The sequence below is a fragment of the Mixophyes fleayi genome, chromosome 6 (genome assembly GCF_038048845.1).
Source record: "Mixophyes fleayi isolate aMixFle1 chromosome 6, aMixFle1.hap1, whole genome shotgun sequence".
In the NCBI taxonomy this organism is placed as follows: Eukaryota; Metazoa; Chordata; class Amphibia; order Anura; family Limnodynastidae; genus Mixophyes; species Mixophyes fleayi.
Genome location: NC_134407.1, coordinates 171,419,923 through 171,564,101, shown reverse-complemented (window position 1 = coordinate 171,564,101; position 144,179 = coordinate 171,419,923). Strand labels below are relative to the sequence as shown.

At 39.6% G+C, this 144,179-nt stretch overlaps 1 protein-coding gene across 1 annotated transcript; it reads right to left on the bottom strand.

Moving 5' to 3' along the window:
* Positions 1 to 48,153: 48,153 nt before the first annotated feature.
* On the bottom strand, positions 48,154 to 108,572 carry NGFR (nerve growth factor receptor). Its single transcript, XM_075177201.1, has 6 exons — positions 108,445 to 108,572; positions 82,764 to 82,899; positions 66,417 to 66,776; positions 58,201 to 58,417; positions 55,834 to 55,982; positions 48,154 to 53,704 (listed from the first exon to the last, which is right to left on the bottom strand). Exons 1-6 carry the CDS (start codon positions 108,478 to 108,480, stop codon positions 53,406 to 53,408), a joined length of 1,197 nt encoding a protein of 398 aa, XP_075033302.1. The 5' UTR covers positions 108,481 to 108,572; the 3' UTR covers positions 48,154 to 53,405.
* Positions 108,573 to 144,179: the final 35,607 nt, after the last annotated feature.

Genomic DNA, 144,179 nt, shown 5'->3' with positions numbered 1-144,179 from the left:
TATCAATATCTTTTTACATACATATAAGAAACTTTTCCAGAATATGCACATACACTATATGGACAAAAGTATTTGGCCACACCTGTTAATTATTGAATTGAGGTGTTTCAATCAGATCCGTTGCCAGAGGTGTATAAAATCAAACACGTAACCATGCAGTCTCTGTTTGTGATACAAAATGGGTCACTCTGAAGAGCTCAGTGACTTCGAGTGTGGTACTGTGATAGGATGCCACCTTTGCAATAAGACAGTTCGTGAAATTTCATCCCTGCTGGATACTCCACAGTCAACTGTAAGTGATATTATTAGAAAGTGGAAGTGTTTAGGAACAACAGCAACTCAGTCACAAAGCAGAAGACCATGTAAAATCACAGAACGGGGTCAACGACTGCTAAAGCGCATGGTGCGTAAGAGTCGCCAGCACTCTGCTGATTCCATAGCTGAAGAGTTCTGAACTTCCACTGGCATTAATGTAAGCACATAAACTGCGCAGCGGGAGCTTAATGGAATGGGTTTCCATGGCCGAGCAGCTACATGCAGGTCTCACATCACCAAGACTAATGCCAAGCGTTGGATGGTGTAGTGTAAAGCACACTGACACTGGACTGTGGAGCAGTGGAAACATGGTCTGTGGAGTGATGAATCATGCTTCTCTGTTTGGCAGTCAGATGGGCGAGTCTGGGTATGGCGAATGCCGGGAAAACTTTACCTGCCTGACTACTCTAATACTTTTGTCCATATAGTGTATCTCATACAAGGCGCTGCAAAAATGTAAACTCATCATCTCCCACATTGACTATTGCAATACCATCCTTCCCCAAAGTTTTTGCATGCAGCTGCTAGATTGATTTTCCTTACTAATTGTTCTTCCCCTGCTGATCCTCTGTCAGTCTCTACAATGGTTGACTGCTTTTATCAAATCAAATATAAAATACTTCTACTAACATACAAAACCATTAACTAACCTGCACCAACATACATCTCCTCACTTGTCTCAATATATCTCCCAACTCCACACCACCACTCTGAACAAGATCGGAGTGTCTCATCCACACTCATTAACTACTCTCATGCCCGGTTACAGGTCTTTTTTTCTGGCTGCACCCACTTTTTGGAATTCCCTCCCTCACACAAGTCTTTTCTCTCGTCTTAAAGTGTTCTCTTTAAACCCACATCTTCAGGAAAGCTTATCAAATTCCTCAACCATCCTCTTAACCTTCCTATTACCACCTTTTACACTGTTCACACAATACAAAACAATCCTCTGAGATCATATAGCTCATTAAGTACTTTTTATCTTTGCAATCTGCCTGGACCAATATACAATATGTAGCACTTAACTCCATGTATCAAACTTCCATTGTTCTATAGATTTTAAGATTACAAGCAGGGCCTTCTTACCTCTCTGTGTATTCTCAGTCTTGTTTTATTACTGTGTTTGTTCCCAATTGTAAAATGCTATGGAATATGCTGGCGCTACATAAATATTATTAATGATAAATATTAATTTAATATTATGCTCCTCCACCTTGGGCCAGTACTTCTGTTTTTCCCCAGGTCCAAAGTTGTCCACCCTCCACTGCTCAAAAAAAAATCACATCAGATAATAATGAATCTATTTTACTGTGTGTTATAAATAGAAATACATGGAAACATAGGCTTTAATTCCTGTAGCTCACCCAAGTCATGCCATAGTGTGCTCTTCAGTTAGGTTGAGATATCTAATTGGCTCAAAGTGTCTGCATGGGAGATGACATTAGTCCATTTATGTCTTTAGGCTCCTGGACAGTAAGACTGAGCATAAAATGCTGATTTGTTGGTGCCAGTGACCAAGGGCTAGAGTAAGACTGATGAGAAGCAGGAAGCATTTGGAGAGTGTATTAGTGCTTGTGTGATGTATGTAGCTTGTGTGTGCTGCCTTTTGTGTAGAGCATAAGAACTCAAAGTTACCAATGTTTAAAATAAAAATAAAAAAATAAAGAATAATATTTCAAGTTTAATGAACTGTCTGGTATTAAAAGCCTCTCTGTTAGCTGGATAGGAGGGCGGTGGCATGATCCTGCATCTGGCATTGAGTAAGAGCCACTAAAGGAAATGAACATGACAGGTAAATATAAAAATAATGATAAATAAAGATATAAATAGCTGGCATGATAAATTGGTAGTTTTGCATATTTTATTAAATACAAATATATAAGTAAGGTTAATTTTATGGATTTACCAAAACCCCAGCTATGGATCATGTAAGTATACACCTACTGGCTGAAATGTATAAGAATAAAACAGTGGAATACATTGAGTTGCTGTCTTACTTGAGGTTTGTCACCAGCGCCAACCTTTCAATAAAGCTTGGCACGGGAAGTCATTACTTGGAGCAGAAATAAAACAGAAGCTTTTATGAAGTGTTTTGCAGGAGCTCGTAGCCCTTTAAGTAAAAACATATTAATATCTTGTGAGATGAGAGATTTAACTGTAGATAAAACTTGGCAGACACCTACCCTGAATGAGATGTGTTTTGCTGAATATATCTCACAGGTGGTGATAACAGAAAGAATCCAGAAAATAATGTACACTAAATATATTCAAAGCAAATGCTTCAACAATGGCGTTTTTAGTAAAATCGATCATCGGTTTGAATGATGAGGCTTTTCAGGACTGAATGTAAAATTTGTGGGTACTGTTATCCACGCAACTATGGATGACACAGGTGTATGGTTAGAGTACACAGTTGAGTCACACATGCCAGCTTTCAATTTTTGAGCTCCGGGAGATCCCGGAAGGGGGTGGGAGGGCGGAAGGGAGCAGGGTGGGGCAAATTGCGTCTTTTTGTCCCCTCCCTCTGCAATGAAATTGACATTTTGTCACGGGAGAGGGCCAAAATGGTGCAAATCGTGTCATTGAGTCTCCCATCCTGCCCACTTCACTAGGAATTTGCCTGATCTTCCGGGAGTCCGGAAAACTCCCGAATTTGGGTAGGTGTCCTGGACTCCAGGGAGAGCACTCTCCCCATTTCGGGAGAGTGGGCAAGTATGAGTTGAGTGCTGTGGGAACATTATAGGCATCATGGAATTCAGTGGATCTGATTAGTAACCTCTTCACTTTTTTATTTGTATAAAAGCTGCATATGGCAGGGGCAGTGTCTTTATTGGAGGAGTGTTAACACTCCAGGGAAGCAAATCACATCCCTACGGACACAAGGAAAATGAAAAAAAAAAATGGATCATCATCACCATTTATTTATATAGCGCCACTAATTCCGCAGCGCTGTACAGAGAACTCACTCACATTAGTCCCTGCCCCATTGGAGCTTACAGTCTAAATTTCCTAGCACACACAAACACACAGCCAGACAGACATAGAGAGAGACTAGGGTAAATTTAATAGCAGCCAATTAACCTACCAGTATGTTTTTTGGAGTGTGGTAGGAAACCGGAGCATCCGGAGGAAACCCACGCAAACACGGGGAGAACATACAAACTCCACACAGATAAGGCCATGGTCGGGAATTGAACTCATGACCCCAGTGCTGTGAGGCAGAAGTGCTAACCACTAAGCCACCGTGCTGCCCCAAAATAGAAGTATAAAAATATTGTTCGCTGCTCTACTTACATGATACAGTAACAATACCTGTTCAATGTCAACTTACATGGCATTGGTTAACCCAAATGCGGAACTAGCGAGCTTTGGGCCCCGGTGCAGGGTGGAGGGGAGGAGGGAACCGGGGACCCCAACATTCTGCATCTGCCATGCAGCGGGCACCATTATCTCTAATGGCCCCTGTGCACGGCACCTGCCACACCAATGGTAGTTCCGCCACAATAAAAGGGAGAGGGGTTTATTCAAAATACAACTGAGTACGTATACTTGTCATGTCAGAAGTATATACAATGCATATAATCTGACATATCAAAGTCCAGTATTGCAAAAGCAGTAGTGTTAGGGGTTAGGGGTTTTGGTGTTTTGTGATATATATGTATGCTCCTTAATAGAGAAGCACTTTAACACTTTGGCTACAAATGCATGCCATATACAAGTGTAAATTATACAATACTATGGTATCAAGTAAATATCTTTTATTTGTAATATACAGGTTTTACCATATAGTGTGTATGTGTATGTCTGAGTAAGGGAGGATGTTTCTTTCTGCATAGTTCTTTGAAGTTAAAGTGGGGGACCAAAGGGAGAAAGAGGTGAGGTCTGTATTTGTCTATACGTTTCTTTGAAGTGGGTTAGGAATTTTTACTCTGCAAAATGTGCATCTGTTTAGCAGCATATAAATCCTACAGACGGTCTCTCTCTCTCTCTCTCTCTCTCTCTCTCTCTCTCTCTCTCTCTATGCACCCTCTAGATACACACTTGTACCATTCCTGCTTCTGTGTCTTTAGATCTGTATTGCTGTATTTTCAATGTCAGGCATCTCCAACAGTGCATGTACATTTGTAAGCACAAGCAAATCAATCAGTGGTATGATCTTTATCGCTGATCTATTTTTGGTCTTATATTGACAATATCTGACTCATATACTAACAATGCCTGATGATGAATCGATGAGTTAAATGGGATTTGCCATCTACACACTGCGGACCTCAGTTATGAAGTGCACTTGATGTGGACCACAAAGCACTGTGGCTTTGCACAAGTACTTCTATAGTCGATGATCTGCTCAGCATTTTAAGATGCATGTGTAGATCTTGAGGGATGTCTGTGCAAATTAGAAATGCTCATAACTTTGCAAGTAAGTGGAAACATCTGAAGAGGTGTAAACGTCACATCAAAAGTCCAACCTCCTACCTCTTTATAACTACTCCAGTCATTAAAACATTTTAGTTTTTCTCCTGAAATACTGCTCGATTTAGCCTTATTTAACACATACTTGTCAACTTTGGCAGCGTGATCTCTGGGAGGGGGCTCCGTCATGGGGGCATGACCACGCGAAGCAAGCCGGTAGGCCTTGCACCGTCAAATGATACCAATATCGGCCTATCACACCAGGGGGCGGAGCCAGGATGCTGCATTTAGCCCCGCCCCCACCCACTTCACCAACAAAGAGGGCAGAATGCGGGAGCTTGCACGGCTCCCCGAGAGTCTAGGAGAACTCCCAAATATCCAGCAACTATGAGTTAACGCTTAAATGAATCATGATAGTTAGGAGACATCATGACTGCCTTTATTACATGTGGCACTTCTGTGTATTTCTGAGCAAAAAGAAAAAAAAATATCTCTTATGAGAGGCACTCCCACTTGAGAATAATATAGGCTATTATAAATGTTTTCACATATTCCTAAATACAAACTCATCACAGTGACCTGAATGTATTGAATATTACATTGTCCAAAATAATGATTATGCACATCGATAACAAGCATAATTTTCTAAAACTTAACCTTTATTGTGCTTAAGTACCTAAAAAAAGCGAAGTATTCTCATTTAAAATATCTAAGTTAATGATAAGCAACGGTAAAGTTGATTCCAGGATTCTACTTTTCTAATGTTCATATTATTCTTGGGTACATTGTCGAAGATTTATATTTCTTTCAAAGTTCAATATTCATCTTAAAGTCAGTGTTCAATTATGTCTTATGCCATATAATGGTATCAGTATCATAGGATGCATAAATCATCATACATCTTATTTCTATAGTAGAAATCCGGAGACATTGGACATATAGGTATTCCTTCATAGATTGGTATTACAGCATCGATGTGATGAATTGTCAGATCCGCATATATGTATTTAAGGGTGTATAATTGTACTTCATAGGCTAACGTTGAAATACACATTCCTATATTAGATATCCTTTATGATTCATTGGCAGCGCCTATATTCAGTCTGCAAGTAGCATTGTGTCAGGCGCTGTCTCCGCACTGACACTTGGTGCAGGAGACGGACGCCTGCACCTTCTCAGCAACTACGTCCTGTTGCCTAGCAGCGGGACGCTATCTCTTCTCACCTGTCTGCAGCCAGCATGTCTTACCGCCAAAAATCTCCCTAACCCTATCAGGAGGCACCTTAGGGTATATAAGGCAGCCTCTGACACATGTCTAGTGCCAGAGTATTAGGTCTTCAGCCTTGCTCCAGCGTTTGTTCCTGTGTTGCTGTTATTTGGATTCTGACCCCGGCTTGTTCCTGACTTCTCCTTGGTTCCTGATTCTGGCTTAGACTTATATTTGGTATTGACCCGGCTTCCTGACCGTTCTCCTGCTTCTGATTTGGCTATATCCGTTCCTCTGGTTTTGACCCGGCTTGCTGACTACTCTTCCATCCTGCATCCTGGTGGGCTCTCACCGCTACCTCAACTGTAACCCCGCCAGCTGACTGCTACTGAGGGCCGCGACCTGCACGTCCCTTGCAGCAAAGTCCATACCTCCTTGCGGGGTTCCTGGTGAAAACCAGGGGCGTGTTAGACTCCGCGCCTCAGTACTCAGTAGCGCCAACTGCTGGCAGGTATCATTAATTCCACCTAGTGATTCTGACACATTGCAGAAAGGGAAAATGATACACTATTTGTTCCTTGTGATTCAATCAGCGCTGAATTGAACAGCTTGTATATTTAATTAGCGCACTCTTGCACTGACCGACACAGTTTGAACTCTGGCATCCTTACCCACATATTGAATGTTTGATCAAAATAATAAATCAGATTTGATTTAATATTAACCTATAATAGTTAATTGGTCATAGTTTAGTTTATGACTATGACTGTTATATTTGCCTGTTTTTGATTAATTCAATTACTAAGACTATTTAGTGTGGATGGTTGACATCACAAAAAATAGAACTTTTGTGTACTTGTCCTTCAAGTAGGGAGCAAGGTCTTGGGCATCGATGATGGTTGGATGGGTTGGTGTGGGAGATTTGAGAAGACATTTAAATATAAAGAGGTATTTTGCACTAGAAGTGGAGATGATGAGATGTATATTTTTTGCAGTGCTCACAGTGTTTAGGTAGGAATGTTAGATAGCACTTGAGGATGTCATAAGATGTACAAAATGATCGCTATTGACATTTGGGAGAGTTTGTACAAGTTTTTAATATCAGCTAGTTTCTTTTGAAGGCCACTCTGAGATTGTGGTAGACACTGGGAAGAAAGAGTAGCTGGGCTGTTGCTAGGTTTTGATTAAGTTGTGGGACTGCCAGAAAAGGACACAAGAGTCCAGAAATGGGAAAAAAAGTTGTAGAGATGTGGGAAGTAGTTGACAATTAATAGAACTAGGATTTCTTGAGGAGCCTTGGTTGAGTTATAGTGCAAAGAGTTAAAGTGGTGGAAAAAAGATTAAAGGGCGATGAGGTAATAGTCAAGGAGAGGGAAAAGAGTGTTAAAGATATCAGTAACTAAAAAAAGTAAAAAAATAAACAAAACTAATGCAGTGGCCATAACGATGAGCAGAAAAGTTGACATATACATTAAGGAACATAAATGTCGGTACGTGCCATAGTTTGCATAAAATCACTGTGCACATGCCCATAATCGGACTATACCCCAGTGAATGCAGTAGCATCCGATTCATCTTCAAGTGCACATGACCCTTACTACAGCCTACAATTTCATGGGGGGAACAGGGAGGGACTACGTAAGCATGTAGTCAATGTACAGTAAGGGTGTGCCAGGCTCAGGCGTACGCAGGAATGTCTGATTAAAGCTCTAGGCATTTCAAAGGTAGGTTTTTTCTGTCTTATCACTTGCACCAGCTACAGGCGGGTGTAAGTGTTTTAAGTGCCCATTACTAGTGATGGCGGCTGTGTATATAAGCTAGAACATGTGTTTGCAAAATAAACAACTGTAAAAATGCATTTTATGTACAATAGTCATTCAGAACATTCTAATAAATGTATTTTATAAAAAAAAAATACAGAATATAATAAAAAAAAAACACTATTTTAATGTTTTCTCATGACTATAATATTAACAGGTGACATTAATTGAATTGTTTTTTTTTCTGTGCCTTCTTTTGGGACTTTATATTATACATATGTACATATTTTTGCACGTATCCTGTGGTGTATGGACTGTTAGACCAGAGCAGACCTAGACCTGTATTCATCAAGCGACGCATCTTTAGATCCGCTCCTTGTTGAATAGGACATGCATATGCCCAATTTAAGTGCGTTTTAAAAAAAATGCAATTCACTTTTTTTTGCATGCCTTATTGAATCAGGCCCATAGTGAGAGGCAGAGAAAGGTGGGTGGAGAAAGTAATTTTGAAGCAGAAGGAGAATGTTGAGAATCAATTGGGACGTCAAAATCACCCAAGATGATGGTGGGATGTTGGTCTATAAGACATGAGGGAGCCATGCAGAGAAATGTCCAAGCACATGTTGGGGTGATGTAAGGCGGAGATATATCATAACAACATGCAAAGAGAAGGGGTTGAAAATCTGGATAGTAAATATCAAAGTAGCATTAACATAATAAGTTAAATTGCAGAACAATATTTATTTATCGCACTCTTCTTTAGGAATTTACTAGTCCCAAAATGATTGTTAGAAGAATGCAATTATATTAACAGTTCTTATGGTGAGTTATTATTTACTGAATGTAAGAAGTCCCACTGGTTGTAGATGTATCGTGCTAGATATAATAATTGAGATCAGTGTTGGAGCTCACCATAATTTTTCCCTCAAAAAATCGTGAAGCAATCAAAAGCGATGTATGACTTGCGCTATGGAATATTATGGCTGTTCCATCATTCTCTCTGTATCAAGCAATTTGAAGAGGACTAGTAAAATCACCTGATATGTTTCACTGCCGGGGTAGTGTCATCAGAGGCATAAGATCACTCATTTGGGAGACGTATTTAAATCCTGATTGTCCAATCAGCATCCATCATTAATTAGTCATCAGCATAAATGTTTATCTCCTTCAAGTAATAGATTGTATTTAATGGCATAATAACAAATTATTTTTATAATGTTAAACAAACAATATTACATTTCTTAATCAATCAGTTAATTTAGCTTGACCTTAGATACATTTTAATTGTCTAATTAGCGCCAAAAAAGTTACCACTTTTTCTTTTGTCTGTAATTGCCATAAAATTGAGGCTGCGGGAGAGAGGTTAATTTCTTACAAACAAATTGTGCATTCTGTAGGGCACATTTAAAGATCTTGAAAGTGACAGGAGATAGGTGATGTATGTGGTATGCTGGATTTCTATAGTGTACAAAATCAGAATGACATGCACAGAAGATGTGTGTGTGTGTGTGTGTGTGTGTGTGTGTGTGTGTGTGTGTGTGTGTGTGTGTCTCTGTGGGGATTGATAAGGATTAAGAGATGGGGAAGATGATTTTAAGAGTTAAAAGGTCTTATTATGTGCTGACAGGTTGAGTATATGATAGTTAGGATATATAGATTTGAAGAAGTTCATGAATGTTTGCTAGAGGGTGGTGGAGTAGTGTGGGGGCAATGTGGACTTGTGTGGCATGTGTGTGGGGGGCTGAATTATACATACAGAATGATAGTCAGAAGACGAATTTGTTACACATTGTGTAATTTGATAGACGTTTAAGAATGAGTTGAGAGGAACTAAGGCAAATTAACACAAAAAAAAACAAATAGGTAAAAAGGGGAAAAAATCAGCAAGTTACCTTGCACAGGACAGTGAAACGGTGCATTTTCCATATGTTGTAGATGACAATTGTAACTTTAGTCTGGACTATAATATAATGTTACTATACTATACATTCATTAAGGAACGCAAACACCGATACGTGCCGTATTTTGCGCTAAATAGCTCTCTGTGCATGCCCAGAAACTAACTGTATGCCAGAGAACACAAGTGTATCCAAATAATCTTCTAGCGCAAAGGACTCTTACAGTAGCCTACAATCTCAGGGTCAGGCCGGGAAGGGGACTGGGTGTATGTACGTAGTCAATGTCAGGGCCGCTGAGAGGGGGGGGGGGGCGGGTACTAATTACCTGGGACCGGGCATGTCAGGGGGCCCGGCCTGGGCCCTAGCGCCAATGATTTTTTTTGTATTTTTTTTTTCAAAACTACATTTTTTTATTTCTTTTTTTCTGGCGCGGGGCGGGGGGGCGGGGGGCTCGGTCGTTGGCGGGGGGAGCAGGGTAGTTAAAAAAGTCCAAACCATACTCACGTTATTGCGGCGTCGGCATCCCTCCTCTCTGCTCCTCTGTGCTCCATTGCTCCAGACTGACTGAATGCTGGGTGTGACATCATCATTCAGCCAGTCTGGAGCAATGGAGCACAGAGGGGCAGAGAAGACCAAGAAAGAAGAGAGAAGAAAAGGTAAGTGAAGGGAGGAAAACGGGGAAGGGGGAGGGGGCACAGAGGGGTTAAAAAGCGGGGGGGGGGGGCACAGAGGGGTTAAAAAATGAGGGGGGGGCACAGAGGGGTTAAAAAACGAGGAGGGCCCAGAGAGGTTAAAAAACAAGGGGGGCACAGAGGGGTTAAAAAATGGGGGGGCCCACAGAGGGGTTAAAAAACGGGGGGCAGCATGACACAGAGGGGTTAAAAAACGGGGGGGCAACATGGCACAGAGAGGTTAAAAAATGAGGGGGGGCAGGGCACAGAGGGGTTAAAAAATGGGGGCAGCATAGCACAGAGGGGTTAAAAAACGAGGGGGGGCATGGCACAGAGAGGTTAAAAAACGAGGGGGCATGGCACAGAGGGGTTAAAAAACTAGGGGGGGCAGCATGGCACAGAGGGGTTAAAAAACGAGGGGAGCAACATGGCACAGAGGGGTTAAAAAATGAGGGGGGCAGGGCACAGAGGGGTTAAAAAATGGGGGGTGGCATAGCACAGAGGGGTTAAAAAACGAGGGGGGGCATGGCACAGAGGGGTTAAAAAACAGGGGGGCAGCATGGCACACTGGGGTTAAAAAACGAGGGGGGGCATGGCATAGTGGGGTTAAAAACGGGGGGCGGCATGACACAATGGGGTTAAAAAATGGGGGGGCATGACACAGTGGGGTTAAAAAACAGGGCAGCATGGCACAGTGGGGTTAAAAAACGGGGGTGCATGTCACAGTGGGGTTAAAAAACAGGTGGGCAGCATGGAACAGTGGGGTTAAAAAACAGGGGGGTGTATGTCACAGTGGGGTTAAAAATCAGGGGGGCAGCATGGCACAGTAGGGTTAAAAAACGGGGGGCAGCATGGCACAGTGGGGTTAAAAAGGGGGAGGCATGGCACAGTGGGATTGAAAAAGGGGGGTGGGAGCAGCATAGTATAGTGTGATAAGGGGAGCCAGATGAAGGGGGCAAAAGCTGCATGGAGGACGCAGTGTGATCATAAGGCATGGCGATGATGAAGGGGCACATTATTGTAATATTGGAGCTGTAGGAAGGCCTAATTATTAATCGTGGGTGGTATTGATTTAACGCCAGGGTTGTTTGGAATAATCTAAATGTAGCCATTTTTTTTCCAAATAGGGCCCCCAGCATTCCAGGATCCAGACAAGCCGCAACTAAAGAAACATGTAGCAACAGGTGGTGAAAGTGAGAAGAACAGGTAGGAGAGAGCAGGACAGTATGTGAATCGCGTGATTCTAGTAGGGACAATGGCAATTTTTGGTGAGTGTTGTGCCCAATGTAAGGTGCAGGCCAAGACTGAACTCTTTGTGTACACACTGCATTCTTTGTATACTACACTGTGGTGCTAGATGTCCTGAAAGTCAGGAGTGCTTGGACATATGTGACGCGCCATCGAATTGAGAGGCTAGTGATTTTGATGTGTTAGCCGCGCCCCAATGGCGCATTTGCCATGCCCCCCAAATGCATGACCACACCCCCAAAAAAATTTGCGCCGGCACAACATTTTTTAGCATATTCGACTATAAGGGGGGCCCCATGAATTTGTTGTACCGGGGCCCTGAATTCCTCTTGGCAGCCCTGGTCAATGTACAGTAAAGGCGTGCCAAGCCTGAGCGCAAATAGCAGCGTCCAATTTAAGCTTTTGGCATCTCAACGGTACGTGATTTTCTGTCGTATTACTTGCACCAGCTACAGGTCGGGTGTAAGTACCGATTACTAGTGATGACGGCTGTGTACACATGCTAGAACATGTGTTTGCAATCATAAGCAGCTTGTACAGCAGATATCATCATCATCATCATCATCATTTATTTATATAGCGCCACTAATTCCGCAGCGCTGTACAGAGAACTCATTCACATCAGTCCCTGCCCCATTGGAGCTCACAGTCTAAATTCCCTAATATAGACACACACACACACACACACACACACACACACACACACACACACACACACAGAGAGGGAGAGACTATTGTCAATTTTTTATAGCAGCCAATTAACCTACCTGTATGTTTTTGGAGTGCTCTTCATAACATTCTAAACAAATTATTTTATAGGGGGGATACCTTTTTTTTTTAATGTTTTGTCATTAATTAATATATTATTACCATTAATAGTTTTAATTTTTTTTCCTGTGCATCCTTTTGGGACTTTATACTATATATTCCACTTACGTATTGGACGTATTCTGCAGTGTATTGTCTGTTTGATTAGAGCACACCTAGACCTGTATTCAGCAACAGATGTATCCTTATATCCGCTGATTGTTGAACATGGACGTACGTATGCCCGTTTTACATGTGTTTTTATAAAACATGCCTTCATTTATCAGGCCCATAGAATATTAAAGCTTTGTTAGCCAAAGGTAGAATCCAGCTGGTGAAAGATATGTGTTTGCCCCTGAGATCTCTACTGTTTGCGTGATACAACTGTACCCTGCATTCATGTGTTCTGGTCAGGCCCGGCGCTCCCATTAGGCAAGGTTAGGCACTTGCCTAGGGCGCTGGGCTCTGGAGGGCGCCTGGAGGGCGCCACAGATTAAAAATTCCTTTAAAACTGTGCGGCGACCGCTGACCATACCTTTCACGGCCGCCGCACAGCTTCAGATACATCCACAGGGAGGGGGGGAGGGACTATTGCTCACCACCGCCGCCTCTCTGCTCCGTCTGCTCCCCTCCACTCACTGACTGTCGGGCGTGACATCATCATCACGGCCCGACAGTGTCAGTGAGTGGAGGGGAGCAGACGGAGCAGAGAGGAGGCAAGTTAAGGTAAGAAAAGACGCACATTTTCAAAATCGGCGTCCCCACCCTGCACACTTACACACTATTTTGTAAGTGTGCAGGGTGGGGGCGCCGATTTTGAAAATGTGCCGGGAACGGGGGGCGCCGATTTTGAAAATGTGCCTAGGGCGCCACGGACCCTAGCACCGGCCCTGGTTCTGGTGACCTTTAATGCTGCAGGAGAACTGTAGGAAGAGTAGGGATCCCACATGCTGACTGATTGACAACTAACTCTTGACTGTATGAGTGTTGTGTTTATACAATTAGGAGCCAGCTGTCAGTTCTACCAGTGCATTTGAGCCAGGTGCTTTCATGCAGTTTCCAATCTCTCCAGCAGAGGTCCACAGTACAAGATGTCCAAGGTAGAACTTCCACTGATGTACTTGCCTGGAGGAAAGGGAGGATTTGCAAACTCCAAGTGTCCTTGGGAAAAATAATCACTAGTTATCCCTAAAGGATATATCTGGCAATATGAGGAGGTATTTAGTGAGATCCTGCAGATTATCAGGAAAGGTTATAAGAAGAATATATGTAGAGGATTAGTCAGGGTGAACAATAGGATGATATTTAATATAGAGCTAAGCTGCAGGGCTATGATTTAGCAATTGCAGTATATGCAGGACCCTTAACACATTTTATGCCATCACATCCAATAAAAGGGGACAAAGCTGTGATTTCTGTTCCCATACATCCCCCTCAAGATATGGGACCTACTATATGAAATCTAGTTCCTGGGGACTGTCACCGATCAAGGTACACTAAACTCCCAATCCATTTCCTAATGAAACCTTTCCTCTTCCTGCTTCTCGGTGTTCAGTGTATTTCCCTGCAGACTCATTTGACTGAAATTTTCGTAGGGTCAGTCAACCCCTTCACTGCCAAAGATACCAGATGTGTGAAGGTGACAGAATTAGGGGATTTTACGCAGGACAGATGCTGCTAGAATCTTGGTTACATTAACCATTCAGGCATCTCGTTCCCCAAATCACTGTAGTGTCTGGACAATATGTTTACATGTAATCCTGTTTACCTCCATGTGCTCCCCATTTTCCATTGCTCTTTCAAGAAGTTAATACGTTCCAGATGGGGGTCTCCAAGATGGAAGGTGAATTTGTTTATCTGTAGTAAGTACTTTGAAGATCTGTGGGAAGTTGGGAGTGATATTTCCGTTTTGTAGTGTGTATATATTTATTCATGTAAAAAAATCACATACAGCCTGTATATTGTCAACTATTATATTCTCACACTGTCCATATGGTAAGCATCTGATGTAATGCACATTACTCCTCCTATGCACTTTTCACATAACCCAGCTTATTGGAGGAGGTCTGCTATAGAACATATGTATAAAACATGCCTATACAACATAAAGATGACCACATGTGGCTGTCTAACTACAAGTCCCAGAATGCCCTGTGTATGGCTGCCTAAGATTATTAAGACTACTTATTTTATAACACACCACTGCTATAAGTGATAGAGCAAAAGTTGCAAACTTTAACTTCACTTCAGCAGCAGGTCCACATATTTTCCAATGTAAAAAAAATGTTGTGGTGTTAACAATAGAAGCATAGGCAAACCGAGGGGACGGGGGGTTCCTAGTGCCTGGAAAACCCCTCCAAGCCTGGGACACTGTATAATTGAGGTGGCTGGACCCTGCCCCCGCTTTGCACGGCTCTGTTTGAAAAGGGAGAGCTGCGTGCACCTAACAGTATTGCACGCAGCATTGCCCATGTATATTATGGGGATAGAAAGAGTTTGAGAGCAGTCAAGCACTGCCTAAAATTATAGAAACGCCCCCATGCACGCTGGTCACGCCCACTGGCGGCGTGGTGTGGAAACCCCCCTCTACAAATCCTGCGTTTGCCCCTGAGAAGTAGCAGAAGGCCGACCATGAATTGATAGAAATAAAATTGGGGATATTAATGCGCAGGTTACGGCAAATAAAACTGATGTAACCCAAAGTAACCAATCCAATTCTAATGTATTTCTTCTAGTACAGGTTAGATAATGAAAAGAAAGGTCTGATTGGCTGCTACTGGGACACAGCACCTTTTTTGTGGCAGTACCTGTACACCAGTTTTCATAAATGATATGTTAAATTACGAGCGGTGAAGCTTAGCACTTTTAATTATGGCTGACCAGCTGACACTAATTTTAGCGTATGTATTTTAATATGGAACATAAATATGTAACAACTTAGATTAGTCCAATTCCAGTTTGCTCTAATCCGCAGACATTAGCTCGAAAGGAGACCTGTCATTTTTGAGGATAACTATCGTGTGTCTAGTCTACAACATTATGAAAGTGTAGAAAAAAGTTAGTTTTTCTATGTTCCCTCTGCTTCGGAGAGAGCAGAGAAAACCAGCATGCTATCACGTCTTATTCCTTCACATCTCTCAGGTCTCACAAGTAAGGTAAGGGAGCCAAAGGAACAAATCCACGCAGGAGTAGAGGTAAAATAATATGCTGCTCGATTGTCATGCTGAGCCCCCATATTTACATGTAGCTGGCTTCATTTATAAAGCACATGTGGGTGGAGGGAGGTTGTTTCTTTGCAAGTACAGAGTTGGCACAAGTGATTCTGCAGGGTAGGGGGAAAATAAGATTCTATTTTCAGCAGCAAGTCTGAGTTATTAAATCAAGGGTGAAAAGTGTACATTTATAGCATAGTTGCCTACTCTCTCTTGGAATGTCCAGGAGATTTCCGAATTCTTGGGAGTTCTCCTGGACTTGTGGGAGAGATGGGCAACCTCTCGCACCCTGCCCTCTTTGTTGGTGAACTGGGTGGGGAGGAGCTAAATGTGTCATCCTGGCCCCACCCCCTGTTGTGATAGGTCAATATTGGTAGCGTTTAACAGGGAACTTGGCCTAATGGCCACAATTCGCGTGCTCAAGCCCACTCCCAAAGATGCCAAAGTTGGCAAGTATGAATTATAGAGGTGTTCCTTGCTATGCGGAGGATACTTTTTATGGGATGAATTTTGCTCCAATCAGTTGTACTTTGGCAGAGAAGTATATTTCTAAGTGCATTTTGCCCAATGTATAACAAAGTTTAAAATGCACAAAAGTGGCACATGTAATGTTGGTGTCCTATTGTCACTTGTGATTACTTTGAGCCATAAATGTGGCTGAGCAGTAATGTAGGAGAAAATCTGTGCGCCTCTTGAATGGAGAATGCCATCGGTTCGCTATTTTTGTAGAACAAAGCAAAACAAAATTTTATTCCACATAGTGAGTTTATTAAAATGAGATAAAGGGATGGAAGGGAACATTTTTAGGGGTGAATCAGAAATGTGGATTTACATGTAATAATTTCCAATAGGGAATACTGATAGGTTTCACTGAAACAGATGACAAACTTAAAGTTTATTGTATGAAGGGTAAGCCTGAATCTATAAAAAAACACAGATTGGTCTATCTGTGGTTCACTCAGGTAACTATAACTTTCAGTACAGTCTTTATTACCTCCGCCTTTGTATGTATGGTAGCACAGAGCAGTATAATGGATAAAGAACATCCTAGCATACGTTACCATGTAAATGTAATACTCACAGATCTCTGTGTATGGAGAGATCTGGCAGGTATGTATTACGACTACCAGAGCCGTAACTTAAAATTCAAGCGCCTGGAGCGAGAAAGTCAAATGCCGCCGCCCTAGCCCTCAATTTTAACCAAATGAACCTAAAATATTCCTAAACTGCGCCCCCCTTCAGCGTTGCGCCCTGGGCGGTTGCCCCTATCGTACAGCCCTAGTTACGGCCCTGCTATCAGCTATTATCATAAGCTTACAGAACTAACGGCAGAGGTCTTCAGCTATAGCAGCCACCTTTCCTGTAGAGCTAGATATGCTCGCAGGTACTCAGAAGTCCCCAGGTCTTAAACTCAACGTAGTGCAAGCTTATGAGTAATGCAGCAGCACAGGAATAGGAGATGATGACAGTAGGCAACGTGGTCAGGAACAAGCCAGGGTCCAAAGGCAGGAGCAATCAGCGAAGTCAGGTTCAGGCAAAGATCAGGGCCGGCAGCTAACAAGGGTATCCAAGTCACAAGCAAAGGTCAGGGTCACGAGCACATAATCAGAAGTCCAGGAACATAAGCCAAAGGTCATACGTAGAAAGCAATCCAGGGATAAGCACAGTAGAAAGGAGCAGGTCAGCAGCCAGGAACTGAACGCTATAACCGGCAGGGAGGCGAGCCCTGATACCAGCAGTCTCCTATTAATTAGACAAGCCCCTAACGGCTAATGAAAATATTAACTTAACCTTCGAACACGCCCGGCACTGTCTAACACCGGGACGTGGCGCTACAACGAAGCTGGCATCCTGACCATTGCCTAGGAGACAGTCAGGACAACATCACCGGAAGTGACGTCCCGGTCGTCATGAAAGCCGGGACGCGGCTGGTAAGTCACGGTGGTTTGGCACCGCCACGACTCGTAACAGTATGTCCCTGGGCAGTCCCTGGGGTCCTGTTATCAGCTGCTGAGGAAACTACATTTTCCAGAAACCCCAGCCACTTTGATTGATGGGAAAGATATGCAGATATATGCCTGCAGATAGGCCATCTTGCCCTCTTCATCCTGGGCAGCATTAGAGGAACATGCGCAATGAGAGAACTCCACAAGAGGAGGGCCCCAGGCCAGCCATAGCTGGCAAAATTACAGCACAAGAATCGGAAGTCTTTCAACTGTGGGGGGACCTCATGACAGAAAAAAAGGTAGCCCCCCAAGAACATACTGCAGTCCAGCTGGGTAGTAAGTACCACTGATCCTTCAACCAAGTATGCTGCTGAGTAGTACTGAGTTAAGTAATAAAGAATGTGATAGCAGTACTTACATTATTAAACATTATTATTAAATTATATTATTAGATATTATAATAAAAGCCCAAGCATGCATTACTGGAGCGTCAGGTGTGTAATGACGCAACACATGTCACCATGCCTCTTCTGCTAGGTGTTTAGGGAAGTGGGTGGGAGTATGAGACATAATTCTCATCATATTGCCTCTATATAGAATTGTCTGGTCGGTCTAAATCGGGAGACTCCTGGACATTGCAGGAACGTAAACAACTATGATAAACAGGCTCAGCAGCAAAGTATCCTTGGAAATCATTTTAAAATGTTGGCAAATATGCTAATCTATATGAATGTGCGTGCCTGTAAGAACATAATTTTAAACTACACTATATTCCATTAGCCACACCAATATTACACCAAATATTCCTTAACTTCCCTAAATTGCACTCAGGTTACTGAGGTAGTTGGGCCTGATAGTGCCATGCCCCTGCCCCTGTCTGGCAGTGAAATGAAGATTGGAAGTGCCTTAAATAGTATTGGAGACCAATGAGGAGGGAGGACGGCGGCAATGTCATCGGCCGCCGCCGGAGACTCGGGTAGCGTCGCGTTGGCTAGCAACCGGACGCGCATGCGCAGGAGACACGGCAGACCGACCGGAAGTATTGCGTCTGTTTGCCTGGCAACCAGACTCAACGGGGGCACAGACAAGCGCTCGTCCAAACAGAGTAGCAGGACGGCGCCTGACAGGAGGACATACAATCTCCACACAGATATTGCTCTGGTGTAGTTTGTATGTTCTCCCAGTATCATGAGTGATGTGTTAATATATAACATCCTGATTGTACCATTACACCGAGTTGGTTAGTTTTCTGTATTCTAAATGTTTCTCTTAAGTAAATATCAATATTCAAAGGCTATAGAATGAGAATAGACTGTAAGACCATCTAACATGCACAAAAATGCTTTGTATTGTGCAGTTATTGAGGGACACTTCTAGAGCCAAAATTTTAAAACCTGCGACACTTATTAAAAATGATCGATTTGGCAACATAATCAAATTATTCAAACCAATTCTAAATTTGTCCAATTTAAGGGTCTCAAACTTTGACTACTTCAGCTTAGTTGGAGATATAAAATGTTGTCTTTTTGAGCTTAAATTTGAACAGTGAATATTACTGTATTCAAGTTTGAATTTTGCATGGAAAACAGGTAAACATACTACATAGTGTAGCCATTTAAGCTTAAATAAATGTGACATGTTCAAAACTGGCTCAAACATTGTCTAAAATGTTTGCATTAAAGTTCGATCTCCATGTCTATGTAAAGTTCAAGAACGTATTGCACATTTTTAAAATCTAGAGCTTATTTGACAAAATGGTTCGGGAAGTACACTTTGAAACAAATTTGAGTATATCTTTGAATGAGATACAGATAATGTGACCAAAAGACTTCCTCAGTTGCAGTTTCACAAAGCCTGAAAAGTCACAAGTCATCTAAGCCTGGTTACACCATCTCCACTTCATTAAATTAATAGTTCTGGTGTCATAACATTCTGTTTTTGATAATTGGAATGATGAGTGGCTGGTATTCTGGCTGCCTTGGTTCTATCTCCCTCCACCCCCAGTCATTGTTTGGAAACGTAACATTTGCTGCACATATGGCCGGCAGATTGTATCGTTACATGATCTGCTCCCCAGCAGCTTTCCCCAGCAGCTTTCCCCAGCCGCCTGAGCGTCTTGCACCTTGGCAAGTAGTACAGTATACTTCGACACTTTGTGGAGACTCATGTCACTGACTGGCCACACAGCTGTGTGTGCATATTATGAATATGTATATACAGTATTTGTTCCTCTCAGTCTAGCTATCTGACATATACATATGTCTATAATCTACCCCATGATTTTAAAATCTGTATTTGCCTATCAACATTGCTATATCCCTCTATATCTCATAGTATAAGATGCATGGCCACGTGTTATCTTCAGAAAGGCTGATGTCATCAACCACATCAGTCCTCTCAGAGTTTGTATAAGCTTTCACAGCTGAATCCTGTTCTTTTAGATTAGTGGTTAGTACAAATGAGGATACAATTTAATTCATGGATGTTGTAAGGAAGGAAATATGAGGAGGTAAGGCACAGTATTGAACATGACATGGATTACAGAGAGAAGAGTTAGGAATGTGATTGCAATTGGTTGCAGGATTAGGAGACCAAATTAGATAATGTATCCCATAGCTATGCAAGTATGTTTATTGAGTACATAATGATGGCCAGATAGACTAGTGCCATAAACAGGAATACTATACATGTGCACGCGACATAGGCACATATATAATTAGTAGGTGGGGATGGTATCCTCAGACTGGGAGTGCGTTGTTCATAGCCAAGCCCCACCCTGGCCTGTGTAACACTGACATGGAGAACCAGCAGCCGGCAGCTTCACATGCTTCATGTCAGTGGCCGGCGCTCCATGTAGGGGTGCATTAAAGTCTCTGGTATGAATGACATTATATCACTAATCTAATGAGTTAGGTGCCGCCTAACCCTTGGCACCGTAGGCAACTGCCTAGGTATTCCTAATGGTAATGTTGGTCCTGTTCTCCCCAAAGCAAAAGGTAACTGTGTACCATGATGACTGCTTGGTGGACAATCTAGATGCACCATGGCAAAACCAAGATAATTACCATTCTCAATTGAACAACAATTTCTTAGGGAGATGGGGTCCACAAAAAAAGCAACCCCCCGCCCTGGGAACAGGGCTGGGCTCTTTCCACACACCTGGGTGGTGGATGTGCGATAATAAAAAAGTATTTGATAGTTAACACACCATTTTGGATTGGTGCACTACAAGTCCCAGCAAGCCCAGGCTGTCATTAATAGTTTTGGCATGCTGGTGCTTGTAGTACTACACACACCAGCATACCCATGACTGACAGGGCATGCTGGCACTTGGGGAACCACATGAACCTGGAAAAAAAGCCAAGCCCATACATTTATATCCATCGATCTGGCAGCTTGAACCTAAAAAAAGGCCATGAAAAAACACATCCTCATGTCCTCCATCTTGACAATAAAAATAGTAATCCATAGGGATCCTTGCTTGTAAAAATAATTTAAAAAAAATAGTTACAATGACGCATATTAGCTCTTGACAGCAAGAGCTCTCGCCGCATAATGATAAAATGACAGCCTCTAGGTCTATTTATAACCTGGGGCTTTCAGCTCTTACAGACCCAGTTTATAAATATACCCAGCGGCTGTTACGCTGACGGTCTGTTCACAAACTCACAGAACTAGTTATGCGGATGTCTTCACCTTTAGCAGCCGCCTTTCCCATAGAGCTTTATATGCTCACCGGTACTCAGATGCCCCCAGGACTTAACTCCAGATGTAGTGTAAGCTTGTAATACAAAACCGTAGAGGCAGGCCAGAAGGCAGCGGATGGTCAGACAAAATCAGCGGTCAGAGGTCACTAGCAAGCAGAATAATCAGGTAACACACCAAAGGTCAGGGTCACAGGCAATACAGCGGGGTCCAAGGTACAGGCAAACAAATCAGGGTCACAGGCAAGCAAGCAAGGTCCAAGGTACAGGCAGGGGCAGGGCCATCTTAACAACATTATGGGCCCCTGGGCAAAGCAGTGCACCGGGGCCCCTACCTACACAACCACTCGCGGGGAAAAAAAACACATTATCGCTAAAATTAAGCTTATATTAATTGTTGCCTGCAACAAATTCAGTGTTAAAACATTAAAAAAAAATGCTGTACTACAGAAATGATTCAACAAATTTTTTTTATTGAACAAATTATAAACTATGAATAATTTACTATCAAAGGGGTCAACACAAACAATTTTATGTGCATAAAAATCCAGATTCCACATTTGTCACGATGTCATGGCAAACACAACACACTAAAACACTTGGTAATTAATGTTATGTACTATACTAGTAGTGTCATGTTCCTCACTTAATTCTATTCTTACTTTTTTTTTTAGCCATCAGCATCCCCTGAAATCATTAAAAAAAAAAACTTAACTTACCTTTTAATCGCCTTCTCCTCTTCACTTTTCTTCAGCGTCACTGCTGCTGCCTGCTGAATGCTGTTCCTCCGTGCTGAGCTCTGCAATGGATGTTGGGAGCTCGCAATGCATGTTGGGCGTGACATCATCATTCCCAACATGCACTGCGAGCGGAGGAGGAGACCAGGGAGCCGGATCGCCAGCTGTAAGTATTTTTTTTTACCCTGGCGGCTGACCCGGCATCTGCACAATGGGTAGTGAAGAAGAGTTCCTGCCCACAACAAGTACTCAATGGGCGGGACCATCAAATACTTCCCTTAGGGAAGATCCCTAAGATCCCTAAGCCAATAAAAAGCCAGCCTAGCTGTGACTGGCGTGCCCTGTCACTGTGCCGGCAGTGAGTCCCGGGAGCTCGGGGTGGTTTGTTTCCCTGCTCTCCTTGCTGCCACTGGGGTTTTTGGCTGACAGCATTGACAGCGCTGCCTCGGACGGGCGGGCCCCGGGCACCTGCCCATTGTGTCCAATGCAAGAGACGGCCCTGGGCAGGGGTCATACACAGAAATTCAATCCAGAAGGTATACACCAAACTGTACAGGAGCAGGTTAGCAGACAGGGAACTGGACACTATAACCAGCAGTAAGGTTAAGCCCTCCCTGCCTTAAATACTTTGATAGGCCAATCAGAAAAGAGGAGGACAGGGCTGAGAATCAGCCTCAGGAGGCTGCTAATTAATTTACCAGCTTAGAACTGGCATAGATAATAACATAAACCAGGAACATGTATAAATATATAAATTAACCAATTTAAATCATAGGAGAGCTCCCCCTGGTATTGGAGGATGTCCCTACACCCCCCTGCTCTATGCCACAAAGATAAGCTCAAGAAAAAATAACAGTACATTGTAACCAATGCACGCGCCTGGCTGCTAGATCACTCCAGGATGCGGCGTACCGCCGCGGCTTGTGACATCGGCTGTAATTCTTTCATTATGCTCCGAGAGCTCCTGTAGTCAGGAACTAGTGTGCATTACTGCAACTATTTATTTTTTATTTTTTTTAAAAGTTTTATTTATGCAAGGTCAAAATAACAAAAAAAGGACGATTGGCAAAGTGAATACACTTAATACAACAAAAATACAGAGAAATTCACAACAGATTAACGAATCTACGACCAGCGTAGAGCATGTAAGACAATTAGTTAACAGAACTATTAGAATAAGAAGTAACAAGTGACCTGAGTTTTGTAAAAAATAATAAAAAAGATAAGAGAGTGGACAGAAAAAGAAGGAGCAATAGAAGAAGGAGAAAAAAGAAAGAGGGTAAGAAGTGACTAGATCCAGTGTAGGAAAAGGGAGAAGTCCTAAAAAGAGCTGAGATAATAGAATTGGATTAGAAAAAAGGTGAAGACGCCTGAAAGTGTAATAACCATGGGTCCCAAACCTTGGTGAAGGCTTTTGAGGTGTTCCGAATGATACTGGTCATATATTCCATCCGTTGCGTCTGCCAGACTCTATTAATTATAGACTGCATGGAGAGAGGGGATTGCGCGCGCCAGTCTGCCGCTATTTGGCAAGTTGCTGCCGAGACAATGTGTCTGATCAATTTATTTTGATGTAGGGATGCCGAGGGAGCCCCCACAGGGAGAAGAAAAAATTTAGGTTCCAGTGGAATTTCCACCTGTAGGATTAAGTTAATCAAGTCTCTAATCTCGACCCAGAAACCTGACAGTTTTGGGCACGACCACCATATGTGGAGGAATATGCCCTCATGGGAGCACCCTCGCCAGCACCGATCAGACCAGTCAGGAAGAATTTTGCATAGGCGCGAAGGCATGTAGTACCATCGGTATAAGATCTTGTAAACATTCTCTTTAATTCTGATGCAAATGGAGCTAGAGGAAGCATTCTCGTAGATCTCAGACCACTCCTCATCTAACAGCTCTTCACCAAGGTCCCGTTCCCAGGATAGTTCATGGGGGGCTCTAAGAGTTGAAGAGGAGGGAGCAAGCTCATAGTAGAGCGTTGATATTAGCCCTTTAGTTGAGGATTGGCGTAGACAGAGGGCTTTAAAGGTGGAGAGAGGTCGGGATAGAAGGCGATCTTTAACAACACTATGAAAGTGGCGAAGTTGCAAAGACTGGTAAAAGTGCTTTGAGGAGATGTGGATATGTGACTAAATTTCGGAGAACTGAGGAAAAGTTGCAGAGGCGGTTAGATGGTTGAGATAACTGACTCCCCGCGAGTACCACAGCTGAAATGAACTATGGAGAAGTCCTGGAGGAAATTCCGGAGAATTGAATAGCGGTATGACCGGGGAGGGATGGGGCGACAAGGCATATTTCCTGTATGATGAGTCCCAAATGGATAGAGAATGTGAAACTACTGGATGAAGTAACAAGCGTTTGGGGCGACAAGATCTTGAGAACCATAGAAGAGAAGCTAAAGAAAGCAATCCCAGACCCTCGGCCTCTATTTTAGACCAAACTCTGGTTTCTGTCGAACTGGACCATAAGACACACTGAGCGAGTTGGGCGGAGAGATAGTATCTTTGGAAATCAGGAATCCCCAAACCTCCCCCCTGCGGGGATCTCTGAAGAACCTTAAGTCGGACTCGTGGCCGTCTACCTGACCAGATAAATCAAGAGACATGGAATTGCAGGAATTTGAAGACATGTGGCAGTATACGGATGGGAAGAGTCTGAAAGAAGTAAAGCAGCCTGGGAAGAATATTCATTTTAACCGCATTAATGCGGCCAATCCACAAGATGTAAAGCTGAGACCACGATGTAAGGTCTGTTTTTATTTGGTCAAGTAGGTGGGGGAAATTGGCTTGAAAGAGATGTTGATAGTGCTTTGTAATGGAGACACCCAGATATTTAATTTTGTGTAAACCCCAGTGGAAAGGGAAGAAGCGCTCTAAAGATAGCTTGTCTGTAGCCGGAATATTAAAATCTAGAACCTCAGTCTTGTCTGGATTAATCTTGTAGCCCGAGAAGTAACCATAAAGGTCTAGCTCGTCTAAGAGGGGAGGCACCGACGTTTTGGGATTTTTAATAGACAATAAAACGTCGTCCGTAAACAGAGCAATCTTATGAGTAGAGGGGCCTACCTGTATGCCCGTTATCATGTGGTTGTTTCGAATCCTAGCGGCCAATGGCTCAATAATAAGAGCAAATATAAGTGGAGAGAGGGGGCATCCCTGATGAGTGCCATTCGTAATCGAAAAGGGCATCGAGGTCAGGCCATTAGCAGACACAGTAGCTGACGGGGATCGGTAGAGGGCTAATATACCCGTCAGAAATCTATCTGTGAAACCCATCCCTCGCAGCACACTCTCCATGAATGACCAGGAGATGCGGTCGAAGGCCTTTTCAGCGTCGTGCGCCATAATGAGGGAAGGGAGATTATCGTTATTTATTATATGGATTAAGTCAATAATCCTTCTGGTATTATCAGGGGCTTGGCGCCCTGGGATAAAGCCCACCTGGTCAGGATGGATGAGGGCGGGGAGGAGTGGATTCAGCCTAGAGGCCAAAATCTTTGCAAATATTTTCAGGTCAACGTTTAGTAAAGAGATGGGCCTGTAGCTAGGACAAAGTGAGTGGTCTTTTCCTGGCTTAGGAATAACAATAATATTGGCCCTAGTAGTGGCAGAATCAAAGGAAACCCCTTTGAGCACCTCAATGAAAAATTTTGTCAGATGAGGGCCAAGGACATCAGCGAACTTTTTGTAATACTGGGGGGTAAGGCCATTCGGACCAGGAGATGAAGAAGACTTCAGAGACTTGACCGCCGTCATGACCTCCTGAAGAGTAATGTCTGCATTTAGAAAAGATTGCTGTTTGGTGGTAATTTTGAGGAGGGGTGTAGATGAAAGGTAATCAGTCAGTGTCGGGGTCAGGGGATCCCGGCGAGGGGGGGGAGCCTCAAGATTGTAAAGAGAAGAGTAATAGTCCCTAAATTCTCTAACTATCCCCGCTGGGTCATAAGTTACCTCCCCAGAAGAAATATGACTTATTTTATCGATGTGTTGCAGAGCTAATTTTTCCGGAGCTTTCTGGCTAGTACAGAGTCGGCTTTATCTGCTTTATCATAGTAACGCTGTTGGAGTTTCTGCATGGTGACAGCTGCTCTACGGGAGAGGAGGGTATTTAATTGACCCCTCAGCGAGGCAATCTTGGGAAGTAGGGCCGGGTCGTGGTGAGTTTGATGCTGCATAAGTAATGACGCTAACCTGGATTCCAAGGAAGATATTTCCTCTGCCTTCTTTTTTCTAAAAGCTGCTGATTGACTAATCAGTTGACCGCGTATGGTAGCTTTATGCACCTCCCAAACAATACCTGGGGCTACATCAGGGGTAGAATTATCTAGAAATTAGTTAGTAATAGAGGTCATAATGTCTAGACAAATAGAGCCATTAAGCAAAAGAGAGTCATCTAAGCGCCATCTACTGCGCTGGGGAGGTGGTTTAAGGAAATCCAATACAAGGGATACGCCCAAATGATCTGTCCAGGAAAAGGGGAGTAATGTTGGCCCGTGTCACGTGATGAGCGAGTGAATGTGAAATATGTAACATGTCTATGCGTGTGTATAATTGGTGCGGGACTGAGTAGTGAGTATAATTCTTAGCATCCGCATTACATAGTCTCCAAGAATCATATAGGCGATGGAGAGAAAGGGGTGTAGACAAGCTGGAGGATTCTGGAGATGAGGAGATACCCCGCTGAGAGGAGGAAGTGGGAGACCTGTCTAGAACCGGGTCAAGAGTGACATTGAAGTCACCTCCCATGATAACATGGCCCTGCGCCCACCGCTCGATGTGCCTGAAAAGCTTTGTGAAAAAAGGCTTTTGCCCCTGATTCAGGGCATAAACTGAGACCAGAGTAACAGGAGCAGAACGGAGAGTGCCGTTCACCATCAGGAAGCGGCCTTCTGGATCTGCATAGGACTTGGAGTGGAGAAAGGGGACCTTACCATGGATTAGGATAGCAACTCCCCGTTTCTTACAATCCGCTGAGGCACAGAAGGTCTGGGAAAATTGCTTACCCTGAAGCTATGTATGGGCTCCCGTAAGGGGAGTCTCCTGGAGAAATACAATATCTGCTTTTTCTCTCCTACAGGCCCCCAGGAGTATCGTGCGTTTACGAGGAGAGTTGAGGCCGTTCACGTTGACTGAGAAAATCTTCAAAGCCATGGCAATAGCGGGGAGCCAGTTTCCAATAACACTAGACAGTTAGATAGGGAAAATAACCAATTAGATTGTGAAAGGGACAAAGGCTTAAAGAACCAATAAGAGGATGGATCATAGTCACAAGAAAGGGTGGAAGGAAAAAGAGAGAGAAAAAGCCCAATTGGGCGAAAACCCTGAATGGAAGGAATCCTGTACGGATTCAAAGACATTGTCCAAAACTAAAACACAATAAGATTAACAATGTCAAAGGGTGCATGGGGGGGTGCTCCTTGGATTCACGAGGGCTGAGGAGCCGCCGGGACCCCAGGAGACCCACAAAAAAGTTTGTAACATCAAAAATATCCAAAATTTAACCGTAGAATGTGTGCAAAGTAAATACAACATGTACATTAATCATTAGTGCTGCAACTATTTTTATTATTATTATTATTATTTTGCCAAGCAAGGATGCCGCTAGCATTGCCCTTTGAATGTCGACATTGTGACTGTCAAAATTACTACCGCCAACAGTCACAATGTCAACATTTTAAACGTGTCGACAGAATAAATCTGTTGACAGTCTGTCGAAATTTTGACAGTTTCGCCATTGGAATTATGACTACATCCCATTGGTAATGCAAAGTATTCATATACACTATATATTAATGTCAACTAATGGGTTAATTTGCTCTTTTACACTTTCTATTTTCCATAGTAAAACAGAAAGAGGCCCAAAGGGTTAATAGAGATAAAGCCTATTAAAACCATTATTCATTATCAACTTTATATTACTCCATTTCACATTTACCTTCTCTTCAACTTCTATTGACTCCACTTCTCCAGCAGTATTATACCTTTATACTACCCCTGCATCCTCTCACTCCGATACTCGCCCTCCTCTCTTCTTTTTCCACTTTTGAATCCTTGATAAATGTAATGCAATTACATACTATATTTTAAAATAATTCTGAATCATTGGAAACAGCAGTAACCATTATACGAATAGAAAAGGATGCTGGGGCAGGAAATAACAACATTTTTTCAGACAGTGGCTAATTCTCAGAGCTAAGAATTATTTTCAAATCAGCAGTTTTGAGGGGATATTAGCAGGTCGGAATTTTCATTTTATGAAATGTCACTCGATTTCTTTGTATTACGGGACGTTTAGGGTGGTCTTAAATATGCAAGATTTGGAATGCGATTAAGAATGTGTTTTCGACTGAAACAGACAGTGAATATTTCTGTCCACACTTAATATTCTTGGTTCACGTTACAGTTTGGAAAATGTCCCTTTAGCTCAGTGCTAAGATTGGAGGGGAAGCCTGTCTTCCCAACACTAATAGAAACCAGACTGTGACAATGCAAGCATCTGTATCTATATTTAAATGGATTTAGCAGCCAGTTGGACATTTGAATGAATTGGGGCTCTAGTAAGTGAGTCGCTTCCAAGCAGGCAGTGCTCTATCTCATAGTCTTGGTATGATGGGCACCTGTCAAGGCAGACAGGCATGAAAGGAGGATTCCTGAGGGACTGCGCAGTGTGGTGGATACAGCTGTTGGAGAGAAGAAGTAATATGCCTATCAGACCTTGGCACAAGAATCTGGCTTGGGCAATGGTGGGGTTAAGGGCAACTTGACACGCTCTGTCCCAGTAATAAAGACAATGTTGTTCATTACATCTCACTTAATAGTATGCTCAGCTCATAACTCATTTTCAGTCTCACTCACTGTCACTGTCTCCTATTCAAACAACTTGTTGCTTAAAAAAACTTATAACCATGTTGGCATGGCTGACAAAGACAACATGTTGGCACTCAGAGCTAGTTTAATCATTGGTAATAACATATAGTATAAGTAATATAGAGCAAATTGTATGCACATAACTCTAAAGTGTATAGGGCCAATATTTGTAGCAGCATTTACAGCAAATGAAAGCTTCAAAACTGTACTGATATATCAGACATTTCTCCTCAATTGGGCTTTGCACATAAAGGGTATAAATCAAGTCAAGACCTATGTATCTATCTATCTATCAATCTATATATATATATATATATATATATATATATATATATATATATATATATATATATCTGTACCAAACAACTCAGTCTGAGAGTAGAAAGGGCAGTGTCATCACTTTTAGTGTTTATTTCATATAATATAAAGTACAAGTCACTAGCAAGGGGGTTAATTTGAAAAAAGAATAAAAGATATGTTATCTCATGCTCTCTTTGGGGAGTTATACACTTGCTTTCTGTCATATGATGATGACTGTCTGTAACTCCTGTACATAGCATCAATCAGAAATGACAATGCAATGAAATGACTTCACAATTTGAATTCTGAAATTAAAGCTCATATGTTACCCCTTGTTATATGTACACATCACTTTTTCTGGTGACAAATGTTTCCTGGACTAACCAATAAGTAGTAAAAAAAAATCAAACCTTGGGATAGTCATTCATCTATATGCCTTACCTTAACTATTAATTATTTACAGGGTGTATTTCTGGAAGACCAGAGAATGATTATATTGATGTAGTCAGTGCTTTTTTTGTAATAAAAAAGGTGCTGGAACTCACATCACGTAGTCAATCACTGTACACGCACCCCCACACGTCAGTTGTGTAACGAAACATAAAGGTCACCGCCCGCAGTAAGCTCTCAGCACACGACCACACGACCAATCACAAGCTGAGCAGCACCACAAGCCAAGCAGCGCCATCACAACCAGCACGGACGAAGTACGCATGCATCGGACTCGACACACAAGCAGCCCGCATGCACCGTTTTAATGATTTTGCGCCGACCTGCTACGCTCGACAGGGTGATTCAAGTCCACGTGGACCAAACATCAAATGTTCAAAAGTTACTTTTAAAACTTGAAAAATCCGTTGAAAAAAAGGTGCCGGAACTCAGTTCTGTGAGTTCTATGACAAAAAAAATCACTGGATATAGTTATATATGTATATGGTTGTGCTACAATTGATTATATATTTATTATTATATATTTATTTGTGCTACAATTTATTATATATTTATATGCTTGTGCTACAATTCTTTTTTATTTTCTATTTTTTCTATCCAAAGAGAAGTATTGCATTGTATTGGTAATTCCAAAAAATATCAGCAGGGCAGAATTATAATAACAAACACATGTTTATATTCATAGCAATAAAAATATACAAAACAATTATTGATGGCAGATAATAGTCTTATTGGTAATTGCAGAGACCAGACTTGAGTGACAGGCAGCAAAGTATGATGAGTGACAGTGCAAGTGACAAAGTCCTTTCTTACTCAGCACTCAGCTAACTCCTTACTTGTGAATAATAATTCAACAGCGAGCTGGTGCTGAATCACCAATCAGTGTGGGACATTTGTATGACTTCAGAGCCCCTTCACAATATTAGGGCCCCATACAGAAGTGATACCACTACCTCCATGACGGCAGATCGAAGGTAGCACAATCAGACTTATATCCATCATCACCATCATCATCATCATCACCATTTATTTATATATCCTTGCTGGTCTGCTCCTTTTCTCCATTTACAGTGTTTTCTTATTCTGTTTGACTCCTTCTCTCTTTGGCAGTACCTGTCTGGCTCTGCAGTTGGTGGTTCGCATGTTATTTCTCATCATCATCATCATCAGTTATTTATATAGCGCCACTAATTCCGCAGCACTGAACAAAGAACTCACTCACATCAGTCTCTGCCCCATTGAAGCTTACAGTCTAAATTCCCTAACACACACACACACACACACACACACACAGTGAGAGAGAGAGAGAGAGAGAGAGAGACTAGGGTCAATTTTGATAGCAGCCAATTAACCTACTAGTATGTTTTTGGAGTGTGGGAGGAAACCGGAGCACCCGGAGGAAACCCACGCAAACACGGGGAGAACATACAAACACCACACAGATAAGGCCATGGTCGGGAATCAAACTCATGACCCCTGTGAGGCAGAAGTGCTAACCACTAGGCCTCCTTACTTACTGTCTGCTGGCAGCTTCCCAAAAGTTTCATTGGGGCCACTTCAGCTCTGGAAAAGTCATGGCAGGACACACCATTTGTGAGGGCCACAGATGCCCCACCTGTAAACCAACTTTCATACAACCGTGCTCTGGAAGGCATTGTCAGTGTTCCCAGATGACCACACTGATGCATTCAACGACGTATGAAACTGGTCTAAAAGAAGACCAGGGTTCTCCAATGCATTGGGTATGCCTGTATATGTGTTAATGTGATCTCTAATAGATAGATAGATCCTCTGTGTACCCAGTGCTACCTGAAGAACAAGAACTGCAGAGTGTAGTGTCCTCTAGATGGCTTCACACTGCTGCAAAACAGCCAAAGTCCAGCTAGAAGGATACAACTAGCCCATACTGCATGTACAGTACATGTCATGGATGCAATGCCCAGAAATGACAGTAACATGAGGACTTAGAAGTCCAGTTAAAGAGGCAGCATCAACTCAGTGTCTTTTTTGGGTATCTATTGTGAGATACTCCATAGAATATCTAGGTCACCATTCTCTTTAACCATACTGGAGATTTACATTCCCAAGGGAGAATGGGAAATTAGAATAAAGTAACAATAAATAGTACTAAAAATGAGAACAAGGAGAAAACTACACTATTTCACGTAGCAAAGGAATATAAAATCTTTATAGCGCTAAAAATACATCAAGACCAGAGACAGAGTTCTGCTTAGGATGCGATTTGAACAAAGGATAAATTCAACGATCTGATTTCTAGAACGTACTAATCCTTTCTCTGCACCTCACTGCACGGAGCCATCTCCTGCCAGATGTGAGACTGAGGAAATTTAAACACCAGCTTCTCAACACATACTTCTGTACTGCTTAGCCATTAAGTGCTCCCACACAGTCAGACCACCCGGGATATGTGTCATGTAGCCCGATGTGCTGGGCATTGGTAAGCGGGGAAAATGCAGACTCTATGAGTGAACTTCTTAAACTGGTTGTGATCCATTGCTCTTACAATGCATTAATCTCTAGTCCTATTCTATTTTTTTTAACACTGTGGAAATTGCTCAATGTTTAAAGATGCAGTAACTCCTTTATATAACCTGTTCCCGTAATAGAGAGTAGATTCACACAATCAGGCTTTGTTATTAAAATCTAAATGCTTCTTGTTTCATACAGTCTCCTGTCACCACTACCTAATCCGCATAGTAGTTCCCACTGGCTTGGCACAGGGTGTCACTGGAAAGTGGAGTATGTGTTCCAATAGAGTTGTGTAAAATTATTCACTCTGGGAAGGTCGCTTACAAAGTACACCACCTTTACATCGCACCAGAGCACCTCGGTGGACCACCCAGCACACATCAAGGTGCACACCTCTTCTCCAGGGGTAGCCTCCACAAACCAAAGGTTCTCCTGTAAGTCTAACCCTCTGCTCTTTTAGTACCACATCTTCTAATTAAATAAATTATTTTTTCCTCCTAAAATGCTGCTAGGTTTAGACTTTCTAATGGCTTAAATATATCCTGAGAGTGAGGGGATATTGGAACTGTTTTTATTATGATTGTTGTGTGGGCGAAGATTTTGTTGATTGGAGAATGCCTAGAAATGTATTCTCCACATAAGTGCAATATGGTGGTGCAAAACAGGACCCATTAATGGATGGGCCCCGAAGGTGGCCACTTCTGATTTGGTACAAAACTGAAGTCATTGTCACCTGTAATAAAACAGTCCCCACATACAGTACACTGTATATAAATTGGTAGCATGTCCAAATCCTCAAACAGCCTGGGCTGGTTTTCACTATTACAGGGAGACCACAAGTGTGAAAACCAAACTGAGCAGCGCACGGCTTGGGGTTGATTCTGTAGGTTGGGTTTCCAAAAGGCTACCAGGACTATGTTAGGTGTGTTTGGGAGGATATTAATATACTGAAGGTGCTGGGGAGGTATATCTGGTCACTGGTGTGTGTGGAGTTATTGTTATGTGGGCACTGGTTTGTGTGGAGTTATTGCTATGTGGTCACTGGTAACTGTGGAGTTATTGTTATGTGGTCACTGGGGAGTGTGGAGTTATTGTTATGTGGTCACTGTTGTGTGTGGAGTTATTGTTATGTGGTCACTGTTGTGTGTGGAGTTATTGTTATGTGGTCACTGTTGTGTGTGGAGTTATTGTTATGTGGTCACTGGTGTGTGTGGAGTTATTGTTAGGTGGTCACTGGTGTGTGTGGAGTTATTGTTAGGTGGTCACTGGTGTGTGTGGAGTTATTGTTATGTGGTCACTGTTGTGTGTGGAGTTATTGTTAGGTGGTCACTGGTGTGTGTGGAGTTATTGTTAGGTGGTCACTGGTGTGTGTGGAGTTATTGTTATGTGCTCACTGGTGTGTGTGGAGTTATTGTGATGTGGGCACTGGGGAGTGTGGAGTTATTGTTATGTGGGCACTGGTGTGTGTGGATTTATTGTTATGTGGGCACTGGTGTGTGTGGAGTTATTGTTATGTGCTCACTGGTGTGTGTGGAGTTATTGTTATGTGGGCACTGGTGTGTGTGGAGTTATTGTTATGTGGGCACTGGTGTGTGTGGAGTTATTGTTATATGTTCACTGGTGTATGTGGAGTTATTGTTATTTGGTCACTGGTGTGTGTGGAGTTATTGTTATATAGGCCCTGGTATGTGTGGTGTTATTGTTATGTGGGCACTGGTGTGTGTGGGTTAATAATGAAAACAGGACCCCCCCCCCAGTACAGAATTACACTAACAATTTATATTACTTATTTTGATTGTTTTGTTACATTTGGACTTTTTACCATTTATTTTTGGTATTCTTCTCACACTCTTTCTACCATCTGGAACAATTGCAACACTACATTCCTATTTATATAAATTATTTCTATTGTCTTGTTAAATTTGTCTTTTTGAATATATATTTTTAAATACAATTGTATTTCTAAATATATTTTATACCATTTCATTTCTTTTTTAATGCTCTTATTTTTCTAGTATTCTACTTGTATCTGTTTCTATATATATATTATAATTTAGATTATGATCTATATTACTATATTATTTTATTTTTTCCATCTTCCTCTTTTTTCCTACTCATTGTTAATATAATAATTTCCTCCACGTGTTAATCACACATACCAAACATTCTTCACACACTCTCTACCATCTTTACCCACCTACTACTTTTCTTACTTTTTGCATTACCAGATTTCACACAATAGTTTTTTTTTTTATCCAACTCTTTACTACGTTTGCAACCCGAAGTTTATCACTCTATCAGACCAGCTCTAGAAAAACAAGAACTACAACGACTGGCTGACCACATGAATCCACAATCACTCCATGGCAACAACAAGCTAAACATTTATGGACATGCCTGATATTTATCCTTTCGGTTTTGATAATCTCTTTATCAGGAATCACTGTCGTTTTTGGGTCATACACAGTGATTTTGGGCCAGTTGCCCAATATTGCTGAAAAAGAGAGCACATTTCATAATATACATCTGTGCAATACAAACTACAGATAAGCTTGGCTTGGATGGACTACATTAAATGTATCTGAGGTTAGTCAGTAATCTGTGCTTTATTAAACATTCACTCCTAAGCAGTTCTGAGAAAAATACTTTATTATTATTATTACCATTTATTTATATAGGACCACCAATTCCGCAGCGCTGTACAGAGAACTCACTCACATCAGTCCCTGCCCCATTGGGGCTTACAGTCTAAATTCCCTAACATACACACAGACAGACAGATACAGACTAGGGTCAATTTGATAGCAGCCAGGTAACCTACTAGTATGTTTTTGGAGTGTGGGAGGAAACCGGAGCACCAGGTGGAAACCCACCCAAACACGGGGAGAACATACAAACTCCACACAGATAAGGCCATGGTCGGGAATTGAACTCATGACCCCAGTGCTGTAAGGCAGAAGTGCTAACCACTAAGCCACCGTGTTGCCCTTTAGTGGAAAGTCATTCATAAATTCTCTACTATAAACAGGTCTGTCCTACCAAACCAGCAACAGTTGATGACTATTCCACTGTTATCTGACTGGACTAGTGGCACAAAGAATTTGGGGGGCGTTAGATGCAGGGAATCACTAAGTAGAGTACAGAAGCTGATCTAAATGCTTCAGCATTTTGCCTTATATGTGGAACAGTGCTGTGGGGCAATAACATAACTGTTCTCTGCGAGGAGGAATAGTTTTCACTACAATGGCCCATGGGCAAACCTTTTTTGGAATAATTTTTTCAACATTATTTTTCAACATTATGTCTTCTCTCCCAGGTCAACATCCGAGCTTGTGAGTAGTTACCCCATGTTCTACACTGTCTTCTGGGAATAGATGCCCCTGTATCTGCCATAATGATGAGTCGCTGCAGTACTAGGTGGGTAACACTCTGACATTTTGCCACTAAGCTGAACAATCCAATCTCGACTCGCCCGCTCCAAAAAGGCAAATAAATACCCCTTCAAACATAAGACACACTCCTCTTCCAACACTTAGTTATAACCAGGATTGATCCCTGGTAAACATCCTTGGCTACAGGTAGGGTATCAAGTCAACCCATTCATGCAGCAGCTTAGATGCACTTCTGTCTGAAAAAAAGAAAAAGAAAAAAGCCCATGAAACGCCCATCCTAAAAATGTCAAAATAAAGTCTGTACCCCTCTGAATTGAAAGATAATTCTTAAGTTAGAAACTGTATGTAGTGAATAGGCCTTATTAATATGGTGACCTATGGCTGGTGCCTATTGTCATCAATGAATTTTCGCTGGAACTATACAGGCTTTTGGCCCAACCAAATAAAAATGCATTAATGAGCAGCTGAAAATGTCAGCTGAAATATTATATTATTGCTGAGTCTGACAGTCAAATTACATTATAAGCTCTCCTATAGCTGGAAGAGAGAGCCTAGTCCTTCAACAGAGATGGTAATTGTCAGATGTCTCAGTCACTGCTATCTGCATGCTACATTAGAAGTGAACTAGTTATGAGGAATATTGTAGATTCCATAATGCCTAATTGAATGTATCTGTTATTGAGCTACTTCTGTACAGGAACCATTATGACTCTGTTTTTTCCTTTAAACCTATTTAACTTATGAGATAAGTTTAACTGGGATCTTAACTTTTGAGGGATACTTATGTAAACATAGCGATCATCAAATTCTAACTGTCATTGTTCTTGTACAGTTTAGAATGATGTGGTGAGGTGTGGAGGTGTCGTTCAGACCAAATGGCATCTTACTGAAGGGTACATTTCCCTTGGTAACTAAGGATGTCATGTTCAGCCAGGGAATTCTTACAGCTATCAGATGGTATATAAGGTAGAGATGCTCACTGACCCCTTGAAGTGGTTTTGGTTTTGGATCTGGATTAGCTTCGTGTTTTGGTTTTGGTTTTGGTTTTGTATTTTGTAGAAAAAATCCTAAAATATGCTAAAATCACATAATTTTGCTCTTTTTTTTTGTTCCTACATTCTTATTAACCTCAATAACACTAATTGCAAGTCATTTGCAGTCAATTTTGACCACCTCACAGGTCACAATATTATTTTCATACACTTTCGGACAAATACTGCAGCGACCTGGCTGGATGCTATGTGACAGAACAATGGCTCAAACACATAACATTTCCAGGCACATCTAGGACACATTGGCACATAGCAGTGGCAAAAAAGAAAAATGGGGGTCCGCCCACCTTCCCACCCCACTGCTGTTTTTGAGTTTAAAAAGGTATCCAAAACTCCTGAGATCCGACTACGTCACATTGACGTTTTGCCTTGTTTATTCGATTCCGAGAGCGCGTGACAGTACTGAGTTGGCTTGCAAGCCGACTCGGATCTCCTAAGTTTGGGTGTGTTCGGTTTTCGGGAAACCATGCAGTGCCTTATTCGACCAGTATATTTAGCAAAGCTATATTCTGGTCATCAATATACAATACAGTTTTCACCTGAATATATTAATGAGACCGATCACATATCTACCAACCAACCATTGGCTACTTCTTCTTTAGTAAACTCCAGCAACCATCTGGTGCTAACTAAACTTAAAGTTTAGAATCAAACAAATCAATAAAAATGCCATTTGTTTTCCTTTCCCTAGTTCCCAGAATGCACCACATACAGTAGCCAAAGTTAACATTTTGTAGAAATTGTGTAGTAGATAAAAGACTAAACAGCTGAACACAGAAGTTTCCAGATTTCTAACCCGTGAAATATATTTTTATCTGAAAACTAAATAAAGTAAATAGTATTTACTGAAACAATCTTTTTTTTTTTAATGGAATGTATTAGCAGCATTTAAAGGAAATTCTTTCTTAAGGATTGTTAATAAGAGGTTATTTGTAATTGTACTGAATAGGGTGTCTACGTTTTGGCTTTTTTTTTTACTCACTGACAGATTAAATTTTGCCTTTTATTGACTGTCAGTAAATTTACTGCCAGTTGGTAATTCTAAATAAGGAAGCCTGTGAAAGCAAAACTTCACATCTGCTAGCAGCAAACAGTTAACAGAAAACTTACAGTGCCACTTGAGAAAGCATGAGGACAAGACAAAGTGCATTAGTTGAATAGGTCCCCTACCCTCACCACACAGCAGGACTCATTCTCCTATTGCCATGGTTACCGCCAAAGGCATTTGGATACTTAGCTGGGCCTAGTTTAGGTTGCTATGGACACAATACCAAGCCTCAAATTCTATGCCTAACACATTAAACCCGTCTTCATTGTACATAAGGATCAAAGCACTCTGTTATAGCACTGCTGATGTTTCTCTGTACATGTCGGCCTCTAAATGCACCTTTTGTGATTTGTGGTAGTGGGAAGCATATATTACACAAACATTAGCAGCTTTTTTATTCTGGACTAGTTAAAAGTCCGTCAAAATCACGGGAAAAAAATAAGAGTAAGATCATGTTGGACCCTCTTTTGGTAACGGTATTTCGCTTGGGCTTCCTTATAATGAAGAAGGAAGCATGACAGATTTTTTTGTGGAGCAAACCTTGTGCTGCTGCTTACTATGCAAGTGATCCATAAGGCCAGTATATTTTTCGTTCTCATCTGTTTTTGATTGTGTTGTATATAATTAAGCCAATTGGCTTCAGTTTTCATGTAAGCATCAACTAAATATTGTTGAGTCAACTTACCGGCAGATAGAAAAGGGTTAAACTGGTAACGGATTGATGTTTTATGACCATAATATTGCAATTGTCTTACTCGTGTTCATTCGTTTTCACAAATGTTGCATAAAGCAGTTGGTTCTAAGTTCACATCTAAAATGTTAATCCTCTTGGTTATTTGGATCATTGTCATTTGGATGGCAATGGATCAGTAAGTCCCCCTCAAGAGGTGGTTCGCTGTTAGTATTTTTTTTAAAATGGCAGCTACCTTGTTACACCTTTGAGCATTGTGCCGCCTCATGTTGGATTTGTGGTCTTAAATAATTGCCATTCTCACCTTTGCTGGTTCAACATTATGGAGTCCTGCATCATTAATGCTTTCTTGTTCAACCTCCTAAAGCAGTTTTTATGACTCAGCGAATGGATTAAATTGGCACATGAAAGTACTAAATTCTTGCATCAGATCAGGATTGCACTCCACATTTGATGTAATCATCATTCTTTCATTTGCAGCCTCCAAGTCTAATATATACAGTTGCGCAAACCTTCGTTGGTCCTCATTGCTGGGTGCAAAGTTCCTGCTCGATGGTAAATTTAACCATTAATTCAGAAACAATAGAGACTGTAGCCAGGTGGTGAGGCAATATTATCAACCATAGTCGCAAATGCTAAAGCATTTTTAATCGATCTTATGTTCATGCTGTCCTTTCATTAAGTGCTCAATAACAGGGACAGACCTTATTGCACCTAATTTGACTTTGCCTTGCTGGCAGCATTGATTGAATAGTTTGCCAAATGGCTGCTCAGCCGCAAAATTCTTAGCATGACAAAATTCACAAATACTGTTCATGGGACCACAGTTATGAGCATTAATATTTGTTTCAGGAAAGTTACATGAAGAATGGCGTGGCACCTTGTTTGCTGGCCTTGTAGGCGTTGATGTGGTATTACCTCTGTCTTGTTCGATCTCCAATTGTTTTCTCTGAGATGGGCAATTTGCTGAGGAGTCATATTTGCATGGCGATGACAATCACGTTCGCGTCATCAGTCATAGTTTGTTGTCGGCCTTTATCCCGCTCCGCCCTTCGTCTTTTTGTTGCTTCTTGCTGTGCGGTTACTCCCACAGGAGACATTAGTTGGCTAGAACAGGCCTGTAGTTGTATAATTTGTGCTTTCTCTTCCTATTGTAGAATGAACTCTAAGGAAAATACCCCTCACAGTGCTTAATGCACCTGATGTAACTTAATTTAAACTCTCAGTGTGACTATATGTTGTCAAGAACATCTGACCGGTGAGGAATGAGTATTATGTCCCTTTCTAACTGTATTACTGCTTCTTTATCTCTCTCTTAACAAATTTTGTGGAAGTGACTGAAGACATAACACTGAGCTTTGTGCTCACTCACCCATTCCTTCTCGTGCCACACTTATCAGTCAACCCCACGTCAAAGAAGCCAGTCCCATGCCATGCCCATGTAACACACCCTTTCCATCATGTTAGAGCATTTGTCACACTGTTTGCCATGTGGCTAAAGGTAGACATGAACTGCAGAGTTCCCCGTATTGAAAAGAGTTGATTTTAATCACTGAATTAATGAAGATGTGTGGTGCCCCAGGAACCTGTTGGGCAGCACAGAGGAAGTGCATGAACACTTTTGAAGTGCAGGGCTACGGGGGGTTGCTGGAGGCTGGGGAAGACACAGTGGGAATGACAGTTGACAGTTGAACTGAAAGTACGTACCCAGGAGGATGTGCAGGAAGGAGGAGTGTGTGATATAGCAACAAGAAAGGGGAAGCTAACATGAGAGATTGATCTGCTGCTGGAATTGGTGACATTGCCAGCACACACGGCTGGAGAACGGCTGGGGACACACAGTGGGGCGTCCAACACAGTCTACACGAACTGCAGAACCTTTTCAAGGTAAAATCCTAGCCTGCAGTGTACTGCACACACCCCAGCGTCAGAGGCAAGAGTGATGAGAGTACAGCGCCATCTTGTGACTGAATTGAGCAACAGTCCTGTGTTTTGTTATAATCTTTAACACTGCCTACAGTTTAACATCTACCTTTTAGAGAGAAAGTACAGAAACTTAATCGGCATTATTAACCTTTCTAGAAACCTCTGCCGGATATTTAAACACTACAAAATTCCTGTGCACAGTTTAACCCAGGACTGAGTGTAAAATATGGTAACGTTACCAGGGATAATATTGGTGCACCAAATGTTTTAGATGAATGTTAATGTTAAGTAATTTACCTAAAAATTGATTTATTGATATTGAAGATGTTATCGCTATTGTGCCTTATACTGACCAGGTGTATATTATATGTTAAATGCTATTATGCTCTATGCTGATCAAACGATTATTTTGTCATTACCATTGAGCTGAAGGGGTCAGTGGCGCGGTGGCTTACCAAAATTATCCTTACCGCATTCTTAATAAACCCAAGTTGTTTGACCAATCCTTGTCCCTTTCATTGAAGTATTTATCTCCTGACCACCGGATATCCGAACAGAAAAAAACCTGACTCGTATCTGGAGGACAAGGTAAGGGAAGGAAATCCCATCCATCTCGACCACCACAGATGTACAATTAGCCGGGAAGCCTTCTAGCAGTACTTTTCTAACATTAATACTCTGCCAAGTTGTTATTTTATACTAACCATAGAATGCATTGTCACTCCTGTCTTTTATCTCTCTCTCTCCAATCAGTTTTTGAGTACTATCAAGAAGTATGAGTTAGTTCTTAGTCTTTAGGTATTTCCATAGAAATGTGACATCAATGAGGACATTTTTACATAGTAGCCCTACATATCAGGCTACTGCAGTACCCTGAAGTCTGATATGAGGAAAGGAAGCAGCCTCTGCATAGCAGTCACAGGCGAAAATGTAATTATAATGGCAAAATTACTTATAATTAATTACTTATAATATACCTTTAGCTAGACCGTGGAGTAAATGTATCAAGCTGAGAGTTTTCCGGCGGGTTTGAAAAGTGGGGATGTTGCCTATAGCAACCAATCAGATTCTAACTATCATTTTGTAGAATGTACTAAATAAATGATAGCTAGCATCTGATTGGTTTTTCAAACCCACCGGAAAACTCTAAGCTTGATACATTTGCCCCCATGTTTCTTCCTGCACTCAGAATCCTATTCCTCTGTTATGCTCTCCATATCACAAATGTAAAATATTTTATTCTATATTTTTATTTTCAAGTGACATCCATTGGTACTTCTTCTACCCAGTGCCACTGACTTGACTTAATATCCATTTGTCAGAAGAAGCTGACGGAACGCCATTGTGGCATAGTAGACACATTGCACTAGTCGCTACTCTAGATAACTAGCAGAAGGATCTCATGGAAAGAGCTACAAACTGAAAGCAGATATGAAGGAAACCACATGAAAGAGGTTATTATACTGACTTAATTACTTATAATATACAGCTAGCCAGACCAGACTTCTCTCATCGCTCTCAGAACCTAATTACTCCCCCACACTGTCCATGTCACAAATACATAATGTATTATCATGTCCTCTGTTTCTTCTCTCTCCAGTTATTCTGCTGATGTGACTCGTTCTGACCAATGCAGCTTGCTTGAATTGACAAATTCAAACCTAGAGAAGCATGAAAACATCCAATATGATTGCCTTCAACTCCAAACTTTACTCAAGTTTTCATAATGGAGCAAACATGTAAAAAAATGGTCTTATGACCTTTGGAAAGAAAACCGAGCAGCACTGAAAAGAGACACTGTATGTTTCAACACTGCGGCAGGAGGAAAATCTTATTACAAGGTTCTCATACTTTAGAGAACGATGGACAATCTTAATGGGAGGCTTGTTATGCTACAGCTCCAATAAGAACTTTCTGTAAGACTTCTATTATGTGATGTTGTGATAGGTATGATTGTGATACAGAAGTTGATGGGTGCAGGCTTGGATGGGTAGTCTGCATGAAAAGTTAATTCTATTATTTCTAGGTGAAAATCTTAACTTGAAGGGGGATAATGATATGGGTTGTACTCCCTCTGGCCAAGACGGTGGGTGTGCTCTATGCCTACTTCTACATGTGGATGTTTGCTAAAATTTATTATAAAAGTGATGTTTATTGTAAAGATCCTTTGTCCATAGTCAATTCTGCAATGACATGCTCAGCGCTGATCTGCAAATAAAAAGCTACACTCATTGGGCGTAAAGAACTAAACGAGTATCATCTGTCTAAGAGCTCAGTCACAGCAGCCTTTGTCCGCAGAGCAGTCACTGTGGGCAAACAGCTGATTAACCAATCCTTGCCTGAGGCTGCCAAAGGGACTGTGCACAATTCAAAGATAAAAAAATGAGTTTGAAAATGTAGACACGAAGATTAATTATTACAGAAGGGTTTATATCATTTTGTAGGTCATTATTTGTGATTACATTACTCATCTGCCAGTGGCCTTTTTCCCCAAACCAAATACTTATTTGGGGTTATTTAAGAACAAGGAAAAATTCAGAGGATAAAGCAGCTTCTTGCTGGTTTGTGCCATCACATGGCCACGTTATAACAAGTTCTCTTAAAATTTGCAGATATATACATAACAATTAATAAGAATAATCAAATATATCCAGAAGTTTATATCTTAAGTTGCATAATAATGCACATATTCAGATATAGTACAAATTAATCCACATGGACCAAATAATACCATGATCACAATCGTCAAAATAATGCAAAATAAAACATTCAACAAAAGTGCTTCAAGCTCCTAAATTGCACTTAAAATATCTCTCCATTTACTTAAATGGGATTTTACAAAACAACTATGGGCATATCCTGTTAGAAAGCTCCATGTATAATAATATGGAAAATGAGGTATAACTTATGTTCCGTAATCCTGAATGTGGCTTCAGGGGGAAGAAGATACACTGTAAGCATTTATTAAAAATAGAAAAAAAGACATCCTTCTTGGTTTAGCCCTGACTGAAAATATATAAAAAATATATCAATAATTACATTAAAAAAACCAGTCAATTTTATTATCAAAAGTAATCAGACAAACAATACACAAACCAATGTAGGCTCTGATTGTTAAAACACTAAACTGTAAAAAACAATGTTGAAATAAGGTGCAATCATAAAGTGAGATTAAAACGGAAATAAAGATTGGTCCTACTGCTCACACACCTCTTTCTGCAGCAATTTAAAAGTGGTAAACGAAAATGCTCATGACTTTAGGTGCTAATGCGGCTTTAAACACACAACTGGTCACTTGGTAAAATGTTAAAGACCTAATGGAATACTTTGTAGAGGACTGCTGTGCTTGAAATATGCACTGTGTGCAGGAAAAATATTGCACATGGAGCTCTATAAAACATACTTTATTTAACTAAATATGAACATATAGATTTATATATATATGCCATAAAAGTATGTTCCTACTTATTAAACCATTTTAACATAGTTTCCTTCACATTTCTCACAGTCCCTGCTTCCCACCTGACGTGTGCCAAGGGGGCTATTAAGTGGTTGTTAGCACACATACAAGTGGCCTGATGATTTGCAGGTGTGTGTTTCATATCCTCTACTATAACTCTTCCTTCATGTGTTGTGTGTGGGATGCAGAGCAATTCAAGCCTTAATTGGTGTGTCCTTATGGAATACAGTACCTCCCAACTCTCCCTCCCTTCATTAGGATGTTAGGAAGCCAACCCCTCTGTCACATGGAAAGACAATAAAGAAGAACGTGTCCTTTGCCAAAGGAGAACCATTCTGGGGCTACCTAATTGTTTTAATGCTCTTAATATTTTGCCAACTCAGCAGATATTGCCCTATTTGAATCTATATGGTATGTGTTCATTTTATTTGTGCCACACTTAATAACGGAAGAGTCACTCTGACATGCCCACCTGTCATTCCAGGGTATTCATTGTCTACATTGAGCAACCGCAAAGACACAGTGGTCTTGATTCATTAAGGAAAGCAAAGAAATACATAGGAGTAACTTTGCACCTTGACAAAGCCATGTTGCATTGGAGAGGAAGCTAAATTTAAAATATGATGGCAGATTTGTGTTAGGGGTAGGACATGTCCTAGATCAAATTTAAATTTCAGGGTAAAAATAAAGCTATCATGTATTTGTGTGCTACATGAAAAAACAACCAGTATTTAACTTATGTGCAAAATAATAAACTAATTTGCACCTCTTGCAGTGTACCATGGTTTGTCCAGCAGAAAACTTACCCCTTCTTTTTACTTACTTTCCTTAATGAATCAGCCCCCTGTGTGTCTGCAGAAATAATAACAGCAAAAAATATCAGACAGAAGCAGAGAACATTAGTGAGAATACTGCACAGCTAATCTTCAGCGCCTGTATAATTGACAAGTACTATCCACAATAATAATATATAATATCCTTTCAAATTACAGACACACAGGGGCAGTCATCAAAGGGTGAAAAGCCAGCAACAAGGCTTTGTTTTCCATTTCCCTCTATACATTAAATGGTTACCACCATGGGATAACACTGCTAGGGCTTTCAATAACCCTGCCGCTGGTAACAGTCATCAACCTTCACTAGATGGCTCTTCCCGTCTGAATCGGTAAGTTAACCCATACCACTTGGACCCAGAATTGCTGGGGAAGCCTTGTGTCGCTCAGCTACCCTGATTAAACATTTATGTTAAATAGCAGCGACAATTTTTTTTCCGCCATGATAAGTTGTGATAGAAAAAAGCCTTATCAGCACAATCAGGGGCATAATTATACATAGGTTCCATACTCTGAAATGTTCTACCCAATTAGGTTTTTGAAACTGTTGATGATATATTTGTGGCTATGTTAATGGGACAGATCTTTTAAATCTATATTTTGTGTAGCTAGCTCTGCCTGCTTCCTGTCACTTGGATGCTACAACTGCTGTGCGATGCATAATTTAAACAACTGATAAAACTGCTTACATCATCTTCCTCTCCAGTTAATTTATTTTCAGCCCTTCTATTTATATAATTCCTCCATCCGTTCCTTCCTCAGCTAATCTAATATCTTGGTATAATATCCAAGAGCTGGCTACTTGTGCAGTTACAGTGAGCCGATTTATGTAATAATCAGTTGATACAGAATACGCAGGTTTGCGGACATGTTTTCATTGTCATCAGATCTTACTGCCGGTGTCTGTATGACCAGATCTGTGCAATGTGACCAATCACATCTGTGGACACGTCTCTCGCATTAACACATTTGGCGCACACAAAAAATATATGCTTCCATCTGTATGCAGATTACGACTCCTTACGCTTATAGCGGGAGAACAGGTTGGGAAGGGAGCAGCGAGCTTAAAGAGAGTACAATATGGGTATGTTCACATAACTGCAACCTGGATACAGGCACATGTGCACCTGTCAGGAAGTGACTGCTCGATCCCTGGTGCAAAATTGCAGCTCATGATGATGGCGATAGGTCAGGTAAGGAGATTCCCATTTGGTTTTTAAAGTGGAAGACAACAGATGTTTGTGTTTATTAGAATTTAATTTGTACATTTATTTTGTATTTATGTCTGCATTTACCTGTAGTATATATGGTAACTGTGACTTTTGTATTCGTTAGTAACACTGTCCAAATACTATTCTATAGTGTATATAACTTCATTACAGTATTACAGTATTATTTACAGTATTCATTACAGTATTATATTGTGTACAAATTGGGTAATGTGAGTTTAGCATTTTCTACTAACAATATAAAGCTACATCGCTATGCTTTTGTTACTCCTGGTGTAAGACAAGCACATATATACACGTAAGTGCACCTTTTATGCTTGTGTTTTTTACGTAAAACACATCCAACTCTTTAAATAATTTAACTACTGTTTAAAGTACTTAAAATGTATTCATTCTGTGTGCCATGACCCTTTGTCCAAGGCTATTATCTAAAAATCAAAGTGGCACTGCCGAGGGCTGGGGACCATTGGTATTTCCATGCCATATCACCGGCTAGAACGCCACAAGACATAATTTATTAAAGGGACACTAAACTAAACAATAGAACCCCATTAAGACAAAATGGGTCTCAGAACAGGAATCAGGCTGGGGCCATTTACTTTGTGAATGGAAGGCTGGCTCCAAGTCCCTCAATTTAATAGACCACAAATATTATACCAGCAGTGGCTCAGACATACCACCCGCAGTGGCCCCAGCAGCAGAGCTGGATAAAGACCATATAGGCCGGTTGGTAGTTTTGGCAGTCGACCTTTCTATGATCTTCAGTCCCAGTGCTAACTGTCCATTCATCATTCATTAACCAAGCCAAAGGGCCCACATGATTATATTCACTGATCCAGTAGTGCTCACTTACCAGTCCAAAATAGTGCCCATAGCAATATATACTGCCCAAAATTGAGCACAAGATTATTAATCGGTCCAGCAGTGCCCACATGATTACATGCCATGCCAGCAGACAGCCAATAGCATTTAATAAATTCTTGAGTGCTCATATAACTATTTACTGGTTGACATAAATATATAGCACATAGTAGTGCCTACAAGGTGGTATGCCAACCTAACAGTTTACTAATACCACATGGAGTGCCCACATGATTATATGCCTGTCATGTAAAGGTGCCAACAGGATTATATAGCAATCAAGCAGATTTGTCTAGAAGATTATATAAGACAGTAAAACGCTTCCATTTTGTTTGCCGCCAGCAGTAGTTTAGGTAACTCCTTATATTTAAATAAAGTAATCTTATATTTACATGTGGTATCTGGTTTATACCCCCTCGCCATACACATTTTATTATATTTCTGTTTATACAGCATCTTACCATTAACAAATTATCACAACTAAAGTAAGGTAAAAAGAAGGATTCACCTATACTGGAAACACGATTGTGCTGATGAGTGTGGGTGGCCAGCTGCAAAAACTCCTTCCAGGAAATATGGAATTATATTTATAAAAGGCGAAAAGCCCTATATCTGATGAAAACTGGAGTTTTCTCCAGATTTAGGGATTATGCAAATTTATGTCCTCCAATTGCTACCACCATCTCAGCTTGCCAAAAGCAGATGCTATTTGGTAAATTTGCTTTAAAAAAATATATAGCATTGTTTCAAAATAAAAAAAAAAAAGTTTTGTGCTTTTTTCTAATTTTTATTTTTTAACTTTATTAATTTTTTTTTTAATGACTTGAAAATCCAAATCTAGACTTTCTGTTCCAGTGAGCATGCGCCATTCTGGCACATGCCTGCACAGAAGAACCCTGCACTAACCTGGCTACCGGTAGTCCAATTACTGCTGCCACCCAGCATAGCTGGGGAGCTAAGCATCGTCCAGCTGCCCCGGTGACATTTTAATGCTAAATTGTGCAGCCGAAGATAGAACTTCTTCAATTTAGCAGGGTCTTGATAAATAGAACCCATGGTCTATTATACCACTGAACTACTGCAGGCTCAATTCCAGAGAGACTGCTACAATGCCCTTAGTCGTGCCCCAACATTTTCCTTTACAATATCTCTGATTGTGAAATGGGTGAATGTTAGGCTACATACCCATCCGTACATGTCATAGCATTGTATATTAGACCAAAACATTGTACAATGCACCATTTGACCACCAGAAAGGTGGGACTGTTCCATAAAAATTGGGACTCTCCAGGTAGTTAATCATATATTGGGGCATATTTAGTTAGGTTCAATGATCGCAGTAACGCGTGGAGTGCGCATTACCAAAGGTAATACGGTACCGCAGTAATGCAGATTTCACTTTGCTAGCCTATGGAGCGCAAAGGAAAATCAGCATTATTGCGGTACTGCGGATTACCTTCGCGCCCGTTTCAGTGCGTTACCGTGTACCGTGTATGCAAGAACATACACGGCCCAGCATACGTACACACACACACACATACATACACACACACACAAACAAAATGGATCAAAATCAAATCACACAGCAAGTAAGCATCACATTGATCCTAAATATAACGAACCACACAATGCAGTTATTCTGTAATAATTATAATGTTCACTGTAGTTGTCAGTCAAATTATTTTACATGGGGTTGGTGGTGGGGAATGGGAGGGTACAGGTTTATCACAGAATAAAACATCAAATATTTACAGTTTTAACAAAATCAACGCAGAAAACGGCCGAACAATAACAAAAATATTAACAAAAAAATCCAACATTTTTATATATTTATATAAAAAGTGCTCTAAAAAATTATTTTTTTAAAATAGCAAAAATGCTGCAATTAGGATTTGTTACAGAAAACAATATATATATAGTAAAATAAAGGCACATTATTTTTTTATTTTAAATAATGGTAACTAGGCCCTGCCACATGACCTCTGACCTTGCAGATTGGATGGGAAAGGTTATGACCTCTGGCTAAGTGCTTTAGCTGATACTGCTGACTTGTAACTTCAGAATCAGGCAGATCGATCAATTCAAATTTTTTTCTTTGCTCATTTTAATGAACTTCAAATGTTTACACCAGAAGCTAAAAATATTTGAGACAACTTTCTAAACCTTTGCTGAATAGCTTTGGGAACTTGCAACCCAACTCTTCTAGCGCCTAATTATCAGTTGCAACAGAATACAAAAAGCAAAAGGATTCAAACTCCGGCCCTAAAGCTCTTGTATTTCAGTGCAAATTATTAATATCTTGCAAAACTACTTTACAGGTATTCTTAAAACTTAGTTCTGTGATTAATCAGGTACTTCCTTACAATCTGCATGGTTAAGAGAACCAGGGGACTGCTTTTGGAAAATATAGGGTTGTATAGATTAAGTAGGAGACATAGAAGTCAGGGGTATTAATTATAAGTAGGAAAGATTATACAAAGCAGTTATATGGCTTTTGTTTGACATTATCCATCTTAGTTTTTGTAGAACTGTTTGTGCAGATTTCTCATATGAACTGGCATTTAACACAGTACTTTTACAAGTATTTAATCCACAGTGTTTAGGTATGTATTGCCCAAAATATCTGGCTTGATGAAGGATACACATCTGACAATAAAAGAATAGAAGAGAAAAGGGATAGTAGTATGGAGACGGATTCTAGGTAACAATAGGAAGTGTCAGTGATGAGCAGGGCCACCAAGAGGAATTTTGGGCCCCGGTACAGCAACCTCTTGGGGCTTCTTCCAGAGAGCATGACCACACTGGGTTAGTGGCTCCTCCCACTACACAGGAGGCCAGGTCCCCTGGGCAGGATCGGGCCCCAATGCTCTGTACTTACTCACTCCATTCCCTTCTCACTACCCCTAGTGGTGAGGAAATGTGATCACTCACTCACTGTTCATCAGCAATTTTTAGGTAAATGACATCAGTGCAATGATACAACATTGCTAACTTCCGGAGATTGCCTATCCAACCCTTCTGTCTCCTATGTACTAAGCTGTCATGCTAGTAGTAGGCTGCACACACTTCCACAAATGCACATGAAACAACTGACAGCTCATTACATGGATAAGGGCACTGTGCAATTTTCTCTTAAACATCTCTGCAGTTACCTGCCTATACCAACTGTCTTTCCCTTCCTCTGTTTCCTTTCCTAACCTCACAGGCCAGTTTAATGGCAGAAAGCGAAGCCATTTGCCTAGGTCTAAACTTTGGATGTGCTCCCTGGTATCGGATTTGTCCCAAATATGTTAAAAATTTGTATAACTATATTTGATCGATAACTATTTTTATTGGCATCCAGTGAGGATGGGATGAATTTTACCTTGTGTTCTATCGTTTCTAACCCTATACATGGATGTTAGCTAGGGAAGTGATCTTTAGGGAAGGTTCAAACAAAATTTGCAAACATAAGGAGAACTGCAATATTTTACATACAGCAGAATAAACAGAGGTGGGGAATTTGCATTAGAGAGGAATGTAAGAGGGAAGTTAATGCATTAATGGAGAGCTCACGCATTAGTAAAATCCACTAATCCCCCCAACACAGCCTCTAACCTAGGTGAGATGGGAATTGGGAATTAAATTGTCTAATGATTGCTTCATATGTGGGTACAAAATGACAAATAGTCCTGATCAAAACCCATTCTTCAGATTTGCAGAAAACGGCGATAAAGTGCCAATGTGATAATTATTTGGTGCATCCCCTTATTTGGGTCCCATGTGACCTTGCTGTTCTGCCCCACTAACAGACAACAGAATCGGACAATTTGGCCACATGCGACACAGATGAGGTTGTTCCGGCCGAATGAATGACTCTTCCCATAAGATACATTATCACTTTACAATTCCTTATATCATTTTGTTTAGTGCTACAGGCGGTATATGCCCTGATAGTAGCTGCATTATGTATTGTTCTTATTCACTTTTTAATCCGCAGGAAGTGTTACCAACTCCAAAAAACTGAAACAGAAATTCAATTTCTCTTAAGTTGATGTGATGAGACACCAGACGAATGACATGTGATAATACACATATAGAGGTGATTATAAAGATGGGTGCACAGAAATAGGTGGTGCTGTCCATAACAACCAATCGAATTCTAACTGCCATTTTTCGAAGGCAATTTAGAAATGAAAGCTAATGTTTGATTGGCTGCTATGGGCAACTGCCTTTTTTGATGTGCACCAGTTTTTATTAATGTACCATAGTGTCTTCTACACCTGTAGAGGGTTCTGTTTGATTAACGGTTTATACAGCGATAGGAATATTACCCTGTTATATCTATGTAATATTGCTCACTAGTATCTGGTCAGTTCTCTGTATAGATCACGCTATGTCTGTCCATTTTATCCCTGAGTATGTCACAGGCCGGAAGTATATCAGATGGCTGCCTACAGACCTACTACTAGAACCAGGCTGTAATTTGCATACATGGCTGCATACGTGACTAGAAGCAGCAAATGCATCTCATAAAATCACGCACTGAGTTATTCTCGGACAGCAGCATTTTTTTGGTAATTGTGCATCAAATGTGCACAGATAACATTGAGTATATACGTGTTCATGTAGTGTATTACCATTGGAGAAGCTTGCAAGAGAACTTTGAGCTGATAATCAACAAAAATAACCACATGCCTGTAACCCTTGGCAACCATAGGCTACAAAACATGGAGACACATTTGCTTCATTTCTGTGTTTTAAAAGACTTCCTCATACATGTACACATCCCTATATGCCAAACTATATCTTGCAAGCATTATTGTACTATTCATGCACATTATAATACAGCAGGGGTGTCATTCACCTCTACACATTTATTTTACATATAGTGTACTTGTCACCTACCTACCTGGAGGCAGCCATATTGTAGGTTGAAGAATTATTCTGCCTTTTAATCAATAGGAACTAGGTACCATCACCGAGCAATGAGTATGTCAGTTATGTCACCCATTTCTAGTGAATTGATAACCTGAATATTGGAGGTTTAATTTGTGCACTGTAAAAGTATAATGAATCCTACTATACTTGACAGCATGATCACTGGGCTGTACTCCGAAGCCTATGAGCTTATTTAATGACATGGTGCAAAGTGTATGTGCTGTAACTCTTAGAAAACAATTGGATGTTCGCTTTCAGTTTTTAAATTGTGACAGAAAATGACAGCTGTATGATATCATAGTTAGTTGCAACAGGTTACAGTCCATTTGCACCTTGCACAATGTTGTTAATATTAAGTTATTAATTTCTGTGTGTATGCAAAATTGCTGCATGTGTCTCCAAGACTATAAATACCCTGCCGCTGAGGTGCTCTGTATTAACTTAAAACGTGCGTTGGTACATTGGTGCTGCATATTACTGTTAATGTAAACTTAGACTGTATATTGTCTTATTGGTACCAGCTCTTGTTCTAGGTGATTGTCTCTGAGCTTGACAAAAGTCATGGCGGTATATAAATTTTAATGCTTGGCAGTGAAACAAGTTGGCTCTGTGTAGACTGTATCAAATATTGGATTTACCTATTAATCATTGGATGTACTTGTGGTTGAAATGCTTTGAATTTGACATCTAAAAAACATATATATTGGTCCACATAAAATGTGTATGCGTTTAACTATAACGCTACGCTACTATTATTAATTGACAAAGTATTGATGGTTCAGTGCGCATCCACAGGCCTAGCCAGAAGTTCGATGCATGGCACATCTAGTGAACATATGATGTCATTACTGAGTATGTGACACAACGTTGTCAGTTTTATGGTTTTTGCTTTGCATGGAAAATGCACGCCGTGGATGCATGTTTGTCATTATCTAAAAGTGTGTGGAAGCCAATGAAGACATGGGGGTAAATGTATCAAGCTGAGAGTTTTCCGGCGGGTGGAGTGGAGATGTTGTCTATAGCAACCAATCAGATTCTAGATATCATTCTGTAGAATGTACTAAATAAATGATAGCTAGAATCTGATTGGTTTTTCAAAACCGCCGTAAAAATCTCAGCTTGATACATTTACCCCATGATGTTGTTTCTCAATGTGTGACACAAATTCAAGCTCTGCTAAATACATAATAAAATATTAAAATGTACCCATTAGATACACATAGTGGAGACAGATAATACAGCCTGTCATTTCACTAGGAATTAGACATGAGGCACAAAGTGAATTATGTCTCAGTGATGTCATCAGTTCCTAGGTCCTTGGCGACATTCTCCTGCATATTGGCTCAGCCCACAAAACGTCTTTCTCCACTGTGTGTAGCAAGTGTTTGTGTCAGAGTGAATGTATAGTTAAAACAATCTAGATTTAGGACACAATCTTTGGGTTGAATATGGTTCTGTGCGTGTGAGACACAACATTTCGAACATGGTGATTATCATGCCACAATACCATGTTACTGCGTCAACAGTCAACAAATTCCCTTAGATCCTACTACAGGACGTCAGTCACTTGGGTTATGGGTGTCACCAGTCAAGGCCTATAAAACAACAGGAAAATCTAGAAGATTAAAAAAAAAAGACTGAATAAAGAGGGAGGTGGGTGCACCTTTCAATTCTCAAAACAATGTCTGAACATCCACAGTTCGCGATTCCTTATTTTAAAGTCTTATGGTCCATCACAGTGAGAAACCTGGAGATACAGGACATGAGAGGTCCATAGAGAAGATTACACACCACAATACTGAAAATAATGCTTCAGTGCAGATGGATTGTCCGTTAATACTGGGTAAAAGGGAGAGGTTTGGGGATTTCAGGGGTGAGGGTCAAACTTTCCTTCACATCTCAAGCGAGTTGCTCTGTTGACTTATTTCAACACGAAACATCTTCCTTCTGTCCCACTACACCTTGATTACACTGGTGAGGTAGCAGTAGAGTCGCTGTACAAGCTCTGGGCGATGTCCTCCCTCTGGATTTTGCGAAGAGCTGTATACAGAGCATCGGTGGTGGCACTGTCCTTGTTGGACCAATCAGAAAGTAGTGCTCGTACCGGGCACTCCTCTCTAGTAAAAGAGTCAATGAGTTCATCTTGGTAGCCAAGTTCTCCAGCCAGACACTTCCAAGTCTGCTCCAAAGAACCACTGAGAAGTTTTTCCACCTCTTCTTGTTTATGTGGTGACAGGTTGTTGTACAAATGAAGATCATTTTTACCTGGAGAGAGGAGTAGACAATATTACACACAAAACTATTTTGTGATGTATACAGCTCTATCTACTGCTATATAGAATGTGTTGGCTCATTGGTAAAGAGCGTTAACTGTGTAACAGTGAAAAAATAAAGTTTATATTCTTATGTACAATTGGGGTATACGTGGTTTCACAACAATATGAACACTGTCCTGATGATACTGGATAAACCCTTGAGCGCCTTTAACAAAATTTGAAACTTATGTAAACAATGGCACTTCACAAAAACAATGTTATTATAATAAATAAATGAATAAAGTTTTGTGTTAGCCAGTTAGTGCCCTGAATCTTCTTTTTTTCACTGTGACACTTTTGACAGTACAGGAATCTCTCCATAAGACAAATGTTTAGACAATTATGTATATACTATAACAAACATTGTTACAGCAGGGTAATGCATTGGTTACTCAAGTTTCAAATTTTGTTTTATTTGTGTGACGTATTGGTGGTACCTTAAACAAGGCCGTATCACAAGGGAACGCTTGGGAAATTCACGTACCCTAAGTTTCTTGGCCGTTCCCCTTTACCAGTGTCAGGTCCATGGGGGGACATTTTTTTTAAATTAGTGCACAGAGAAGAAGTGTTCATAGCAACTAATCAGATCTGTAATGTTTAGTATACTTTACAAAATGAAAGATTAAGATTAAATCCAATGTTTTACTTTACTGTGATGCACTTTTTCGCTTCTACTGGTTGAAACAGGCCAAGTAGCTGTCTATGCACCTCACTTAAAGCAAGTGTCTTTACCATGCACTGCAAAATACACAGGGGAGGGTGGTGACTACAGCTCTGCCTGCTAAAATCATGCAAGTGGTAGTAGTATACAGGATAACAGCACTGCAGGTGCGACCTGAAAAGTAGGAGGCAAACCGGGAGAGGACTGTGTCACAAAGGCCAATGGAGTGAATGGTGTCAAGGAGAAGTGCTTGATCGACAGTGTCAAAGTGGCTGAGAGGTCAAGGTGTATGAGACGGGAGAAGTGGCCATTTGACTTGTCACATTGGTGAGGGCAGTTTCGGTAGAATGAAGAGGGCAGATGCCAGACTACAGAAGATCAATAAGAGAGTGGGAGGAAAGAAAGTGGGTCAAAAGGTCAAGGTTCAAGAATTTTGAAAGCAAAGGGGAGCAGAGAAATGGGTTAGTAGATGGAGTGAGAGAAAGGATCAAGAGAGAGTTTCTTGAGAATTGGAGACATGTTTGAAGGCAGATGCATTTAATCTGTTAGGGTGGGAGCTGTGTGGCTGTTGGTTGGACATCCAGCTCTAATCCAATGAAGTGCTGTATTTAATTTACATGTCCTGCAATATGCAGTTCTAATCTCCCATGAAGTGGGACCCCAGGGAAGGATCTCCTACCGGTGAACCATAGGGGTGTACTCAATAAAGGGGGGTTTGTCTCAAAAAAGGCTATCCCTTTAATATTTTTAGTTGAAAAAACGTGATGTTCCTGGCTAAACTAGTATATGCTCATATTGTTATGTAAATTAAAAAGAAAACACATGATGTGTTGATCAAAGAAAATTTTCTGGGACTTAGCTTATTTCTGCTCCCCCCCTCCCCACATTTTAAAACTTGACGTTGTTTAACCCCCCATATCCCAAGAAAACTACAATACTGTACTGTAGTGTAGTAAACATAACAAAGATGTTATATGCTCTGCATCTCTAGGGTAAGACATAAAATGTTGGCATAAAATCAGTATATGAAATGTCTTGTACACCTACAGGCAAAAGTATATTATAAATTCAGACAGGTTTAAAAAGTGTTACAGCACATGAAACAAGTCCTCACTTGCTGTGTTTCTTGGGCTGGCTCATAGCATATAAAGAATGATATATTGCTGATGCACGGCTGAATTTAGCAGGAAAGGTTCTCAAGCTTCATCAAAACGAATGCGGGAATAATCACGTTGAACTTATTATGTGAAATTCATTAAAAACGTATAAGACTTGCTTACACGCAACTAAATGCATTAAATGTGTATTTTCTACTGACACAATTGGGCTATTGGAGACAGGCCTTCCATGATTTTGAGGAGGGGGGAGTGACCTACAAGTAAGCTTTAACCACCAGTGTCCTGAAAGCTCTTCCATACCTTGCATGTGTCCCGTTGGCTGCTCGGCTGTGCTGTCACTATTGACAGAAATGCCACTGTCACTGTGCAGCTTCTCCCCCTCAGGGGACGGGGTCTGGTTGACAGGATGGCTGTTACCCCCCTGCTTGTTCTGTTTACAGCTGTTCCACCTGTGGAGACATACATTATGAGTAAATTATCATATACATGAACTGATTGGCTTCATTTCCATGAATATTGATCAGCCCACAAAATGGCTGCCTCCAATGTGAACAGACAAAAACGAACACTCTAAGAATATATGCTTATGTTTAGTCACCAATAACTCAAGCTGTAAGGACTCATTTTCTGTACATACATATTTTAAAATCTTACCAAGAATTTTTTTTTAGACATATTTGGTTAAGCAATGGGAGCAGTAAAAGGGTATACAACCCAGGAACAATATGCAAATAAAATCCACAGAAAAGAGAACAGGATTCCTGGTAATGATAGTGATATGAAGAAAAAAGTGGGGTTATTCGGAGAACGATCCACTAATCACTCTAGAATACTGGGACATTACATTATGTTGAAAAGTTCAGAGATTCCTATATAAACCTTTATTATATTGTTAAAATATCAAATAAGATAATTAGTTTAGAATAAAATCAAGGACTGCAATTCTTAGAATAACTGGGACATATAATATTGGGTGTAGTCCCTGACAATTAGCTTTCTCACTGCAAAAAGTATACACTTTTCGAAGGGAATGCTTACATGCAGTGAGATTTTGATATAGTCAATATGGAGTCTGGCTATATTCACTAATATAATCTTTTTTGTTCCCAGCTAACAAGTGATATAGAGACTAATTGGGTGTAGTCAGCTTTTATACACAATTCATTTTCATTTTTAATTATTTGGTTATATTTTGCTGTTATCTTATTTGATATTTTAACAATATAATAAAGGTTAAGTTTTATATAGGAATCTCTGAACTTTTCAACATAATGTAATATCCCAGTATTCTAGAGTGATTAGTGCATCGTTCTCCAAATAACCCCCCTTTTTTCTTCCTTTCAAACTTAATATTATGGGTTTTGATGCACCCCTCATTGAGGTATAATATTTAGTATATAATTTATCGGAAATTTTCCTATAAGAGGGTATTTTTCACTTACAGTCAATTAGTGCGACCTCTCCCATTCCCTTCTTCCCATACCTAATAATGATAGTAACATGCCATCCCTTTTGAGCCAATGTTTAAAGTATGACACTGCTTTGTGCTGACATAGAACTTCCATTACACAGACATTAGTTGATCTTTTTTAGTAGCTTATCTGTATTGAAGGTAATCAAAATATATTTTTCTCCTGTTTTCCTTGTCTCAAACATGCTACCGAGGCCTACCAGGAACCTCTGGTAATTTCATACTTGCCAACAATTTAACAGAGTCCCTGTTTTGCCCAAACCCACTCCAACGAGAACTGCCCCAGGTTTAATCAGACTGTTGCCTAGATTGCCAACATACCCACCATTTACATAAGCACTGCCTGGGCTGTCCCTAGTAATCTATAAACTAAACCTGCACTGACAATATGAATATATAATATGGATGGTGTTAATGCAGATTTGATTTTTATAAATTGCTGGGGGACAATCTGGGCAGTGCTGACAAAATATTTATATCATATACGATCGGCACTGTCCATGCTAAATATTTGGTGTGGTTTCAATGCAAAATTGATTTAGTAAAAGGCTGCGGGCAGACTAGGCACTGCAGATTTATCAGCACTAATGTTAATGCCATAAATAAATTAGCCCAGTGCCACCCAAGTACTGACTGTCTCTCTTACTGTTGCCAGGGACAGTGATAGCCATTAACAGTGTACTGGCACTCAGGACTAGGAGACCTGCCAGGATGCTGTTCACTCCTCCGAGTGTGGTCTGGGTGCAGGGGCAGGCTGGACTGGGGGGGATCTGCCCCTCGGGCCGGTCCCATAATGGGCTACCTTGGGCTGGGTCACTGGGCCGTCTGCGTTTTTTTACTTTAATAAGCTGCTGAGTCGAGTCTTGTCCCCCAGGCTAAAATTTGCCTGCCCTCCTCTGTCTAGATGGTACAGTAGGAGTAATATTATACTGCCCCCTCCAACGGGCTCCAGCACAAACAAAGCTTTACTGCCCCAGTGCTTTCAATATAAGCGCTTGTGGCTTCTATATTGGCCGATGTAATTGCCTGGAAGCAATAGAGGTCCTATAGTGCCAGGCGGCTCAGTGACAGCAGATTCATAAGAAACCATTCCACCACAACAAACTAATAAAGAATGATCGTGACCCAGCCATCACTATTATCTCCCCATGACAGATGTGCTCCTGTAGCAGCCACACACTTCCAGGAGAGCTCACCGTTTAAAGACTATAAATGCGACAAGTCCGGCAATAACGGCTGCCAGAATAGAGCAGTAGACAGGGATGAGGTTCTCAGCTGCCCCGCGTGGATGGATAGGTTTGGAACCCCCGGAAGTAGTGCCGCTCAAGTCTGGATCCGTCACAGTGCTGTCCTGAATTGTTGTGTCTCCGCCAAGCAGGAAAGGAGTCACTGATGTAAAGCGAGGATTTGGGTCTAAGAAGAAAAAAAGGAGGGAAAAATAAAACAATGTTTTATTTACACATCACTTGCAATTTACTTTTATATTGATTTACAATTGTAGGTTATTGACTTTTCTGGTATAACTGGATTTATGTGAGAATAGCTTATTAGGTATTTTACGTGCTGGATTTTATGCTTTCTCTAATGTTGCTTTTCTCCCCCATTTGGTTAATATATCTGCATGCACCCATTATTTAAAATTTTGCCTTGAGCAAAGCAAATAATTGGCAGCCAATCCTTGAACATATTTTTGATACTAAATCTGCTTTTGTACCCTTTCTTGATGCTTTGCCTTAAGCAAGAGAAAGGCTGGCTGCCAGCTTGTGAAAAATATTTTAGTGACAATTTTCTGTCTTATAAGGTGCGTGTAACACATATAGAGGCCTATTTATCAAAGGGTGAAAAAGCCGTCTTGCCATAGCGCCTGTTTTGTCTTTGCCATGTATTAAGGGGGGTTCTGGTAATAATAAGATCTTTATTGCTGGTAATAGAATTCATTATTTTGCATCAGAGAGACTATTTACCAAGTATAGCGGCATTTCAAGCACTGAATGAAGCCACTGGAAAAAAATTATTGATTAATTTGTTTAGTACATCATTTGAAATGATTAGGGCTTTGTCCCCCCCCCCCCCCCCCCCCTCCCCCTTGAGAACAAGGTAATAAGTAACTAAGCTGCCATGGCAATAAATGATACTTACCTACTTTTGACACCAGCCATCCGGGAGGGGGTCTGTCGAGGGGGCGTGGGCACGCGTGATGCCCCGTTAGGCGCGGTTAGCCCCGCCCCCACAATTTAAAGCAACGGGGAGATGCTGGATCTGGGATTTTTGCCTACTCTCTCGGGAGTCCGGGAGAACTCCCAAAAAATTCGGGAGTCTCCCGAACATTCCGGGAGAATAGGCAACTATGCAATAAATATTTATAAATCGGGATGAAAAGAAATTTACTGGTGCTATAAGAGCCAATATAAAATCATGCTTCTTTCCATGATAACAAGTTTTTAAGAGATAGTTTGTTGCTATTTTTTTGCAGTTGGCAATTAGATTTGTTATACAAAATGACGAATAGAGGTGGAAGTTAGTAAATTGGGACATGCCTTCGGTGAAATGTAAAATGTCGATATGGCTTAACCAGCTAAAGTGTGCTGGTGGAGTGGAGAGTAAAACATAAAAGTAGAGCTAACTTTCATGAAACGTAATTTTTAGGTGGCAATTCAATTGACTGCGTTGTTCGTATGAATAACGCGGCCCACTACGGTAATAGTGCGTATTTACTACTGTTAGTACGGAAATGTCAATGCTGATTTTTGCTCGCAACGGTATTCTCACGAACAATGCGCTCAATTTAATTCCCCCCTTAAAATGTATTAATGCAATACAGTAGCAAGAATGTGTTCCTAGAATACCAAAGGCACTTACACAAAGATTTTCTATGTGTTAACAGAATTATTTAGGTGCATATTTATCAAAGGGTGAAAAGCCCTATTGCTGATGAAAACGGGTCTTCTCCTGACAATAAGGCATTTTATCGCTAGTCATCCTCCTACTCATCTTACAACTGTATGATTGTTTTTATTTACCATCAGTTTTTAGGCATTTTATTGGTCGCTTTGTTCTGAAAGTTTGCTGTAACACAATATTTTGGTTTATATCTTGAGGTAGGGCGCAGTAGTTTTCTCATACATTGTGAGCATTTTCAAAATAGTTCATGATTATACAATTCTATACTTTTTCTTTTAATTATACCACCAGAAAGGACCACGCTTACTATGTGCTCTTTAATGTTCATGTAATACACCTGGTTGGTATGGCATAGGTCTCGGTGAGCTTTATTAGCTTCCTAATAAATTTGTAACGTAACATTTATTGATATTTTAACAATTCAGGTTTACTGTGACACATGTACGCTCAGAAAATGTTTTAGTACAAGACTACAGACCATGAATTGTCCCACATTCTCTCTCTGATGATTTACGCTTTATTTAGGTGTGTTGAGCCAGTGGTGTCATTTTATGGCAGCGACAAAGGGTTTTGCTGGCAGGGGACTGTATACAACAGCATGGGTCTGTTATGCTGGCCATATACTTGTGTGCTGTGGACACTGGGACTGGATGTGGTGGTCCTAAAGATGTGATTAACTACTTGAGTCCGATTTTAGTTCATCAGCCATATCAGAAGACATTACGCAGCATTGACCGGTGTGCAGTGACATCTCTCATAGGGTATGCAGTCAGGAAAACACTGACGAATCAGTAGATCCCTATGTCATGCTGCGATTGAAAAGATGTTAGATGAGCCATTAGAGATGGCAGGATACTGTTAGGGAAGGGAATCCATTCATTATCAAAACTGTAGCGGAGGCACACACAAAATGGCCGCAGGGAGGACACTGTTCTTATATACTCTTTTTTTAAAATATTTTGTAGATTGCTGTAGAATTCAACAAATCTTTACGAGACGCCTGCAGGCTATATCTCTGCAAATGACTACCCCTGCAGAGCCTTGTGGGTAGAGATGTGTAACACAGAGATGGCCCTGTTGTGGTATAGGATGCCCACAGGCTGTTTCCTGTCTTGGTTGTGTCACACAATCAGGTCACTGTGAGTAATTAGAACAATGAGTCACAGACAGAAGGACCAGAGCATTAGTTTGATCTATTAGCATGGATGTTATGCCATTATGAGTCTATATGCGAGTAAAGGCTTAGAGTTCATGCATCTGTACAGGATAATAAGCATGTGTGTTTGCAGGCTATTGTATATGTCTGTATGAATTAACTCTGTATGTATATAACAGTCAGTATTTAACTTATGTGCAAAACAAAATGCTTATTTGCACCCCTTGCATTGTAACATGGTTTTGTCCAGGAGACTGAAATAAGAAGTTTCTCAAGTTAAGATCCTTAATGAATCAGGCCCTAGGTTATGAAGTAATGCTGTTGTCTTATGTGGTAAGAAAGAGTGGACATCAGGTCCATTATATTGGTCTTTTGGCCTTGAGTAATGATGGCGTTATTGGTGTGATCTAACAGTTGATAGTGGGTGTTATTAATATTATTGAAGACTGGGGTATACTACTGGTATTACTAAAATTTATGCACCTAAAACAATAGCAGGAAGTAAGGAATTATTTTCATTGGCGAATCCATCGTTTTTTCATTACAGAGTAATTGTAACGAGGGGCATTTTAACTGTATTGTTAGTATTGAAGACATATACCAATTTAAAATATGACATTTTAAGAAACATATAGCCAGGATGTTCTTATAGACATTTTTAATTATATTCATCCATGAGAGCACTGTAGCACATAGCATAATGCTAAATGGCTTAGCCACACTGGGTTAGATTCATTAGGCAAGAAATTTAGTAAGATTTCTTACTTATGTTTTCTGGACAAAACCATGTTACAATGCAAGGGGCACAAAATTAGTTTATTATTTTGCACATAAGTTAAATACTGGCTGTTTTTTAAGGTAGCACACAAATATCAACTTTAAATTTCATTGTACAAATAAGCTTTCAAGTATTTGTGTTCTACGGGAAAAAACAGACAGTATTTAACTTATGTGCAAAATAATAAACTAATTTGCACCCCTTGCATTGTAACATGGTTTTGTCCAGAAAACTTAAGTAAGAAAACTTACTAAATTTCTTGCCTAAGTTCCTTAATGAATCAGGCCCACTGATAGGATGTCAAAAACTAGACCTTGGCTTTTACATTTAAACTTATCCCTGTAGGGTATCCATACCATGCAATGATTGTAATATGATTACAGTTATGTGATGCTATTTTATGCGGTACATGCACCAGAAAATTATATGTGGCAGTGTTGTCTGATACGGACATTTCTTACACAGTTCTTTAATACTGATAAGAGAACTATGCATTGCATGTATAATACTATATCTAAGTGGTGAGATATGAAGTTAGAAATGAAAAATATTTTCATGTCCAAGATGCGTAGGAAATAAATGACACATTATATGCAATGACTTAGCCTCAGGCTTAAACTCAGTAAATTGTATCCTGAGGTGATATTGGTGAGAGTGTAGACATTAATATTATAACTTCAGTTACAACAAAATGCAAAATGAAGAAGCTTCGATATCACAGCTTGGCTTCATTAGCAGCAGATAATCTGTGAGATAACTTGGGTTACGTAGTTCATGACCCTTTTGAAGACCGTGAAAAGAACGCCAGTAGAAAATGCCTATCAACCTTTGTAAGTGAAGGTGGAAACTGTAAAAAGGGAATATATTAAGAGCCTTTTATGAGAAATTGTTCAAGCATAAAACTGAAATCGACTAGACTAGAATTAAATTATTAGTAATAAAGAGATTAGATGGGAATATTTCGGAGTCTTATAGTGTTTTCTGAGATAGTAATACCAGATCTTGTAGTAGTGTATAACCACTTTACAATAAACTGCAACAATAGTCCTCATAGCCAAAAAAGATAATGTTTTTAAGGCTTAGTGCAGTAGCAGAAAGTCAGAAGATCCGTCTACACCAATCATGTGTCGATAAAAATATAGAGGACGCATTCATTCTAATATGATGAACATGTGCTGTATTTTGTAGGCTATATCAAACCAAAGACAACCGAGTGCACCATACTTTTTTGGTTGAAGCATTATTGAGGTATGGAATTTCAGAAATATTCATAAGATGGTAAAAGGTTTTTTATACAAAGAATCAAAGGGCTTTCTCCCCTTTGAAGACTAAACCAGAAGTTCCCCATTAGTCCATGTAATTTAAGTCTAGAAGCTATACTGATAAAGATCCAAAATAATCAACATATAATAGGTGCAGATTTAATTTTGGGAAGGTAACTTAAAACTGTTAAGTATGTGCATGTGCAGATGACAGTCGTTTTAAATTCAGGATCTTACAGATAAGCCCTATAGGAAGGATTGAATGCCGTTCCTAATTCTATGGCTGCTAAGTGATGATCTTTGGAATGAAGGATCAGCTGATGGCTTTCCAATTCATAGAAACAGAGAATCTGACAGCAGATAAGAACCACATGGCTAATTTAGTCCACCCATTGTTATTCCTAAAAACCTGAGACTATATTTAACCTTTAGCAGGAGTGGGAAGTGCCTGTATGAAAACTGAACTGAGTGGCTGGAGCCTGGGAAGCTCTATGGATTTTGATACCGTGAAATTCATTTTAGATGCATTTTAACACACACTATAAGCATTATATAAGACATTAAACAATGCAAGGCTAGCCACACTTTATTTATTTACATGCATCTGAGAATTCAAATGCCTAGGTAATGATAACTGGGTAGGTAAGGGGATGGATTACTAGCTTGGAAATGTACTTCTAGGGGATACCTATGTCATAAAACCCCTGTATTGGTTATTAGTGTCACAAGATTTAATATTTCATCAAACAAAACATAACCATCTATTAAATGACTATAAAGTCATTAGTTAAACTCAAAATGTGCAGGGTGTGTGTACAGACTGAAATAAATGGAGTCTTATGAAGCAGATGCACAGTGTACATAGCTGTGGTGTATACAGTACAGTGAGGCACTTACTATTTATGGTTTTAGGATCACACCACACAGAGTTTCTCACACATGAGTGAGCACAGGGGCCAGCACTGGCATCTTGGAGAGCAGAGTGCTTTCAGTAAGCCACTGCTGCTTGCTCCTGGCACCGTGACCTCCGCAGCCTGTCCCGAGAAACTGCGCATTCACAGTTTGACATCATCCCGCCACTGTCCCAGCCTTCCTGACAATCGCGGGTCACTGTATGAAGGCAAGATGTGTGGGTTGCACCCTCGGGCTATACAATTTAGTAACTTTGCTATTGCTACATATGTGAACATGTAATTAGATGCAGTTTGGAATTATGTAAACAATTTAAAATGAATAAAATATATCGCTCAACATGGGGATCGAACCAACCATATAAATGCAGAAAATAAGTGGGAAGAAGTGCCGAAATGTCATACCAGCACATTCTGGCCTACTTTGGGCATTTTTTCAGATTTACAATAGCCGTATGTCTTTGAGCTTATGAGCTGAGCATTTGAAATACAAATGTATATGGCTCAGAGAATAAATAATAGATAGTGATATTTGCAATCAATACATAAGTGGAGTCACACTGTGCAACTGATCAGTACTGAAAAATATGGATGTTTCACAGACAATAATTGTCATGGACAAATCTTTAAAACCTGAGATAGTCCCTGAAAAGTAGGGACTGCAACTATGTAAAAACTGCTCTAATGTCCCTTTATCTTCCTGTTTTATTTCAGACAAAAAGAGTCAACTAGGTTTGGAGGGATAAGAAAAAGATTAAATAAATAGGAGGGATTGTCCAAATATGACATTAGGCAGTGCTTTCAGGTGATGCTTTGCAAAGCATGTGTATTTCATTATCAAAAGCAAAATCTCTCTATTATTACAATGAATGAGTTATATTTTTCCTGGCCTCTCAATTTAACTGTATCTTACTATACCTTCCTTCAGTATTGCCAATAATCTGTCTAGTGATCTTTGGAACAGTCAGTGTTTGTTTTATATACACAGCGTCCCAAATAGTTTTAGTTTGTATTTCTTTGCGGTTTGGGAATAAGACCTGGATCAAGATCTGTAAACACAAAGCCAAGATCTCTTCATATTTAATGATTTTTTTTCACAATTTAGAGCAACTTAGGATTTGGATGTGTGGAGAAGCTACTGTGACTCCTATAATGTAATGAATATTCAGCCTTTCTTGCAATGCAAAAACCTTTTCAAAGTCTTAAGCAGACTTAAAAAAAGGAAATTATCCTTACGAATTATGCACACCAGTAAAATGGTTTTTACAGCTTAAATAAACCCCTGCATTACTAGGCACTTGCAGATAAACATTGAAATTGGCATATATGGCAATTTCACTGGTTTAAGAGACGAATAAACATAAATACTAGTCTTGTTTAAAATGTCTACTGGTAACATGCACATTTATTCATATAGAAATTACAGCAGTTAACCTGTACGGTAGATATGAGATAAAGGGACAGCACGGTGGCTTAGCAGTTAGCACTTCTGCCTCACAGCACTGGGGTCATGAGTTCAATTCCCGACCATGGCCTTATCTGTGTGGAGTTTGTATGTTCTCCCTGTGTTTGCGTGGGTTTCCTCCTGGTGCTCCGGTTTCCTCCCACACTCCAAAAACATACTAGTAGGTTAATTGGCTGCTATCAAAATTGATGTAAAATGTAAAAAGAGTACAATGTATATATATTGGGGGTGATTCAATGCAGTACAAGTTGCCTCACACGAACTATTCAGGAGGTGCGATCAAAATAATCAAGCCCTATTGCCAGGTGCCATGAGCATTGCGGGGCCCGGAATAGAATAGATCTCCTGGCATTCAGCACATATAAATCAATTCACTAATCTTTTATTACTGACTCCTACAGAAAGTCTTTTATCATGTAAGTTTTAGATTTGTTATAATATTTTGATTTTTAATAGCATTTAGTGTTCAAAAATGATATTTTAAAATACATTTTTAAATATATTTTTTTATCAATTCTTAAAATTTGGTATTAAACTTCCTGCTTTTTTGCAAGTTGGAGAACCTTAAAACATGTCTCAGTGATGTCATTGGTTCTTAGTAAATGAATAAGTTGCACTAGCATGCATACTGGTTTAACGCCAAAACATGGCTGCCTTCATTGTATTAGTTTGATGGATCCTCTTTCAGAAACTGGTTATTTGCAGTAATAGGTCTACTATAACAGTTCTGCACTACATGCCTCACAGCTCACTGAAGTCACTAGTTCCTAGTTCATTGGTAGGCCCATATACTGACTCCATTTCAGCTCTCAATTTCTCACTGACACTGGGCTACAATTCCCAGAACTCTCAGCTGATAATGTGGTGCTTGAGTGTCTGAGAATAGACATTCTTCAACAACTTAGATTCCTAACTTTCTATATTTCCATTTATACTCACTGTAGCACACTGTGTCTGTTATCAATGTACACTCTTTTTCCATGATCTCGTCATCCTCGCAGATAGTGCATGGTAGACAGGGGTCCATGTTGTTGTCCACATTTGAATAGGTCCAGTCAGGGCATTTTTCACACACTGTGTCCTGGTTCATAGAACAGGATAGGATCATACCATTTCCAATGGGGCATGTCCTGCATCGATTACACTCCCCATTCTCCTCATTTTGGTAGAATCCATAGGCACAAGCACAAACGGCATCATCAGTTTCCACACAGGGTGCGATCATACGTTTGTTGCCATCACACTCAGTACACGCTTTACAGGCTTCGCTGTAACTGGTAATGTCTGAATAGGTTACACCTGGGAAGGAAGAGAGAAAGACAGAGTCAGCACTGTACCATAAAAACCATATGTATAATCTAAGTTCTCTGGTGATAACATGTTCACAAGGATTAAATGTGCTGTGGAAGTCAAATGACTCTAGTGACTTTGGCTTTTTAGGTATATGAAGCAAAAATGTTAGTTCCTATTGTAATCACTTTCAGATCAGAGTTTCCTTGATCCATGATGTCTGACAATATCTAATGAAAACTTAAGCCCTTCCTGTGCAGTAAGTTACTTTGTATGTGTTCCATGGGATAATCTACAGGAGTAACAGCTAAAGCATTACTGCCTTGTAGTCTTGATAATATCCTAAGCAGAACTTGGTCTTAAAAGATTACTTATCAAGCGTCCAACATTCAACAACCTGCAGGTCCTCGGCTTCTTGAACAAGCGTGTTCCATCGCGCTCCTATCAGCAGTGCGCTACTGGTGGATAACACACTGCCTCCTTAAAAAAAGTGGATGACAGGATTGGGGAGAGTCCAGTAAAATCTACTATATACTCTCATTAATTCTGCCAATCGAGTCTATTTTCAGACAGGCAACTTGTTGTCCACCGACAATATTCTGCCAGTAGGAGCAAACAGAACAACCGTTGGGGGTGGAATCAGCCATGTGAAAGCCGGACCTCAGGTAAGAAACCATTTGAGAACTGGTTTTACTTAGTATTCTACCCAAAATGGAATTTTCAGTTCTGGATGGAATTATAATTTAATGCTGCTGCCTGAGTAAAAGCCTAATTGTAATCTTCAGTTATTAACACACATGCCATTCGTGAGAAAATCAGTTATAAAACTGCCTCCTTTCCTCTCTGTCTTGTGCTACCTGCTATAATGACCATAATTATTCAAATTGACTGTTGGTGTGGGTTGACGCTCCTGTGACACTTATCTCTTGTGATCAATCAAAGCATATGTGTTAGAGATATTTCCAATCAATGGTTATAGATACAACTATAATTTTTTTTTTACATTTTTGCATTTTATAACCAGGATATATAACTTTTATACTGAGGTATGACTGCAGCTATAGGTATGTTATATGTGAAAACGTCTAGCAGTTGACTAAATACATTTCACAATCAATTGCAACAGTGACTTTAGTAAATTAAAAGAAGGTATTGCACACATTAAAAAAATAGTAATTACTAGAATAAAAACAATAAAGTTAAGCATTCTTTTGTAATGAAATAAATTGTTAACTACATTTAAATGTAAAATGTAAAAATGTAAATGTAAAAAAGACAGAAATCATACCTTAATGATTATTAAGAGACAGTGAGTATATTTATGATATATAGAGCTCTAGTGTAGTCTCACATAGAATAAAGAGCTCTTTGGCCTTCTCAAGTGGAGAACAGGCAAACCATAGCTATTTCAAGCCTGACTCATGTATGACTCACAGTGTCATTATACTGTACACAAAGCAGGACCAAGCAGCTTAGATAATGATCACAAGGCAGAAATAAAGTGAATATATACAATATTTCTTAGAAGCAAAATTTCAATAAACATCTCTCAAAATTATTAAATAAATGTCCAAGGATACACAGTTGATGACTGTAAAAATGTATTTCCCTACGTAATATATAACATTTTATTGCCTTGATATGGATGTGTATAATAAGCTGTATTTTATACTGTGTGGAAGATTGCTGGACAGCTGGCAATTGCCTATGCAACCACAAGTGTATAACCTATGCAGAACATCGCGACAAATAGGTATAATTTATAATGCAAAAATACAGCACTGCCCAAAATTCAGTTTTCCCTGATGCATGACATGATGTGACTGCTTTTTTACGCCTATTACACTTAGTTTTTTAAGCAGCTGATTTCCTTTGATTAAGAGCAATTGTCTGAGCTGGATGAATGAGATATTCTACATAGATAAGTGTCTAGTTGCAATTATGAGGGTGACAATAAAATGAGAGTAAAGTTATGCACACAAGTTATTGAAACGAGCTGCAAGTGGTGGAGACTGAAGGCATTGAAACTTTTGTGCAGAATTGCAGAGCTTTTCTATCTCCAAACTGGCATTATAAGCTTTCAAAGTAGTTCCATATGTTCAGCCTAAACACACAAGACGTGCAAAGTAAGGTGTTTATAATATGTTTGATGTCATGTATTTAATATAATTATTCTATTTGAAATTATGACAACCCAACACCCACCTTACTTTAGGAGCTGAATGAGTGTTGAGGAAATTGCAAAACTTTTTAATTATTAAGTGCGAGGTTCAAATGTGTATCTAAACAGTGCTCTGACTGGTATTTGCATCCCCCTACACAGATACACAGATACGTAACAGTCCCCATGAGAACAATGGTTGCACCAAATGGGTCTGAGCAAGGAGGCTGCAGAGCGGTACAATAATAAGTGTCTACAGGCAGCAGTGATGCATGGTGGAGGTTCCTTGTAAGTGTGGGGCTGCATTTCAGCAAATGAAGTTGGGGATTTGGTCAGGATCAATGGTGCCCTCAATGCTAAAAAATACAGGCAGGTACTTATCCATCATGCAATACCATCAGGGAGACTTCTGATTGGTTCCAAATTTATTCTGCAGGACAACGACCCCAAACATACAACCAATGTCATTAAGAACTATCTTCATTGTAAAGAAGAACAAGGAGTCCTGTAAGTGATGATATGGCCCCCACAGAGCTCTGATCTCAACATCATCAAGTCTGTCTGGGAGACAGAAGGATATGAGCAAGCCTACATCCACCGAAGATCTGTGGTTAGTTCTCCAAGATGTTTGGAACAACCTCCCTGCCGAGTTCCTTCAAAAACTGTGTGCAAGTGTACCTAGAAGAATTGATCCATTGATGCTGTTTTAAAGGCAAAAGGTGGTCCCACCAAATATTGATTTGATTTAGATTTCTCTTCTGATCATTCACTTTGCATTTTGTTAATTGATAAAAACAAACTACTAACACTTCTATTTTTGAAAGCATTCTTACTTTGCAGCATTTTTTCCACACCTGCCTAAAACTTTTGCACAGTACTGTATGTATATATATGTATATGTGTATATACATGTGTGTGCGAATGTCATATAAACATTTTTTATATTGGATCTCATTGTACTTTCATTTTAGTGGCTCGTTAGTTCTAATGGCAAACATAGGTTAATTTATGAAAAAGATACCCAAGCATTCATTAGACTTCACATTCATCTGACATGGAATATTTTTATTAATACAGCTGGCAATAAATAATTCCCTTTTAAATCATGACCCAAATTGTAATAGTATGTCATATGATATCTTTAATATAACTTTCCATTCTAATAGAGGAGACACTTGTCTAAATTGACATCCTGTGTGGGAATGAGGGATCTGAATATATGGTATCATTACATTATAGTGCCAGGAGAAAGAGGGGAAAAAGATTGCCCACAGAGCAATTCTGTGACTAGTGTTTCACCTTTATGGAAAGATAATTCCAGATTTCCACCGTCGACTATGCCAGAAAAAAACAACTTTATATTAAGTTACATAGTTTATATAGCATTTGTTTACTGTTTAATAATTTCGGTTTTAATAGACCTAGAGGATATTAATGCACTAGCCTGTGGATCCTGAATCCATACCCAGATGTAACAGTATTGCCAAAGGACTATTTTATCAAGCTGCAGGTCTGAAAACGTGGAGATGTTGCCTATAGCAACCAATCAGATTCTAGTTATCATTAATTTAGTACATTCTACAAAATGACAGTTAGAATCTGATTGGTTGCTATAGGCAACATCTCCACTTTTTCAAACCCGTAGCTTGATAAATTTACCCCTATGGGTGAGTCACAAATGTCTTTAGCTAAAGAATTTAAAAAATGTTTTATTTAAATGCTATTATTTTGCTATTCACAATTGTTTACTGATTTGTGAACGATCCATTATTTACATTGAATTGAACAAATTTACATTTGTTTTTATCATCATCATCAAGTTAATCAATTCACAAAATCAATTAGTAGATTAAAGAAATGTATTGTAAAGTTATTAACAGTACCTCACATTACAAAGTATCCTAACATTGTTGAAAAAAAATACTTTTAGCAAAATAAATACAAATTTACTAATTTTTGGATTTAATTACAGAATATTTTAACAAAGTATTCCCAAAACTTTAATTAAATAAACATTTCTAAACTGACTTTAAAGTGAGAAATTCATATATTTATTTAAACTGTATTTTTTTTAACAAATTTGCATTGTAAAGTCTGAGCGACTGCCGTTTACCTTCATGCATTATATCTTACAATGTAAATGTTTGAGTTTAGTTGTTCTTTAAGCTCTAGTTAATTAGTAAGCCTTATACTTAACCTTTATGGATAGTACAAAATATATATATTTTTAATTTTAGTTTCATTTACTTTTTGTAGGCACTATAGTTTATCTTTAACTTTCACACATCATCAACATCATCACCAACATTTATTTATATAGCGCCAGCAAATTCCATAGCGCTTTACAATTGGGAACAAACATTAATAAGACAATACTGGGTAAAACATACAGACAAAGAGGTAAGAGAACCCTGCTTGCATGCTTACAATATATAGCACATATTAGCCCGATAGCGATGGTGTCTGTTGAAGGATTCCCACACACTCCTCTGTATTGGCCATGTATTGTGATATGCCGTGGTTACAAAAATAGGTTATGGAGAGACTGGCTGGCGGAACACAGCATCTTGTCCCCTTGAGTAATATACACTTTGAGATGACCCTGTTATGGGTCTTGCAGTACCCATGTGAAAGTACACAGCTCATTTTCCAAGGCATATTGGAATCATTCCTATCCTGGACATTGACCTTTCTATGAAAATTCCAAAATTCCTAACTATATTTTTTGTATACATGAATGTTAATTTTAAGTGTTTTAACGTACATTCTTAAAGCCTGTTAAACACACTTTGACCCTGATTGTCCAAAAAATAATGGGGAATAATATTTGAGATGCATTGGCTTAACCTCAGTTTTGAGAATGTATGTAGAATTCAGTAAAATACAATGAAGTTCTATGTTATCTTACCTCTCTGTCTGTATGTATTACCCAGTATTGTTTTATTAATGTTTGTTCCCAATTGTAAAGCGCTACGGAATTTGCTGCCGCTATATAAATAAATGTTGATGATGATGATTAAGCTCACTAAGTACATAGTACACTATGCTGTAGGGAGGTTTTGAGAACACACTTCCAACGCTCAGTTAAAAGCCAGGACAAACTTTACGGTTTTGTGCAGGCTTGTAGACTAGTGTTGATTTTCAACGGCCGTGTGTATAAGCCAAATTGCGTCATGGTTCTCCCTTGTGGGCTGTGGGCAAAAGTTCAGTATGTTGCAATATGTTGTTCACTATCTTTCAGATTTAAGGAAAACCAATATCAATTCTGTATAGTCCAATTAAATTGTTTTGATTGGAAAACATAGCTATACAAAAAAATTAAATACAGGCTTGTTTCTATAAGTGAGCTCACTATTACAATCAAATATATACTGAAATATTTCTGGAACTTCATAGAGCTAGTTATACATTGGAGACAAGGCTGTTATTATAGGGGGGGAGGAGTTATGCACATTAAACTTTCTGCCTCTAAATCTATACGAGAAGAATGAAGAAGCTGCAGGGAACTAGCTGGAAATGAAAACTAGCTGTTAAAGGAGATGTACACGTAAAATAACTGATTTATATAAAGAAAAGATGTGGGAAGTTATCCTGACACATTGAGAGTGTGATATTTGACAGAATGTCTAAACTGGCTATTACTGTTGTTTTTCCATTCCCCCTAATCCACCTTCTTCTCTCAGCGGAGGTGAACAAGGAACTACAGAGCTCATATCATAGCCAAACACCTGACTTGTGGTTTTGATCTCTTCTTACAGTCCTAATTTAAGTTCATAAGGTGTTACTGTGTCAAACAAATCCCATATGTTTTTGTGCAGCAAACTACTTCACAAATAAATCCTTGTCGTTTAGGGTTATTTTGAGCTGCAGTGTGTCTACCTACTGGCACTAATTAGCATCAATATAAGAGCTTACTTCTTATTCGCTGAGTGACTCATGTGTGCCCATTGACTACACACAGTGGAGTTAGCCAGTTTGTGGGATGGAGATAAACGGTACTCTTGAAAATGCAGCCTAATAATTCACTAAAAGCCGATGACATCACTGGGGCAGCCATTTTGTAAGTCAAACCAAAAATCATGACAACGAAGCCAATCATTTTCCTAGGAACTAGGTATGTCACTGGCATAACTGAACTGGATATTAAATTACCTCAGAAAATAGCTCAATAATATCACTAGTTTCTAGTGAACTGATTGGATGTATTCTTATGAATATTAGGTTCAACCCATATAATGGCTGCCTCCAATGTAGACGTTTTAGTTTCATTCAAATATCTCACTTTAAGACATGTGGGAATCTTCCAAAACTTTGACAGTTGCCTGGCAAACGCTATTGTTAATTGTTCCCGTTTAAGATTTCTTCCCACAGTGAAGTGAAAAGCAATTCAAGATGTTGCAATATTTGGCACACTGTTTTATGTATAAAAAGCAAAAATGTATTTATATTATGTATTGTATCCTAGGTCATTCTAAGTTTTTAGTTGTCTGTCATAACATAGTAGTACTTCTTAGCGTAGCTCAGAGCTGTTTCAAAGAACAGTTCTGAGAAAGCCCTGAAGATCATGACCATAACATGGTACCGCTGTTGTTTTTGGCATTTGGTATACGAGAATAACTGTCAGTCAAAGCTGTTTACCTACAGAATTATTCAGAAGATTATCACTGTACATATTTTTTGTGAAAATTCACTGACTTTGGTCAATAACTAAACTGCTTTGTTACCAACAACATATGCAATGCCAGACTTTCTCTTGCCCAATTTGTTTATAGTTTCTAACTTTAAATATACAATCAGAGCATATCACTCCTTTTTTTTTTATTAAATTTCCTTTGTGTTCATCATTTTCACAACAGTACTGCCCAATTTGAGAGGCCTCATCATGAACATGTAGAACTGAAATGTAGTCATTGTCAAATGTGTGGGAACACGTCTGTTACATGACGTGTTACTACGGTTTGTTTGATCAGGTTCCGAACATCATTTAATATTGAGGGGTAAATTTATCAAGCGGTGGGTTTGAAAAAGTAGACATGTTGCCTGTAGCAACCAATCAGATTCTAGTTATCATTTATTTAGTACATTCTACAAAATGATAGCTAGAATCTGATTGGTTGCTATAGGCAACCTGCAGCTTAATAAATTTACCATGTTGTGCTCATCCATTATGTCCCCAGTTTTGCATTGGGTAGGAATAGAACAACTATAGCCAATCAGATAATCTTTCTCTTAATGTTCACAGCAGCAAATAAAGTTTCAGGTGATGTGTGAGTTGATATCATACTTGCCAACCTTTGAGAAAGCAATTCCGGGAGATCCCGGTCAGGGGGGTGTGATTAGAGGGCCGGAGGGGGTGGTGAATTGCGTTATTTTGGCCTCGTGACAAAACCGTCATTTTGGTGCGGGGGCGGAGCAAAAATTCACCGCGAATAGTATCATTTTGATGAGTGAGTTCCGTATGCGGGATACTTGTCCGCTCTCCCGGGAGTCCAGGAGACCTACCTGAATTTCGAGAGTCTCCTGGACATTCCGGGAGAGCTGGCAAGTATGGCTGATAATGTGGGTGAGAGTGACTAGACCACGTACGTGACTGTGTAAATGAGGACAGGACTACATGAGGCAAGGCTAGTGTAATGACATAGATAGTGGCAGACTGAGAGTTAATTGAGGGAGAGAGAACAGTTTTCCTGTAACACAGAATTATGGGAGTCTCCTGTAAAACTGAAGCAGGCAGGTTGTGCTGTCAAACTCACCTCTATATGAAACACAGATCACATAGCCAACTTATTGTTTAGCTTTAGTTCTGCTTTAAGAGGAGTAGTATCCAATCCCAATATTTTAATTTACAGATGAATTCCCCAGAGATCAGATTTACGGCCTAACATGTGCAGGGGCCCTGCCTTTCTGCATAAACATACGTAACTCCCCAGGGGGGTAACCCTGGTATAAACAGCTCTTTTATAGAAGGTAACTGGTCTTTTAGGTTTATTTTTAAAATTAATCCTCAAAGTGGGGGCTTCTAAAATTTCCCGATCTATGATTTACTCCTTAATTCCTAAAAACTGAACAGCTCAAGATGCTGTAACAATTTTGTTACTTAAAGGCTGTTAAGAAGTAGAAGACGTAGTCTGTGTCTCGGTTTCCAGTGAAGAGGGTACAGGAAATAAGTTAGTTGCTGGCACATCACAGTCCCAACAGGGCATTAGGAATTCCTTACAGTACTTGGCACAATATCCTTCTAGAGGCAAAGATAATTGACTTTCATTCATATCCCTTGTGTAGTGAGAGGCATGATTATTATTATTTTGAACAAAGTACAGTAAGCACAGCAACTCACGCTGCTAGCTGCTGGCCAGCAGATCCATTATCTTGGTTTTATATATTACACCCGAGCATTAACGAAAGGACAACTACTGAAAAATTCAAAAACAACTAATAACTGTTTTGTTAGAGCAAGATAATACTGTTTTCAATGTGATCTTTGTTTACTATCTGAAAAGGAAAGTATAGTAACCAAAATGTCTAAAATAAAACCCCTATACAACCAACATAACTGCCTTTATAATTTTGGCACACAATCTGACAGCAGATTTTAGACAGAAAACTGTCTATTTAGAATCCTAACACCAGTAATTCTGTGACTGTAGGAGTTTTTCTATACTTTGTTTAATATCTTCTTTACTTTTCAAATAGCAAACAATGACCACATACAAAAAAAAAATTGCTGTAATTAAGCTATTGTTCTATTTTGTGATCGTTGCCCATTAATAATTTAAAATCTGATAGGACAAGTGTGCATGGTTTGTCCAATCATTTTCCGTAACACACTTTGGGCTAGATTTACTAAGCTGCGGGTTTAAAAAAGTGGGGATGTTGCCTATAGCAACCAATCAAATTCTAGCTTTCATTTATTTAGTACCTTCTACAAAATGACAGCTACAATCTGATTGGTTGCTATAGGCAACATCCCCACTTTTTCAAACAGGGTTAAATGTAAATATGACCTTAATCCTTTCCAGACGTGAGAAGCTGCAGTCTGCAGATGCAACACTTACAGGGATAGTCACAATGATGCAATTGGGGGATACTTCACACAAATAGGTTTACATCAAGTGCTTTACAACACATATTGCTCAGGACAAATGTACACAACAAATCAAGCTCCTCGGACAATTCAGTACCATCAAAGGTTTAATAATCATGGCCACTTAAAAGATGCAAGTTATTGCAGTCCTTATGAGCTCTTGCCTATTGGTGTTCTGCTGTTGGGATCTGTTGTACAGAAAATACAAAAGATTCAAATCCTGTACCATGATAGTACTTTATCGAATGACATAACTGTGTCTAAGAAGTATACAGGCTCTACTGCTCCTGAGTCCCTCTAGGGTCGCCTCTGTTTGGGAAAGAGGGTTAATAATGGGACGGATGAACAGGACAGTGTCTGGTATCTCATTTCTTTTTAGTTAGGTTATACTAATACTTTCTTGTAAATTGATGGTTACAGATAGGTGGGGTCAGTCAAAGTGAAAGAGACAAAGATCTCACATTAATTATTATGTGAATATTAATACTTTAGCCTAGACAAGAAAGCACTTAAAGGGAAAATATGTCTTGCTATTATTCTTCTACAACCATTCAATAATGCAAGACGGCTGATGTTACCGTATATTTACACTGACTAAATAGACTTACCATCTTCAGGCAACCTCAGCCTATGGCCTTTTATGTGCCCTCCAACAACTTTTACTAAATGCACTGCTTTATCTCCCTAGCGCCAGCCAGCTGTCTTGTTTATCATTGTTGCCGGGGATACAACATAAATCAGATAGTAGCTGTGACATATCCCACGGCAACAAGAACATACGACTCTGCCTGATCATATAATGATATGGCAGAAAGACAGAGAAGGGCGCTAGAGAGATAAACCATGGAATAAATTGCAAAAGGGCATATATAGGCCAATAAAGTAATGGCTGATGTCAGGGTTGTCATAATGGATGTACCAACCATTGACTTCAACAATGACTCTTAGTGGACACATTATAATACGTTCAAAATAGTACAAAAATAGCTTGTGAACAAAGTAAGAGAAAACGTAGTAGATTTCAGTATATGATTTATCTAACAACACAAAGTGGGTCATTTAGTTCACCCTGTCTAGTGCTTCGCTTTTCTGCTGCCTGAGGCTTAAATGAATTGTCCCTTCTTGTTGCTTATATAAATTATCCTAGATATTTGCTTAGGAGTTGTATGCACCTCACAGGACAAATAGTATAATTTTTAAGCATTATTAGATCTATCAACACATTAAATACAACTAAATTATTAGTTTACTTAAAAAAAGGGCATTTTATTAAATTCTCATTCATTTTCCTTTCTGTCTGAGACAGCTGCCTCTGGTTGCCTCATGTTAAGCACACCACTGGTCATACAACATGTTTTAGTGGCTATGTAGAACAATTACAGCAGGAGGAAGTGTACAGTGGGGAAAGCAATTCCCTCTCCTTGACATTGAACCGAGACACAATCTGACTCACTAACAATTCTATAATATACTTCTGCCATGTCTGGCAGTGGAGCAATTGGTGCCTGAAAGCTGTGGTATGCATTGGTTCTAGACAAAATGGGGATATCAACAGCTCAGCATTTCAGTAGATGATATTAAATAATTAGATTAAGATGACACCACTGTTTTACATCATGCACTAATTATATGATTGAATTTAAGTATAAACAACAGCACTGAGTTTGTGGCTTGGCCTGGCGACATAAGGATGCAATATGAGAGAGCTTCCGGTCCTGCTGAGTCAGTGGCGGATCCAGGGGGGGGCGATCTGGGCGATCGCCCCCCCTAGCAGGGGCTTGCTGCCGGCGGCTGCACACTGTGCAGGTCCGTTCGGCAGTGATAATGTGCTGCCCGGCTGCTCTGATTGTGTTTTAAAAACAATCAGAGCAGCGGGACAGCACATTATCACTGCCGAACGGACCTGCACATACTGTGCAGCCGCCGGCAGCCTTAGAAGTTAGAAAGGGGGCGGGGCTTAAATCGCCCCCCCCTACATCGCCCGGGGTAGAAAAAATTTCTAGATCCGCCCCTGTGCTGAGTACGGCTACATGCTAGAAGAGGTTCTCTTGAGTAGATGTGGCGCAGGCAGAGGTAGGAAGTGGACAGACGTGCAAAAAACACTGCCAACCTGCAGCTCAATCTGAGACATTTGTTGACCAAAACATGACTGCCTATGTGTCGCAATTTCTCAACACATGTATTAGAATTCTCCCTAATCATCATCATCATCAGCTATTTTATATAGCGCTACTAATTCCGCAGTGCTGTACAGAGAACTCCCTCACATCAGTCCCTGCCCCATGGGAGCTTACAATCTAAATTCCCTAACATACACAAACACAAGGACAGACTGACAGAATTTGATACTAGCCAATTAACCTACCAGTATGTTTCTGGAATGTGGGAGGAAACCGGAGCACCCGGAGGAAACCCACGCAAACACAGAGAGAACATACAAACTCCAGACAGATAAGGCCATGGTCGGGAATCGAACTCATGTCCCCAGTGCTGTGAGGCAGAAGTGCTAACCACTAAGCCACCATGCTGCCCTAATGAACGAGACGGCTCACTATGTATTTTCAGGATCTTTATTTATTCTTATTTACAGATTTGCTAATGGAATTGTATTGTAACATCTGGATGGACATGATCCCACACATATTACTGCTACCCCTGGATGTCCTTTCCCAACACTTTAAAAGATTTGGTTTTTTTGTTTACTGTTTATATATGAAAGTATATAATAAAAACCATGTTACATATGAAGTCTTTGCCACACAGGAGATCAAAATTCATACAAAAGTTTTAAATGAAAAATGAACTGCAAACCGGACTTGTTTGGTCAAGATGTCAATATATGATGGGTATTTTATATATATTTATTTCTATAAAAAATAAGGGCATTTGCCTCGGAGAAACTGGTCTAGAGCGGTGAAGGTTAACTAAACGCTTTGCTTGGCCAGTCTTTGCACATGTACATGAGTGGCCAAGGTCAGGAAGCCTCTGCCAGAAAAAGCCAGTGAATGTTACTGTTATTGACAGCGGCAGCAGTGCTATCGTGGGCTGTAACCCTTTCATGTATAGGATGATGTGAAGGTAAGCCTTATCGCTGGAAAAACCTAATGTTGTCGCTGGCAACAGGGCTTTCACGCTTTGGTAAATCAGCCCCTATCAATATGCCGTGACGACAATGATTTTCTATCACCACAAATTACCGCTTCTCAGCCACTCCTGGATGCCTCCGCACATGCGTGACCCAGCTTTGTTGGCACACACATGCACAGTGGAAGTGAAAGTCTTGACTTGTGCTACCAGTACCACTTTCATTAAAAAAAAAAAAAAATGTTTAAAAATACAATAAATAGAAATATGCTGTGATTTTTATAAATAAATAAAATATTTTTTCTATGGGTTATCCTTGCTATCGTCATCATGAGATGCTGATAGCAATCAGAGCATGGGGACAGTACATGTACTGCTGCAATTCTTTTAAATAGGCTTCCTTACGCTTTTGCTGTAACCCCTTGATAGATTGGCAGAAGCCCTATATATGGCGAAAACACTCTCTTTCATAAATAGAGCCCTAAGTCCCTTCATTTATTAATAAACAATGTTAATAATAAAATTTGAAGGCTTCGCAAAAAAAAAAGAGGTAACAAGAGGTCATCACAGCAATAAAAGTCCAGTTTAGACATTTTTCTAACAAAATAAACCTCAACGTTCCATTAAATTTCAATTACAGTTTTTATGAGATTCCTCTATTTGATGTTGGATGCAGGCGAGTTCTGAGAGCCTCCAGGCTGCGCTCGGAGAGGGACTGAATATGTAGTGTTTAGGTTAATGCCATTTGTCACACTGGTATTAGAGCAATTAGCATTGTTAACTTATCCCATTAAACTCTTTAGTTTAATAGTTGCCTGATTTGTGAGTCATGCAAGTGATGCTCTTGGATTGATTCCTGTAGCAGGATTATTCTATTGTATTCCATCTTCTTGCCATAACTGGTAATGTGAGAGGTGGTGCCTGTCTCAGCAAGGTTTCTGGATAGTCGGCATAGTGTTAAACTGAGATCAAGGCAACATGTGTTATATATTTGTGAGGGTGTTTGAGGGTGCATTTTACGTGTTACTTTTAATTTATTTATTTTTTTAAAAGCCAATTAAACATAATTTAACGTCTGAAATAATGTAATTAATGGGATCTGTACAAACACACATCATTTTGTGTCAGTTTTGTAGCTGCCTGCATCAAACACAACACTATAAAATATAGTGGAGTTCTATGAGGCTTTGAGAACATACCACCAGCACCCTTTTATATGTGATGACAAAGTACAATGTTTTGTCTATTGTTTTTTAACAGACATTGTCTTCTAACATCCGTGTGTATGAGCCCTTAAGGTTACTATGCTTTTTTTGATGAGCTCCCCTAGGATGCACTGTTGTTTGCAACCGTCTACAAAAGCTAAGCTGTGAGCTTTATAGACTTGGAAAGCTGTCAACTAGTAGATATCTAATTAGCCCAGAAACTGGACAGTGTACCAGGAATCACATTCATTCCAACTTCTCCAGAGTTACTACTGGTGAAAAAAAGTCTTCAACCTCCTCTGCACTTAATTTAGGGCACTTGATTATTGGACCTATGGCTCTGCTCAAGTTCAGGTTATTAGAAGTGGGGGAGGGGGTGGTACTGCTTTCTGTAATGTCTGCGCCATACCTCCTTGTTTATGACAGAAATAGGGGTCAATACTTTAACTCATATCAATCAGACATTTTCATTTTGTTGTGTTATTAACTCATGCATATATAACAAGGCTACTGAATATATGGAGGCTACTGAATATATGGAGTATGTATGTAGTAACCTATTTTGCATTCTTTTTTATTTATCAGCTTTTAGAATGTGGAGGACATTTTCAAGTACGATAGTAGATTAAGAGTTATAATTAATACTGTTTGGACCTTTACATATAGGTCTTGCTAGGTAAAACAGATATAGACTACTTTAGGACTCCTGGTTGGGGTGACTTCAGGGGGTAAATTTATCAAGCTGCGGGTTTGAAAAAGTTTAGATTTTGCCTATGGCAAGGAATCAGATTCTAGCTGTCATTTTGCAGAATGTGCTAAATAAATGATAACTAGAATCTGATTGGTTGCTATAGGCAACATCCCCACTTTTGAAATCCGCAGCTTGTTACATTTACCCCAAGGAGTGAAATTGCTTGTATTAAGAGTTGCTGTAACTCTGTAGACATGCTCGTCAGTGTAGGTCACTCTCCTGGGATCAGTTGTTCCTGTATAACAACATCTGCTCAGTAACAGTGTGAATTTGGTGCTGGAGGACTGGAGGTGTTAATTGAAGGTATTACCTAATTAGCAAGTACTGTGGCCATTCAACCAGGTGCTTCATTAACTGCACTCCTCCCATCTTAGCAGCCTGAATTACCCCAAGACAGTGACAAGCTAAAGCTTTACCTACAGTCTATTGGTGCTGACCGATCATCATCATCATTTATATAGCACCACTAATTCCACAGCACTGTACAGAGAACTCATTCACATCAGTCCCTGCCCCACTGGAGCTTACAGTCTAAATTCCCTAATATAGACACACACTCACAGACAGAGAGGGAGAGACTAGGGTCAATTTTGATAGCAGCCAATTAACCTACAGTATGTTTTTGGAGTGTGGGAGGAAACCGGAGCACCCGGAGGAAACCCATGCAAACACAGGGAGAACATACAAACTCCACACAGATAAGGCCATGGCCGGGAATCGAACTCATGACCTCAGTGCTGTGAGGCAGAAGTGCTAATCACTAGGCCACTGTGCTGATATAAGGTAACAGTCATCAGTACTTCTTTCATTTTGCTTGGTAATGAGGGGCCTTTGCCCCTATGGACTATCACTGTAACAATAATATTAAATAAAAATAGACCGTTATTAAACCGGCCTCAAAATTTAGACTTTTTCTCTAATTAACCTGCAGTTAAAAGTGTGAGACTACCCTTTAATGAGTTAAACTGCTCTCCTCAGCATGCAATAATTTGTGATTGCTTTAAACTCATTGGAATTGAAATCATGGTTTAAGTGAAGCTGACTTTTCAGTTTTTCTCATGTCACTGATGAGGAATATTAGAGACTATTCTGTGATCCTGTCTACAACACTGAACATTATCTCCTTTCCCAAGGTCACAGTCAAGGGCACAGCAGGAAGAGGGGAGGGTGCCATTGATTTTGAAGTAAAGAGGTTTATATTATGGCAGATGGAATCCAGATTTTGATTTGAAGGACATAAAGAGAGGCCCCCTGAGGGGGGCAGGACCGTGCCCAGGTCTGGGGCGCAGCTGCTGAGTTAACCCCTTTAATGCGACAGGGCAGCAATATGAGAAATTATTAGCATCAGCAATAAAAATTTATGAGACTCACCAAAGCAGAATAAAAACTGACACATTAAAGAAGGGATATTAAGAAAGCACAAAGAACAACTGAGCCCTAAGTCAGTGTAGCCTTATAACAGCATGGCACTGAAATACAATGAATTAATGAGGTTTTAAGCATTTACAGTGATATAGTAGAACATTATGTATAAAGTCGGTAGAGGAATCAATCTCTCACTTTTGGTTGCGCAGCTGCTTATTACAGCAAGTAACCCTAAAATATCATGTGGCGTTTATACACCAATGTACACCGTTTATACACCAATACCTGATGTGTCATAGTGGTAGTTGCTAACTAAAAAGTAGACAACTAGTTTGAGGCTACTTACTGTCGAGACAGGGTTCACAGACAGTCTGGTTCATCCCACATTCTTGGAAGACACCCTCTCCAGGTCCGCACGGTCTGCAGCACTCTCCACTCTTGGTGTACTGCTTTGTCGGGCAGTCCTCAGCCCCAACCAACAACTACAGAGACATAAACAACATCAGTGAGCTGAAACAATATAACACAATTGTAATTGTATAAGCAAAGAGACCAACTCATTACTCTGACCATTACGCAAACCAATCACTGGAGTTTTAGATGTGTTTACACAAGGATAAGGTTGACAATTTTCAGTAGTAAATGAGGCTAAATCAAGCAATTTGTTGAGGGAAAAATCTCAAAAGTTCATTTTAACGAAAGAGGTTGTCTGAAAGGACTTTGATATGACGCTTACACTTTTGCACAGTGCGCAGCTTGAAACGATTCCACCTCTCTGCACAGCTGGGTGCACTTCTAGGGGTATATTTACTAAACTGCGGGTTTGAAAAAGTGGAGATGTTGCCTATAGCAACCAATCAGATTCTAGTTAACATTTATTTAGTACATTCTACAAAATGACAGCTAGAATCTGATTGGTTGCTATAGGCAACATCTCCACTTTTTCAAACCCGCAGTTTAGTAAATATACCCCTAGTCTGTAGAGGTGTTTCCTGAGAGCAGAGAGCAGTCTTATACCTTGAAATGCGCAGCAGGGACCATATAGGTTAATTGATGAAACATTAATGTGATACGCGGTGCACATCCAGTGCACTTTGTGTGTGACTTCATTCACACTTATATATGACTGCATTTTTCATAAAAGGCTAACAAAGGACATTTAAAATCCTCCACCCTTAAACACATACTACATAATGCTCTTCCCCTAGTCTTCCAACTTAGTTTTCTTATTGCAGTAACACAGGGTGAATTAAGAGATGTTAAAACAAAACCGTTCATTAATGAAGTCAGTAAATGGTTTCTGCACTAAGTGGGTAGTATGGGGACAGAACATTCTGTAATAGGTGGAATAGTTCTTAAGAGTCTGTGTAAACTTTATCTATATTATATACATACATGCGTGCACTCTGTGCCGAATGTCTGAGAACAAATGAAAATAAATTGTCTTTTATTTTCATACACAGCACTGTTTCTTCAAATATGAGTGAACTGTTAATAGTGTTAATGGAAAGAGCTATAAAAAAGAAATATTGTATGTTAAACATCCCTCCTCAACAGACTGAATGACAAGAATCCGATGCTCTCCTGCTATTGAGGAGATGTAGTCCCAGTATCCCCCTGTGTCTGGGTATACTAGGATATTTTATTCCACAACAGCTGGACAGCCAAAGGTTGACTCCTAATACACAAATGTAATAAGCAGTGAAGCGATAATTCCTTACTGGTAACAGCAATCCTCCCTCATTTAAAACAATAAATATGGAAATAACAAAGGGATGGTTGGAGGTGCTGTCTATTTAAGAATTAGATGCCCCTGCAATTAGTAGGAGAGTCTACTAGTCAGAGAGCCTGCCTTCCACTAATTGAGACCTCTAATGAGAAAGACTAATCTGCCATGACAGAAAAGGACAGCTTTCCAATAATCAAGGTGCTCTTTTTCCACACTCAGCATGGTAATAAATATACACAAATGATTTAGAGCAGTGGTTTCCAATATCCTTTTCACTTCCTTTACCCACACCCACTTACCTAAATATCCACATATTCATGGCATCCTCACTAGAGGACAGATGGTGTCATTAGTGCAGATACATATGTCACTGACTACTTATGCTGCATGCATTCTCAATCACATTCATTGCTGCTGCTATAGCAATTCAACCAGAGGCATGTTGTATGGCAGGCATGTCAAACTCAAAACTCAAATTGGGCCAAATAATAAAAGTCTAAGACTGTGTGGGCCGCAAGAAAACTAAAGAGGAATAAATAACCATAGTCAGCACAAACTGGTAATATATTTGATAAACAATCGACAAACTGTCATATAAATGTACTTGGACACCTAATTACCAAACGAATAATGGTAATGTTTTGAGCACAAGAAAGCGTACTGTTCTGACTGCGTACTACAATACAGCGTGGGTGGAGCGAGATGAGCGAAATCGGCATGCGCACGTATCACTGGTGGGGAAGGATGACTGAACTCACATGCAAACTGTTCTGTCGTATTCAGTGAATTTTTAAGTCATTTAACCGAATAAAATAAAATGCTGGGCGCATTCCACTTGTTTTCCCGTAGTAATGTGGGGCCGCAAGAAAAATATGTGTTCAGGCCGCATGCGGCCTGCGGGCTGTGTGTTTGACACGTCTGCTGTATGGTGACTAAGTAACAACTGCAGCCATGCAGAATGCATCCAAACCAATTCCTATGCAGTCTTACAGCAAGGGTCATCCAAACTGAACCAACTTGATGGCAAGTCAACAGGCACAATAAGAGCAAAGCTAAGTGTACCTGAAGGATAACTTCTGTGTGTGTATTTGCAAATGCCTTCATCTTCTGGGCATGTAATCAGCTCGTGACAAAAAATATTTTCCAAAGATGTAAAAGCAAAAGTTGCAGTACCACATATGACCAAGAAGTGGCAATGTGGAGCCTTCCATTTAAACTGTATAATTATTGGGCTATATAATTTGTAGACTCTATTAGGGATGTATGAATATATACCATATTGTGAGTTTGATTAAGAAAAAAGAAAGAATAATACAAAAATAAAGGTATCCATGAAAATCATGTGTTTGCACCTGTGATAGTTCACAGTCTACTATAACCTTTACATTTGGAATCTCTCCTCACAAACCCTGTTCTCACCCCTGACTTTGTATTCACAAGTGGCTGCAGATTAATGCAGGTCCATGTTGTTACACAGAAGTTGAGCAATCCCAGCTTTTCCACACTAATGCATGTACGTTGTGTGACCCCACACTTGCTTAATTATAATGTGTGGCATATTTGGTATCATAAACTTCTAACTTCCCCAGCATATCATGTATCAGTTTGTGCGGACATAGATTCTAGCTGATACAATGTTTACATTCCAATGAAATCCAGTAACATTTTAGATTGAGATCCTCACTAGTCAGGTACTTAACGCTCTATGCAATAGACAAGCGATTACTTCTAGAAATAAACAAAATAAATAATATATTTTGCTAGAACTTGTTCGTTTTATGTTAATTGTTTTTTGCATAGTTTTTTTATTATTATTACTAAAAAGGCACATTTTAGGTAATTCAGTCATTACAAGTCATCTGCTTAAATTCAATACTCTCAATATATACAGTCATGATTATTTTCTTTTGGGTAGTGACCTTGAATGGCTTAGAAGTCTGAAGCAATTAGTATGGACAGGTTGAAAGGAATTGTCAGGGACAACGATGCAGCTCGCTGTAACGTGTAGATACTTATTACAGACAATGCAGCAAAAATCATTCTCATTAAAATCAGGGAATTGTAAACAACACGTTGTACAAAGTCATGTAATTATGTGCTGCTAAAAAAACTAGCCGTCATTAAGGTATATTATTGACCATGCAAAAGTGCACTGCATTTTTACATGGCCACATCGTTGCCTTTACAAAACTAGACCGTTTATTAAAAGTAAGCGCATGGATTTGCGTGACAAGATGGCTGTGTCTGTAATATACAGGAGATGTTAGTTGGATAAATGGGCGTTCCTTGCTGACTGCGGATTAGGCACATGAGATTGATTTAAAGTAGGTGGGGGTAGAAAAATCATATATACAGGAGTGTCCCCTGCTTTGGTGATGGATACACAGTCATTTTCTCCACAAAGGAGTTTGGTTCTCCCATCATCTCTGAGAAAACTGAGTTCGATTTCTTACTTTCAATGAGACGCAGTTTGCAATGTGCAGATGAACTATTGTGGGGAAGCGTATTTTGAAGCGTGTTTTGACCACTGTAATAAAAACTTGCAAAGGCACAAAAGTGATTGTACTGATGTCTCCTTCACCTTAGAATTTAGGATATAAATGAGGTTAAATTGAGCATTGAACATTTTAAAGTAGTGAAGGGGAAGGTCATAGTGTTAGTAGGCTGAACTCGGAAGTAATGTTATATTGTTTCCATGTACAGATTTTCAGATGTATCCGCAAAGCTAGGCACAGATTGATTTTACCTGGACAGTTAAAAGGACCAGGGAAGTGGGGTGGCCTGGGTGGGTGCCTTGAAATGTGCGTGGTCTGCATTCTTACAAAGCACTTTGTTGTACAGGGTTCAATAACAAAATGCAGTATCTAATTGGAAAGGGGGACACAGGAAATTATGTTCTTGGAACAGGTGAAAAAGGTAGAGGCGAAGGATAGATAGAAGGAGGGAAGAGGTCCTTAAGAATATAAGCCAACTGGTGGGAGAATTATTTTGAGAATGAGGGAATTTATGAGAAATGGGAGATGTTACGTCAAGAGAAGAAGGGATTAGGCGGATACATGTCATGAAAGAATGAGTGAAGCCGGTGGAGAGGGTGAATATGGGGATGAATATATGTGAATGTAGAACGATTTGGTGTTATGTGCGTGTGAAGAAAGAAGAACACAAGAAAGCAAATGGGACCAGGATAAATCAATCACCGCACTTTCGCATAAGTATCACATGAAAGATATATGGTGGATAATGAGTGAACAACAATATACAGATATAAACAAATACATAAACATATCAGAAAGTGCTATGGCAATTATAGTCATTATATATATGGTTAAAAGATTGATGAATTAATGCTTTCATTTATTCCATATGGTCTGCAGGAACAACCATATACACACCAGGGGTTCTACAACATACAACATGAATACATTACATGAATGGTGGTCATTGCATGATTAGTTACCATGTTAAGTTTTTTCATCTTGAAGTACAAACATAACATTGTTACTAATTTTATGCAACTTAGCTTATCTAGTCCCATCATATCTATCTATCTATCTATCTATCTATCTATCTATCTATCTATAGCAACCAATCTGCAAATAGCTTTAATAGATGTATTTAAAGTTAGACAAAGAACGCAAAGGTGTGATTGGATGCTATTTTTAATTGCATATGTGCACTTTGTTGGTGAATGAGTCTTCATAACTACTGCATAAATCTAATTATTAATTTGTAATTATTAATATCAATTTTTTAGTTCTTAATTTAAAGGGAATTAATAAACAAAATGTCCTGTAATAAATGACAAACTTAATGAACAATATTATGTGCTCTATCATCATCATCAGCAGTTATTTATATAGCGCCACTAAATCCACAGCGCTGTACAGAGAACTCTTCCACATCAGTCTCTGCCCCATTAGAGCTTACAGTCTAAATTCATTAAAACACACACTGACAGATTAGGATCAATTTGATAACAGCCAATTAACCTACTAGTATGTATTTGGAGTGTGGGAGAAAACCGGAGCACCCGGAGGAAACCCAGAAAGTTATTAATCTTTACATGCTTTTGATTGGGGTCCAACTACATATTGAGCTTAATTCATTAAGGAGAGTAAGGCAAAAAATTAGTACATTTTCTCCTGGAAAAACCATGTTACAATGCAAGGGTTGAAAATGAGTTTATTATTTTGCACATAAGTTAAATACTGTCTGTTTTTTCATGTAGCACACATATATTTGATAGCTTTATTTTTACACTGAAATGTAAAGTTGGTCTAGAATATGCCCGACCCTAACTATAAATCTGCCATCACATTTTAAATTTACCTCCCGCTCAAATGCAACATGGTTTTGCCAAGTGCAAAGTTACTCCTTTTTTTGCGTTACTTTCCTTAATGAATCAGGCCCATTATGTCATTCAACAAAACTGAAATTGGCCTATCAGGAGACTAAGTGGTTGAACATTGGCTACAAGTTGTCAGAGCATTAGAATGTTAAATGCAGCACAGAATATTTTAGATCAGCCACCGCCTATATATCCATGTATAATGAAGAAGGAGGGCAAACATGCAGCCAATCCATGCATCTAAACATTAACAGAGTATTGACGTACGGCTCCTATGAAAAGGCTGCAGGGAAATTTTGGAATCAAATGCACCTCTATATGAAAGGAAGTTCATATTTCCAACTTGTTAATTTTCTTATAATGAGATATACCAGTTATACCTTGATCAATATATACGTATTGTCTGTTTATACATGTTATACTAGCAATGTTTCCTTCTACACTCAAGAATGGGCAGTCAAGTCAATGCCAACATGGAACCCTATGAGTTCACAAAAAAAAAAACTCCTTTCACCATGGGTGGGCAGATCAGTGCAGATTTGTCAAGTTTTTACAGATGTTTAACAAATGGACTTGTGACTAATTGACCTGCCACATTTGAAGTGTTGATATTGCTAGCTGACGATTGCTACCACACTAGTCAATTGGACCCCAATGCCTTTTATACATTTTGACAAACCAGCCACTATTTAAAGAACTCCCCAAGCATAGTCCCAAAATGTTCCCATTCTATAAACATCTGTAGATTAAACATAACCCTGCTTAAGATAAGAACGACCTACAATGTTTTGAGAGAAAGAAAAACACAGCTTAGCCAAAACAAACAAGGAATTTAATGGCATATTTGGATAAAGAATGACACTTTTGCAAATAAAGGTTATATTGTAATGGCTACCTATATTGGAAATCATTACAAACACACTTGATGCTACACTTTACAAACAAACACATAAATAAAATGATAAAACAAGTACTAGCAACATGGCGTTTCTGACTTACAATACGCTTTTTACATCCATCTGAGCATGCAATATACCACTAGTTTTGAAATTAGCCCCCTGTGTGTAAATGAATTGCTTTGTGCTAATGCTATGGAAAGTGCCAGCATGAAACTATTACAAGGAAGATGGCTACAGACAGAAACATTTTTCACAGGCTATACAAGAAAATTGGGGCGTGTAGACAGCTCACCCGAATTGTCTTGTGTGCTTGGCACTACATGCTCCCACTCATTAACAGCATGTAGTCAGTGGACAACATGTCCACTGTATAAAAAAAAGACTGGGACAGAAGAAGCAGGGAGAATGACCAATGACATGTTGGGGATGCTACCGGGTTACACTAACGCCAGACACCAGGTATATAATCTTCTGGGATCAGGAGTTATTCCACCTATATATGTAAAAGTTCCCATACCTTGACAGTAAGTAAGGGTCTGAGTCACTAAGGAGAGCAAAGCAAAAAAAAAAAGGAGTATCTTTGCACTTTGGCAAAACCATATTGCGTTGGAGGGGGAGATAAATTTAAAATGTAGTGACAGATTTATAGTTGGGGCAGGGCATGTCCTAGATCAGCTTTACATTTCAGTGTAAAAGTAAAGTTATCAATTATTTGTGTGCTACATTAAAAAGCAACCAGTATTTCACTTTTGTGCAAAATATTAAACTAATTTGCAACCCTTACATTGAAGGGGGAGATAAATTGAAGACATAGTTTGTCCAGAAGTAAATTTACTCCTTTTTTTTGCCTTACTCTCCTTAATGACTCAGGCCCTTAGTGTGGTTGGATGATGACCACACACATAGCTAGATTATGATCATTGTCTGACTACATTTTTCACCACTTCGGAATGACCTCGGAAATATCCTGGGCATTTTGGGCCCATACATGCAGCCATTTGTGGCAAATTCTCTTAACAAAGGGCAGCAAAATTGCAACATTACGAGCACAACGAGCATATGTATGAGCAGTTAGAAAGTCACCTGCGGTTGTTACTACATTCTTGGTTCACAGTAAGATAAGCACATTGTGAACAGATCTAACAGTAGTGATCAATAGATCACTATGGGGACTGCACTGAATTGACTTCAAACAGCTGAACAATCCAAACATGTGGATGCTGTGCACAGGATCAGAGGATCAGGTCAATGTTGAAAATTCATATCATGAGTTCTGATAATGTGGTCCTTATTGATCACTAGTGTGAAATCCATTTTAGCTGCGTTTGTCCTTCAGTGCCATCAGAATAGGAAAGCTTTATGTGCCGTTTATTCTCAGCAAGTGTGAGATAGCTGGAGGAGAGTTGGGAACATAGCTTGTATACTTTCTAATGGAATATAAGAAATCATCCAGATCTGATAACAATTAAATTCATCAAATCCGCTGTACATAAAGCACAACATTTATAAAACAGCATGTTACATTGCCCACTAAATGTTTCAAAGTGAAAACTAAAACTAACAATACGGTTCTAATTCCAAGCCAGACTGCATGGGGTCGCCCTCTCCTTAATACTATATATGAAAAGCATGTGTCCCCCACTGTGAGCTCTCCCTCTCAAACAAGAGCCACATCAAAGTTCATACACCGCCAGAGATCACAGGGCTCCGAATCTGTGAACAAGTGGTAGAAAAACTCTCAAAGGAGGGAAATTATGTTTCTGCTATAGCATGAATGCACAAGATCCCACATGTGTTTATCACAAGTATGTTCTACATAACTTGTAGATGGAACAGCACATGATATAAGAAAAGGTTATATGAAAAGATGAGAGAAGTTGCTGCATTTAAAAACTTGAAATGTCTAATTACACTGACCGGATTCAATCATTTATTATTATTATTATTATTATTATTATTATTACTATTATTATTATCATCACTGAATAATAGGAGGAGACATAAGTAACAGTTATATAGAGTCATACAAAGACTTTAGAGAGGAGATATAGAGAGCCATAGGAGGAGTTATACGGCGAAGTTATATGGAGTAATAGGAGCAGAGCAGGATGTACACCTCATGGGGCCCTAGGCAAGATATCGGTTTGGGCCCCCCCTTCACACACACAGTGGCCCCTCACAAACACACAGTGGCCCCTTAAACACACATAATACACGCACGCAGTGGCCCCTCACACACACACACACACACATAATACACGAACGCAGTGGCCCCTCACACACACACACACATAATACACGCACTCAGTGGCCCCTCACACACACACACACACAGATAATACACACACACAGTGGCCCCTCACACACACACACATAATAAACGCATGCAGTGGCCCCTCACACACACATAATACACGCATGCAGTGGCCCCTCACACACACACACACATAATACACGCACGCAGTGGCCCCTCACACACACATAATACACGCACACAGTGGCCTCACACACACACATAATACATGCACGCAGTGGCCCCTCACACACACACATAATACACGCACGCAGTGGCCCCTCACACACACACACACATAATACACGCACGCAGTGGCCCCTCACACACACATAATAGACGGACGCAGTGGCCACACACACACACACACACACATAATACACGGACACAGTGGTGACACACACACACATAATACACGGACACAGTGGCCACACACACACACACACACACACACAATACTACCCCACCCCTCCCCCAACTTACCTTTTTCCATCTAGGAGCTGTGGAGTCTTCATCCCCTTCACACATGGGACAGCACCAGAGCAGGCCACACAGAGGAGGGAGGGAGGAGACTAGCCACCAGACTAGCCCCGTGTGGCCCCTCCCCCGACTCGCGACACCCGACCCCCCAGCTGTGCCCCCCGAGAGCCGCTAGGCCCTAGGAAGGTGCCTAGGTTGCCTAGCGGTAAATCCGGCCCTGAATAGGAGGAATTGTAGGGAAAGGTTTTATGGAGTAATAGGAGTTATAGGGAGAGGTTATATGGAGTAATAGGAGGAGATATAGGGAGAGGTTATATGGAGTAATATGAGGAGATATAGGGAGAGGTTTTATGGAGTAATATGAGGAGATATAGGGAGAAGTTATATGGAGTAATATGAGGAGATATAAGGAGAAGTTATATGGAGTAATAGAGGGAGTTATAGGGAGAGGTTATATGGAGTAACAAGTTAACCCGTGCATGATACACATGCATTCTAGTCAAATCAAGCTACTTAAGGTGTTAAAAAGGTTCTTGTCATCTTCATCGCCACACACACACGCCGCTAGGCTTTTATATATTAGATAATGCTAAGAATTTAGTAGGTCAGTGTAGTATATAACTCCGCCCAGCAGGTGGCGCTGCAGCTTGAGCACTCTGTCACCCGGTAGTTTTTTCCACACACACACACACACACACACACTAACACACGCCGCTAGGCTTTTATATATTAGATAGAGGGAGTTATAGGGAGAGGTTATATGGAGTAATAGGAGGAGATATAGGGAGAGGTTATATGGAGTAATATGAGGAGTTAAAGGGAGAGGTTATATGGAGTAATTGGAAGGGTTATAGGGAGAGGTAATATGGAGTAATAGGAGGAGTTATAGGGAGAGGTTTTTATAGAGTAACAGAAGGAGTTATAGGGTGAGGTTATATGGAGCAATAGGAGGAGTTATAGGGAGAGGTTTTCTGGAGTAATAGGAGGAGATATAGGGAGAGGTTATATGGAGTAATAAGAAGGGTTATAGGGAGAGGTTATATGGAGTAATTGAAGGAGATATAGAGAAAGGTTATATGGAGTAATAGGAAGAGTTATAGGGAGAGGTTATATGGAGTAATAGGAGATATAGAGAGTGGTTATATGGAGTAATAAGAAGGGTTATAGGGAGAGGTTATATGGAGTAATAGGAAGAGTTATAGGGAGAGGTTATATGGAGCAATAGGAGGAGTTATAGGGAGAGGTTATATGAAGTGATATAAGAAGATGTGGGAAGAGATTACATGGAATACTATGTGTTACATTGGCTTCATTCAGATCAATAGGAACTATAGTGAGGTGTTATATCAAGTAACAGACACTCTAAGTGATTATATGGAGCAATGAAATTAATTATTGGGAAAGATTATAAGGTGAAACCAAAGACCTACCCACATGTTAAGTGTTATAAATTAAGATCTGTCATAATATTTAGCCCGAAGCACAGTTAAAATTCCCAACAGACAATAGACTAATTCGTGGTTAGTTGAAAAAAAATCTAATAAACTGAAATTAAAATCTAATGAAAAAATCAGACCTCATTATGGCAGCCTATTTTTAGAAGAGGCTGGTTTATCTTTTACTGGGTAAGGCTATGAAAATAAACAGTTGTAAGGAAAAGTTCTTAAGCTGACATACAGATTTATTGTAATTACAAAAAAGTCCATTATTTTGTAAAGTAATGCCAGGTGATCTTTTAACAACACACTAAAGCTGGGTACACACTACAGGTTTTTTACCCAATTATCATGCCGATCCCACGATAAACAACTGTTAGGTCTGATATTGCCCTAGTGTGTACGCTCCCACATTCATGCTTTATCATGCTAAAGCACATCGTATCGTTTGATTTGAGTTTATAAACTGACTAAAAATCACTATCAACGATGGAACGATGTCGGGCAAAATCTGAAGTGTGTAAGCACTCACGAACAGCAGTGTAGGCAGATCTCTATAGAGTGGACAGTCATGGGGCTAGATTTACTAAACTGCGGGTTTGAAAAAGTGGGGATGTTGCCAATAGCAACCAATCAGTTTCTAGCTATCATTTTGTAGAAGATACTAAATAAATGAAAGCTAGAATCTGATTGGTTGCTATAGGCAACATCCCCACTTTTTCAAACCCGCAGCTTAGTAAATCTAGCCCATGATCTTTTCAGCAGATGGTTATGAGAGCTGAAGAGCACAGATCTGAAGGTAAATTGTGTAGGTGTATACACATTAATCTGCATGCTCATTGGGACTTTCAGTCGTTGGTAAAATCGTTACGATATCTCATCTAGAGACATTTTCTGTAGTGCGTACCCAGCTTAACAGGACTCGTGCATGGTGTACTAGTACTGTATAATGCAGAGATGAGCTGTCTAACAAGCTGCTGAAGAGATGCTGCCCAACTCATTTTATATGCACACAGACCTCATGCTGGACATCAGTCTCTTTTAGCCAGCAGCCACATGACTGATAACTCCTTTATATAAGTAAACTAGTATTCTATGTTTAGTGCTCCAGAAAATACAGTCTTCAGTGTGTAAAACTTGCCTTACATTGAAGAGTAGCTCATGAGATTTACAAATATATATCTAAAAAGTTATCTGAGATAAAGCTGGGATCGTGGGGGAATAATATTTTTCCTATGCGCGCCAGACTTGTGCTAGTAATTCCACTGAAAGCCACTGCAGTCAGCTAATTTATGTCTTGATTGTCTGGCAATAGAGAACAATAGCTTGCACTCAGTGTGTGTGTGTATTTTTGTGTATGAATGTTATTAATATGTCTTTTATAGAAGAAAACTTTAAATTTTTAGCCACAGGTTGAACCGCTTAATGGATAGCTGTAGGAACAGCGGCAACTGTGTAATATAAAAACAGAATAAACTTAAGAGACGGTAAACATAAACATTTGGTTTGACTCCCCCCTTCGTAACATGTTCTGCCTACTGCTTACTAAAGTTTTGGAGGGCTTCTGTAGCAGAATATTTTGTCATCAGCTCAACTGACTGCCCATTCTCCCTCTTCAAATGAGGTTTTTATAAATCACTCTGAAAAAAAAGGCACTTTCAAGTTATTGAAATATCCTACCGCTATTCATAGTATGCCCACTGGTGGCGCTGTTACACTGATGTACATGATTGTCATTCATTTAACCTTGGCCAAGAAAGCTGTATGGCAGCTCCCACTCACATAAATATATGAAATATGTACAGAAATATGCCTGAGAAAATGACTAATACATTCATGTGACCGTGGGAAAGGAATATAAAAAAATAAAAATAAAGTAAAAGTAAGCCTATAGCAAAATCACATTTTGTCTGCCTCAGAGCAGACTTGAGTCATCTTACATTGGATAATAGTTTATAGAAAGAAACACAGTTATAGGAGTTGTTGTAAAACCCCCTCAATCAAAAATAATCTACAGTTCAGAAGAAATTGAGAAGGAGCTCTAAAAAGTTCTCCTGGGGCTGTACAGTCATGTCCAAAAGTTTTGAGAATGACACAAATTTTGTTTTTTTACAAAGTTTGCTGATTCGGTGTTATAAGACCTTTTTGTCAGATGTTGCTATGATTTACTGAGGTAAAATTACAAGCATTTCATAAGTGTCAAAGGCTTTAATTGACAATTACATTAAGTGTATGCAAACAGTCAATATTTGCAGTGTTGACCCTTCTTTTGAAGACCATTGTAATTCACCCTGGCATGCTGTCAATCAACTTCTGGGCCACATACAGACTGATGGCTGCCCATTCTTGCCGAATCAATGCTTGGAGTTTGCCAGAATTTGTGGGTTCTTGTTTGTCCACCCACCTCTTGAGGATTGACCACAAGTTCTAAATGGGAATAAAGTCTGGGAAGTTTCCTGGCCATGGACCCAAAATTTAGATGTTTTGATCCCAGAGCCACTTAGTTATCACGTTTGCCTTATGGCAAGGTGCTCCATCATGCTGGAAAAGGCATTGTTCGTCACCACACTGTTCTTGGATGGTTGGGAGTAGATGCTCTTGGAGGATGTTTTGGTACCATTCTTTATTCATGGCTGTGTTCTTAGGCAAAATTGTGAGTGAGTCCACTCCCCTGGCAACCCCACACATGAATGGTCTCAGGATGCTTTACTGTTGGCATGATACAGGACTGATGGTAGTGCTCACCTTTCCTTCTCCGGACAAGAGTTTTTCCAGGTGTCCCAAACAATCTTGAAGGGGATATCAAGAGAGAATGACTTTACCGCAGTCCAATCCCTGTACCTTTTTCAGAATAGAAGTCTGTCCCTGAAATTTTTCCTGGAGAAAAGAGGCTTCTTTGCTGGCCTTCTTGACACCAGGCCATCCTCTTTTTAAAGTTTCCAGTCTGTTATTCTAACTCAATCAGCATGACAGAGTGATCTCCAGTCTTGTCCTCGTCAACTCTGTCACCTGTGTTAATGAGAGAATCATTGACCTCATGTCAGCTGGTCCTTTTGTGGCAGGGTTGAAATGCAGTGGAAATGTTGTTTTTGGGATAAAGTTTATTGTCATGGCAAAGAGGGACTTTGAAATTAATTAATTTGATCACTCTTCATTACATTCTGGAGTATATGCAAATTGCCATCATACAAACTGAGGCAGCAGACTTTGTGAAAAATAATATTTGTGTCATTCTCAAAATTTTTGCCCATGACTGTATGTTACACATGTACTCACTATGCATAAAGAAACAGTGACCTCTCTGTAGACTGAAAGGGTTAACTACATGGTTGACATCATGACATGAATGAATGTCCTGATACAGTGTCTCCATTGTGGTTAAATTCAACTTTTGCTGTGCAGCATCTTTGTGGTTGGTACTATCTTTGGAGCTGTTATTTGACCGTGAAAGTTAGTTATAATGAATGGATTCCTCAATAGCACTTGTCCTTGCTTTTTTTGTTGTTGAAGTTAGATTGAGGATGTCCGAAGTCTAGTTTGATCAGATTGAATGTATACTTATTTTCCATCACAGGTTAGTCTTTGTGGTAATTTTTCTATAATTGGATTGTAAGCTCATTGGGGCAGTGCCATCTTTACCTTCTGTTCGTGTCATTGTATGGGACTTGTTTGTGTCACGATCCGCTTAATGTACAGTGCAATACAATATGTTGGTGCTTTATAAATAAAAAATAATAATAATTATACTTTGTAATATGTTAAAGAGGGAACCTTCTTTGACCTGGGGAGATAAACGTTGATTTTGTTTTATTAAGAATCACTTAGCTTAGGTTAATTAGGTGATTTTTTGTGTGCTTACCAAAGACTTGGGACAATGTTGGGAGGTATTACATAAGGTGGCAAGAGGCAATATTATTTTAATGTATTTAGAACAGAATTCAATGTCAGAGGCAAAACGGTAATTTCAAGTTTGGAATTCTAGACTTTCCTTTGCATGCATAGAATATATTACTATAATTACACCTGAAAGTGTCACCTGCAAAACCTTTGCCACTTGTGCGATCTGCAGAGCGTTTCACTGTCCCTCCCTCAGATTTTTTAAATTCTTCCAGAGCTTTGAACAGCTGCTTTGGCTCTATCCTGACTGACACAACTAAGTCATGCTGACAACCTGCAGGTGCAAGTTTACCACAGTTCGTAGCAGGTTCTTAGTAAACACATAGTGCCTCGAGCACCTTATGTACCTGTCTTTATCACACCCTCTGCAGGATTATATACGTTTTTACCTCACGCTCTGACGTACATTCACACACATAGCACCATGGAAACGCACAAACTATAATATAATGTGATCCAAGTTTTGATTTTTAACGTTTAATTTATTAGTCATTTCTACTTCTATCCAGAATCCCTTCTATGGAACAGACTATGGAATTCCTGCTATGGAACAAACAATGGAGCAAACTAGAGCTACATAAATAAATGCCCTTAAAGAAATAAATAAATAAATTAATTAATTAATACATATGTGAGTGAGAACGTCTCTGGAAGTTATTTACATGGTGCAACCGAGTTGCAGCACAGAATGCTTTTTGGTGACGCCACGAGTCTCGATTTGAGCTGCTATATATAGAATTAATTTTGTACCTTCCAGCAGTGCTTCATAGCAGAAGCGCATTTCTAAGTTTTATTCAATGTAAATAAAACAAGTTATAAAGACAGTTTCCTCACTGAGCCACAAATGAGCAATCCTTTTCCTTTTTGGGGCATATTCAATTGTGAGCGTTACTCGCAAAAGTACTGTGACTTGCGCACTATTACCGTTATTAAGGTACCTTTAACGCCGGCTTTCTGCGCGCAGCTCAGGGAGCCGCGTGCTGAAATACGCCTTAGTATTTTAACGCCACGGGAAACTCGAACAATTGAATATTCTCCCTTGTGTTTTTCCGAGGAGTAAAACAAAATAGACTAATTTAATGAAAAGGGTCGTTCTAAAGTGGTAGAAAACTAGACTTTGATGTGACGTTTACGCTTCTGTCCACTGCACCTACCAAGGTCATTCCTCCGTCCTGCACTTGTGACGGTATCCCCCCAAGAGCAAAGAGTAGGAGTGCACCTTGCGTTGGATGGACCATCTTGATTCCCTAGTGCCAAGCTGAAAGTGATTTCTGTAGTGCCTCTAGTCAGCTTTGAGAGGTACACACAGCAAAAGAACATATCTTATCATTATTTCTGTTTTCTTGTAAAACAAAAAAAAAAATAATAATAATTTTACTCATGTATATATATCATATACATTTAGAAAACATACATTTTTAAACCAAAATATTATTTTTAAACACCTATACTTACACTTTTAAGAGCTTGAGCACATATTCCACAGACAATATAAACATATATATGAGGTCTAATCGTGCTAGAGCTTTCTTTATTAGTTCTTTTGAAGTAAGCAAGTAAAAAGCTGTATTCCATAGAGCTCATCAAATAATAGAGAAAGATTAGAAGAGGAGCTGGATTTACATCATTTTAGCTTGTGGGCAAACATTTGGCGTCCTAAGCCCTTCCCTATCCATTAGCCACACCCCATTTCACAGGATATCCTAGGTTCTGTACAGTCTTGACAGAGAATCAGAATATAATGACATTGCACAATTCATTCCCTCCCCAGATAAATCATGTTTTTTCTGGTAAACGGCCACAAAGAAAAGTGTATTTAACACTTGCCAACCTTCACATTCTTCTTTGCAGAAGGTTTAACATACATTCTCTTTCCCTCAGCCTGTACAGTGCCTGATGCTTTATCTGTCCCTCATTAGAAAACAACAACGTTGATGACCAGAGATGGAACATAGCATCAACGGACCCTATTGCATAGTTTGGGGGAAGCCCAGCAATGCAATGATCATCTGAGCATGCGTGGGGGGCTACAAGAGGATGGTCTGGCATTGCTGGGGCCGCCTCACCTCTGTGCACTGTTGCTTCCACCAGGGCTGTAACTTGAAATGTTAGCGCCTGGGACAACAAGGAAATCTGGTGCCCCCCAGTCCTCAAGTTCCGCCACTGGTGATGACCCATCTGCCATGTCACAGTCCATTTGCAGAAGTAAACAGTCAAAACCACTAAGTGTTTGTTACAAACAGATAGTCAGTAACAGTGTAATTAGTGGCTCTGGAATAGCATCTCTATCTATCTATCTATCTATCTAAGTGAGATACATTTTTCTTTCAGTGATTTTTTCCAGAAACTTGATTGTAGCCTTTAAGGAATCCTGAAGGATATAAGTATAAAAATAACTGGCTAATTGAGCAGATGTGGAAATGGAAAGAGTTAATTGGATGTATCTGGATCTGTATATTGCTGTGTTATGCATGGACTTCCCCTTATCATTTTTGTTCCGCCTGGACTCCTCCTTTATTGTACCCCAACCACACAGCAGCAGAATAAATTGACAATGTTGTCGTTCCAGCTCTATTTATAGACTGGAAATGATGTGAAATAAAAAAAACACAAATGCCGTGCAGAAAAGCCATTCCACAAAATGGCAAACTAAAAGCGGGACTCTGCAAGATGGCCGCTTCTGCTGCCATAATCGATTTGTTACAAAATTTCTACAAGTTTGCTCGTCGTTATCTTACATCTCTCCCTGTTATATATCCTTGTGCGCATTGTTTTAGTAATGATATAAGACACAATTGTGGAGATTTACCAAAGTTGTGTAAAAGAATAACAGTGCAGTAACCCATAGCAAACAGAGATCTACTACAACAGTATAATGTGTGCTGGACCAATAAATGTTTGTTGATGAATGATTACAATGGGTTATACAACAGTTGTATTTCTGCACCATGTAAGTGGGGAGCCGCAAATATGTACAAATTCACATACAAATTCATAAATAGGACTGAATACAAGCCCACACACACAAACAAGCATGCACAAATGACCGCACAATTAAACAAACAAATAAAAATGCAAATACGCACAAGTCCTGGGACACACATGTTGTCACAGATCTATGAAGCATGTGGTGGCTTAGTTGCTATAAGATAAACTGTAAGTTTATCACCGGAAATTACTTTCCGATAAAGCATGTTAGATGACAAATACGTCATGTAAATATGGGTAACAAGGTTTCACAACTTCTGAAGAAGCGGAACTTATGGAAAGCTGTTATATCTATCCTCAAAATTTATGCTTTGATTAATCTCCAAATTAATTTTCTTGCTATTTTTTATTCCAAAGTTTTTAGCGTATTACATCTTTTAGATTGTATTTGTTTCAGAGTAAAAATGTATGCATCAATATGAAACAGAACTCTTTCATAGAGTGAGTGCAGAGGAAAGGGGGAAAGGGGGGGGGGGGTTCAGGTACAAAGTACTGGGGCCTGGGCCCTGGCCTGCCAGAGTATACTGTCAGGACCTTGAATAACGGAAACACTAACTGGTATTTACGCTACTGAAGAAGGTGCGGAGTGGTCCGTGTCTTAGCCAAGTCGGTAGGAGGCAGTGCCGAAGGATGATCCAGAGAAAAGTCAGACTAGTCGAGGTCACAACAGGCAGTAATAACAATTCAGAAGAGTAGTCAAACAAGCTGAAGTCACAATGAGTAGTAGAATAACAGGCACAATGCAGACGGGGAGTCAAGGGAGAACCCAGGTCCAATCAAGGAAGCAGAACATCAAACAAACAATAGTGCTGGACACAGGAGACCTGAAACTCTGGCACCAGAACCTAATTTAAATGTTTAAATAAAGGAAGTGTAGCACTGATAGGTTTAGAGTTAGACACAATACAGACAAATACAAAGATAGGCAACAGATGCGCTACTGAGCATGCGCCCAATGGCACGAGGAAGGCCGGGGACCCTGTGTGGCTGTTGCCTAGCAACGGGGCACAGCCGGCCTGATCTGACAGACAGCCGTCCCCTCTTCACGGGAGCAATGCGGAGACGGCACTTGACAGGAAGTAGATGTGCACCATCATCATGTAGAGAAGTCTACTTTATAACACTTAAAGCCAAATTCTACCATAGAAATGTTACATTTAAAATGTGTAAAGAAGTAAATATTTTATAGAAGTCTTGAAACATTTCTCAGCTCTAGACTAAATCTAAGGATCAGGTCACCTGAATATGTGTGTACATGTATGTACCGTATGTATTAGCGTTGTAGACACACACACATATATGTGTGTATGTGTGTGTATGTGTATATATGAAGCGGAAGACCATGTAAAATCACAGAGCGGGGACAACGACTGCTAAGGCATATGGTGTGTAAAAGTCACCAACGCTCTGCTGATTCCATAGCTGAAGAGTTCCAAACTCCCGCCGGCATTAATGTAAGCACAAAAACTGAGGCGGGAGCTTAATGGAATGGGTTTCCATGGCCGAGCAGCTGCATGCAGGTCTCGCATCACTAAGACCAATGCCAAGCATCAGATAGAGTGGTATAAAGCACACCGACACTGGGTTGTGGAGCAGTGAAAACGTGTTCTGCGGAGTGACGAATCACACTTCTCTGTTTGGCAGTCAGATACGTGACTCTGGGTTTGGCGGATTCGGGGAGAACGTTACCTGCCTGACTGCATTATGCCAACTGTGAAGTTTGATGGAGAAGGGATAATGAAAGGGATAATAATAAGAAGGGGTATGGGGCTGCTTTTCAGCGTTTGGGCTAGGCCTCTTATCTCCAGTGAAGGGCAATCTTAATGCTTCAGCATACCAAGTCATTTTGGGCAATGCTATGCTTCCAAATTTGTGGCAACAGTTTGGGTAGTTTTTTATTCCAACATGACTGTGCCCCAGTGCACAAAGCAAGAACTGCAAAGACATGGTTAGATGAGTTTGGTGTGGAAGAACTTGACTGGCCCACACAGAGCCCTGACCTCAACCCCATCAACACCTTTGGGATGAACTGGAACGGAGATTGCGAGCCAGGCCTTCTAGTCCAACATCAGTGCCTGACCTCATAAATGCTCTACAGAATGAAGGGGCACAAATTCCCACAGAAACACACCAACATTTTGTGGAAAGCCTTCCAAGAAGAGTGGAAGCTGTTATCACTGCAAAAGTAGGACCAACCCCATATTAAAGTATATGTATAAAATGTCATTACAATCCATGTTAGTGTAATGATCAAGTGTCTGAATACTTTTGTCCATATAGTGTGTATGGCCTTTCTACAATGCTAAAATTTAACTGTTGCTTTTTGTGCAACATATAAATGCTACATCCATGCATTTTACATATATTATTTCACTGTGTTTCTGTGTATTGGTTGAGTTTGGGACAAGTTTATTTACATTGTATGAAGTGTTTGTTACTATGCTATTACTGTACACCTGATGCAGCATTATCTGCCATGTGTACTACAGTGCAATTCTCAGCACCGTGTCTGACAGGTCTATAGTTTGTGTGAGGTTTAGGGTGGAGTAACTAACAGCTTTTAGGAATGTTGTTCTAGGTTATTTGATGTTTTAGAAGGGCAAGTGCAGGACTTTGACAAGAGGGAATCCAAATTAACCTTTCACCAAAATATGCACAATATACTATGTAATACCTACACATATGGCCTGATTTATGTCCAAACACGACTTGCACGTAAGTGTAATTTTTAAATCAAAGACTCTGCCATGTCAGTCATCGTTATCAGTCAGTATTTACACTTTCCCTGCAGTGGGTGAAAATTATACGAGTGAAAACAAGTGTACTTACTAAAAACACAGGACTTGAACCGGCCACATTCGCATCGGAACACCATTACTGTACATGACCCAAGTCCAATACTTCCCTCCCCTGTTCCGCCTCTCAAGTCGTAGACAGTTGTATGCAATTGTGTTTATTGGCGTAATATCCGTTTCTGGGCATGTGCAGAGCTATTGCACGCAAGACACGCTACACAAACGTCATATATATATATATATATATATATATATATATATATATATATATATATATATATATATATATAAAATATCCAACACACTTTTTAATACCACATATATACAAATTATTTGCAGTATGCATCTACAACAAGATGCTGCTCCTCCCAGGATCCACAACCACAACAGTGATCCACCTAATAGATGTAAAGTATAAAAAGGAAAAAGTGCCATAGTTTAGTTAGCGGACTATAATTTGATGCAATATGACTTATAAGCATACATGTATTACAATGAAGTTATCTGTTTGATTACACTGAAGTGGGCTTCAGCAGTGACAATACTCAATAAACCAGATCAAGGTCATTGTTGCCTGTTCCCTGCTGTTCATCCAGCACTGACCTCAGCCAGCTAATCAGCAATTGATGCTACTGGAATAACCAGAGATGACTAGCTAGCAATGTACCAAGCCAAATATTACACTATATCGCATCAGAATAGATGCTGCCGTGCAGCTTGATTTGTGCAAGTAAACATGGGTCTCTGTCACAGAGCATGGGCTTATGGAGCAAGGCAGTGGTATCTGAAGAGGAATAGAAGCTTGTCAGGACCAAAGGGAGGAGTTGAGCTGATTGAGTGCATTCCTTCCTTGAAGCCATACCGCAGCTAGTTGTCTTCCGGTCTTATTCTATACTTTAATGGGAATCATTTTGGGCGTTTATGTTGGACTTCAGCAAAGTGCGGATGTCCACTCACTCATGAATTGGATGTATGTTAGCAATGAGGCTAAACTCTGTAGTACTTTAGGAAAAGAATTGAAAGGATTTCATAAATGAAAGCTATAATACTAAACTGGTAGGCGTCAGGCTTTGATGTGAAGTTTACACTTTTCTTCAGAATCTCAGCATCTCCGCATACCTAGGCTTCTAGGTATCAGAGGCGCCTCATAAGGACAGAGGTAGGCGTGCACCCTGATGTGAGCTGGGTGGACCGTTCAGGGTGCACCAGTCCAAAACCAAGTAGTTTTACAGTGCGTATCCAGCGAGCTTCATAAATGAGGCCCAGCGCGCGCTAGCAGCTATAGCCATTCTAAACGTGTCGCCTACAACAAAATAAGAAATGCACATAACCTAGACACCCAAAAAAATCTGAATACTATTAAAACGTAATAGAATTATTTATTAATATGGTGCCAGTGTGTTGTGACCTACAGCAAACCAGTAGACATATGCTTGCCTTATCTGACATATCACTACGTTATTCAAACCTAATTGCTCATTTTTTAGTTACTGCACACATGCCCTAAAATAATCTTTAATGAGAGGGAATGAGTGGGCAGCACGGTGGCGAAGTGGTTAGCACTTCTGCCTCACAGAAGTTCAATTCCTGACCATGGTCTTATCTGTGTGGAGTTTGTATGTTCTCCCTGTGTTTGCGTGAGTTTCCTCCGGGTGCTCCGGTTTCCTCCCACACAAATTGACCCTGGTCTCTGTCTTTCTCTCCCTTTCTGTCTGTGTATATTAGGGAATTTAGACTGTATGCTCCAATGGGGCAGGGACTGATGTGAATGAGTTCTCTGTACAGCGCTGTGGAATCAGTGGCGCTATATAAATAAATGGTGATGATGATGATGAAATATTATTGCAGTCACTGTTTTAACCTAAAATATTCACCTTTGTACCCCATGGGAAACCCAGCACTCACAACGCATATCATCTAAGCAGACAGTTCTGTTGGGTGTGAACCTGAGTGTGCGCAGAAGTGGTCGCTATAGAGCTCAATGTATCTTGCAACTTTGCAGTGTGTCATCTGGTAGTCAATGACACCCACAATATACAAGATCAATCCTTTATAACATTACAGTATTATATGGGAATCTAGCAGATCCTGGGTGTTTAACCTTTTCCATATGGGACTCAAATCATGTCTGCAAATAAGCTTCCTAACCCCTGTTTTTAACTACCTTCTTTAGATTTTTATTTGTGTCTTGAATGAAATATTAAAATATAACGAGTTTGTTAATACATGATTGGCTTGCAAAAAAAATGGGATGATGGCAATCCATGAAAAGTGGGTTTTTGGCCAATGTTTTCTGTCCTTACCCAGAGATTAAGAACCGTTGTGTTAAATAGCAGTAACATTCCGTTTCATAATGAACACTTTACTTTGTGAAAAAAAAACTCCTAATAGTCTCATTTTAGCACTGCAGCATCACATGTCAAAATATGCATTATTTGTTTCAAAGACTGACACTACTGAAGTGAACTGACCCATAAACAGCATTATCTCAGTTTCACATTCCTTAAATTATCACAATAAATAGCAGCATTTTTCTCATACATTACTGAAATACACATGACACTTTAGAGACATTTTATTCTCAATTTGAATGGAGCAAAGACCAGACTAATCTGTCATGAATCACAGTACTTGTAAGACCCCAAATTCTAATCCAACACTCAGTTATACAAACAAAGCCACTAACCTCCTTTATGGCCAATCCAGATAGCAGCTGATTCACAGCCAACTATTTCCCCACCCCACTCAACTTGATCTTACCGCCCGTGTACATTACATTATCTAAGCACTAACATCATTAATCTAATATAGATAGCACTATATAAGTAAACGAACACCCACCACTCCTTTTCACCATGACTTGTTAACTATGTAGAGATTACCAACCAACAGAGATTTTATATACACAGATCCAATTAACTGTCCCTACACTGATGTGCAATGTGGAAAAAGAACAATTAAAAATCTGGACTCATTGAGAATAATCTAAAGATTGACATGTATCCCCCACACCATTCTCAAAATTAATATTTTAGCTCTTTAAACTCCAGATTTCTCACGTTAGAGGTAGAATTTGCCCCACTGTTTTCAAGGTTATCGTATTACGCTATATTAAATGGTCACTAGACCTGAAAAACAACTTTGTCCAATATAAAAAGGCCTCTTGTAACTGTCATACATGTATATGTAAATGTTCCCTACTATGACAGGGTCTATAAATCAACAAGCATTTTATTTCTAGTAGTCATTTAAATATAACATATAAATCTGTTGATCTCTCCTGTTATCAGTGGTGTTAATCTAGGCATCCAGATGTCAGCCTGATATCAATGACTCTTTCGTATCGCAAGCACCTTATGTCCTTGTTTTTTTAAAGACAACCCATGTTCATACTAATGGAAATCTCTTCTTTGGAATGTTCGTTTTCAAAAATTTAGACTCCAAATAAATGTTGCTGAGTTAGCTGAGAAAGTGATGTAAACAGTTTAATGCATTTGGGTTTGAGGAAGAAGCATGAGGCAACCAAGTATCTGAGAAAAATGTATGTCAAAGTTGCGTCCTGGTTTTACATTCCTAAAATATAAGAATCCCCTCTCTATTCCTAGAACAAACCAAATAATCGTTATCTTCCGGCACATCAAATGTGTAGCTAGCTGAGCCTCCCATTTCTATCCAACCCAGAAACACCCACTTGATATTAAGGTTCCATTCAGAATACTCCTTCCCTATTCACAAACACAAATCAGTCTCTTTCATCTATCCCAGCCCATCTAGAGGAAGACTCTATCACCACCCTTTCCAAAAGTTACGTCCCCAATCATACCCCCTATGAAATCTCAAAACTATCTAAAACACACACTTGCCAAACTCACAACCATATGCTGAAACTTTGCATGCAGAGAAAAATCATCATGTAATTACTTCCCACCTACACCAGCGCATTCTCTACATCAATAGGAAGCTATAGACGAACCTACCGTTTCAATCTGTGGAGATGGATGTTTACTAATCATTTAAGGGCATTGATTACCAAAGTTGCATTTCAATGATGCCATCAATCTAAACACTCCGTTGAACCAAATAAGATAGCTGAATTAAGTTCTGACAAAAGAGATTAGGAAACTAGAGCTTACAATCTAGGCTGAGCTTCAAAAGACAGACATAGAGAAATTGTTAAAGTAATTAAAATTCTATGAGCAGAGACAAGATAATTGTGGATCTGGGGAACCTTTCTTCATTTTCCCCACACCCCATTATTTTATCCTGAGTGACTCCTCAACTATGTAAGGGTAATCTACTCTGAATGATATATATATATTTGGAACGGTCACAGGTGTCATACTGTACATTAGAAAATGCAGAATATGACACTAAATGGTCAAGAGCAACAGACAGAGAGGAGGAGGTGCAAGAGAGAGGCAGAGAGTGACAGTTTCCATGCACCAACTAACCAATTGATATATTCCATTAATGGATTTTTACAAGGGGAGGGGGGTGAAAGGTTTGGGACTAGCTTCTGGATTGAAGGGCATGCATTGTGCAGCTTCTACTGAAATCTGAGTATGTAGGGTTTTGTGTGCGCAGTAATAGGAAGGTAATTATCACCACTGCATTATCCACAAGCCAAACCCTTATACACTGCAGGGCTAGTAAGGTTTACTGCAAGGTACACAATGCATAAACAAAAGATAAACATAGATCACTTCTGTAAACAACAACATAAAAAATCTATAATAAAACTGCATGCAGTAACAGTCTCTCCACTCTCAGCATGACAACACTGACAAATGGGTGGTGAAAGACATGCCAGATATAGGGTCAGCCTGAAATGGCACTTCTAGAATGAAAATGGCCAGGGATGTTAGCTGAACAGTCTGATCTACTGTGAAATATTGTATGAATCAATGAACTAGTTTTACATTTCATTAGACCAAATAAAACTAGATATATATATATATATATATATATATATATATATATATATATATATATATATATATATATATATATTTGGAAAAAGAGATATTGGTCATGGTAACTTTAATGCTTATAAAAACCTTTACCTATAGTGTATCTTCTTAAAATAAATAAAATAATTTGGAATATAAATGCACTGCAAAGCATTGAAGCTTAACATTTGATCAGAGAAATGATGCACTTACTATGCTGCATAGGATGACAAGCAGTGGAGTCTCCATTCTTCTGGTCCTGTAAAGCTGATGGTTGTGGAGTGACAGGCAGATACAGAATGCAGCTCCACGATTCAGCTACACCTGCCCCTAAAGCCCTGACAAGCCATCCCCTTCTGTTTAAGGAGTGTGTCCTCCCACTGGCTGCAGAGGGCTGATACAAGCCCGTCCCATTGACACACACCGTCCCCTCCTTCCACAGGGAAGATCTCCAACAAGCGAAGACTGGTTGTCAGGGTTGGATTTAGGGAATAATGTTTGGATCCTAGCCCTGAAAACACTTAACCACTAATTATTTAAAAGAAAAAAAAAAGATGCAGCATTTTCACTCGTCCTTTTGTTTATTCTCTTTGTTGGGATTTTTGTCGTTCTCACTGGGGGTTTGACAGGAAAAGTCAGTGCATTTACTTGGTGTGCTGCATTTATGGTGACTATAGGGGGGATTAATTACTAGATGCGCTGTGTGTTAGGGCTGTGTGGGCAAGTATTATATTTCTGGTAAGTATTGAAAATATTGACCTATGCAATCACATATCATAGTCAGTGTTTGCCTCCTATAGGTTTTTACAGAACACTAAAAAGGGGATATCCGTTATAATAACAATAAAGCCCATTATTAAATAGTTCATCTCCTACATGCAGCACTTTGCTTTGCTGAGACTGAATATTTTCTGTAGGACATCTCTTATCTTCCATCTATTTTGACACATTTCTGCACATTAACAGCACACACTTTATTTCAGGAACAGTGATTCTAATTCATTGCCCTTACATGCAGGGTCATAGCTAGGGCTGTGCAATAGGGGCGATGGCCCAGGACGAAACGCTGAATGAGGAGCAGTTTATGAATATTTTAGGTTAATTTAGGTAAAATCATAGTTACCTACTCTCCCGAAATTTTCGGGAGGCTCCCGAATTTTGGGTAGTCCTCCCGGAAGTGTAGGTAAAATGCAGAAATTCACGCATTGATTTGCAGGGGACGGGGTTTAATCACATCATTAAGCCCCGCCCCCCGCTGTTCAATACAGTGATTTTTTGTATTTTATGGCATGGGCGGGGCTATAGTGACGTAATGATGTCATCACGCCCCCTCCTACCCTCTGTCACATAATCTGTACTCCGATCTCCCGGAGTACAGATTTAAAAAGTTGGCAAGTATGATTAAAATTGAGGGCTAGGGGGGTAGCACTTTTGTTTCTTGCCCCAAATGCTAAAGTTTTACTGCTCTGCTTACATGCAAAACCTACTGAAGAAGTAATATAGATCCTTAGACAATATTTGCTAACGCTGCGTTGGCATTGTTAAAAATGTGGAAAATCACTTAGACCCCATACTGTATTTGCTTGCCCTATATCCAGGCTAGATCATTTTAGTCAAGCCAAGTAAAGATGGCTATAGAAAGTATTCACCACTTTCACATTTTTCACGTTTTATTTTTTTGCATCATGGAATCAAAATGGATTAATTCAGGAATTCTAACCACTGATCTACCAAAATACTTTGTAATGTCAAATAAAAAATAGACAAAAGCTTTTTCTTAATTACAAATAAAAGTCAGATATTGGTCTCAGGTATCACAAGTATTCTCCACCTGCAAGCTGACCACCTCATTCATGATATCCTTAAACATCAGGCAGGCAGCAGCATGGCTTTTAGGAGAAGCGGGAGATTTGGTGATCAGCACCAGCTGTTGTGTAAGCACTCAACTTCCCAGCTGGCTCAAGATAACCAAATCTTTGGATGACAGGTTGGAGTAGTCCATACCAGAGCAGCTGTATTTCAAGTGGTGCCTGTATATTAACAGATATTGCTCCCACCTCCATGCTTTACAGTAGAGATTCTTGGGAAGATGCAGAGTGTTAGGCTTGCAACAAACATAGTACCTAGTGCCGAGTCCAAAAAGTTCAATCTTGGTCTCAAGATTATAAAGTCTTCCTTCATTTGGCATCTGGGGGTCAGACATGTTTTTTGGACAAATTGAAGGTGGGACTTCATGGGAGTTTTATTCAACAATGGTTTTCTTGTTGCAACCCACCAATAACACACATTTATGAAATACCCAGGCAATTATTGAACAGTTTCTCCCATGTCTTCCATGGAAGACTGTAAATGTCAGAATTGGCAGACGCGGAACTAGCGAAATGTGGGCCCCGGTGCAGGGAAGAGGGAACCGGTGAAAAAGGAAAATATTTTGTGTATGAAGGGGGTCAATGTCGGGGAACCTAGAGCAGACTCGGCATGGTAAATTGCAGCAGTGCTTCTTTACGTACTGCTGCAATTTGGCTACCGAGCTGGCTTCAAATATAAACCCCTTAGGCTTTTATGCATTGTGCTTCCTCTCCCTCCCCATTCCAGAGTGGTACAAAATAGAGGAACATCTCTATTCCTATAATAGACACGTCAACCATTAACAATGGGACAGGACAGACAAAAGGCAAAGCCTATTCTGTTACATAAAGAAAAGGTGTTTCAGGTAATATAATATAGTTTTGCAAGTGTTAATAAAAATTACAATAATTAGTATAATCACATTGTAGCTTGTACAAAAATTTGTAATCCAACCTCACTTAGCCAATTCTATAACTACATTGTCTCTTACTTCCAGCTAATGGCTAAGAGTAGAGTGAGCCTCCCTGAGGTTGTTATCATATTTCTATATGTTGATTTTTTTTATAATAAGTTGTCAGTGCAGTGGTGCAGGCTAGGCACTCAGGGGTTCATGGTATCCGTTCACAGATTACGCAAGGATTTAGCAATTCCTAAAATGTGATATGCAAATAATTCATACATAATTTAAAGGGGTCACCCACTTTCAGATTACTTTAATGTATTGGCTTATACTTTTCTTCCTGATTTTTTTTTTTTTTTTGCTTAATAATTTTATCTTCCTTTAGTACACTTTATATCTTCTTGCAAATTGTTTGAGTTCCGTTGCCCTGGGATACAACACAAAACTACTTACAATTGTATCCTCCACTGAAAACACAGTAGCGGTATTGTGTCATAGCTTAAAACAGACAACTGCCTGATGAGATAAATACATGGCTGAAAAGCCTGGACGTTTGAAAGATAAAGTTAAGTATTTAGTAAAATTAAATAATAATAATAGATGAAAGTCACCTAAAAGTGTGAGAATTCCTTTAATGCATGCAGTGAATATCCACAGTGATTTGAATGTTTTTTTCAGATAACCATAGATGAATGATGATTTAGAGGTATGCAAGTAGTGGCTTGCCAACTGTTGTGGAACTACAAGTCCCAGCATGCCATGCCATGTCTTTGGCTGCTACTGAGCCTCTGGTTGCCTACCTTTCACATTTGTAATAAGAAACAACCTTTACGAAGGACTTATTTACCATGGCTATTTGGTTGTTTATGTCATGGTAACCCTGCACTTTTTTTTCCCATTGAGGTCATGGGGGCATATTGTAGCTTGTCAAAATAGCGCCTACAGTTCCCTGAAGATTTGCAAAGTAAAAGTCACAATAGGAATTAAGCGATTAAAATAAAATTCCATATTGTGTCTATCCATACTTACGAAGCAGGAAATGTTCAGCAATTATAAATGAATATTTATCTGCAAATATAATAATAAATAAATAATAATCTATATACTATTATCACAACATTTAGACTGGCTCTTCTGCAAAACAGTAATAAGGATGTTCTAGATTCCCTTGTAAATTGATCAATTCAGTTACAGTAAACAAAAAAAATGTGTTTGCAGACATGCTTTCGTCATATTTATATACAGTATGCTCATTATAGATTCCAGCACTGATTGAGTTAAAGTGCTAAAGGCGGTAGGGTTTCTCAAGAGGACTCAGCCTTATAGGATTGAAAGGATAGAGGACTGGAATTTCTAGCCTTGGGGTTTGTGTTGAGTCCTGGACATTAGGAAATTTGAAGTCTTTACTTGTAAGGATAAAAAAAAATACTTACTGACCCATAGCCTTCTTTAGCTCCCATGGTATTATATGGGGCTACGAAAAGCTCAGAAACAAAGATTAAGTTAAACTGTTCAAGTGGCAGCATCCTTTGTAGCTGTTCAAGAAGAGAGGGTTCTGGGTAGAGAAAAATGTACAATTCGCCTTGTGGCATAAGAATCGTCTGCTTCCTGGTTATTTTCTGTTCTAGAACCTGCTTTGACCAGGTGACTCATTTCTTTCATTCTAGATATGTCAGGCAAATGACGACAGCATTTAAACATGATCATTACAGAACATTGGCCATAGATAATGCACACGTTGTGTGGAGTTGCCAATATATATATATATATATATATATATATATATATATATATATATATATATATATATATAGGGAGATGTAATATGTAAATATGTACTATGTATGGAATTAGGGTATAAAATACTATAGATAAATTGGAAGATTATGAAAATGTATAAAGAGAAATGGAAATAATTAATATTGTGTAATAGTAGGTATGATGCAGTTTATATACAGTAATAAGGAAAGTTAGTTGTAGAGTTTATATGGAGTAATGTGTTTAATTATAGGTAGAGTTTTTGTCTAGTAACATAATGAGTTATATAGAGTTGTCATATGGTGTAATATGGTAATGATTATATGGAGTAATTTGTAGAATGAGTCACCAGTTTTCAGACATCATATTAAGTGAAATAAACTAAGCAATATTGTCAATAATTAAGAGTATCCAGCATTTCAATTAGCACTAAGAATAAGGTTAATAAGTGTAAATTACAAATAACCAGAATCCATATGACAACTACAAAGTGAAACTATACAGCAAAAAACATTTTAAAGTTACCTTGTAATTGCCATAAAAAAGGGAGGCAAAATGTATAATTTCCGCCGATCTAACCTAACACCAGTGTTGATTCTGAAATGGGTGTGACGATGGGGTGGAATTATTGTGCCACCCCGCTCGACCACGCTTTATGGGATTCAGCTAACTCAACTACATGTCAATGGCCTATCACTTGGAAGTGGGGGATTGCTGCAACCAACTGTCTACTTCATCATGCTTCTTAAATATATATTGTTATATTTACTATGATATTAAATAACAATAACTCTCTCACTTTGTAGTTGTCATATACATTGTGCTTATTTGTAATTTTCGCATAGTACCGTCATTTTTATTGGACTTTGAAGGTTAGAATACCCTTAGAATAACCTTACTTTTGGGCAACATTATGTAGGTTATACCATATAATTAAATTAAACAATGGTGATCCTTCTCCTTTCTTCTCTAGGTTATTAACAATTGAAAAAGGATATGTCTGAAAACCACCTCCTTAAATTTAGCATTAGGAATTAATTTGCTAACTTACATATCAGAGATGTAGATTAGAATTCTTTATTTATTGGTGTGAAGTAAGAAGTGGAGACATAGGGAGAGTAAAAGGAGGAGTTAAAGGGAGAGATTATATGGACCAATAGAAGGATTTATAGGTAGAGTAAAAGAAGGGGCTATAGGGAGAGATTATATGGACCAATAGAAGGAGTTATAGGAAGAGTAAGAGGAGGAGTTATAGGGAGAGGTTATATGGACCAATAGAAGGATTTATAGGAAGAGTAAGAGGAGGGGTTATAGGGAGAGGTTATATGGACCAATAGAAGGATTTATAGAAAGAGTAAGAAGAGGGGGTTATAGGGAGAGGTTATATGGACCAATAGAAGGATTTATAGGAAGAGTAAGAGGGGGGGTTATAGGGAGAGGTTATATGGACCAATAGAAGGATTTATAGGGAGAGTAAGAAGAGGGGTTATAGGGAGAGATTATATGGACCAATAGAAGGATTTATAGGGAGAGTAAGAGGAGGGGTTATAGGGAGAGGTTATATGGATCAATAGAAGGATTTATAGGGAGAGGTTATATGGACAAATAGAAACATTTATAGGAAGACTAAGAGGAGGGGTTATAGGGAGAGATTATATGAACCAATAGAAGGATTTATAAAGAGAATAAGAGGAGGGGGTTATAGGGAGAAATTATATGGACCAATAGAAGGATTTGTAGGAAGAGTAAGAGGAGGGGTTATAGGGAGAGATTATATGGACCAATAGAAGGATTTATAGGGAGAGTAATAGGAGGGGTTATAGGGAGACATTATATGGACCAATAGAAGGATTTATAGGGAGAGTAAGAAGAGGGGTTATAGGGAGAGATTATATGGACCAATAGAATGATTTATAGGGAGAGTAAGAAGAGGGGTTATAGGGAGAGATTATGTGGACTAATAGAAGGATTTATAGAGAGAGTAATAGGAGGGGTTATAGGGAGAGATTATATGGACCAATAGAAGGATTTATAGGGAGAGTAAGAGGAGGAGTTATAGGGAGAGGTTATATGGACCAATAGAATGATTTATAGGGAGAGTAAGAAGAGGGGTTATAGGGAGAGATTATGTGGACTAATAGAAGGATTTATAGAGAGAGTAATAGGAGGGGTTATAGGGAGAGATTATATGGACCAATAGAAGGATTTATAGGGAGAGTAGGAGGAGGAGTTATAGGGAGAGGTTATATGGACCAATAGAATGATTTATAGGGAGAGTAAGAGTAGGAGTTATAGGGAGAGGTTATATGGACCAATAGAAGTATTTATAGGGAGCGTAAGAGGAGGGGTTATAGGGAGAGGTTATATGGACCAATGAAAGGATTTATAGGGAGAGTAAGAGGAGGGGTTATAGGGACAGGGTATATAGAGTAATAGGAGAAGTTATAGGGAGAGGATATATTGAGTAGCTTAATAAGCTACAATGTACAAATTCTAAGAGTAATAAGAGTTTTTAGAAGATGTTAATTGAGAAATCCTTGTCCAATAGCTCCTCATATTTATGTAAGTAGTGAAAGGATCATTTTAAATATAAATATATATATCAAAAAGCTCCAGTATAACGACAGGAACTCAGATGTTTGACATTATAATGAATTTTATGAACAGCATATTCTTCTACTCTACCAACTGGAATTATATACACAGTATTCTGGCAGCTAATGAGTTAATGACATTTTAATAAGTCCTCTCTACACACCCTAGCTATATCACACAAATAACACTCATGCATGTTATTTGTCCCTTATGGGATTTCCATAGAATGCAAGCTTATGCAGCTGTCTACATCTGGACATGACCCTTATAAAACTGTGCTCTGCTGTAACCTGCTAGTAACTAACCCAAACGTACAACACAAGGGACGTTAATTTCCTCTTGTATTAAACACTGGAGGTCCTATGTATCAATGTGCTGGCACTCTTCATCGTTTGGACAAGGCTGAAAGCTTGTTACCTAAATTGATATAAGGGAAACTATTAAGTAAAGCAATTGCTTTGCATTTAAAATGTTTCACTCTATAATATGTTTTGATACACATAATATACCGTATCTCCCATTACACTATTACTTCTTAGAAATTCTTTCTATACATTTCTTTTGCTCCATATGTAACATATTCTGTAACACCAGGCCATGTCCACAACTTATATTATTGCACCTTTATCACTCTTAATCCACACCGGTACTCCTTGTACCCTCTCCAAATAACTCCTGCTAATACCCCCTGTAAGATAGGCTCTTACTATAACTCCCCCTTTTACTCCACATAACTTTCCCTATAACTCCTCCTGTTACTTCACATCAGGGGCGGATCCAGAAGTTAATTGTACCGGGGGCGATTTAGGGGGGGGCGATTTAGCCCCGCCCCCTTTTTGACACCTAAGGCTGCTGACGGCTGTACACTATGTGCAGATCCGTTCAGCAGAGAGAGTTAGGGAGAGAGTCCTGCCCGGCTGCTCTGATTGTGTCAATCAGAGCAGTTGGGCAGGACTCTCTCCCTAACTCTCTCTGCTGAACGGATCTGCACATAGTGTGCAGCTGCCGGCAGCAAGCCCCTGCTAGGGGGGGCGACCGCCCCGATCGCCCCCCCCCCCCCTGGATCCGCCACTGCTTCACATAGCCTCTCCTTATAACTCCTGTTACTCCACATAGCCTCTCCCTATAACTCCTAGCCCCTCCTTAACCCCTATTAAGCTCTCTCTATATCTCATCCTATCACTCCATACAGTCTCCCCCTGTATCTCATCTTATTATTCCATATAACCTCTTCCTATAACTTCCAAAATGGCTTAAAATAACTTCAACCATATAATTGTAAATATCTTCTGCTCCAAATGCCTCTTATGTATTAATACCATTCAGCATAACTGCAATTGCTTTATATAAGCTTTGTCCTTCTAGTCATATATTGTTACACATTCTTTGTTAGCATTTCCCTTCCTTTGTGGTTTGCTAGACATTCTGGCAGTGAAGGAGTCTTTCCCATATAAGAGACCCTTTTAATGAAAGATTGGAAGCAAGCTTCCAAGTGACATCCATTATTAAAACCCGCAATAAAGCCCATTTATCCCTGGATAAATCCCTTAGGATCATCATAAAAAGCTTTTTAGCTGTGAAATCTTAGAGGACGATAATTAACCTGGCAATTTCTGCATCCTATTCATATTACAAGTTAGTACATTTTAATATGCTACAATGTATATGATATTCACACAATGGGACTCATTTACAGGACCCCGAACATACATGTAAACGTATGGCCACAAAATTGCGATCTTGTGTGTATTTTGAGTTACCTTAAGATAAGTGCAACTCTAAACACTGTGTAAGTATGTGGCCGCAGTAAAGATGTGCCAGTCACTATCATGATTTTTTAAGTGTTAACAATAAATCAAGAAATAATTTTCTAAGAAACAACATGCCCCTTCCTGCCAAAGTATAACATCAGTGATTATATCTTGGTCCCTGTGCAAAAATGGCAACTAGCACCAGTCTGGGCAAACTATAACAGGTGTAAACGTAGCGTGGTGTTGCATTGTCATAAGGAGTAACAGCACCATAATTATGGTTGTGGAACTACAAGTCCCAGGAAGCTCTGGCAGCCTTCAACTGCTTGTGTATGTTGACACTTATACATACTTGCCAACTCTCCCGCATTGTCCGGGAGACTCCCGCATTTTGCGAGAGTCTCCCGGACGAGTGTGGCAATCTCCCTGATAGGAAGGGGGAAAAATTTAGTTTAAACGCCGCGATTCACCCAGAAGCCTCCAAACAGCAATTCAGTGCCAGTACCCCCTCTCAGCTACTGACACCAACATGCCTCTCAGACAAATACAAAAGTGGAAGCTGCTCAAATCAATTTATAGGCCATAACAGGTGCTTGAAAGGGTGGGGTTATCCTGCAAGGAACATACACACAACATTTTTTCCCCCAGCACACTGCTATAGCCAGCAACAGATCTGCCATTTCTACTGTAGATAAAAATGCAAAAGTCTTTGTTGCACACATTTGCAAATGTATGTTTAAGCCATCCGCCACGCCATTTGGCTGTTTGGAGGCTTCTGGGGTACCTCTTTGGTAAGTTGGCTCTCAATTTAAAAACACATATGTATGGCCCAAATATATGGGACTCTCATTGTTTAGAGTAGGACCATCCTATTAGCAAAAGCGCCTTGGCGTGGCGGATGGCTTAAACATACATTTGCAAATGTGTGCAACAAAGACTTTTGCATTTTTATCTACAGTAGAAATGGCAGATCTGTTGCTGGTTATAGCAGTGTGCTGGGGGAAAAAATGTTGTGTGTATGTTCCTTGCAGGATAACCCCACCCTTTCAAGCACCTGTTATGGCCTATAAATTGATTTGAGCAGCTTCCACTTTTGTATCTGTTAGAAACTTATTTAGTAAGTAAATTTAGTAAGGCAATGCCAGCCTTACTAAATTTATAGGCTATTTCTTAGCAATCATCTTAACTGAGGTAGAGCCATGTAGCAACTCCATTACCACTAGTATATGCTGTTGCCCACTGGCATTTTTTTATTGCAGGTCTAAATAACGCAATTGGAATGATTGGAAACATACTAGAGGAAATTAGGCATATGGCTAGTAAACTGGCAAGCTGGATGTACCTAGCTGTACTCTAACATCGCCAATGATGTTGTCTGAGGAGACTCTGTATTATTCTCTAAATCTCTAGTTGGCCACTTATATACCCACGCAGCATTATAGGGACTAGTAAGATCTTTACAATGTTTTCCATTTGTTTTGTCTATTCATTACGATAAATCATTTTTTAAAGCCATTTGCTGGCAGGAGAGCCTAGCATTGGAATCTACAGTCTCTCAATCTCCTTTTATACTTTGTCTTTCTCTAGTAAGTGTTTTGCATTAACCAAAAGTAAGTCTGTAGGCAAATAGGTAAGACAGGGCTCCTCCCTCAGTTTCATAAACTTTTAACACAGAATTTATTCACAAAGCATCCCTTGAGCAGTCTTACCTAGTATCGCCACAGTTTTCACAATATGTGATAATGAGCCATGGGCCTGTGCACTACTTAGCAGAAATTTGCAGAAAATAGTCTGAACTTTTAGAATCTCTTTAGTTTATCTACTCCCTCAAAGTGGAAGGAAGGCCCTCAGGTAATGGTTGATGACAATAGATTCCAATACCTCTGGAGTTGAAAACATATCTGACAATTTCCTGGAGAGATGAATTCCTTCAGCCCATTGTTGTGAACAGATTGGTAACACCAAGGCAACTGCACGTTGTTAATAGTGCTAGTCAGACTGAGGTTCCTTGTCAAAACACTCCTTTTAGTATTCCCTAGTCAGTAGAGGTGCAATGCCTACTTAGATTATTGACACCCCTCTTGCTCAGCTGTCATTTTAAAGATGGTGAGGTAGATCTTCACATAATGGATCTTTATTTGGAACCTTCTTTATTGTAGTCAGCTGAGCAGGTATCCAGTTTGTTCCTGTTAGTTGATATTAGTACGTTGTTGCACTAAATTAAAGTACGGCCTTGCAACAGCAACTATGTGACTTCTACCTTATGCAAAGTTATATTTAAGCAGGATCATTTTTGATGCCTGTAGGACTTACCAATTGGTTTAAAAGATTGCAGATTAAAAAAAAAAAGGTGTTCCTCTGATTAATGTTCAGCATTTCAAAAATGTGACCTTATGGTAAACTGAAAACATGATATTAAAGTTTATTTATATGGCGCCACCAAATTACACAGTGCTATACAGAGACCACGGTGCCACCATCCTGAAGAGCATATAATAAGAACCTTGAGATATGCACCTGCCTTCCACAATTATATATATAAAGCAGGTGCAATAAGTATTGAACACATGAACATTTTTCTTAGTAAATATATCTTTAATGTGGCTATTGTAATGAAATTTACACCAAATGTCAGCAACAACCCTTGCAATCCACACATGCAAATAAATCAAACCATAGATGTCCATAATTTAGGTTTTGAGTAATAATGTGAAATGATAAGGGAAGATGTATTGAACACATGAAAAAAGGAAGGTGCAAAAAGGCATGGAAAGCCAAGACACCAGCTGAAATCTATCAGTAATTAGAAAGCAATCCTTCCAGCTGGTTCAAACACAACTGTTGGCCTATAAAAAGGTGTCTCATTATGAAGGTGTCACACAATAAAACATCTCATGGTGGGTAAAAGCAAAGAGCTCTCTCTCGACCTTCGCTACCTTATTGTTGCAAAACATACTGATGGCATTGGTTACAGAAGGATCTCTAAACTGCTGAATGTTCCAGTGAGCACTGTTGGGGCCATAACCTGGAAGTGGAAAGAACATGATTTCACCATAAACCGGCCACGACCAGGTGCACCTCACAAGATTTCTGACAGAGGAGTGAAAAAAAATACCAGAAGAGTTGTCCAAGAACCAAGGACCACTTGTGGAGAGCTTCAGAAACACCTGAAATTAGCAGGTACAATTGTTTCAAAGAAAACAATAAGTAATGCACTCAACCACCATGGCCTGTATGCACGCTCACCGCGCAAGACTCCTGAAGAAAAAACATGTTGAAGATCGTGTAAAATTTGCTGCACAACATTTGGACAAGTCTATGACATACTAGGAGAATATAGTGTGGTCAGATCAGAGCAAAATTGAACTCTTTGGATGACATAATACACACCATTTTTGGAGGAGAAATGGCACTGCACATCACCCCAAAACACCATCCCAGCAGTGAAGTTTGGAGGTGAGAACATCATGATGTGGAGCTGTTTTTCTGCTCACGGTACTGGCATACTGGCATGTATCTATACACATACGCATGTTTGCTTTGTTCGACTGAATCATTTAGAATTCAGGAAAGCATAATATATTGTATAATTTCCCACTTATTTATTTGTAATTTTCCATTGATTCTGTATCCGTATTTATTATGTGCACTTTTGCAGTAATCCATCTGTAGCTCTTCTGACTTCACTTCTTTCTTTCCTTCTCTCTCTTCTTTTATCTCATGACTGTCATACAATATAATTCATGAGATGGAATAGAACAAGGAAATGTTATATTTATACAGCAATGATATAAAAGAATGCTGATAAAATCAGAGCACAGAGAGTGGGAAGTAAGAAGAGCCAAAGACGAGCAGACAGCAGAGGACAAGATAAACAGAAGGTGGAGTGAGGCCAAGAGAGAGATATGGGAATATGGCTACTATAGACAAAGAAAGAGCAGAGAAGGTAAACAGAAGGCGGAATGAGTTCAAGAGAGAGACATATTAAGGAAAGAGAATAGGAGCCAGAACCGTAACTTAAAATTTTAGCGCCTGGGGCGAGAAGCAAAACTGGCGCCCCGCTAGACCTCAGGGTTATTAACCTAAAATGTTCATTTACTTTTCCCCCCTTCATGGTTGCGCCCTGGGCAGCCGCCCCTCTCACACAGCCCTAGTTATCGCTTTGAAAGGGGCCACTATAGAGACTGAACAGGACAAGACAAACAAGAGATGTAGATGTGGTCAATTGAGAGAGACAATTTAGTGCAAAGAACTGAATGACAAAAAATGCAATATAAAAAAAATAGCAAAAGACAAAAAAAAGCAGAAGGTGGAAGAGCAGAATCTATTTACCATAAAGTACCACAAGGAGGCCCACATCTAGGACAGCAAAGTTTTAGGAGAATAGAGAGATAATCTTGATGTTAAATTAATTTACTTTTTTGAGCATTATTAAAAAAATAAAATTTAAATCATATTTAACATAAAACACCTTGATATAAGGTGTAAGTTACATAGCAGTTTGATTCTTTTATCTTATTTTATGCTACTCGTTCTATACCAACAACTGATTTTTTAAAGTGAAAGGTAAGCTGGGCAGGGCCAGAAGATGTTGGGGGCACAGTATCTAAATGTAGGTTACATTCCTTCATGTAACAAGCTGGGAAGAAAAGAGAGAGCAGGAGGAGGCATTTCAGAGACGGGGTATTAATGTTGTATTGTGTATCACTATTATAATTTTATCACCTCTCATAACCTATTCTCCAGACCTGCATGAGGTATAAATTATTCCTCACATTTTTATTACTCCCATCTGTATTGTTGGGTATTTCATGCCTTATGTGCCTTACTTCTTAGGGAAAAATGTAATGTGTTAGTATTTAGGGTGCTCTGTTTTCCACTAAATACTAGGAACTAGAGATTGTGGATGGTAGGGCCCATTAAAGGGTTAATCTGCAGAGTGTTTCACATATCACAGGCTATGGTAAATGACGTTCTGCAGGTCCTGGGCGCTGACACATTAATTGGGCTCTTTAATCCCGTCTTTCGCTCTACATCTGTCTTTATTTTACCACCCCTTCCTCTTAATCACCATCTCTTTCAGTTTTCCACTCCTTCCATTTCATTGTTTTCTTGGTGTTTTAACTTATACAACTAAATTCATGTTTACATATAATGCTAACTTTCTCTTCTGTCTATCCACCACTCCTTTACTAACTTCTGTTTATTTTTTCATTGTGTCTATTTTATTAATGCCAGTTAATTTGTATAATTTGGTAGCAGGTAACAGCTTTTAGTAGTGTAGTTATAATGATAAAATGTAATATCTGATTGGGTGCTATACTTTACAGCATACATTTTCTACTTCCGCTATTTTATAGAAACCTAAATGGTCTTCCGGGATGTCATGTTCTCCTCATCTATACATACAGATTTCTGCATACATTGCAAGCACAAAGCTCATTTTTTAAAAATCCTTTCTCCTTTGCATTGCCCATGTTGCTGCCTATTCCTCTCATCTCTCTCTTTCCATATCCATATCTCTGTGTATCCCTCTCATCTCTCTATTTCCATATCCTTATCTCCATGTATCCCTCTCATCTCTCTATTTTCATATCCATATCTCTGTGTATCCCTCTCATCTCTCTATTTCCATATCCATATCTCTGTGTATCCCTCTCATCTCTCTATTTCCATATCCATATCTCTGTGTATCCCTCTCATCTCTCTATTTCCATATCCATATCTCCGTGTATCCCTCTCATCTCTCTATTTTCATATCCATATCTCTGTGTATTCCTCTCATCTCTCTATTTCCATATCCATATCTCTGTGTATCCCTCTCATCTCTCTATTTCCATATCCATATCTCCGTGTATCCCTCTCATCTCTCTATTTCACATGCACATTTTCCCACTTATCCATCTCATATCTCCCTTTCGTTGCCTGTGTCTCTACCAATCCTCTCATCATTCCATTTCTATGCCAATGTCTCCACCTGTATCCCTCATCTCTCATTTCCATGCCAATGTCTCCACCTATCCCTCTCATCTCTCCTCTCCATTCCAGTGTCTCCACCTGTAACTCTTTTCCCCCTTTTCCATGCCCAGGTCTACAACTATGCCTCTCATCTCTCCTTTCCATGCCAATGTATCCATCTATTCCTTTTTTCCTCGTTTTCTATGCCAATGTCTCCACCTGTTCTCCTTAACCTCTGCTTTCTGTGCCAATGTCTCCACATGTCCCTCTTTTCCCCGTTTCCATGCCCAGGTCTACACCTATCTCTCTCATCTCTCCTTTCCATGCCAATGTCTCCATCTGTTTCTCTCATCTCTACTTTCCATGCCAATGTCTCCACATGTCCCTCTTTTCCCCATTTTCCATGTCAATGTCTCCACATGTCCCTCTTTTCCCCATTTTCCATGTCAATGTCTCCACCTGTCCCTCTTTCCCCCTTTTCCATGCCCAGGTCTACACATATCCCTCTCATCTCTCCCTTTCTGTGCACTTGTCTATCCTATTATTTTCAACGCTTCAATTCGATTTCCGTGTCACCCCCTTGACCTCTCATCTATTACTTTCCATGTCCATTTCTTCACCTATCTCTCCTATAATCCCTCTCACATGCCCATGCCTCTCCATTTCCAATCACATGTCTCCACCTATACCTCTCATCTTTCTTTCAATATCATTACTGGTTTCTCTCCATAATTTTCCACAACCCTTCACTCCATACTAATTTTTTCCTATTATTCTCTCCATCTCCTTCCCTCTATTTATTTGATGTCTCTTCCTCCCTCACTTTAAGCAGTGCCTAGTTCTTCTTATGTTTTTAGTTTTCTCAACAGCTACAGTATTTAATCTTTCACATCCCTATTTACAGTTTGTACATTATTTTCCAACTCACTTATATATTTCCCCTATCTTCCTCGCCTAGTCCCATCTCTGTGGACTCGTTACTTTCTATCCAGCCCTGCCCCATTAATCACACACAGACACAAAACACTTTCTCTCGCTTTCATGTTTTCCCCTCCATTCTCCTCTGTATCTAACTTTCTCTCCCTCAGCTCCACATGACTTTCCTCCATTTATCCCCCCCCCCTTGTGTTTATTTATCTCTTTCTGTTTTTAGCCCACTCAATAATGTTTCCAATCAGTTTCTTGTCTGCCTTTCATTGAAAGGTTCTGCTAGATGTAAGAGGACACATATAAGCAAACACACGCACTCAAGCTGCAGTCACTACACAAACAGGGTGATGCTGGCTCATCGTGATGTGGGACAATTTTAATACAAAAGATGCATTTAGGCCAAAAACAGTTGCCAGGTCCATATGCTTATTATTATATAGAAAGTAGGGGCGAAATTATGAAAACCAGGAACCAATTAAGAAAACATTGGGTTGCTGTGGGCAACACCAACACTTTTCTTTGTTCCAAGTTTCCGAATTGGCCCCCAATCTGAATTTATATATCTAACCATATAAGATAAAATATAGGCGATAACTGATAAGCTGTTATAAACTAGGAATAGTGAATTTATTTCCCTCTGTCTGAGTAATGTTTATAATATAGACCGTCATTTATATAAGTGTATAAAGTGAACCTTATTCACAAAGCGCAGTGGATGTGATCGCAGATTACCTTGGTTTTTCCCTGCTGGTGCCTAGATGGTCCCTCATTGTACTAATCCTGCTCTCAGAGGATGTCTTTGCTAGAAAGGTCTTCAGTGGTGCAGAAAAATCTCTGTGTAAAACTCGCTTCAAATTCTAACCTCCGACCACTTTAAAACTACCTCATTAATTAAAATACCTAAGTACAGTACCTCTTGGTTTAGTCTTATTTACGGCTTAAAATAATCATGAGAGTAAGTCGCCAATGGGACTGCCTTTATAATTTGGGACTATATTAGGTTTTTAGATGTTTTCAGTAAAGTGGGCAAAATACACTTACAAATATTCTTCCCTGCTGAAGTGCAACTGGAAAGTGCAAACGAATTAACATTAAAAAAAATATAGGATGAGACCTGGGGGTAAATGTATTATGGTCCGATTTTTTCAACTCCCCGGAAATCGGCGACTTTGCAGCTAAAATTTAAAGCGGCGATGGCTTGTAAAGGCAAACTTGCCTTTACAAGTCATCGCCACTTTAAATTTTAGCTGCAAAGTCGCCGTCTTTACAAGCCATCGCCGCTTTAAATTTTAGCTGCAAAGTCGCCGATTTCCGGCGAGTTGAAAAAATCGGACCATAATACATTTACCCCCTGGTCTCCACCAGCTCGGAGCTAATGTAAATATATGAGTTATTGTGAAGTGAAAATGGCTGTACAGCCTTCCACAAACCAAGGAACGCCCCTAAGAATCCATTCTCTCAATCCTTTAAAATTGTTTCAATAATCTCTACCCACAAAATTAAATCTTATTTCTTCACTGCTCTGTAAAACTTGGCGGACTAGTGCGCCTACTCCAAATCTAGCAAATAAACACTCACTCTCTGCCAAACACCTCCCATCAGCCCAAGTTCCTCTGCACTCTGACATTATTATAGGAATAAATGGATAATGCAAGATTATCCGGATATCGTCAGCATTAATCCTATTTCTGCCATTATATCTTGTGTATATATAGCTTAGCAACATGTCCTGTATGTATGTACAAAAGCAAGCATATAGGCAATGCAAGTGCTGTTTCATTTGAAAGCTAGATACTTTTACTTGGCATGCTTAAACTATTATTTCTTGTAAAACACAGTTATTACAGGATTAAAGTAGTTTATACAACAGTTGATGGGGTGCAGCTGTAGAGTGTTAGCTCTGCCGCTCTTCTGCCCAGGGGCAAGGCATCATGGGAAGTAATGTAAGCTTGTAATGGGAAGGTCGGCAAGTTTTTTGTATAGCTAATTAGGATGTTATGTATTGAGGGAGAATGTAATTCTGAACAGATTCCCACCACATGTTCGGCCTAGCTTCACAAGTAGTTTTGCTTCAATGTGAAGGAGGCAGCTGTCTGAGAGACTTATTAACCCATAGTCTGCTGTAGGTTAGTGAAGATATGTATGGATATGATACATTCTGTGGTGTAACATGCCGCTGGTTTTCTAGCTTAATCCAGTTCTGAAGCAATGGGTTCTGGTCCGGAAAATAGAAAGGTGAAAAAAAAAAAGTTCCTGACCTTGTTCTGTGGTAAGGAATTCTGTATATACTTTTGCAGAACTTTGAAGTGTGTTGTGTCTTTGTGAGGTGAACATCCACGACTGAGATGTACTGATATCTTCCAAAGCTTGAGGTGATGTACTGTATATTGGGTAAAGCCTTCAAGGGCAGTGGTTTAGTTTGCCGTTTGTTTCAATCAGTGTCCTATATTTTTTTAAGGTGTCCTTAGGCAGTGAGCTGCGGCTGGTAAAGTGATGTCACATTGTAACGTCATCTGGACCCTGGAGATAAAAGTTCAGCAACTATCAATGTCAAAATGTTACATTTAAACATGAAGATAGCCGCTGGCAGTAAGGACATGCTGGAAATGTAAGCTGCCCCTAGGATTACATGTTCATATGTTGGCCTAACGATATATTACACTGAAACTATTTCTCGTTTTACAACAAATATATAGTGCAAGAGATTGAGGGGAATATTTACCAAATGCACACAAGAGTAACCTATTACAGCACCTGGTGCAGCCTTTTTGTGCAACATTTTTATGCTGTATGGTCTGTGATTGGAATACACATATAGGCAAAAGTAAAAAAGTCTCCTTTTTTGTACTGCCAACTATTAATTTTGGACGATTCCCTTACTTAATTGCAACTTAAGGTTTCTTTGAAAATACAGCTCGCTGCAGCCTTTTTTATTGTCTTAATTTGGTCATTAGATGGAGGGGATATCAGGGCTACCTTGTTTGTGTGTCAAAATTAAGTATTATATACTTAAATGGGAATTGTGTCTTGACATTGGGCTTGATTTATTAAGGATCTTAACTTGAGAAACTTCTTATTTCAGTCTCCTGGACAAAACCATGTTACAATGCAAGGGGTGCAAATTAGTATTCTGTTTTGCACATAAGTTAAATACTGACTGTTTTTTCATGTAGCACACAAACACTTGATAGCTTATTTGTACACTGAAATTTTAAGTTGATATTTGTGTGCTACATGAAAAAACAGTCAGTATTTAACTTATATGCAAAACAGAATACTAATTTGTACCCCTTGCATTGTAACATGGTTTTGTCCAGGAGACTGAAATAAGAAGTTTCTCAAGTTAAGATCCTTAATGAATCAGGCCCATTGTTATTAACAAATGTGAAAGTTGCATTTACCATGTCAAATATAATTCAATACAAGCACAAATAAAAAGTAAAAATTCAATTAAATACATAAAACATCTGTTTTTCCCGTTTAAAAATGAAATAGGAATTGTCTTTCCTGCAAACGGTCCAATTGGAAATACCAATTAGGTAAAGCAAATAGATGGTCCTAACTTCGTAGCATAGCAGCCACATTAATCGATTGCGTATTATAGGTGGGAGGGGTCAAGGCGCAGTCAGCCAACCAAATGCAGCTAACTGGTGCTGCTGATTGTCATCATCATCATCATCTTTATGTCTCATTGCACCACCCCTGTAGCACCCGCAAGAGATACACCACCTGACAGATGTTTATGCCTTTATGCATCACATAATATGAACCGAAGGTCTGTTTCAGCTGCATTTATGTAAACTTGACCTATGCTCCCCTGCCTCTTTCCTCCCCCTACCGCCTCTCCAATCTGTAAGTGTAAAATGCAAACAAATCTACAAGCAGATCTATGCATACATATTTTTGGTGCACATATGCAGTACGAAAAGCGTATTTACAGGGGAAAAAAAGACATACTTCCCATACTATATGTGCCAATACTTATTGACTATCTACTATATAAATGCCTAGTGGCGTGTGTGAAAAAAAAAAACCAAGCTGCAGCGCCACCTGCTGGGCAGAGTTATACACTGACCTATATTTTTCTTGAAGGAGAAGTGACAGTTGGGAGCAGAGCCGGATTAACAATAGGGCTAAAGGGGCTACAGCCCAGGGACCTCAGGCAGCTAGGGGGCCCGCTGTGATTCATCGGGTCGGGGGCATCCCCACGCCCTGCTCCGACTGTCACCTCTTCAAAGAAAATGGCAGGCAGCTAACAGCAAATGTTATGCTGTTAGCTGCCTGCTGTCACTGTAGGACTTATGCGGCGCGCAGTAATCTCCTTACTGAGGAGATCTTGTGAGAGTGAGGCTATGATTACTGCGCGCCGCGTGAGTGCTACAGGGAGTGGAACAACGAAAGGAGGTAAGTTCAGAGACGGGGGGGAGGGGCTCATGACTGGGGGCCTCATGGTGAGGCCCTCACAGTACCCTTAGCCCGGGGGCCTCCCTTCCCTCAAATCGGCCCTGGTTGGGAGTGGTTGGTGGTTGCCGGGGGTGACAGTGGGGAGCTTTTAACACCTTAAGTAGCTTGATTTGACCGAGTATCATGCACGGGTTAACTGACCTACTAAATTCTTAGTTTGTGTGGAAAAAAAACCTCAAAAAGGGCTGAAATTTGGTATACTGACATTATTGACGAGTTGAGGGGTCAAACTCATTTTTGTGAGGTAATTTTACCTCATGAACACACATGTGTACAGTAGCGGATCCAGGGGGGTGCGATCGGGGCAATCGCCCCCCCCCCCACCTAGCAGGGGTTTGCTGCCGACGGCTGCACAGTATGTGCAGGTCCGTTTGGCAGTGACAGTGTGCTGCCCGGCTGCTCTGATTGTGTTTTAAACACAATCAGAGCAGCCGGGCAGCACACTGTCCCTGCCTGTCACTGCCGAGCGGACCTGCACATACTGTGCAGCCCCCGGCAGCGTCAGAAGTCGGAAAGGGGGCGGGGCCTAAATCGCCCCGCCCTAACATCGCCCCGGGGAACAAAGATTTTCTAGATCCGCCCCTGCATGTGTAGCGGCGTGTGTTAGTGTGTGTGTGTCTGTGGCGATGAAGATGAAGGATGAGGTGATGGAGAAAAATGATGAGGTGGTAACATGTGGACAAAACCACGTTAAAAAAGGGCGCTTGCGTCGGGAAGTAACGCTCTTCTCCTGAGGAGGCCTGGGCTAGGCCCAAATGCATGACAAGAAACTTTTTAACACCTTAAGTAGCTTGATTTGACTAGAATGCATGAGTATCATACACAGGTTAACTTGTATAAATATATATATGTTCATAAGAGATTACAGTTTTCCATGCCCATTGGTATCAATGTGCTTGTTGATGGTGTCATTTTCTTTAAAGATCAAGTAAAGAAACTTTTAGGCTTTAATATATAAAATGCATATAGAGTGCCTCAGCTGTCAAATGGTAATTTACAGCCTGAGGTGAGGGTCTAGGTGACATAAACTTTCTCGGGGGAGTCTTGTTAAGAGTACAGATGGTAAATGATGAGGTGCCAGGTGCTTTAGTGTTTTTAAAAATCATCACTTGGAAAACATAATGATGGCATTTGGATCAAAGGATTAGCTCTACCACCTCTTCAGTTCCTGCCAATTCTATGTACCTTAGTGGTCACCAAGTTTAATGCTGGGCTGCTAATTTTCATGTAACCATAAATACAGGCACTAAGTCCCTTTGTTATAAAGTATTTATGCTTCCACTAGATCCATCCACCATCTAATATTATCTATTAGGATCAGCCAACAAGTAGGATAATGTTTGTTACCAGTGGTGGAACACTGGCCCGGCCGTCCAGAAGCCTTCCTCTGCCCTGTGGTCTTCACTACACATGCTCCAGCGCATGCTCACAAGAGGCCCAGTTCTGCTCTTCTGATCATGCGTGGGGGCTGGAGCATACATAATGACGCATCCCCTGGTCCCCATGCATGCTCAGAAGAGCAGCACGAGGCCTCTAATGAGTATGCGTCGGGCTGGTATATGTGCAGTGAAGACCAAAGCGCAGAGGATGGCCTCTGGATGGGTGGGCCAGTGTTCCACCCCTTGTAGCAAACATTGTCCTACTTTGGCCCTTAAATCATGAATAATCAAAAGCCAGTGTAATAATATAATAAAATACTTCAAATAAGTATAGCTTTCCAGCAAGCAGACATGTAATTCAAAAAAATTATATATATATATATATGTATATATATATATATATATATATATATATATATATATATAATTAGGAGGGTGGTGCATCTCTATTTTATATCACTGGCATCAGACTTTCACAGAAACATACTGTTTTCAAACATTTTGCACAAGTTATTCTTGCTTATGCCAAGAGGCACTTATAAATGTTGTACAAATACAACAAGAGAAACTAGGTTGTGTTTTAAGTTGTACAGTTTGTTTTAAGGACTGTATATTAAGCAAGAAATGCATAGTGCAAGTTTTCCCTTAGGATAACTTTAATAGTAATTTATTCCTGAAGCAGTAATGATGCTACACTTATTTCTGTACTTTAATATAAACAATTATTGCCTAAGTTTCTAACCAGCTTTTACAATAAGTGATTCCGTGTTATAGCCTAATGTATGCAGTAAAATATTCAGAGTTTTAGCCTAAGAATTGCAGCAAAGGACTCTGGGCTATAACGTATGGTTTTATTGTCTTAGATGCTAATGCACTATGATGCCCAATATTCCAAGCCATCATATTTAACTACACTACCAGTGCATGCTGCAGTGCAATAGTATATAAATGTTTCTAGTAAAGTATTATAGATTTTTTCCCCCAATACTAAAAACTGGTCAGCGCCACTTCAAGATATTAGATGGCCCATAGCAAAGATCACATTAGTTGGCCTCCAAACCTCTTTACAAAGAACAAGGGGAACTTGTGTCTGTATACTTTATGTATCTGTCATGTTTTGGGAAGAAAGACTGGCGACAGTTCATCAGAAGATTGGTTTGTGGAGTCTTAGAGACATCACCATCAATGGGAAAGCACTAGTGATGCACCACCTGATTCTTCCCATTCTGCAGTACATGGCCCAAGCTTGGCCACCTCTTGCTGTGGTCTGTATCACGAGGCCAGTCTTGAATTTCCTCTCGGTCTCCAAAATGAAGTGGTCGGTTATGTACAAATAACCTCACAAAGCTCAGGAAGCGATACCCAATATCCCCACCAAACTGCAAGCCTTTTTTGTGTGTCACTGTATCCGCAGTACTCTTGAAAAGAACACTTTGGGAAGTCCATGTCTCGCTTTTTCCTGATACCTCTTTGGAGGGCCAATGGCTAGGACAAGTAGGACAGCTCCTTTCCTTACAACTGGACTACACCTTGGTTTTACCTGGATGTTTGACAATTTCTGAGGGAACAACATCTGGTGGGACTTAAACCAGACCTGTGGAAACCAAAAACTATCTACAAGCTCATCGTAAAGATGTTATGGAGTCTGTTCCAGGGCTCCCTGCTGCAACAGCAAAACACGTGTGGGAGAATGTGGCCTCTAAGAGGCTGACTAATAGACATAAATACATTGCATGGATAGCTATCCAGGGGGGTCTGCCTCTCAGGACATTCATGCACTCCTGGAACCTGTGCAGATATGTTCACTGCCCTTTCTGCATAACCAGAAGGGAAACAGCTCAGCATATATATTGGGACTGCCCTACTACACAGGCACTGTTAGATGCCTTGGAACATGAACTAAAAGACAGTGTGCCCACCTTTCATACCATTCCGTATTTTAAGAATTATTTCCTGGGACCCACACTCTTAGTGCAATCCACGAGGCCAGGCACCTTATGAACTGTTTTAAGGACGCTATATGGCTAGCCAGAAATTGCCTCATTTTGAAAAGGGAGAAGATGTCTATCCAGGACTGTCGCAGGCTGGTCACGCAGTCTGCTAAGAGACTATAACACTAGTGACAGTCCTGAGGAAGAGGAGGGTGAATGATTTTGTCTCCTTCTTCACCTTATGTGTCTGTTTTTCAATAAAGCTTTGGGCCTGTGACTCTCTTACCCCCTCTCTTACTCCCTTACCCCCTCCAACCCATTCACCCACCACTGTTTGAAGTTTTGTTGATATGTTTTGCCTTAATTTATTCACCGTCCCTTTATATGTGTCTGTGCTTCAATAAAGCTTTGGGTCAGTGATCTCTCTCCCCCCTTCCCCTTTAAACTACCTTCCCCTCATAGCCATTGCTTGTTTGAAACTGTTGTGTTGTTAAAGTGATGCATGGTTAGTTCAGTACTTAATGTGTAGTGTAGGGTTTCATATCTTGTACCTTATGTCTTGTATTGTACTAAAAAGTGTGTCTAATTATGTTTTCACTGTGTATTGTGCTTATAGCTGTGCTGCGACGAAGTACACTTTGAATGTAATGTATGTTTTTTTTGTACCTTTATATAAAAAAAAGATATTTTTTCAATCAAAAGATCTGTCATGTTTTCTTGATAGCTACAAAAAGTTTTTCACTGGTACAAATAGTAAGTGGTTTAGACCCAGGTTTATGTTAGGGTTGGATTAGGTCTTGAGATAGGTCTATGGTTAATACTCTTGGCTCAGGTGCAGACTTGAGCCAAGTGTTAGTATTTAGATGGTTAGATCCTTTGTAAGGTTGAGGCCAGGGTTGTCATTTTGGCAGCAACTTATTAACTTTACATTTTACTTGGAAGAGGACACTCTCCTCTTTGAAATATGGAGACTCTTGCAGAGTTCTTAGGGTGTAGGGTCTCTCCAATCCAGCCTTCATTACTAGGTAGTGTGATGATGTGCCCTCTGCTCTGCCATGCCCAGTGCAAATAACTTTTTGAGCTGACAAAGCAAGCAAGGATCATACCTAAGTTTGCCAGCTTGTGGTAGGGATAAATTAATACACAATTAAGCTAAGTGATCAATTTCAATCACGTGCAATATAATTTCTACCATGCATATACTATGGAAAATATTGCAAGTGTTGATCATATTAACATTATCCATATACTTCAATTAAATGGCTAATAATATTGGAAAAGAAAGCATATAATAAAGTTCTATGTTGCTATTCAAGTTAGGTATACACTATTGTGACAAGAAAACCTTCAGCTGTGTTGTATGGGTAATGTAGACCTTATCCGGTCTCTGTTAATATATATACTGCAGCACAAATGTATTCCTAACTGTAATACTTTTTAGTATTATGTTACTTTAAAGGAGAAACCTCTTTATCCATTTTATCAGCCTCTTACGACCACTTAAAACGACTGTTAAAAAGAGTATATTTCCCTCTAAACGATTACAACCAGATTAGCAGCCCATCCCACCCCTGCAGTTTATGTTTTCCAATATTAGATTATGGGCTGCTGGTGTGTTCTGTACAAAGTAATGTACAGCATTCTTATTGACTGGTATGGAAAAACTCTCAGTCAATTCTATTAATGCAACACCAAGGAGACAAAATTAGAAAAATCCTTCGGATATATAATTGGAAGTTTTTCTGTTTTTTTTTTCCTGCTCATTCCTCGAACAAAGAATATGCTGAGAAAGCGTTCCGGTCATTGCTTGTAGGATTGGAAATAGGGAAAATGACACGATGATTCATACTTAACTCATTGGCAAAACTCCACACACTCGCTTACAATAAAAGAGGGGATTTTAATGTTTCTTTGTGATGGGATGAATACAGGGCAAGAGCCAACTAGGAGATGACAATGAGTTTGATCCTCTTAGCTAGAATAGCACGTGATCTCATTAGGACGTATAATTCTGCCTTGTTCCTATATATCACAACATAACATGGGGAGTGTGAAGTCATCAAGATTGGATGGGGAATTAGATCATTAAGTGTAAAGAGGTTAATTTACATGAATGAGCCACACATTCAGCAACTAATATCTAGCACTTATCTATTTAAAGTGGTACTGTCATATCTCATTGGGTTCATTTATAAAACAAAAGTTGAAAAATAAGAGCTATAGAAATGCAATAGAAAAAGAAATGTTTACCAAAAAGCTCTATAAGCGTGTTCTATGCGTCTTTTCTGAGTGTCACATTGTGGCTCCATTCCTTTTCATGTTATGGGTGCAAGAAATGGAAATTTAGAAAAAAAATAAAAAATATGAGCTGCACAAATGAGCTTTGTTTGGGAGTGTATACCATTGACATGTAACATTAGACCACAATGCAGAGCAGTGATGGTCAACAGGTGGACTGCGGGCCATCACCTGAGGCTCACAGCTCTGTGGCCAATACAGATTTTTTTTCTCTGCTTACTTTTAAAGCAGAGTATAAGATTGAACAAAAGCAATTGGCTTCCACATCATGTGACTTTCTCTGCACATCCATTTGATAAAAAAATAGCCTATGGTGGGCTTTCGAGAGATAAGCAAACAACATAGTTTTTCAAAATATGGTGGATGTGTCTGTCTCTTAAATGATCTAAAAGCTGACTAACTGGCCAAACTAGGTACTATTCCCTTGCTGTGCGGATGGATATTTAAGTGATGTTATGTTTCCAAGGTATTATTGTACCTGTTTTATTATTAATCTGTTTGTACATTCAAATTGTGGATTGCATGAATTAAAGTAACACTTTAATGGGATTAAGCCCCATAGCAATATACTGGGGTCCCTCCCCTAGAACTGCACTATTAACTGACTGATTGACTGAATTATTTTCACAGTTGACTTCATTTACAAAGAGGACTCGACATGCACTACATAAAACCTTGGTTTTACACTGTGGCATCTAGGTGTTCCACCCAGCACACATCAAGGGACACATCTACTCTGTGCCCTCAGGAGACACCTCCAAAAAGTAGAAGTGCACCTTGGTGTGTGGTGAGGCAGAAAAATCGGATGAGGTACACAGTGCAAACGTGGGAATGTTGTATCAAAGACCAACCTCCTACCACTTTAGAACCACTATTTTCATTAAGTTAAACTTTTACACCTTTCTCCTAAAATGCTGCTTTTTTAGTATCATTTATAGTTTAAATTAACCATAAGAGTGACTTTTTCTATATGAAGCTTTTTATTACACTGCTCAGACAGTGCTTAGAAACGTGCTTCTCTGCTGAAATGCAAAAAGTAGATGAAAAAGTATAGGGTGAGACCTGAAGACTGACAACTCTAAGCTAAGTCTTTTTTGCAGACTTAAAATGGCTGTGTGCTCCTCCGCACAGAAAGATACACCCCTAAAAATGAGCCCCCTCTATCCATTCATTTTGCTCGTCAAAATAAAAACCCATTTTTTTGTAGTGCTTTGAAAAACTATGTGCACTATGTGCACCAGAACACCTATGTCATACTTTCTAAGGAATACCCTCCCTCTGCTCAACTTTTCATCTGAGCATGTGCAAACTTCTCCTCTTTTGCAAATGCCTCCATTTTTCTCCATATACCTAGTTGTTTTGGTGAAAATCTAGGTGCACTTACGCAAACTGAGTTGCACAAAGGGGCAAAGCTGATTCTGCACTGCACTTTGGCCATTTGTCATGTATGATTTTTCATGTAGTTTTTATAGTTCTCTTAAGATCCTTTTAGAACATTTTTTTATTAATTGTGTTGCTGTGCTGTTAGTCCTTCTTCGGATAGCTCCTATTTAGCCATAGACGACAGAATAGGGATTGTTGAGCTACAGCTTAACAATAGAACAAAATACAAGCAGAATCTTTAGTGCCTGTCAGTTATTCTTCATGTTCTCTAATTTGCTGGTGAGAATTATTTTGGTTATTCTTGAGATTAGAGGGGTATCAGTGAGAAACAAGAACATCTAAGTCCAGAAATTAATCTAAAATGAGAGAAACATTTAAGTTGACACATCACCCCCATAGGGTGGAGGCAGGAAGTCTCAGGGATGTCACACCAAGTGAAGTCATAGGCTGAATATTGGTACAGCTTCCACTGTATATAGGTGACAGTCTCACTTTAAGTATTTCTAAAACATTAGAAGAAAGTTTTGGGAGGATTGTCTCCAGTTATGTACTGTATGAGCATATTTGCAGGCAACATGTACAACAGTTGAGGCTTGTCATCGGGGTCTGCTCTCTCTCTGCTGTACTAGGCTGTCATGTAAGAACTGGAAACAGTGATGATAGACGAGTAGAATGGTTTTAGTGATCTGTAAAAGTGGGAATTTAGCCCAGGATAGTCAGTGTCCATGTGCAGTTTGTCATTGGCATGATATAAGTAGGAAGGAAAGTTGATTAGTGGGATCATTCAAGGTTAAGGCAATGTCCATCACTGTGTGGGAAACACAGTCCATTGAGAAAAGCCAAAGTCTGGATTCAGTAGAGTTGTTGTATGAATCCACAGGGATCTGTATGTTTTACAATATAGTATTAGCTATGTCGGAAGAGGAAGCCAAGCTGAGTGGTTTAGAGATATTTGAGAATGTGGACCAATATACACCATAGATGAGAGTACTGAGTGAAAAGTGGCGTTTGAGAAATGAAAATTATAAAATTATATTAGGAACAATGGGGTGTACTTTCTAATGTACACAATTGGCTTTGTGTTTTAAATGCATATTAGGTATCCTATTAAACCATTAAACACACAGTATGGACAGTCCTCCTAGTAGGATGCATGGGCACCTGCATAGGTAAATAGATATATGACACATTAATATAGTTTTGGAATGATACACTTAATCATCATCATCATCATCATCATTTATTTATATAGCGCCAACATATTCCTGTAGTGCTTTACCTAATATTAATAACTTGAGCAGTAAGATAGTCACTGGAGACAAATCATATTTTTTGGGTTGAAGACCATGAGGCATTCAATACAGCAGTAAAAATAGCTATTTTTAAATAACAATATGGAAGCACTGCTAGTTTCCAGAAGATCCGGTGTACTGTGCCCAGTGGTGTACTGCTCCGCATCTGTCAGCCTCCTACTCATACCTTTCTTAGTTACAGCTACCCTTGTCTTCTCTTAGCTAAACCCTTTCCCTACTAGATTGTAAGCGCTCTCACAAGAACGTTGCTCCTTACCCTTTGCTTTCACATCTCCAATTATTTTGTCTACTTTCTATGCTTTGTTTTCTCCACTCTCCAGCGCTGTGGAGCACTGTGGTGCTTTACAAATCAACAACAACAATAATAATAATAATAGTAATAATAATAATAATAATAATAATAATAATAATAATGCGGGATCATTTTCAGGGATGGCATATTTTAATCATTTAAATTCACACAATTTTCCCACCAATTAAGAGGTGGTGGTTATAGGTTCACTACTGTTACTGGAATACCTTTAGGTACTATTTAAAGCTGGAAAAAAATAATAGGCACATTTGCGTAAAAAAATACTGCACTGAACACGTATTTTTCTTCATTCATAACGGCCTCCCAGGGACTCCTATTTGGTGAATTTGCTAAGTTGGTCCCGCTGCAGCAAAGCTTTTCTAAACCTTAAGCTACCGTCTCTTCTGCTAACTCTGCTTTTGTATCATTAATTATCCTTAACTCTTCCTTCAACAGTCATGGTTTATATTTATATTATTTTGAACAGCAATATTCGCTTTGATAGGATTCTGCTGGTGTTTTCTATTTTTACACTGTCTGCATTATATACAGCTTCTTGTTTAGTTCTGTCTGTGCTGCTGCTGCTGCTGACCTCCAATTACTAATATATCTGCTAATACCAGTCCCAGCCCCTCCTCCACAGCATTCAGACATTGCATTGATTTTCACAATTAACCTCAGAGCTCACTTATTGCTATAAAAACTCCCTGTCCTCCTTTTTCATCCTGACATGGGAAAGAGAGAGATATGGAAGGAATAGATGGGACTGTATTATTCATTATTACTTATTACGGTCTCTCTTTTTCTACGTCTCTATATCTGCATCTAGATAAAATAGAAGCCGGCACCAGCCTTTTAAGATAATAATATAAAAAGTATTCATTGGGCTGGATTATATATATATATATATATATATATATATATATATATATATATATATGTGTGTGTGTGTGTATTTTAAAGAATACTGGCATTTATATAGCCAAACATATAACAGTCGTGAAGCATAAGCTATAATATTTACGCAAATTGGTGCTTCCTGTAAACACAGGACTATCTTCCACCAATTGAGTATGATATGTCTCAATGATGGTTTGTGTGTAGGTTTGTACTTCTGTATGATGTGTGTATCTGATGGTTTATATACAAGTTGGTATTTCTGTATAATATAGTGTCTATACGGTTGTTTGCATATAGTGTGGTATTTCTGTATACTATAGTTTATAACTGATGGTTTGTATGAAGGCTTGTAATGTAGTTTCTATTTGATGGTTTGTCTGTACAGTCATGGCCAAAAGTTTAGAGAATAACACAAGTATTGGTTTCAACAAAGTTTGGTGCTGCAGTGTTTTTTTTGTCAGCTGTTGCTATGGTATACTGAAGTACAATTACAAGCATTTCATTAATGTCAAAGGCTTTTATTGACAATTACATTAAGTTTATGCAAAGAGTCAATATTTGCAGTGTTGACCCTTCTTTTTGAAGACCTCTGCAATTCGCCCTGGCATGCTGTCAATCAACTTCTTGCGACCTACTGATTTATGGCCGCCCATTCTTGCCTAATCAATGCTTGGAGTTTGTCAGAATTTGTGGGTTTTTGTTTGTCCACCCGCCTCTTGAGGATTGACCACAAGTTCTCAATGGGATTAAGGTCTGGGGAGTTTCCTGACCAGGGACCCAAAATTTAGGTGTTTTGATCCCCAAGCCACTTAGTTATCACTTTTGCCTTATGGCAAGGTGCTCCATCATGCTGGAAAAGGCATTGTTCATCACCAAATTGTACTTGGATGGTCGGGAAAAGTTGCTGTTGTATATCTATATATATACATATCTGTATCTATATCTATATATATATCTATTTTGCACGCTATGGCAAGATTGATTTTCCTTGCAAATCGTTATTCCTCTGTTGAATCACTCTGTATGTCTCTACACTGGCTGCCTGTTTTCTACCAAAACCAATATAAAATACTCTTACTAACCTACAAGGCCATCAACAAAGCTGCACCAACATATATCTCTTCTCTTGTCACAAAATATCTCCCAACTCGGCATCTCCGTTCTGCATAAGATCTGCGTCTCTCATCCACACTCATTACATCCTCCCATTCCCGATTACAGGACTTTTTCCGGGCTGCACCCACTCTATCGAATTCTCTCCCTCGCACAATAAGACTCTCCTCTAGTCTACAAGCTTTCAAGCGTTCTCTGAAAACCCACCTCTTTAGACAAGCTTATAATATTCCTCAACCACCCTCTTAACCTCGCTACATTACCCTATGACCACCTGTTATACAACTACCCCTTGACCACCTTTGTTGTGTGACAGGATCATTTAGCTTATGAGTCACTTTTACCTTTGCAGTCTGGCTGGGCCGACTGCAAATGTAGACTTAACCTCATGTGTCAAACTCCCATTGTCCAATAGATTGTAAGCTTGCCAGCAGGGCCTTCTCACCTCTTTGTCAGTTTTACCCAGTTTGTTTATTAGTTTACTATGTTTGTCCCCAATTGTAAAGCGCTACGGAATATGTTGGCGCTATATAAATAAATTATGATGATGACATATATATTTTATATATATATATATATATATATGCCCCCATGATTTCCTTTGGGTGGTCAAAGACTGTATTCCCCCCCCCCCCACCAGATGTTATTTAATGTAGATTGCCTTAGTATAGATTTAATATAGATTGATTGATTTGTTTATTTGAAAAACTCTAAGGGGTATATTTAATAAGTTGCAGGTGTAAAAGAGTGGAGATGTTGCCTATAGCAATCAATAAGATTCTAGTTATCATTTATTGAGTACATTCTAGAAAATGATAGCTGTAATCTAATTGGTTGCTCTAGGCAACATCTCCACTTTTTCAAACCCGCAGCATAGTAAATATACCCCTAAGTGTTCCGTTCATAAACATCTAATAAATTACCTGTATTGATGATGAACTACTATTTACTTTATGTGCGTCCAGTAACAAACATGAGATATAGCAATTTAAACTTATAGCACATACCATAACCAGTAAGGCAGTGAGTGTAGATTTAAAAATATTACAAAACTATTACAATCAAATGAGATTAGGTTGTCAACGAAATCTGAATAAATATAAGGTTAATGACTATGAAAAATGTAGATTTTTAAGATGAACAATTGAATTTATCTCTCTAACAGCTATTGTACTAATTGTTAGTTAAAATTAATAATAATATTTATTTAATCATGTATAAATGCAATTGTATAGGAAAATAAACAATGAAACTGAGGTTGTCCAACTCCTGAAACACTGACGAAAATTAACATAGAATTTTTAGGATTTTTTGTATATCTACAGTCATTGTTACAACTGTCGTAAAATAGATACCAATTGCGAGGAAAAGGAGCTCCAAGCCCTATAGTAGTCCTTGGCCTTTTGGTCTCTCATGAAAATTTTCGTTCCTACATCCCTGACTAATGTATATACTGTACCTTCAGCCATCAAACATAACTCCTAATATTTAGACATATGTGAAATTGGGATAAAATAATCCACACGTATAACCCAGTCATACCCCATGCTCACCTTTGGGAAAAACTCAGTCCACTTTCGTACAAGACTTGTCCCTTTCCAGGTCCGAGAATCAGGACTGTCCTTCCAAAATGGAGACAGATGGGAGGTATGATCAAATCTTTGTGCCTTAGTGAATTTGAAAACTTAGTCTCAGAGACCAGCTGTGGAGAAAGAAATTGCTGGATTGGGAAAAAACATGCCACGTTAGATAGTTGTAGGTGAGTTATTTCATACTTGCCTACTCTCTTAGTACACTCGGCAGATGCAAAGCGCAGCATCATGACCCGGCCCCTGCTGTTCAATGATGTGAATCATGTCACCACGCTTCCAGCACTTACCATTTGGACCTTATCTCTGGGACCTTGGCAAGTATGAGCTGTTTGCATAGGCATCTGTGCATTTTGGTCTCCGGAAAAATGGCTGTAACCTGATATACCCCAATCAGTAGGTATGTCAGATATCAGATGAAAATTAATTCACCTGAAACCAATCTTCTGGGGTAAGGTCTATTTAGGAACTTTTCAGCAGAGTGAAGAAAACCTGTACTTCTGTATATTTCTCCCACATGCCATTCTCAACATTCATCTCATGAGATATGCAGGTAAACATTTTACTACATCAGTGATAGAGCCAGATCTCTGACCCCTGTGTCAGTGTATGTCTGTGTGTCCCTCCCATTGTGTGTGTGTGTGTGTGTGTGTGTGTGTGTGTGTCATACCTGCCTACTCTCCTGGAACGTTTTAGGGAGTTATCCCAGGCTACCCTCCCTGACCCCACCTCTCCTTTTAAAGAATATGGAAAAGGAACTTCATTAGGCAGTTTGTGTTATCAGGCCTTGCCGGGTGGATCCTGAAGAGGCAAGTTATGTCATCATGGCCTTGCCTATCACTGCATAATGATGAAGGTTAGGTCCCAAAAGTAGGCAAATATGATGTATGTCTGTTTGTCTCATTATGTGTGTGTGTATATGAGAAATGGGAGAGGCTGAGGACGCAGAATGGATAGCCTTGTATCACTATGTCTTTGTGTTTTAAACTTAACAATATAATTAATTTAAACCTATCAAATTCTCTAAAGCTTCGGGGTTAGAGGCCACTCAGTTGCATTTTCCATAATGTCATTTCTGAATTTCCACTTTGACCACTGTATATACATATTAGTATTAAAGTATGTGTATAACATTTTCATGTGTAGCGGTAGAATGCGTCAGTTTGCATATTAAGGGTGCAGGGATAGATAAAAGTGGGGAGGACCCCAAACGAGTATTTTGCCTAGAACACTGAGGGGTCTTCATCTGAATCTGATGTAGAGAGTATCTGATGGTTTGTATGTTGGGAAATATATCTGTCAGTGGCGGATCTACCATTGGTGCAGTATGTGCAGTGCACCGCAGGCCCATGGAGATAATGGGGCCTGCTGCATGGCAGATGCAGAGGGTTGGGGGCCTCGGTTCCCTCCTCCCCGCCTACCTGCAAGGCCCACAGCTCTCTAGTTCCGCCTCTGAATTCTGTATAATGCAGTCTCTAGTATTTAGTAAGTAGGGTCCTAGTTTTGTAAAATATAGTCTATCTGATGGTATGTAGACAGGGTCATATTTCTTTATAATGTAGTGCGTTCATAGAGTTGTATTTCTTTTTAAGTCGTCTCTATCTGATAGTTTATATGTAGGGTTGTATTTCTGTAAAACTTAGTAGTTATCTCTACAGTGCCTGTTAGGTCTGTTCTCTGTGGGATTTTCACCTCTGGGCCTAATACTTCAATGAAGGGAAATACTCCCTAGGAATGTCTTAAAATAAATAAAACCGTTTAAGGACATATTTTAATAGAGATATAAGAAGAAGAGGAGGGAGGGAAGGACAACGGAGTGAGCACATAATCTATTGTTATCCGCCTAGACATTTACAAGTTTAGATCTTTAAAAAATGAGGTATTAAAGGGAACCAGTTGTTCCTAAAGATTAGGGAGTATATAGTTATATGATTATGCTCAATGGAAAGAATAATAAGATACATTTAGTAAGAGCCTTTTATACCCTGACGATCATATATTAAAGAGTCAAGTCCATAGTGACCTAGCAACAGACACAGGCTTAGCAAGTAAAATAATACTGCAGGTAAAAGTGTAAAAGGTTATAGGAAATGCAACCAGGTAATTTGGCAACACCGGGGATTGGATGGCTCATCTACGTGTCATCATGTGATCACCTCTCATGATGACACATGACCTATCCAGATAAGTATGACCCACTACCGCCGAGCCCCCCAGTCTCACTGTGATAAATATTGTGCTGTGGACAGGGGTTTCCTAGTCCTTTAAGTAAGATCCCTCTCCATAAAATGTATCTTTTTCTGATTGGTATTTCAAATTGCTGTACACAATGTTTGCTATTTAAAATGCCTCCTCTTTCTTGCTTGTATTTCAAACCAAGGCTACATCAATGCAAAAAAATACGGAGAAGACAAATTCTGCAGACATTTCTTTTTGAGGGAAAAGAAAGATGACTTCTGCAACTGTATTAATGGAGTGGGGAAATACAAGCCAAATATATCTGTCCCTTTTCATTCATCTCATTCAGGACATTTCAGTCTGTGGGCTAGATATGATCCTCCAAATCATCAATATGTCCATCTGCTCTAAAGATCTTCTAAAAAACATCTGTCAAGCAAGAAATTAAATGAACTATATATTAGTCCCTCTTCATGAAAATTATTGAAAATATCTAATATTGCCCATTTAGTTAGGGACACAACTGGAAAAGAGGGTTCTCCCTTGTGTTGCAAGCATTGGGAGATGCCAGATGAGAATACTGACTGGGAACCGGTACATTTCTTCCTATGGATTCTATCTTGCCAGGTGTGAAGATACCGGGTTTTCTGGCCTAATTCTACCCACTTCACGCTGGCTGGCCAACAAGGGATGCCTTACTATGCTATGGAAGCCTACCCAGTACCTTCTAGGGTTTGTATAGTCACTCAAGCAAATGAAGTTAGAAATGTACAACAGTATATTTATTGTAAAAAAAATAACAACACTAGAATTTTATATACAAACAGTAAATAAATACCAGGCAGGTTTACCACATCATTTGTCCCTTACACCACTAGCTTAAGGAGTTACAGTCACCTGGCTGTCCTGACTTGGAAGACCCATGGATCTGCAGATGTAGTTCACTGGTAGAGAACGGCAACTTGAACCAGCCACTCTGCAGCTTCCAGCCATCAATCCACAGAATGAACACCCCTCCTCCCCTCAACTGGTTCCTTATATGCAGGGTCAGATTTCCATATTCCACATTGTTTTCTCCTCCCTGGATAAACCCCTGACTCTCTCTCTTAAACATTGGTGGGTGCTGGATCAGGGGGCTGGAGGAAGGGGGGGCAGTGGAAATGAACTCCCCTGCTGAGTTTCAGACAAAATGTCTTGACTAGTCCTTTTGGAGAACAATGGATACTAATTGGCCTTCCCCAACTTCAGATATAAGATATCAGTCAGCCCCTCCTGAAAGTAACCCCTTCCAATACTTTGTCATGTCACAGGGTCCCCAGCTGTTCCTTGCTTCCTGCAGAGAAAGAAGGGGGAGAATGAATGAATGT

Bases quoted from the DNA above. Each gene is read 5' to 3' on its own strand.
- NGFR (XM_075177201.1), bottom strand. From the start codon at position 108,480: ATGGAGACTCCACTGCTTGTCATCCTATGCAGCATA. The intron at 58,418-66,416 runs GTGAGTATAAAT...TTTTCTTCTTAG, and splicing joins AACAGACACAGTGTGCTACA to ACCCAAATCCTCGCTTTACA. The intron at 53,705-55,833 runs GTATGGAAGAGC...TCCTCTCTCCAG, and splicing joins GCCAACGGGACACATGCAAG to GTAAAAATGATCTTCATTTG.